The sequence below is a fragment of the Sinohyriopsis cumingii genome, chromosome 3 (assembly GCF_028554795.1).
Source record: "Sinohyriopsis cumingii isolate HCF-2022 chromosome 3, ASM2855479v2, whole genome shotgun sequence".
Classification (NCBI taxonomy): Eukaryota; Metazoa; Mollusca; class Bivalvia; order Unionida; family Unionidae; genus Sinohyriopsis; species Sinohyriopsis cumingii.
The window spans coordinates 81,645,899-81,790,077 of NC_142963.1; the positions used below are offsets into that span (position 1 = coordinate 81,645,899).

Below are 144,179 nucleotides of genomic sequence, written 5' to 3' on the forward strand. Positions count from 1 at the left end.
GACATTTTATTATGCCGATGAAAAGGATTCATAACCACGCATGACATTTAAATATGCCGATGAAACGAATTCATGTCTATGCATAACATTTTATTATGCCGATGAAAAGGATTCATAACCACGCATGACATTTAAATGTGCCGATGAAAAGAATTCATGTCTACACATGACATTTAAATATGCCGATGAAAAAAATTCATGTCTACACATGACATTTAAATGTGCCGATGAAAAGGATTCATGTCCACGCATAACATTTAAATATGCCAATGAAAAGAATTCATGTCCACGCATGACATTTAAATATGTCGATGAAACGAATTCATGTCTATACATAATATTTTATTATGCCGATGAAAAGGATTCATAACCAAGCATGACATTTAAATGTGCCGATGAAAAGAATTAATGTCTACATATAACACTTAAATATACCGATGAAAATAATTCATGTCTACACATGGCATTTAAATATGCCGATCAAAAGGTATTTCTATATTATTTTTTAAACTTTGGTTCTAACTAATAATAACGTTAACTTGATAAATTGTACAATATGGAAAACAACAGATAAAATATAATTCCTCCATTCTTTTATCGCATGTCTCTCTTCACGATTCAGACCTTACTGATAATCCCTGTATTGCTAACAAAAACCAATACCTCTCAAGTTTGTTTGAGATTCTTCTATGTCTTTATGATGGCATTTTTGAAGGTATGTATTGGTTGATTTTGTTCCTTTTTCAGTAAAGCTTTTTGAAGATAATAATGAATTTGAAGACGAAGGAATGGGCAGGCAGACCAGGTTTTGTCTTGCTTGTTCTGCTGATTACTTCTGACAAACTGTACAGACCCAGATTCGTAGAGCAGTAAGTGTCTGTGCAGTTTGCAGTAGGACGTGAGTGGAAACGGTAATAGTAGTATAACATAGGGCTAGTTATCTGGAGTAAAAAATCGGTTATATGCAGGAAACCAAATTCCATAAAATGATGATCAAATACTTAATGCAAAAATTAAATTCATAGAAGAACAATATCAGATATTCATCTCTCAGAGAATATATATATATGGTAATATCATCTGCCGTCAATATTGCTAATTTTTGTTAATCATGTGCACCAAGACTGTCTTTGTTGAACTTATTGATGTCCGCGTTACCACCACAAATAATTATCTTTCTAAAAACTGAATTGTTTGCATAATATTTGGAAAAATATATATGAATTACATTATTTTATTTACTTCAAACCGTGTAGTGACATCTGATTTATTGTACTGATGTATTTTATTCCATGTAGAATAAGTAAAACACGCTTTGTTCAAGTTAATTAGGGTTTGAAAACACACACACACACACACACACACACACACACACACACACACACATATATATATATATATATATATATATATATATATATATATATATATATATATATATAGCGATATAGAGAGAGAGAGAGAGCAGAAATTACAAATCTCTACCATGTATGACAATGCTATGCTACATACATGCAGACATACACACATACATACATACATACATACATACATACATACATACATACATACATACATATGCGATATCTGATTTTCCCGAGAAATATAAATTATCTACTGAGGTCTAAATACGAGAAATAGATATATAATTTCAATTTTTTTTTTCCCCATAACTAGGTCAAAATGGCACATAACATAAGCAAAATATATGTAAGTCATACATCTTGAAAGTTCAAAAATCACTTTTTGAATTTTCTTTATGGTAGAGAAGAATGAATAGAAAGGACACGAGTAATTAAACTTCGTCGATACAATCTGACTAGTGCTTCAAAACCAGTAAATACAATATTGGAGTACAGATAACTAATTCAATTTCCATAAATCGTAACGGCTATTGCGTTCCTACTTGTAACAAATATTCCAATGTAGGTGACCACTATTCAAACCCTGCCCCGTGAGATCTCTCCATTTACATCTATTAGACTATTTTTCAGCTGTCTTGCAACACTGCTACAACGTCCTTTGTTGTTGAACATACCGTCATCACGTGATACTCTTTAGTCAACCCGTTAATGCTATGATGGACCCTCATCAATCGCTTTAAATTACCACTCCTTGGTTCTCCACACTATAGTGTGCTCTAGACTAAACGAACTGCAGCTCCATTCATCATTATTTAAATGTAAACGGAAGCGATAAACGAAACGTTGTTTTAAAGCTGGCCGACGATCAGAGCACACCTCGCCCCTTTTCTGTACTCTATACTGGCTATCCATTCAAAACAGAATCAAACACAAATTTTGTTCTCTGTGCTACATTTCACTGACGGACTCCAGTCCAGCATACCGGTACCTATCCGACCTCACCCATGTGTACACACCAGCAAGATACTTACGCTTCTCTTCTGTCAATCATATACTCATTATTCCCACTATGAAAACGAAGTTATATGGACAACGTTCTTTTGCATACCAGGGCTCAGCAACGTGGAACGAATAGCCCACCGAACTTGAGACACAAAGACACAGTGATCCTATTCAAGAGTGCTCTTAAAACTTACCCATGTCGACTGCAGGAACAAACTTAAAGACCTAATAATGTTTCCAAACTTAAATATTTTTCGCTTGTTTTTATGTTTTCTAATTTCATGATGCTTGTCTTTTGTAATCATATCATTAAATATATTTTCTATGTTACAGGTGTTGTCTAACGTTGTAGAGCGCTTAGAGCTTCTAAAGATCAGGCGATATACAATACCCTCATTATTATTATTATTATTATTATTATTATTATTATTATTAGTAGTAGTAGTAGTAGTAGTAATAATAATAACAATAGCAGTAGTAGTATTAGTAGTACCTGTGCGGCGACAGCGATAAACTAAAAATGGGTTAATCTCTCCATTTACATCCAGTAGTACCTGTGCGTCGGCAGGGATGAACTAAAAATGGGTTAATCTCTCCATTTACATCCAGTAGTACCTGTACGTCGGCAGGGATAAACTAAAAATGGGTTAATCTCTCCATTTACATCCAGTAGTACCTGTGCGTCGGCAGCGATAAACTGAATAAGGTCTAACGTTCAAGCCTACTAATGTGTACAATCTACCGCACCCGTCTTCTGAAAAATGACATATTATTTTATATTGTAATCATTTTCAGCCAATTAGCGACCTTCATTCTTTTAAATACCATATTTTATATACATCCAGGCTAATTCCAGAGCACAACATGTTGCGGAATTGGCAAACCGCCAGTCTTGCTGAACAAACCGTTGATGTTGTAAATGATTTTATGCAAACTTTTAGTGCTCGTGCTAAAAATGAAACTTTTAACAATTCGTTTCATCAATACGTCTTTGGTGTAGGTCTCGACCGTGGGCATTTGACTCGTCTAATTTAAGTCAAACTCCAAATTCATTTGTATGGCAACATGGCGTATTTGCTAGGAATCAAATGAAAGTTTCGTACAGTAAGATTTCTTTTCATTTAGATGGTTAAATTATAAACTGAAAACGCTTAAAATGCACTAGCTACGACCCCTTCGCCGCATCAGTGATTACTGCCCACATACCCTCCATTAATTGTTTAAACCTGCTGTCAAACGATATTTATGGCCTGGCATTGGATGTAGGTACAACAAGTGTAAAACATGTATACTCACTGGTTGTCGACAGTATATATCCTTCAGACCAAAATGTTACAATAAATGCTAATTTGTGATACTCCTTACTATATATGAGGTAAAGATGTTTTCAATAGACAAAACTTATTTTGTAGGCGCACCAAATGATAATCAAAATAAATAAATTCTAAGAAGAACGACTAAATTGGTGCAAAGCCTTTATTTGCAATGGACACACATCCATACAAATTGTTAAACACGCATATATGTATTTCACAACCTTTTTCAGACTATATTGACATGCAAGTTTCATATACTACATATGCTGCAAATGTGAAAGTCGCGCCAAGTCAATATGAAATTGAGAAAATTTGTTGTGTAAGAAGTTATAACACTGAAGACTATTTTAACATCGCTATGGGCAGTGATAGGCTTGAATAAAAAATTGATATGGGCTTATATGTTTGCTGTTGATTTTCATATGTAATTGAGACTAGTTTCATTCATGTCCTCATCGTATGGACCAATCAAAGTTCAAAATTAAAATGACATCACTTATAACTTTCACTAAGATTTTCCATATATTGTGTTCCTGCCTCTTTCATTTTCTCTCCTTTTATATGGCCTCTCAAAACAATTCAATTCAAGGCCATAATACCAGAGACCCTCCTGCACCGGAGACGTCGTTTGGTGTCTGATTTGGCTTAAAGGGTCATGTGCAAGATTCAGTGTACCTATACGAAACCAGACTACCCAAGGTTTGAAAGAACTGATATAGATGAGCAAAAGAAAACGTGAGAAGATCTTTGCCATAGCAACAAACATGTATGTACAAGTGTGTTCCCTTTCTGAAGCCAAATTTTAGCGTCATAAGCATTATGTCCAGAACAATTTAGGGGCAAAACAAGTATTTTTGCACACATTACATGTTTGTTTTAGAAAAGATCAATCTTTAATGATTAGACTTGGGAGTAGATAATATAACCGTAGAACGGAACTACTTATGCAATCATGCGCTTTGACAATAGTTGCAATGGCTGGCTAAACTATACATTTGGGTTTTATCTCTTGAGATTCTTTTTCAGTTTTTTTAAAAAAAAATATTCGTAACCATAAGTGAAGCGAGATCCTTAAATAACTAAAACAAAATAGAAAAATCAGGCAAAGAAAATATCTCAAGATGTAACCGCTGTTATGATGCATCAGCGTAGAACAATTTAGCTGAAAACGGTCTTTGATACTTTTAATGGTTCCCCAAATGAAGTATAAGAAAGATCATATGAAGCCCAACATGAATGCAGTTACAAAATGGTGACTTATCTCCAATTTCTTCATAAATGCTGGAGAAGAAAATATCAACTTTGAGATAGAAGTGTGAATTTCAAAGGAATTAAACATTTAATAGCATCGTCCTTTTTGGATATGAACTGAAATTGAGTTTTTAATTGTAGCAGATGTGTTCATCATATATATAGTGAACTACTTGAATTGTGAAAAAGTTTCTAAAACCTTTTATTCACGTTCATATTAAGTTGTTATATATATATATATATATATATATATATATATATATATATATATATATATATATATATATATATAACAACTTAATATGAACGTGAATAAAAGGTTTCAGAAATTTTTTCACAATTCAAGCTCACTATAAAATAGATAGGTACCATATATACTGGCTTGTTAGTTACATCCTACTGCTAACTGCACAAACCCAAATCTGCCGTCGCATAATGCTTCGGCATAATGCTTCCGTATGCCATGTGTAATCAATAGAACAAACAAATAGACTCAGGTCATTATGCGTTGGATTCGACTTAGAGTATATACGGTACACATTTAGGTGAATAATTTCTTGGGAAAATAAATAAGGATTCACACAGAAAATTACTTAACATTTTTTAAATTTATGAAGAGCTGTGCGCTATATGACTGACGTACCATTTAGGTACAACTATAAATCTGTAGAATATTTTCATGGAATAAAGGAAATTATTCTAAGTCATATGGAATTGATACGAAAGAGACCTCATGAACAAATAATATTGGTGAAAATAATGTGGAACAGCTCATGATGTGTGACTAATGACTCTATTTACAATGTAAATTCAGAGTTATTTAAACACTGACATGAAACATAACGTCATTTAAAGTAGTATTATATTTTTTGTTTTACATCATTGTCGGATGAAATATATCTTTCAGTATTTCATGACTAAGTGGGGTAGGCATCTTTACATAAACTGGCTGCAAATGGTATTTAAGTAAACAGGGTGCAAATAATCTTTATAAAGACAGGCTGCAAATGATTTTACGTTAACAGACTGCAAAAACATCTTTATATAAACAGGTTGTAAATGATTTTACGTTAACCTTCTGCAATTATGAGTCACACCGATGCAACGTTTTAAACTCTTCACATGTTACAACGAGTTTTACCAACCAGAGTTTAGAAGCATTATGGATAAAGTGGAAAATACACAAAGGATCTTAACGGTCAGAATGCAGTTTACTAATTACTGCTTTGACTTTGTTAGGTACGAATTTCTTGGACTTATATGAGCCTCAGTGGTGGATCGGGTTGGGAGGAGGTGGGGGAGTCAGCGCGTCCACCATCACCCCAAAAATGTAAAATCAGCATGACGCAATCAAAACTTTTCCTACAAAAAGTTTTCTTTACTATTAAAAAGCTCGAATTATGCCTGGAAATGCTTAAAATATAAGAGCTTTTTGAGGCTCAGAGGATCAGACCCACGAATATCTCGCCTAGTATTTACCCACCCCCTACACGATATTTCTGTATCAGTCCCTAGCCTCTTCCACATTTTATATATGTCGATTTCAGATCATTGACAGTCAAAAATCAGACCATTAAAGGTTAACTGTTTTAAAATAGTAGCCATGACAACATGTTCAGTTTTCATGTAGACACTCGAGAAGATGTTGGAGTTTTGTCATCGCAGTTTTGATCGATATCTTGTGCAACTTTCCATTTCGTTAGGAAAGCGCAATCTTCGGTCTTTGAAATCTGAAATTGAGAAGAAAACAATAATTGAAATAAAGAAAAAGGAACATGAAAAGGTATATAGGACACAAAGAAAAGCATCACTGTTCTAGGTAAGTATTGTTCCCCTTAGTCAATTCTATGCCCTCTCACGTTCGTTAAATTTTCGGTGAAGTGAATCTATTAAAATAGTTGACTATATAAGAATTTTTGACTTGAATGATCTTGCTAAGAGAATAACAAAATCCTAAAGCAAAGGCTGTCCAACTTTCTGATTTCAAAGTATGTATGTATGTATGCATGTATGTATGTATGTATGTATGTATGTATGTATGTATGTATGTATGTATGTATGTATGTATGTATGTATGTATGTGTGCGTGCGTGCGTGCGTGCGTGTGTATGTATGTATGTATGTATTAAGGTTTTCACGTACATATTAGGTTTAATAATTGTTTACTTTGAGTTTTGCTCTTGAGTAAAACTTGAGCAACGCAATCATTTGTGGAAAATGGTCTGTTAATATTTGGAACAACTTAGCGATAGTAAAAGATGACGTCATGGATAACACAAGTATTGGTTGTGTTAATAACTAAATCATTTTGACGCTTTTTCAAGTCCTATCAATCCATCAGAGGAAGTCAGACATTGAAGGATATGAAGATTTGAGCTTTAACGGACATGGATTCCATAACCTTCTGCCCTGAAGTAAGAGCTCTGCTATTTATTTTGAAACAGGCGGTGGAGAGAATAATTATGAACAAGTGATGTTATTGACAATTATTCAAACAGATAAACAGCTATCTTTTGGAATGACTTAACATGATTTTGTGTCTCAAGGACAATTAACAGTGAATGTTCCTGATGTTATTATCGAAAAATTAAGAAACGTTTGCGTTCTCACTTTCTGACGTAGCTGATTTAAGGCTTTTGCATAATTTCTTTAATTTTTTTTAACAAGATAATATCTAAGTGATAAAGATCAGTCGACAACTCATTGTCGTGAAAAATCGCTAAGCTAAATCTGCTTTGTTCAGCTTATTTGCTAAATTCTCTCGCAGTTGTTTTAATTGGCTATTCTACGCATGTTCGTTAAATGCATATACTAATCGAACTACTTACAACTTTTGCGGGATATGTTTTTGAATTTCGAACAGATTCCGAAGGTCTAAACATGTTCTCATGTGTGTCAAGTTTAATCAAATTTTGTAAGAAGACAATACGTGTCATGAAAGAGGGTACTTTATTCATCATGTTATGTATATTTAATTTAATTGTTTGTTCGGTTTTTATATTTTGTAAAAAAAATTTCATTACATGGTGTTGCAATGTAACATTGTATGTAGGACTTAAAGTTGCCAAACACTGAGTTCATTTTTGCTTTACCTAAACTGTCTTTTTTATTTTATTCATTGTAAACAACTAATACATAGGCAAATTATTCTCTATGTGTATGGGTCTAAAATCAGTATTATTATTAATAGAGGAAGTAAATATGTTTTTTCTGGGGGTCAAGATTTTGGAATTTCCATAATCTAGATTATTGTTTTGTAAACATCAGGATCTTTCTAGAAGGTTATTTGCCATTAGTTAATGCTTTTTTTTATTATAGAAAAGGCTAACAGTGACCTGAGGTCAAGTTGAGAACTATATAATCATATAACTGTGAGGACTTGGTCATTCGTGCTTTAACATCTAGCTCTGTCAAGCTGTATAATATTCTGTCCAGATGGGATGAATTTATTTTCTTCAAATTAATGAATTCAAGTGATTAATTTCTATGGAAATAAATACAAAAGTGCTCTGATAAAATTCTTGGATAAAGACATTCACTGGAATTTATATTGAATTAAAACCTGAAGTTATATTACTGTGATTCACCGAAAGGCTGTTGACACATCAACACTCTATAAGCTATTGCGGACACGTCATCGCCTTCCGTTTTAGGATTTCTTCGGGAATTGTACTTAGTTTTATTCAGGACTTTAAATCACTAGGACTTGTGTCTGTAATTCTTGGATTATTTTGGGATTTAATTTCGCCGTACCGTAAGTTTTTTTCTCATTTTTACTTTGTGTTCAAGGGAAATAAATTATAAGTTAAAGTTTACAAAGCTTGTCGTCTTTCTCTTTTTTCGGTTATTTATTTTAAGAGCATAGACTCGTAACAACCGATTATTTGTGTTTCTTAAACATAAAACAACGCTAGACGTCGCCATCCGTTACTTTCAAAACAGGCATTTATGGTCAAGTGAATTTATTTACCATAACGAAATTTCTACCTAATATCTCTATCTTTCTACCCAATACTTCGAAATTTCGAATTAGTACCTTTATAGATAGTTTATAATTAGTGACATATGTTGTTCCCTTTATTGTCGTAGTGTCTAAGTTCAGTAAAAAAAGATTATTTAATAATAAAGATATGCTCACTTATAATTTTGTCTGGTTCAGACTTTAGTCATGACAGTCGAACTGTACATCGAATTGGTTCTCGATATATGTGCGTAGGTTTTCCTCTTGTAGCAGTTGAACAGCACTTTGAAGCCTGGCAAGAGATTTCTGGTAATGAGTATGAACAGATATTGATAACTGCAAACATCCGCGAATCTAGGGCTGACTAAACCGCTTCAAAATAAGAGTCCACAACCTACCCTTTACATACTTGTAACAATACTTAGAGGTTATATAAAAGACGAGAGGTTCCGCATGTTGACACACACTGTGAAGAGAAGATTTATTGAAGTGACTTCAGTTCTCATTTGTTAACATGAAACAAAAAAGAAAACTGTATTAAACGCTTACAGAGTTTGGGTTCAAAATTATACCACTGTGCAACATGTGTTAAAATTAAGCATAAAATAAAAAAAGGAAAGAGGACGCCTAAGTAAATGCATTTTTTAATTACTTCAAAGCCTGAGTATGTACAAAGCAGACGTATTGAAATACTACGCTTCAGTAAATACCTTAAGATAAGTGAAAAACAAGAAAATTACACTACAGCAAAAAGCTGAATGCTTAAAGTTTTGACATCTGAGCAATTTGATGGCAAATACATATATTGACAGTAGGTATACCCGAGAAAGTGTTACTCTGATTATTCTGTTGTGACCTTGATTCAAATTGTTTATTTCGTCGATAGAATCGATCCGTCAAATGTATTCTTAAACACTAATATTAAAAACCCAGTGTCTAAAACCTGACCAAAGCGTAAACTTAAGTCGGACATATGGACATTTACAACTCTTTATGGCCCTTAAAAATTTCTTGAGTTAAATATATAGTCTCGAATCCCACGTCATATTTTGTATAGAGCTCTATCTAGTGGACACAGAAAAACTTGTAGCCCGAAGAAAAGATTCAAAGATTCCATCAAGGACAGCTTGAGATGCTGCTCGATATCTGCGACAAAAAACCTCGAGTCCGGCACCAAGCGGAGACCTAGCTGGCGTGCAGCTGTTATTAATGGGTGCAAAACCTTCCAGGATGCCCGCAGAACGAAAGATGCCGACGCCAGGGAACGCAGGAAGGCCTCAGCGTAAAAAACCAACCCATGCCTCCAGTGTACACACTGCTCCAGGACATGCACATCTCGTATCGGATTCATCAGTCACACGAGGACCCATCAGCGAAAAGCAGCGCAGGATTGATTTTATCGAGCCCAATGGTCGACCAACGACATACATACATACATACATACATACATACATACATACATACATACATACATACATATATATATATATATATATATATATATATATATATATATATATATATATATATATATATATATATATATATATATATATATATATTTATTAGCATCATGTTTGACAAGGGGATTAATGAAGTTCAATGAACCGAAACACGCATTATCCCGTTAATTGCTTTCTTACACTGGTTTGGCATAACGTTATTTTATAGATCTATAATTGTTATTGAAAACTTCATCTTTAATATCCCAGTACATTTGCCAGACTTAGGGTTTATATTGTTTCACTCCACTAAATTGTATATGTAAGGAATGAAATAATAGGTACCTTTCCGGAAGTTTTCATTGAAACCGGCATATATTGCAGGGTTGAAAACGCTGTTGGAGAAAGCCAATGTATAACACACAAACTGGAACGTCAAATAAGATGCACCCAAGTCCTGTCGAGAAATAAAAAAAAAACTTTAAAATTGAAGGGTCGAACCGTTTCCAATTTATTAAAGTAGGACTGCATTTCAATACATATAAATCGAGATGAAGAATATTTGCATGCAGATGTTTCTTTTTGTTGTTGCTAAGGTGGTTGCTACTATTTTTCAGATGTTTACCGTAACAAATTTATTGACATCGTCTTTATTTATTAGCTACAGACTAAAAAAAAAAACAACGAAAGACAAATTAAATTTTTCACATAATTTCAATCTAAAGATTAGTCCGTAAATCAAAACTATTTTGCTGAAATGAGTTTGGGGTCAAATTAGGACAACTCAGAATAAAGTTCATACAAACATTTCCAACTCTTGAGCGATTGTGTACCAACCGACTTGAAGAGACTCTTGATGGAATTTTCAAATTTATCAACCGCCTTAAGGGGCACGGAGTGGCCGAGTGGTATAGAGCGCTCTCCTCTACGGACCACTGCAATGTCACCTCTGTCTGCGTGGGTTCGAGTCTCGGGTTTGGCCAATGTGAGTATGTGAGAAAGCTTGCCAGTAGCTTCTCGTGGGTCGATGGGGTTTTCCCATGTTCTTCCTCCACCATTTATACTGGTGACATGTACAGTCTATCTTGTGCTGAAAAATGGCGGTAAACCCTACAACAACAACAACAACCGACTTAAAGATACTCGTGTTGAGAAATGTATCAACCAACTTGAAGATACGTCCTTCAGTTTGATGGTGGCTAAGAATAGCATATTTTAAGACACAAACACACGTTTACATTCCCCAGTCTACACAGATACGTATTTTTTATTTTAATACCTAGGCAAGAAAGTTAATAATAACATTCTGCTAAAGGAGAATGCGTAGAATGAAGTGTGGGTGTGTCATATCAAAATTCACGATATAAGAAGTTTTAGCAGTAATTCCACTTTCCGTTTTTATGAGTATGCATTTTAACATAGTGTCTACATTTACAGTCACGTAGACATACAATTTGAATTTATGAGTAGTGAATCTCCGAATTAGTAGGTGATGTTATATAAATAATTACTTACTATTTCATATTGTAATTTTGTATCCTCGGTTACTCGAAACCGTACAACATATATGTTTTTATCGTTCTGTGTGTCGAGGCGGCATCCCAATTTTGTAAAATACCTTTTTGTATTTTTATGTTCATACTCTTTTAAAGTTCGTTCTTCTCAATTTTTTAAAACATTTTTTAAATACTTTGTTGTATTGCCGTACTATGATAGGCAATTAACCTAGTTTCATAATAATTAACTTTGCGAAGAATGAGTAAGAGTCATCAAACATGCGAGAGTCTGAAATCACATTTTCATAAAGTCCATATTGTTTTAAGCTTTGCTGGATTTTCCAAGAGAAATAATTTTGATAATTAACTTGAGTGGAATACCAGAAATAATTTTTCATTGCCCCGTCAACAGACATCGATTATGTTATGGTCAAGAATTGAGCAAAATTTAGACTTAGTGGTAAGTTTGACTGCCTCTCATGCAGACGGACCAGATTCCAAATCCCACAATTTGCATACTTTTGTTTATGAGTTGTTTTACCTTTGATAGGGTAGAAGAATTGTTATTGCTGACATGTTTTTTGAGAATATACACAAAACACGTTATCGGGCGCGATATGGTAAAATATCTGCTACTTAAAGCTGTTATACACATTCATACAAAATACGCTCCGAGTAAATACCTAATTTATTTCATTTCGCGGTTGAAAAACTCAAGCATTTTGAAGTTTTTACCCACTCGATTATATATATATATATATATATATATATATATATATATATATATATATATATATATATACATACATATACATACATACATACATATATATATACATACATATATATATATATATATATATATATATATATATATATATATATATATATATATATATATATATATATATATATATATATATATATATATATATATATATATGTATGAATGTAATCAACTAACTACGAATAGTGCAAAAACTAGTATCTAGCTACCCTAAGCGCTTTCGACACTTAATGAATCTTTTTCAAAAAAAGGCAAATACAAAGCATAGACAAGACTAACAAATAAAACAGACAAACCGTTGTCTTTGTAAAACTTTACGTGACTATGACCTGTTGCGGATGCTGAAAGATATTTTATATTGACCTAGAAATCGATAAGCCATATCGTCATCTGTTATTTTATGTAAATTTATGTACGCGCAAATTATAATTATATATATATATATTGCTGCAGTGACATCCGGCATGTACTCCGAGTATAGGATGCTAACTTGTAGAGAAAACCAACATAAATCACTGAGTTAAACTGAAGTACGGTATGTAAAATTGGAAAGGGAGCTAACACAATTCAGCGAGTTAAAAATCTACCGCAGTGACATGCTATCTATATTCTAGGTATGGATGCAAACCTGAAGAGGTAAACAACGCAATTAAACGAGTTAAAAACCTACCACAGTGACATTGTGTTTGTATTCTAAGTACAGGATACAAACTCGTAGAGGGAGCCAACTAAATTCAAAGAAGTACAAATGTAACCGCACTGACATCCTGTATAAACATTTTCAAACTTATAGAGGGAGTCAACATAATTAAAAGAAGTACAAACACAGTGACACAGTGTTTTGAGTACAGACTTGTAGAGGGAGCCAACACAATTCAGCCAGTTAAAATCTTACCTCAGTGACATCCTGTTTGTACTCCGAGTACATGATGCAAATTTGTAGAGGGAGCCAACACAATTCAGCCAGTTAAAATCTTACCTCAGTGACATCATGTTTGTACTCCGAGTACATGATGCAAATTTGTAGAGGGAGCCAACACAATTCAGCCAGTTAAAATCTTACCTCAGTGACATCCTGTTTGTACTCCGAGTATAGGATGCAAATTTGTAGAGGGAGCCAACACAATCCAAATACAGCTAGAATTAAGATAAGCATCACTATTACCTGTTAAAAAAAACCATTTATCAATTTTACAAAAAAGTATGGGTAAGATCTTAATAGCTAGTAGAACTGCAGTGATAGTATTAGTACTAGAAACAACAGTAACAATATTAGTAGTACTATTGGCAATTGTAGTATTAGTACAAACTGAAACATACGTGCTTGTTGTAGCAGTGTTGGCAGTAATTAAAAAAGGAAGAAACATCGGTAATATTAGCACTAGTAGCAGCAGGAGGCAAAAACATTAGTGTTAGTAATTTATTTATTTAAACTATATTTTTTGAGACACGGCATTTGGGCACAAACCAGTCATAATTCAGTCTCGACGTTTTTATATTTACGTAGGAAATCGTACCGATATGACTGAAATGTTGTTAAAGCTAAGTTAAAAATCTAAATCACACACACGCACACGCACACACACACACACACACACCCTTACATAGGAACAGTAAAGGATACAATCAGTGCATATAATGAAGAATAAAATTATAGGCTAACAAAATGCACCAACACAACATGTACAGACCGTACAATACACATAAGGTTTGGCACGTAATGCACAAGCACACCAATACTATACAGACCGTACACTACACATAAGGCTTATCACACAATGCACAAACACATAAATACTATACAAACCAAACAAACTCCTCTAAACACGAAGTACACGCATTGCTATGCACTTATCTACAAAGACACGACACAATACAAAATACAACCCGAAAATAGTATATATATATATATATATATATATACATACACGACACAAAACAACCCGATATTAAAGGCATGTATGTATGTATGTATGTATGTGTGTGTGTGTGTGTGTGAAAAACAGAGGTCATTCCCAACTTCGAGATCAATCCTACAGATCATACTACGAATGTATCTCAATAGCTGCTATTACGAATACTTCGGCTAATTCCGAAACAAGGATTAATTAAAACGTTATGAAAGATACAGTTAGTTTTTCATTTGTGACCTCTCTATCATTCACCAGTTAATATAGTCGTAGAAATATACGAAAATATACGAGGTGACACGAATACATTGTATTTCTTCACTGGCGGAGAAATCTACGGCAACAAAATTTATTATTTTTCTGTCAATTACTACCACATAGATTGATGGTGAAATTGACGGTGGGGTAGTAGCAGCACATATAATGGTTGTGAAAGTGGCGGGTGGTGTGTTAGTAGCACTTATAATGATGGTGAATGTGACGGTGGGTCGTTACCCGCATATATAAAGATGGTGAAAGTGGTGGTGGAGGTTGTAGCACATCGTAAAATGATGGTGAAAGTGACGGTTGTGTGATAGCAGCACATACAATGATAATGAAAGTGGCAGTGGGGGTGGTAGAACAACGTAAAATGATGGTGTAAGTGACGGTTGTGTGGTACCAGCACCTACAACGATGGTCAAACTGACAGGTGGAGTAGCAGCAGTACAAACATGAATGGTGAAAGCGGCCGTGGGTGGTAGCAGCTCTTCAGTGATGGTGAATGTAATGGTCAAATGAAGGCAACACACAAAGTCGAAATAATTGAAGTGGTGTATAAAACAGAAGCAATACAAGAAGAGTCAACAACATCAGCAGAATTGCAATTTACACTATTACTATTCAGCAAATTCTTAATAATATAAAACGCATTCATAAATAATTGCGTGAAGCTAAAATTCGACTAATTTGAAATAATTGTCAGTAATAAGACAGTAGGTAAATAATTAGCAAATGCAGGTGGGGTGAATGCAGCGCAAACTTATCTTCATCAAAAGCATCTGGATTTGAGTCATCGCATAGTAAAGTATCCCGTAATAAAGGGAAGGAGGCCGTACAAGAAATGGGAACTTTTCTTTGATTGCTTGGCCACATGATGTACTTCTATGAATGAGTGATTTTTATTCCGATGAGTTTGTTTTTCGCTCTGGGCAAAAATACTAACCGACTCCATCATATGTGTATTGAAACTTGAACTATCGACCAGATCCGTGTGTATTTGTCGAAGACAGCAAAATCTTCGTTTTAAGTGTATGAGCTCTTCAAATTTCAATCCAATATTTTATTATTGTTAACGAATTGAGAAGAGTTCCTCCTGTTCTTTTTTACATGAATGTACAGACTTCATGACAGACAGACGCATTTCTAATCCTATTTGTTTTCATGTAGGTTTAAAGAGAAATAATTTGAATGATATGTACACACTTTGTCTGGGAATTCTGATATATATATCTGCGGAGGATGGTAGAGGAGCAAAATCACTGATGAAAGTATTACTGTATACTAATTAACTGCATATTTTAAATTCAATAAAATCGTAAAAATGCATAAAGACCGGCATGCAAACTTAACGTTCTTTAAAACAAGTATTTATCAGCTAAAACATAATTAATTTGATTCTTGCAATTGAAATATTCAAATACGACGGGATAGATGGTTGTTTTTTGTAATTTTTCACTTAAAAATCTATTCGATTCGCAATAGGTAACTACACACACACACACACACACACACACAGAGACAGATATATATATATATATATATATATATATATATATATATATATATATATATATATATATATATATATATATATATAATTAACGTATCAATATTATATTGGAAATTAACACATCAAAAGTGAGACCAACTCATCGCCTAACTGCATATCTATTCATCATCCAAAATATTTAATTAAATAACCAATCAACTAAGTAATTAGCTATGTAACTATAAATGCCAAAGATAAATCAAAATCATTGCAGTCACATTTACCTTTTTCTTCAACTTGCTCTGCACTTTTACTTCTGTCGTAACACGTTCCCCTGGAACCTTTGAGAACCATATGGTTACAATGATGATGAGATATATGCAGGACATGACTATCATGGGAATAAAATAAAGAAGCAACACTATTATCGTGTAGTATGCTTTCCTAGCTGGTGTCATTAGTCTCGCAAGCCCAGTTTCCGGATCTGTGACGTGATATCCCGGCCACTCATCGTCACACCACGTTTCGAGGTGGTTTTTCCACTGTCGTGCGTGTAACGTTCGAACAAACAGCAGAGGCAAGCCAACAAGGATAGAAATAATCCACGCTATCACGATTGCCGGCATCGCTCTCCGTTCAATAATGTGTGCCTTCATGGCAAAGACGATGCCAAAAAATCTGTCACATGCAATCAACATCAAAGAGAAGATACTGGACACGTGGGATACCACTGAAAAAAACAAAACCAAATGATGCATGAGTTAAGTTATTTTCTTGTTCCATGCTTGTACATGTCTCTTTGTTAGTCTGTCTGTCTGTTTCTGCCCATCTGAGTCTCACAGAATAGCCCCGGATCTTAAAACTTAATGATGAAAATAATATAAAATATTGGTCACATTTGTGTAATTGAAGATACTACCCTGAACACTAAACACAACCTGCAAACTTAAAGCAAAAATCATGTTCTAGGTTCTATTGGAATAACTTACGCGAACAATTCGCAACATGCGTCATTATAAAGAAGCGACAACAAAAGCCAACATTGATTTCATTTATACACGCACAAAACATAAATAAGCTTTTTCTAAATGTTGTCGATGGGAGCAGGTTATACGAGAATGAAGTATTATATACACAACTTTATGCACTATACCTGATCTAGAATGTGCTCGGGTTTTGATACCGCGTACTGTGCGTGTTACCAAGAGTAGTTTATTTATTCCTTGTGTTATTTCAAAACACTGAGAGTGCTTCACTTAATGTTGTAGACGCAAAACTAGTAACTTTGAGCTCTCTGGCCGTGCATTGAACCATTCCCTTGGTACTTGTAGAGTCAATTCAGACAGTGTTATCACAATACAACAAGTTTTGTCAAGAAGCTGTCCAATTTACGGGAGCAATCTTCAGCTGAATAGCTGTGTAAACGAGGCTTTACTTTATCCTATGGTTCACTTTTGGGTATATTTTATTTTTTTAAAAATCACTGTCAAAAATGGGGATTTGGGAAAATGAGTTTGTCAGTGCTGCTTTACCCACACCGCTTGGAGGAATCTATTTAAATTTTGTAAGGTGGATATTTGGCTAGATTATATGAGCACTACCGATATACTCTGTTCCTCTGACAACGTTTGGCGACAGTTGATGAAAAAACTTGTCTTACAACAGGGTTGGTTCACTAGTTTAGGTCATCATCGCCTCTCACGCCAGACTGGTTGTAGGATTTTATTGAAGTTCTGTTTGTTTTATTTTTACTGGTCTGCTGGAGATGCACATATAAGTTTTGCTTGTTTCCTCTGGACCAATTTTTTGGATAGTTATTGAAAACTTTCCAAAATAATAATTTTGAAAATTCAACTTGCTTATTTATTATTTATATAACTTTATGCAGTATTACTGCTAGATAGATGTGAAGAGGATAGTCTAATCATTCACTGCTTCGAAGGTCTTGAGCGAGGTGGAATATATGCTGTTTGCTATGCGAGACCAACGTGTTAAAAACTTGCCTGATTTGAAGACAATGCGTTTATGTGACTGCTTTACATCTATTTGTACATGCAAGGATACTCTTTTTAATTAATATGATTTATCTGTCGGCATTTTATGTTTGCTCTCTCTCTCTCTCTCTCTCTCTCTCTCTCACACACACACACACACACACACACACACACAAAACTAATAAACGAATTCCTCTTGTGCAGTTAAGAACGTATTTACTGATTTCATGACCGATATTACGGACGATACGAAAGAAGATATATATTCACTCCTTCTACGATGTCCTTGATTTTGTTATTTAAAGAAGCTGTAACAGGAAATTAATAATTTTTCACAAAAAAAAATAAATAACCCAAACATTTTATTAGGCTCCAGATATGAAAGTGTTATATTTTATAACCTTTCTAATATCAGATATTATTAATAACAACCCTCACATTACACGCCTTTAATGGCGATGAACAAACACTTCACCAAACATTTTGCTATTTTCTTTGCCTTTGACAGAAGAGGACACCGTAGAAAACTCAAACTAAAGAAAGATTCGATAAATATAAATAGTAGGAAAATAAAGGAAAAACGAAAGCATAATATAATCGTATAAATAGTGAGAGTCAAAAATAGTCAAGAACTCCCATGTATCTTCCCGCACACAGCTGTTCAAAACCCTTGGTCATTGTACTTCTAGGCCTAGCATTCAATGTTACAGAAAAGCTTTTATGCCGTGGCAAAAAACAGGGCGAAAACACAAGCAATCCTTGATGGTAATTTTTAAGCCAAAGTTTTGAACATTACTGTAGACGTTGAAAGTGGCGTTTTTAAAGGGTTTGGGGCATATTGCTCCAGAATATGGTTTTACTCAGAAAATTTATCTTTCTAAGGAAGCAAAAGGGAATATAAGAAAAAAGAAACAATCAGATGTAAAGAGACAAGATACTATATTTGTAAGCAATAATAATGTTCTATGAAGATAAGTATTTTGTCTTGTTTTCAGTATTGGAATAGCGAGAAAAAATAAAAAAGGGATCAATAAGATTTCAGACTGCATTCAGTTTTGTTTTTAGAAATCGATTCTGAAAACAAGCATGACCAAATGTATGTCTAACGTAATAACGAAAGCATTTTAATCACGGGAGTTTGGGATATGATCCCATATATGCGGCAGAAAGGATCGGAAGTGTCGAGGGCTTAATTTGCAGCAGACGGATCGCAGTTAATTAAACATAACATTTTTAAATTTTTCCATAACGGACGTCAATATTCTTGTCACATGACGAAACAATTGTCTGTAAAATTTCTTATAATAATTTATTAGTTATACTGAACATGTCAAACGGCCGTTTCTATTGTGGAGAACGCTTTTATGTTTCAAGACGAAACGCATACTAAGATATTCATAAGTGTGTACATTTCCAGATTCATCATACAAAGACCACGTCATTAGATCAGGTTGCAATGCAAAACACCAAATGTTTATAGATAAGGAGTAGCATGAAGACTAGGCGAACAAAGATAATACCGCTTCTAATACATGACGTAGCAAAGGTGCCTTCGAATAACAAAGCAAGAGAATGAGAGACTATACACAAACATACCTATAGAAATACACACCAGGTTTTCTGTTCGGTGTTTGGAGCTCACAAAATGGTTCTCATTCTAATAAATTAGGAAACAATCGTAAGGAATTTTAATTTTTTTATTTTTATTTTTATTTTTTGAAATAAAAAGATTAACAACCAGGGGAACAATTTGAAATAGTGTCTTCTTAAAATAATATCCATATCATACAAAAATTTTAGGTAATACACACATAACAAACACAGGACATAAGTGATCTTCGGCAAGATCACATATAAAAGGAACAACAGGGGAAGGGAATTCACCTCAGACAAAGGTCTCTGGTCAGATGAACAAGCCCCTTTAGATAGAGGAACCAACCTGGGTTCGTTTCTCAACACTAGGGAAATACCCAGCTTCGAAAACTCATATAATACAGTTTTGCTCAAAAATTCTTTCTTTTAACACACAGCAATGCAGACCTTACCTGGTACACGAACACATAAAAAACGTTTTCTTATTTTGTTGCTGCAGCAAATATAATATAGTCTGCTGTTTGTGGACCAATTTGTTTGTAAATATTACATAATACATGATTAACACACACACGCACACACACACACACGTCTGTTATAGACGCAAAATGGAACTGAGATAGCACACTAGGCTCTGTAATACAAGGGTTGCAAGTTCGATATCCTCCCTGACCAGTCCAGGTCGGCTGCATGAGTGCGTATGAGTCCAGTCAACTAACAGATCCGCGATATTGCTTGAAACAGTCCAGCCAGCTAACATTTTCGCCATGTTGTCTTAAACACAGTCCAGTCAACTAACATATTCGCAATGTTGTTTTAAACAAAGTCCATTCAACTTCAATAGCATAATGTTGCTTTTAAACATAATTAAATATCTGCTAAACACTATCTTTTTCAAGAATCAACATGTCCTAAAATATAAAAAAGATGCGTCTATAGTTGATGTTTTTAATTGAAGAAATAAAACCTTGCATCACATGACAAATCTGCCTTTCGAAACCATCTTTTGGGATTCACGTGGATGATCTTTTAAGTCTGGTTCCAATGTAATTTGTTTTTCCGCGGCATGAGCATTTCGGTCTTTGGAGATCGACAGCGTATTGATTAGTATGTCTATGCTTTATATTATCGCTCCCCCCCCCGCCAAAAAAAAAAATAAAAAATAAAAAAATAAATAAAAAATGAACGTCTTCGCACGCAAAGTTATTGTAATTATCGTCTTTACCTGCTTTCAATTTTTTTTTCTGACTCCACAGGCCCAAATCTGTCGTCGAGAATTGTGCCAGTAATAAGACTCGTAGTAGGAATATGCGACGGCAGATTGGTGTCTATATCGTTTGCTCTTCCACTCGACTTATACAAGTGTATATACGGTAAGATATCTTCTACTACATGTTCTCTCATCTGAATAAAAATTCTTATTCTTAAGCGTATATCAATTATAAATGATTGATGATGTTTCTAAAGTATGACATGCAAACAATCATATAACGGTTGTCATATAGGCCTATCCATTCTCTGGTTTAATGGGGGAAATTGCTGCATTATTGGTTATTATGATGGATTAATTTTATGGCATTTGTTGGTGCAGTAAAAGCAAAACTGGATAAATATTGCAGGCGGTTGTATAAATTGTACGAAGAAAATAATCATGATATTGGTTTACCTTCATTTGAGTTTTACACTAGCATTCATATTCTTTTAAAAATGGGTACGCTTTGTTGTTGTTTTATTTAGTTGTTGTCTTTGTACATTTGAAATTAATTTCATCCTTTGTTGTTGTTTTATTTCGTTGTTGTCTTTGTACATTTGAAATTGATTTAATCCTTTGATTTAATCCTTTGTTGTTGTTTTATTTTGTTGTTGTCTTTGTACATTTGAAATTGATTTAATCCTTTGATTTAATCCTTTGTTGTTGTTTTATTTCGTTGCTGTCTTTGCACATTTGAAATCGATTTAATCCTTTAAAATATTAGTGTGTAATTCTAAAGTTAATCTTGTTGTTAATTATTAAATTAAGTCTCCTGCCAAGAAGAATGTTTCGGATGAATCTCATATGAAAAATTAATATACAATGATCGGCACATTTTTTTTTCTCCAAGCCATTCCGCCATTCCAAGACATTCTGACATTATAGGACTTTCGGTCCTTCGAAGTCATTCGTTCAAACATTTTAGTGGAAACAATGAGCTTTTGCTGTACGTTATCGTTATGTAGTTTTCAATTAGAGCAACACTATGAACTGGGAACAATTCATACTGCTATGTCCGTTGTCTACCCTTTTTACAGAGAACCGATAAAGGCCGTAAAGAACACTATGTGCTCTGCACTCTAATGACCTATTAACTAAAATATGTTGTATAAACATCCTTGATACCATAAAAGTTATGATATAGTTACTATTCAAGAATATATTATTCAAGACAAGAGGAAACTGGGTGTCAGAATTCGTGATGGTTGCATGTCCTCAGGTAAACTATTCTTTAATTTATAATAACTTGTTTGATAGGTCGATACAGAGTGTTCAGGCAACACAGTCTACTTGAAACAGTATAATATGTACAAAGTCGATATATTGTTTCAAAACTGTAAGGTCTTGTGTATTAAGTTCTTCAATTAAAGAATGTTAATTTCGTTAATTTCAGCGATAAAACTGATGGTCAATGACAAGCAGTTTTAGCAAATACGCTCATTCTATTGTGTGGTGCAAAGCACAAGATATGATACTTTCCAAGAGAAAGATCAATGTTTAGTACATACTTGAGAAAAATAACGTACTTTATAGACGTTATTATCAAAATTACATGCCAGTCACTCATTGTAGCAACCCAGTTTCAGTTCATTTCATACTTGCTGGCCAATTCAAAAGTTTTCTACAATCTACAATACAATCAAGTATATCACTGAAATAAATAGAACTCTAAGTGCAAAATTTCCACAAAAGCACCTACAGGAATATGTTCTTTTTTCTAAATCGCTGCCATTATTAAAGTGTTTAATAATATATGTGTTTATGTTAATGAATATTTGAATCATGCCGGGCTAGAGCCACCCCCATCCCCTTTTTAAATTTGTGAAAATTTAACATATTTATGAAAAATGGTGAAGATATTATTAGGCAAAAACTGTCAGCTAACCTGGGGAAAAATGACATAGAAGCTCTGACATTCATAATTTACATGAAAATGTCAGCTTGGAATCCAGTGCTATATCTGTGTTTGATCTAAGTTCATAACATCTCTTGCAGAGTAAAAGAGGTACATTTCGTATAATTTACATCTATTAAAACGTTTGCAATTGATATAGGTAAAACACACATGACGAAATTCAAAATAAACACTATTTTAGCAGTGTAATATGCGCTCCTATTCAAACAAATGTCCTAATCAATACACCAGGGAAAAACATTTAATAGTAATGATGGATAATATTTGGTCAGTCATACCCTTAGGAAATCGATTAATTCACATGCTTTCATAACTCAGACTTGTATAATGCTTAAGCATAACCCAACCTCTAATGCAATACAACAAAGGCTTCCTTGACTCTAAGCTATTTTTCATTATTCGTTTGCAACCCAAAATCGGTTCACTTTATCACGATTTAGCCTGAAAAAGTGTTGTTCAATCGTTCAAATCACCATTTGAGTTATGTTTCTAACATTACACCATTTAAATAATTAAAAGGGGAAAAAAGCTTTATTTGATCCCGGAGCAGGAAAGGTCCTTTATGCTTTATTTGATCCCAAAGCAGTTGATTGTTATATACTTTAGTTGGGAAACGATTTAATGCTTATGTCAAGGGCGTATGTTTCTTTCGTCATATTCTGAGGTATGCTAGATTAGCTTGGTTTTGCTGGTTACACACCATTTTTCAGCACACGATAGGCTACACAACGGGCCAGTATATTTGGTGGAGGAAAAACTATGGAGAACCCAGGGAAGAACCACCGACTCACGGGAAGCTACTGAAAAGCTTACTCACATACTCACGTTGGCCTAGCCGATACTCGAACTCACGGGGACATAGGTATGACGTTAGGGATTTGTCAAGGCGAGCGACATAGACCACACAGAGCCACCAGGCGCCATCTTGCGGTATGCTACACTGATGTTTATTTATATTAAAAGATGATTCGCTTGATTAATTAGTAGAACAAAATTGTCACACCCTACTGACTGACAGGTCGTTGTAGTATTTGGTTATATAAATAGATATATATGAAGTTTGCCAGGAACACTTAATAAATAAATAAATAAATAAATAAATAAATAAATAAATAATAAAATAAATAAATAAATAAGAGACCCATTGCAACCTTCAATATTTGTTTTACCTGACATTTATTTTTAAAGCTGATTGTTTGCAGCAATAACGAATCTGATATTGAGTTATAAAGACGTATTTTCTGTTTTCCTTTCAATTTCATTGGTTGGTTTCCTCATAAAATTTAAGACCGTAATCACTAAAATTACAACTATAAGTTTCTAATACGAGAATGAAAGACCAAAAAGTGTTCTGTACTAATTCTCTCCGCTGAAAACGTCTCCAGTATTTAGCTGAATTTATAGATAGCTCAAATGAGATGATTGCAAACTTTTGTTCATATTGTTTGACAAGTAATTCTTTTGAGCAAAATCCAGATTGTATTGCTTTATGACAAAGTTATATTTCTTTTGGAGTTTGCTTGTTTAATATGAGTTATATCTAATAAAAATCTGAAATACCGAATGTGAGCGATCTGTCGAGTCCTGTTCCAAATAAAAAACATTATAATGAGTTGATAACACGCAACTTAACCGGCCGATGTTTGGAGCTGTACAAGTAAAACAAGTCACATGGTCCGAAATATCGAGACAAGGAAATCCTTTTGATATCAACGTGTTTGTATCTCTGTGAAAAAGAATGGTAATACCGGATAAATAATGTATTAACTCCAAGGCATATTTTAAAACCGTCTTTTCAGTGGTGCACATCTGAAGTAAGGCCTTGCTGTACACTCATTTACCCAAGCTACACCTATCAATCATACATCAATATAAAGAGAACTAACAGTTATTTCAAAAAAACCTAAAATATACCGGGTTTGATTTTAATAACCGGGATAGCATGTAAGGAAAATGTAGGGAATTATGTTTCTTTAAAAACCAAACTCTATAGAAAGCGCGAAAATGTAGGGCGGAACCTTGAAACTATATTTAAGTTTTTTGCAACTTTCAGTTTGTATTGTTTCAACTATGTAAACAGCCAGAAGGAGAACATGCCAGGTTCTAATATCCCAACGTGGTTACAGACAAGAGTGCTTTTTTTTTGCTGTTCATTTTAAACCAAATTCACGGAATTTGTATCACCTTATCGGCATCAAAGATTGCAAAAAATAGCACCAATTATTGCAGCAGTTCATCCGGAAGCACTTTCATACCTTTATTCAATCAGTTAAAATAGACTGTTTCTTGCTGCAGTCGCCGTTGAGTGTCAACAGAAATACATACCTAAATAGAAAGTCATTGAAAATACATACGTCAGTAGACACCATGCATTCTTTTTAAGAGTCTTGATATACTAACGTTCATTGATCATGTCATAATTGTTTGTCTTGAGGTTATTTGACTAATCCACGAGTTTCCAAATACGGCTCGTATACAATTTACTTCGTGGTTCGCATTATTGTTTTTATTGTTTAATTGAGGATTACGTCAATAAAGCTCGCTAAATCTGCTTTTCTCGTCAAGAGGTCATCCGTAATTAATAAGGGCTCAATATCTGATATGCCGTGTTACAAAAACGACAGACATAATTATGATAAGTTAAGTTTTATTTTCACCTGCATCTAATTGTCGAGAAATTGAATTTTTAAAGCATGCAGACGCTGCCCTTGCGTTTCGCTTTAGACGCAGCTCTCACAGTACTGTAAGCTTATTCCAACGTATAATTTACCTCAGAAGCATGCATAATCGACCGTAGTTGTGGATACAGAATATTGACTCACTGATATTTCTCCCCACGGACTTTCTCAGCAGAAAAAAGTCAGTAAAGAATTTTAAAGGTATCAAGGGACCAAACATCTTGATTGAATTTACACGCGAGGATTAGTCTGACTTAAAATGCAAATATTTTCACGCACTTGAAATGCATACTGGATGCCTTCCTCGTTTTATTGATTAAGAAAACTAATCCATTCACTTTCAAGCGAAGGTTATTTCATGACTTTGTATGTTTCATACATTATAATGCATAAAGACATGCCAAACAGGCGTGAAACTAGTTTGATTTTAAGCTTTAATTTAATTTGAATCAGGTGGAAAATCTTAAAAATTAAAATTAGAAGTAGAGAAACATTGATGAAATGTCGTATAATGTGACGAACATGTTACACATACATTCAGTTTAGATACCTGTGCTTTTCAAGTAATCATATGACACAAAAATGACAGTTCTTAGGTGTATGTAGTTTTTCCGTGTACACATTAACAAAACATGACAAGCTAAACATGAAACGAAGAGCTGTAACATGTGACTGTCTGTTACAGATTTATAAATGAGGGATTAATCTATGACCGGGGATTAGTGGTGACCTCGTTAGACTCTGCGTATTGTCAATGTTATGTATGTTTGATTTAATATATATTTGATTTAATTTAATTGTCTGTTTGTAAGTTTTAAATTTGTTAATTTTAAATTTAATTATATGTCAGTGCAATGTATATTTGTTAACTAGGAAGTTTATATTTTCCAGAAAATTCAGTTTTACCTAAATCTTTTCATAAATACCTAATAATATAAACAGTTTCTATTTTTAACTTAGTTCCCGACCTTCATACAGAATTCACTGAGACAGGTAAACAACTTTCTATTTTTATTTTATTCTTGGAGTAAAATGATTGGTTTTTATTAAGGTCATACTGGGAGTACGTAATTTTATATTGTAAACAGCCATATTTTGCAATTATGAATTTTTAGAAATTGAGCAGTAGTTAGATTTATTAGTGATATTAAGAGAGATATTTCTCAGTTTGGGCTTTTACCTTAGACACTGGACAAGTGTTTGTTTGCGACCAGTTTGGAGTTATATTTTAATTTTTTATTCAAACTCTTTGGAATCTAAAAGATTAATTCTTTTCCAAGAATATTTGAGTGCTCATACAGAATTCTTGGACAGAGACATTTCTATAAATTTTATTAAGAAATTCAAACACCGGAATATTATTATTTGTGAATCAACAAAGAACTGTGGACACAACAGCACAATACTGACTACAGTATTCGTCAACGCCTTCCATTTTGGATTTTTGGTTGGGTCTCGAACTTCAATTCATTAGAACATTTCATTACTAGGACTTCTAAAATTGGATTCGTGGATTATTTTGGATTATGTTTGGATTTGATTCTTAAAACCATACTTTCTTTTTTTCTCTCATTTTTACAGTGTTTTCCAGTGAAATAAATTATTTGTTGATTTTTTCAAACCTTGTTGTTTTCAATCTTTCTTTTTAACTGTTTATTAGAGCCTAAACATGAAACATAAAAATTGGGGCCTCGTCCTTGGATTTTTTAATTTTGGCTGAAATATTAGTGAAATCGGCAAAATTTATCTAAAATCTCATCAAAAGTAGAGAATATTTTATAATTTTACCCAGGAGTGATTGGACATTTTGAAAATGAATGTACAGCTTAAAAAGTTGGAATTAGAGATAAGACAGGTTCACTTTCAGAAAGAAAAGATAAAAATGGAAAGAGAGACTGGAAAGGGAGAAAGAAAAACAGATGCAAATGCAATTAGATAAGGCAGAGAAAGAAATACAAATGCAGTTATAAGAAAAACAAATGCAGTTACAATTTGAGAAAGAAGAGAGAGAGAGAGAGAGAGTAATGCGGATGCAAAGTGAGAGGGAAGAGAGGGAATATCAATGTAGAAATGGAGCTGGCAAGTGAAAAGCACATTCCCTCTTCAAATACAAATTTAAGTTTCGATGTTGCAAAGAATCTTAGGTTAGTGCTTCCTTTTAGAGAAAATGATGTAGACAAATATTTTCCTTATTTTGAAAAAGTTGCTGAAAATTTGAAACAGAGCCAAAGGAGCATTGGACTCATTAATTACAATGTGTACTTATTGGTAAATCTAGTGATAGTTACCGTTCACTGTCAGTTCACCAAAAAGTGGTGACTATAACACGGTTAAGGAATGCATCTTAAGGGGTTATGAGTTATTTCCTGAAGCTTATCGGCAAAAATTCAGAGAGTATACAAAAGACGCTGGACAAATTCATGTCGAATTTGCGAGAGAAAAAGAGCAGTTATTTGAAAGATGGTGTTTAGCCAAGAAAGTTGAACAAGATTATGAAAGTCTCAAACAACCTGTATTACTCGAACAGTTCAAGAACTGTGTCCATAGTGATATTAAGACTTATCTTGACGAGCATAAGATAGAAATCTTGAAAAATGCTGTTTATGCTGCTGATGAGTACTCTTTAATTCATTCAGTTCCTGTTATAAATAAGACTTCCACTCAACAGTCTTCTGGCAGAAAAGTATTTCAGCCTAATACAAGCCCTTCTAAATTTCAAACTGGCACAACGTCTGGCACAACTTCTAAAAATCAAGCTTCAGATAAGTTTGATGAAAGATTCTTGTTTCTCCCTACGTGTACCTACTGCAAGAAGAAAGGACACGTTATTTTTGACTGCTACAAATCGAACAATAAGCAACGGAATCAAGACAGACCTATTCCAAATGCTCTAATTTCTATGATGTCAAGGTCACGGTCATGTATTGAAAGCAATACATTTGTTGGGTCTAATAAACCCCAGTTTGATTTTGTTATGGAGAAGTATGAACCATTCATGTCCAAGGATTCTAAATCACTCCTGAGTGATTCGGCCAATCAAATTCCTATTAAAATTTTAAGGGACACAGGAGCTTCGCAAAGTCTTTTATTGTCAGATACTTTGCCTTTTTCTGAGAAGTCTTCTTCTAATGAGTGTTCTTATTCAGGGAGTAGAGTGCGGCTTTGTTAATGTTCCTCTTCATTGTGTAAATTTGTCATCAAATGTAGTCTCAGGACCTGTGACAGTCGGCACAATCTCTGTTTTACTCGTTTAGGGCATTCATTCATTACTAGGCAACACCCTAGCTGGAGACAAGATTGTTGTTAATCCACTTGTAACTGACATACCTTGTTTGGATCAGAAAGTCGATCCAATTGAAAAATAACTCCCTGAGATATTCCTAGCTTGTGCAGTTACGAGAGCTATGGCAAAGACAGCTCTTGAGAATGATGTTGATAAGGAAAGTATTCCTTTAGCTGACACTTGTATTGGTCAGGCTTTTGATGAGGTCACTTTCACTCCTTGTTTGGATCAATTGGAAGGTATTGATCACAGTGATCCTCTTTTAACTACTCATTCGCTTTATTCTAATCAGGGTGACAAACGACAATCACTTGTCGAACAGGAAAAAGATCCAAAGATCTCCTGTTTGTTTCAAAACGTCATTAGTGAAACTGAAGCCACTGAAGTTCCTGTCTATTATTTCATTAAAAATGGAATTCTTATGACTTACTGTTATTGGCCAAAAATCAAAAGTGATGTTTGTAAATACTGTAGATCTTGTCATACTTGCCAAATGGTAGGAAAACCCAATCAGAAGATAGCTAAGGCTCATCTGCAACCTATTCCTGCCTTTGACGAGCCATTTAGTATAATTATGGTAGATTGTGTTGGCCCCTTACCTAAGACCAAGTCAGGTAACCAATACATTTTGACCATTATGTGTGCGTCAACAAGATTTCCAGAGGCAATTCCCTTGAGGAATATGAAATCTAAAACAATAGTAAAATCCTTGATAAAAAATTTTATACTCATTTTGGCCTTCCCAAATCTGTCCAATCGGGTCAAGGGTCAAAGTTTAGGTCTGGAACATTCCAGCCTATTATGCTTGAATTTGGCATCCAGCAGTTCAAGTCAAAAGTGAAATCATGGTTTGGCAGAACTTCAATTGAGAGAACATTTGATTCTAATAATAGAGTTCTATCTCTCTTGCTCATTCTTCAAAATATTCTTCAGATTGGATATTACGGAACTTACAATGTAAACAAGAAAATGAAAACGTTAATTTTAATATATTAGTGCTCCTGCGATCTAAATAAATTATAGGAGTACCAGTATATTTTCGTTTGCAATCGCATTATCATGTTTGAATAACTGGTGTGCAGGTGTAGGTGTTTGACAGATTTAGAAGAAACCAATTTGACATAATACATTTATGGTGTTTCCGGCTTTGAAATAGTTTTCGAGAGTGTGGATTCTGTAGTCAGTGATGTCTTTTGTCTGTGTGTCTGGAGCTCTAACAAACAGCCCGACTTCGTGTGTGTGTGTGTATGTTGGTATGTGCGTGTGTGAAAATGTTTTGTATGGTGTGTTGTCAATGTTGAAGAAATATTAAGCTGATTTATGAATGATTTTTTGTTGTCATATAACTGTCGTTGTGTTTTGATTTTATAAGAATTCCGCCAGGCACAGGATAAATCTCAACAAGGTACAGAATCGTAAATATATATTACCGGTGTAAGTATTTTTAATACCAAATCTGCATCCCCATTAACTTTATTTCTAACCATATTATCGTCTTTACGGATGTCAGCGTCAGAGTTTATTTCTCCAGTAAACATGTGGCGTTGAAAGTTCTAATGTACGACTCGGCAAACATTCACAGAAAAGTAACTTGTGAAGATCAGCGACTTTGAAATAATCCTTGGTGTCAAAATGTCGATCATGTGTGTTCGCACAGTAATTAGGAATAGATTGTACAGAAACAGTGACTATGGCACTCGCTTCCAGATTCAGTAATAACGAACTTGTTCTATAATTGTTTCCCTCCATTGTGTAATTGGCAGACGAAAAGTAACCAAGCAACGGCATAAGATGTAGGTCGACAACATATTGCACCTACACATTCATAGTTGCTCTTAGTCATCTTTTAAAATTCTTGTGTAGGATACTTGAAAGCTAATAAAATTTTTGTTGCTTTGAAGGTTTCATTTTTACAGGAAATATAGCAATAAAAGAAACCGCTTAAGAATATCACGAAGGCAAGTAAATTAAGACCCAGTTCAGTATGTTTTTGTTAAGTCATGGTGAATAAATGAAAATATACAAAAGTGTGGAATCCATTATTTTTTATTTGGTTACCCTGTGGAGAATAAAATGACAGCATAATGGCTCGAAAACATGTAAACATGTTTTGTTTTATTTCGCCCACGAAAATAATAGCACGCTCACATCAAATAGTTTTTGTATTATATATATATATATATATATATATATATATATATATATATATATATATATATATATATATATATATATATATATATATATATATGATAGGTTTATATATGTGTACTGTAAAGACAGAAAACTAAATCAAGGTCAAGAAGAACGATACATTATATAAAACGCTGCCTTGCGTTCGCATAGCTAGGAAAAAGAATTTTAATATTTCAACTGAAATTCTAAATGTTAATTTTGTTTGCAATGAAACAATTCCTGGTATTTATTGCATCCGAAATTCGTGCTCACGGAATTTATGTCCAATTAGAAGATTTCTAAAGTCTGAGGTTAAATAAATTTTTAATTAATAAGATTAAATAATCTTTTTACACATTTGTTGTCGTTCTTTTCTGCTCTTTTTCACATTAAACACCTTTTAAATAAAAGTTTTATTTAATTAGCACGGAAACTAAACTGATTAATATTTTTGTTCACAAACATGAGATGCTGAGTATCCTTACAAAAGAAACAGCCGATTAATACAGTGCAACTAGAACTTTTTTTTTTTATCATACACATTTTGTAAAAAGAAATTCTAGCTATCCTATCAAAAACAACATATTCATTTTCGTGAAAATGTGAACACCGGTGGTCGCTAAAAGTTTTCAACCAACTATTGCAAGTAACTTGAGTGGTAAAATTAAATCGCTCGCTTCTAGGAAAACGCTAGCTTTGCTTAACGTCCATGACACGTGCTTGAGGTAATTTGGGTTCGAATCCTACAATCGGCACATATTTGTGTGACTTGCTGGAAATCGCGAAAGTCAATACTTGGCTTCTGAAACCTGTTTAACCCTAAATTCAGTTAGCAGCGACAGGAAATTATTTCAATGTATTGGTTAGGCGTATCAGCCAATGGAACTTCAAGTGAGCAGCTTCTATGGTATTAATCTCCAGAACTCATTCTTTCACTGATGCAACGCCATCTCACACAAAACCAGTCATAGCAATCGCTTCTGTGCTAGTTTCAAATACGACATCGCCTTTTCCGTTCGTGTGTACCATCGAATATTGTGTATGTGGTTTGAAATCGCACTGTCCTCGCACATGACAGATTTGCTGGTCACCGCCTTGTAATTTAATCACTATAGTGTCCTTTTTTATCTCTTTGAGAATAAAGTGCATAAGTTGAAGTCCTTGTGCTTGTCAAACAATGCTAGTTTCGTAAATGAATATAAGCTGCTAAAAGTTTTCCATATGCAACATTAAGGTTGATTTTAAATATGCCTTTAAAATATTGACCTAAAACATATTCATTGCAGTTTCATGCACCCGTAATTGCAAATACTTACCATTTCCTGCCTCCGGGACGTCTCGGAATACTTCTATGTACATCTACAGAAATGAACAGAAGTTACCATCCAACCCTTAACATCACCCTGAACAAAACGTAAGGGGAAATTTCACACGTATTTTCTATAATAATATATGTTCTTCGACCCTTGTCTTCGCAAATTAAACATATAAAGTCCAGATGATCAGGTAAACAGAAAGTCAACACCAGGTACCATTTATCTGGTAAACCGAAAGTCAACACCAGTCATACCACTGATCAGGTAAACAGAAAGTCAACACCAGTCATACAATTTATCTGGTAAACAGAGAGTCAACACCTGTCATACCAGATATCCGATAAACAGAAAGTCAACACCAGTCACAAAATTTATCAGGTGAACAGAAAGTCAATACATCTCAATCCAATTATCAAGTAAACAGAAAGTAAACACCAGTCATACCATTTATCAGGTGAACAGAAAGTCAATACAACTCAATCCAATTATCAAGTAAACAGAAAGTAAACATCAGTCATACCATTTATCAGGTGAACAGAAAGTCAATACAACTCAATCCAATTATCAAGTAAACAGAAAGTAAACACCAGTCAATCAAATTATCAGGTAAACAGAAAGTCAACACCAGTCATACCAATTATCTGGAAAACAGAAAGTCAGTACCAGTCATACAATTTATCTGGTAAACAGAAAGTCAACACCAGTCATACCAAAGTATCTGGTAAACAGAAAGTCAACACCGGTCATACGATTTAGCAGGTAAACATACAGTCAACGCCAGTCATACCATTTATCTGGTAAACAGAAAATCAACACCAGTCATGCAATTAATCTGGTAAATAGAACGTCTACACCAATCATACCATTTATCAGGTAAACAGAAAGTCAACACCAGTGTTACGTTGTTTAGGCTCGAATAAACAGTAACACAAGAAAGAGTGAAAACAAAACACTTTGAAAAATAAAATAATTTATTTCCCTGGAAAAAAATCTGAAAAAATGAAAAAATATGAACTTACGGTATTAAGAATCAAACCCCAAAATAATCCAAGAATAATCTACGAATAAAATTTTTGAAGTCCCAATAACAAAATGTTCTAATGATTTCAAGTTCAAATCTCGACAAAGATTCCAAGATGAAAGACGATAACGTATGATGTAACCTGTAGTGTTGAAATCTATAGTTCCTTGTAGAAACAAAATGTATCACTCACAAACGGCATTACTTTATATTGGTAAAGTCTATCTGGAGTCACCAATGCCGAAATTTCATTTGCTCTTTCCGATAGTGGAATTTGCCTAAATCCTTTCAGAAGGTCAAGTTTGGTGACATACTTGGCATTCCCAATCTTATCAATACAGTGATCGCTTCTTGGTAATGGGAATGAATCTGTTTTTGTCACCCTATTCACCTTCATATATTCAGTACACATAACGAAAGTTTTATCTCCTTTGGAACAAGTATGCATGGTGAACTCCAGTCACTTTTACTGGGCTCTATAAAATTCTCCAGGAAATATTGAATTTCTTGTTTAAAGTATTACTGTTTGAGCGGGTTGATCCTGTACGGGTGTTATTTCACAGGTTTGGAAGTTACAATTTCAGCGTCATAGGAAAGTGTGTTGGTTCTTGTAGGAACGTCTGAAAATAAGTGTTCATATTCAAATAATAACTGTTTAAGGTCGTGTCTTTCATGCTCTTGCAAATGTGAAAGTTTCTGGTCCAGATCTTTCATACTTTCTGAATTCCGAAGATTTTTCACTAGAAAAACAGCAGGATCCGATGATATTCCTTCACATAAATCTTCACTGAGTTGGACAGGTACAACTAAATTAATTGCATGTTTAACCTGGCTATCTCTTTCAATATACTCTTTCAGCATGTTTATGTGACAGTTTTTTTGTTTACGCCTCTCAGGAGTATTTATATTGTAATTTAAATCATTTATTTTCCTGTCAACGGTGTAGGGGCCATAATACTAGGCCTGAAGAGGATTTTGTGTATGGACAAGATAGCCAGGACTCTATCACCAGGCTGGAAGCTCCTTTCCACTGAGTTTGTATCATATCTTTACTTCATTTTGGATTGAGTAGAGTGCAGATTTGCTATTGCGACCTCGCAAGCCTTTGACAACCTATACTTAAAATTAGAAACATGATCAAGAAGATTAATTTCAGAATCTTCATTAGAAAGAAGTTTCTCTTACAATAACTTCAATGGTCCACGCACAGAGTGTCCAAAAATCAGTTCAAAGGGACTGAAACCTAAAAATTCTTCAACTGCTTCCCTAACAGCAAACAATAGTAAATGAATGCCTTCATCACAATCTTCACCCGTATCAAAACAATAGGATCGAATCATATTTTTCACAGTCTGATGGAATCTTTCTAATGCCTCTTGGCTCTCAGGGTGATAGGCAGAATATTTGAATTGTTGAATGCCTAATTCGTACATAACTTGCTGGAGAATTCCAGACATGAAATTTGAGCCTTGATCAGACTGTACAGACTTGGGAAGGCCAAATTGAGTGAAAAACCTTTATCAAAGCTTTTACTATTGTATTAGATTTTATATTCCTCAAGGGAATTGCCTCTGGAAACCTTGTTGACGCACACATAATGGTCAACAGGCATTAGTCACCTGAGTTGGTCTTAGCTAAGGGACCAACACAATCTACCATAATTCTACTAAATGGTTCGTCAAAGGCAGGAATAGCTTGCAGATGAGCCTTGGGAATTTTCTGGTTTGGCTTTCCTACCATTTGACAGGTATGACAAGATCTACAGTATTTACAACATCACGTTTGATTTTTGGCCAATAGAAGTGAGTTAAGATCTTGTGATAAGTTTTAATGGTCCATAAATGACCAGCTAATGGAGTTTCATGGGTTAGATTAAGTATTTCCTGTCTGTAAGGTTTCGTAACTACAATGTAATAGTTCACTGGCCATTCGTCATCAGCAGGTACTACGGAAGGTCTCCATTTTCTCAAAAGAATTCCATTTTTAATGAAATAACAGACAGGAACTTCAGTTTCACTAATGGCAATTTTTAAACAAACAGGAGATCTCTGGATCTTTTTCCTGCTCGACGACAACTGATTGTCGTTTGTCACCCTGATTAGAATAAAGAGAATGAGTAGTTAAAAGCGAATCACTGTAATCAATACCTTCTGATTGATCCAAACAAGGAGTGAAAGTGACCTCATCAAAAGCCTGACCAATACAAGTGTCAGCTAAAGAAATACTTATCTTATCAGCAGCATTCTCAAGAGCTTTTTTTTTGCCATAGCTCTGGTAACTACACAAGGTGGAAATATCTCAGGGAATTCTTTTTCAATTGGATCGACTTTCTGATCCAAACAAGGCATGCATGTCAGTTACAAGTGGATTAACAACAACCTTGTCTCCAGCAAGGCTGTTGGCTAGTAATAAATGAATGACCTAAACGGGTAAAACATACACTGTGCCGTCTGTCAAAGATCCAGAGACTACGTTTTGATGACAAATTTACACAATGGAGAGGAACATTAACCAAGCCGGACTCTTCTCCCTGAATAAGAACACTCTCATTAGAAGAAGACTTCTCAGAAAAAGGCAAAGTACCTGACAATAAAAGACTTTGCGAAGCTCCTGTGTCCCTTAAAGTTTTAATAGCGATATGATTAGCCAAATCACCCAACAGTGATATAGAACCCTTCGACATGAATGGTTCATAATTTTCCATAATAAAATTAGACTGGGGTTTATTATAGACCCAACAAATGTATTGCTTTCAATACATGACCGTGACCTTGACATCATAGAAATAAGAGGATTTGGAATAGGTTTGTCTTGATTCTGGTGCCTATTTTTCAATTTGTAGCAATCAGAAATAACGTGTCATTTTGTCTTGCAATAGGTACATGTAGGAAGAGACAAGGATCTTGAATCAAGCTTCTCTGAAGTTTGTTTTTTAGAAGTTGTGCCAGTTTGAGTTTTAGAAGGGCTTGTATTAGGCTGATAATACGTTTCTGCCAGAAGACTGTTGAGTAGAAGTCTTATTTACAAATGAAACTTTATGAGTTAAAGAATACTCATCAGCAGCACGAGCAGCATTTTCCAAGGTTTCAATCTGATGCTCGTCAAGATAAGACTTAAGGTCACTATGGACACAGTTTTTGAAATCTTCGAGTAATACATGTTGTTTGAGACTTTCAAAATCTCGTTCAACTTTCCTGGCTAAGCTCCATCTATCAAATAACTGCTCTTTTTCTCTAGCAAATTCGACGTGAGTTTGTCCAGCTTCTTTTGTATAGTTTCTGACTTTTTGCCGATAAGCTTCAGGGACTAACTCATATCCCTTTAAGATGCACTCTTTAACTACATCATAGTCACCACTTTGTTGAACTAACAGTGAATTGGAAATATTACTAGCCTTACCAGTGAGTACACATTGTAATAACCAAGTCCAATGCTCCAGTTGTCCATTTCAAATTTTAAGCAGATTTTTCAAAACTAGTAAACTATTTGTCTACTTCTTTTTCTCTGAAAGGGGGCACTAATATAATATTCTTTGGAAGGTCAAAACTTAAATTTGGATTTTAAGTATGAGTGAGCCTTTCACTTGCCAGTTCCATTTCTTTAATTTTACAGTGGTATTCCCTCTCTTTCTCTCTTTCTTCCATATCTATTTGCATTTGATTTTCTTGTAGCTGCATTTGTCTTTCTTTCTCTTATTCTTCTGCTTGTAATTGCATTTGTTTTTCTCTTTCTTCTTTCTGAAGTTCCAACTTCCTCAACTCCAATTCCATCTTGTATTTTAATTCTAATTCCTTTACTTTTATGTAAGAGTCTGATACAGATTTACTGATCGAAACAAAAGCACTTTTATCCAAAACATTCCTTTCATCAAATACTGAACCAAAATATTTCTTATTTCCTGTTTCGTTACGGAAGTATTTACCTCAGAAAGATCGTATTCTCTGGCAAGTTGAATCAATTCATCATTTTTTTTTAAAAAAAAGATTTAATTGTTCCTGGGTAGGATTTATATGGTAAGCAGAAAGACAACACCAGCCATACCAACTGTCAGGTAAATAGAAAGTCAACACCGGTTATACCAATTATCAGGTAATCAAAATGTCAACACCAGTCATACCAATCATCGAGTAAACAGAAACTCAGCACCAGTCATATCATTTATTAGGTAAAAATGTCGACACCAGTATTACCAATTATCAGGCAAACAGAAAGCCAACATCAGTCATACAATTTATCAGGTAAACAGAAAGTCAAAACCAGTCATACTATTGATCATCATGTAAAAAGAAAGTCAACACCAGTCACTCAAAGTATCAGCTAAAGAGAAAGTCATCATCAGTCATACAATTTATCAGGTAAACAGAAAGTCAACACCAGTCATAACAATTATGAGGTAAAAAGAAAATCAACACCAGTCACACCAATTATCCGGTAATTAAAAGTCAACATCAGTTATACCAGTCATCAGGTAAACAGAACGTCAACACCAGTCGTACAATTTATATGGTAAGCAGAAAGACAACACCAGACATACCAACTGTCAGGTAAAAAGAAAGTCAACACCGGTTATACCAATTATCAGGTAATCAAAATGTCAACACCAGTCATACCAATCATCGAGTAAACAGAAAATCAGCACCAGTCATATCATTTATTAGGTAAAACAGTCGACACCAGTATTACCAATTATCAGGCAAGCAGAAAGTCAACATCAGTCATACAATTTATCAGGTAAACAGAAAGTCAAAACCAGTCATACCATTGATCATCATGTAAAAAGAAAGTCAACACCAGTCACTCAAAGTATCAGCTAAACAGAAAGTCATCATCAGTCATACAATTTATCAGGTAAACAGAAAGTCAACACCAGTCATAACAATTATGAGGTAAAAAGAAAATCAACACCAGTCACACCAATTATCCGGTAATTAAAAGTCAACATCAGTTATACCAATCATCAGGTAAACAGAACGTCAACACCAGTCGTACAATTTATACGGTAAACGGAAAGTCAACACCAGTCACACCAATTATCCGGTAGTTAAAAGTCAACACCAGTTATACCAATCATCAGGTAAACAGAACGTCAACACCAGTCGTACAATTTATACGGTAAACGGAAAGTCAACACCAGTCACACCAATTATCCGGTAGTTAAAAGTCAACACCAGATAAAGCAATTATCAGGTAAACAGAAAGTCGAAACCAGTCAAAACATTTATCAGGTTAAAGAAAGCCAACACCAGTCATAGCAATTCTCAGGTAAACAGAAAGTCAACATCAGTCATACAATTTATCTGGTGAACAGAAAGTCAATGCCAGTCACACCAATTATCACGTAAACATAAACTCAGCACCAGTCATACCATTTTCAGGTAAAAATAGTCGACACCAGTCATACCAATTATCAGGTAAACAGAAAGTCAACTCCAGTCATTTGAATTATCAGGTTAATATAAAGTCAACACCAGTCATACAATTGATCTGGTAAACAGAAAATCGACACCAGTCATAACATTTTCAGGCAAAAATAGTCGACACCTGTCATGCCAATTATCAGGTAAACAAAGTTAGCACCAGTGAAACCAATTATCCGGTAAGCAGAAAGTCAGCATCAGTTATAGAATTTATCAGGTAAACAGAAAGTCAACACCAGTCATACCATTTATCTGGAAAACAGAAAGTCAATACCAGTCATACCATTTATCAGGTTGAAAAAAAACTCGACACCAGTCATACCAATTATCTGGTAAAGAGAACGTTAGGACCAGTCACACAATGTATCAGGTAAACAGAAAATCAACACCCCCAGTCATACCATTTGTCAGGTAAACAAAGTCAACACCAGTAAATCCGTTTATCAGGTAAACAGACAGTCAACACAAGTCATACCAATTATCAGGTAAATAGAAAGTCAGCACTAGTCATACAATTTATCTGGTAAACAGAAAGCCAACACCAGTCAATCCATTTGTCAGGTAAACAGAAAGTCAACACCAGTCAATCCATCTATCAGGTAAACAAAAAGTCAACACCAGTCAATCCATTTATCAGGTAAGCAGAAAGTCAACACTAATCATACAATCTATCAGTAAGATTCTAATGACTCAAAATGATAAGCGACGAGAATAAAGCGGGTTTGAATCCTGCTTGACAGTTTTGGATCAACAGCGTTGGTTTGTTCATGGACTGGGCCTTTTAATCCAAACTTCCCGGCATGATATGATCTTTCATTTGTTGATGAATCGTTAACCATCAACTTACCAGCCAACCAAAAAACCATCCAACCAACCAACCAACCGACCGACCGACTGACCGACCAATCAATCAATCAGTCAATCAATCAATCAATCAATCAATCAATCAATCACTCGATGTTTGGCATCATATTACCACACCAAACCGGTGGCCTTAATTCGTTACAGCGCCCGCCTCGGATGCGGAAGGTTTCGGGTTCGAACCCCAGCCGAGTCATATAAAAGACTTACAAAAATGGTACTAGCAGCTCCCTCGCTTGGCGCTCATCATTAAGAGATCAGTGTTAGGACTGGTCGGCCTGGTGTCAGCATAATGTGACTGGGTGGGACATCATGCTACACATATGTGGCATGATGCCCTCTTGCTAAACTGCCATACTGCAGACATTGTAGCGATATGACTGACATATTGTTAAAGCTACATTAAAAATCCGAATCTCTCTGTGTCTCTCTCTGTCTCTCATTCAACCGCTTCATATTACTTGCGCACCCAGATTTAATCATTTGAAACGAATTTCAATCGAATTAGGAACGCTTAAACGAAATCTAGAATTACGGACAAACGTTACTTCTTGCATTAACTTATGACAATAATCAATGTAAACTAAATACTGTATAGAAAAATATTTTTTTCGGCACAAACCAATTATAAATCCTGGAAGGAAAACGTTCTCAGACATTGATATGCATACAAATACCTACATAAGTAACTTACATATAGAAAACAAACATTTCACACTTAATGTATAAAACATTCTGGACTCCTACATGTTTATAACAAGAAATATAACAATACAATCTTGTGCCAAAAAATAGAAGAGTAGGTTCATATATCTATCACATAACAATCCATTATGTTTTGATCTAATTCGAAGTTGTGAACACAGGACGGAAGCACAGCATGGCGCTCTCAGCACCATCTATATGATTTGGAAAAGAAATTAGATCCTGGAAAAGTTATGCAACGGAGTTCTTAAGGAAAGATAATAATAATAATAATAATAATAATAATAAAGACAATAGCAATAATAATTATAAAGACAATACAATCATTAAAAGTATGAAAATGAATATTTAGGTGTATATTAGCACAAAAATGTGCTTCGGCCGCAAAACTGATTTTGATAAGACTGCAACGCGAAGCTTAGATTTTTTTCATCAGGCTAAACTCCCTATGAGTTTTCAATTGTAGTTTCCAGTATGTTTTTTTACGTGTGTGTTCTATGTCTGAATACCCATTCGTACTCATGAGACAATATTAGAAGTAAAACATTCTATAATCAATGAATCAGGTCCTGCCTTCAGAGAACGAGACAAGATTGTGTAATCATGTTATGGATATGACGACCATTCCTTCGCGCAAAAGTGATTGATAATAACTAAGTAATGCACACGCCTTTATTTGCAGGAGCAGTCAGATGTGTATGAAGATAGTAACCAATGCACAAATAGTATGAGTTCCTTAAGTGACATTGTGGCAAACATTCTTCATTCGTAATGTTATGTCTATATATATATATATATATATATATATATATATATATATATATATATATATATATATATATATATATATATATATATATATATATATATATATATATATATATATATATATATATATATATATATATATATATATATATATATATATATAATGTGTTTAACTTTTTTCCATCATAGAAGAATGTAGTTAGCAGTTATAAACAACATATTACATACACACGCGTTGTCCATGATAGTAAATTCTATTTTGGGATGGTGATCCTATAAATAGGCTGTTTACAGCCGTCATAATTGATCCATGTACAGTCTGTGGTTGTTTCCAGTCGGTATGTTTGAGTAATGCGACATATGGTCTGTGGGGATGTTATGTGAAATAAATCACGAGGGGATGAATTGTGAACTATGTCACGTGGGAATGAATTGTGACAGTGCGCGCGCGTGCAGTGTGTACGTGTATGTGTTTGTGTGTGTGTGTACATGTGTGTGATTTCGATTTTTAACGTAGCTTTAAAATTTGTTTAGTCAAATCGCAGTGTGGCAGTTTATAGTCTATCACTAGGACATCATGGCCCATACATGTAACATTATGTCCCACCCAGTCACATTATTTGGAAGGCCGACCAGTCCTAACACTAACCTTTTAATGCTGAGCTACAAGGGAGGCAACTGTTAGTACCATTTTTATAATCCATTGGTATGCCTCAGCCGGGGTTCGAACCTCCCGCATCTGAGGAATTGTGGCATAGAGTCGCGCAGACGTATATAAAGAGAAAATTGAACAATTATTCTTATCAGTATTTTCTGTTCTTATTTTCTGTTCAGTCAACAGAAGTATGTACTATTGTATTTAGATTTAATGAGAGGAGTCCTTTATTTAGATTATTTATTGGAGTTACGGAGTGCTCATAGTACTTTCTGGACCAATTATTATGGCCATTGTGATTCACCAAGACTGTTCGTACTTCAGCACATTAAAGTGTATTGGTGAATCAACACATTGAAGATCTGGAAATCATTCCGAACACTTCTTTTGGACTTGGTATAGAACCTTTTGGATCATTTCGGACTTAATTTACCTAGTCAATTTTATTTTATAACTTACAAAATTATTATATATTTTTCGTTTTACAAAACCTGTTACTTTTGCATATTGATGTTACTTTATTTTTAGATCATGAAGTCGTAACAATTATAAGAAAACAGTTTCCGATTAAGCGAAATATTATTTTGTTTATGTCGAATTATTATTTTGTTATTCTGAAATCCTATTATATTATTTCGCAAATAATATTACGTTTAAACGAAGAAATATTTCTAAATAACGATATATTATTTTGTTTAAGCGAATAATTTTTCTTGATTAAGAAATAATATTTTGTTTAATCAGAAGATATGTAATGAAAAACATATTGGCATCAATGTTACTGAAAAGATTGCATACAAAGATGCAAGTACACATTTACCTATGTTTCTTATCTGTTATCTTATTGGTGGGTGCCCTAAGTAAAAAGACTTTTAATTTTAGACTTTCTGATATAAAGTTGACGTGAAAATGAAGAGAATCTGCGACAGAAACGTACAAAATAGTATGCGTCGAAACAGAATTTGTTAAATTACATTCTGATTTTATGAAGTTTAAAAGATAGATGTTGCTCGAAACATATGCTTAGTCTATAACAAATACCTAAATGTAGTCATTTTTTAAAATTCCGTGTACTCACACAAACATTACCGTTAATTTTTGGCTTTGTGAGGGGTGGAATAAAGGATTGTACTGAATTAGAAGGAAAGAAAAAGATGCAACGTGCTTGTTGCCAAATAAATCCCTGATTTTAAGATAATTATCGTGTATAAAATAATAAATCGAGAAAGAAGAAAGCCAGGAGAATTTTCTAATTGGACATTAATCATCCTAATTACGTGTGTAATAAAATATACTTAATTTTAAAGAAGCTCTCACCGTCAGCTTAACCAGATTATTTTCACATAATGCTTTATTAATTTCATTCCTTCGTTTTTAATTCAACTGAAGCCCGAAGATGGAACGTTAATGGCGTTAAAATTGAATTGTCACAACAAATTGAAAATATATATTAATACAGTTGTCAACGTTCTCCTTGAATGCTTGTACGGAGTTTCAATCAATGTTTGTTATTATTAGATAAAGCGTTCAATCATTTTCCTTGATCGGCCCCAGAAGAAACAAAGTGAAAGTCAGAAGCTGCTTTTGTCACTGTTAACTGCTTCTATGGTTCCCAGAGTGGTAGTTGACAATCCTCTATGGATATCCATCCTAGCGACCGATAGCCATAGAGGATTGTCGCCAACCATTTAGGTAAAAAGGTAGCTAATCCAAATTTCTGTGACACGTGCTTGGAAAAGTGTTAACAAATCAGAGAGAGAGAGAGAGAGAGAGAGAGAGAGAGAGAGAGAGAGAGTTAGGCTTGTGCATACAGCGGTGTGTTGAATGATGCTACCTAGCATTTTGTCCGCTCCGGTGGCCTAGTAGTTAGAGCGTCCACCTCGGATGCGGGAGATTACGTGTTTGAACCCCGGCCGAGTCATACCAAAGACTTATAAAAATGGTCTAACATCTGCCCCGCTAGGCGCACATAATTTAAAGGTTAGTGTTAGGACTGGTAAGCCCTGTGAACGGGTGGGACATGATGCTTCATGTCTGCGGCATGATGCCCCAGTGCTAGACGTCACTATAACCTGACACACTGTAGATGTCGTTGCGATATGGCTGAAACATTGTTAAAGCTTTGTTAAAAATCCAAATATCACACACACATACACACACACACGCGCGAGCGCAAATGAATTCTCAAGTACGTCAGTTCCTTATATTCGTCATTGTTCCATCTTGTATTTGTGGCTTTGCGCATGACTGAATGGTTTAGGGCGTTGCTGCATGAGAACTTCGAGATAGATGACGTAATTTGAAGCACGGGTTAAATCCCTGTATGGAACAAATAATACCTCTCTAACTCGAATGGCCAGGGGCAAAAAAAGTGAACTTATGTTCAGCTACATTGCCATCCAATCATATCTGTGATTTTTTATAATTTTGTGTCGCTTTTCGAAAACGCTCTCAGGCAAGTTAAAAAATAATGTACTATTCGTGTCCGGCTGCACACACACACACACACACACACACACACACACACACACACACATAGACACACACAGACGGGCACACACAGACACAGACACAGACACACACACACATACATACATACATACATATATATATATATTTAGAGAACCAAAGCCACAGAGAAATGTACAGATAGACAGACAGAAAGACAGACACGCACATATTTTTGAGATGTAGTGTTTCGAAAGCCCATCAGTTGGGTTATTTGGTAGGGTAGAAAATCAACACATACAAAATAAAATCATAGTTTAAGGGGTTACAAAATAAATCCGATCCTCCGGAGATGATTTTTGTTTAATAATTAGTACAAATTAGCTCGGCAATGAAAGTATTAAGATATATATTAATTATGTCTAGTGTAAATGCATCACATCCAAGCTTAACTATATTTTGTTGTCATACAATAGCTCATTGTGTTACGGACTAATGACCCATGTATATACTGAGAAAATCGGCTTTGAACATCAGCTTAGATAGGTAAATGTCAGTTCTAGTTGGGTTATAAAGTTTAAGTCACTGTTACAGTCATACGCATTTCTCCACTTGGTGAAAGAAACATTATTTTTATTCAGGTTACAGTCATCGTTAAATGCAATGATGTCAGCATTCTCTGCAATGTTTTATAACCACAGGATCAGATCTGGTCAGGTGTTGATTTTTTCGCCAAAATCTCAAAAATGGCCCTGACTTTCTTGAAAGGTCACCAAGACAAAAGTCGTCTGAAAGACTTACTAAGTAGTCGCAAAAGTCCATCTGTAGTCTTAAAGTACTACTAAGTATTCTCAAGAGTCCATGTGTCGTCTTAACTCCTACTAAGCATTCGCAAGGGTACATCTATTGTCTTATAGGTATTCGCAATGTCCATGTGTCGTCCTAAAGTACTACTGAGTATTCGCAATGGTTCATGTATTGTCTTAAAGTCCTATTCGCATGGGTCCATGTGTCGTCCTAAAGTCCTACTATGTATTTTCAAGGGTCTATGTGTCGTCTTAAAGTCCTACTAAGTGTTCTCAGGGGTCCACGTGTCGTCTTAAAGTCCTAATAAGTATTCGCGTCAACCTTAATTGTCAATATTCGCGTCAATTTTAACTGTCCATATTCGCGTCAATCTTAACTGTCAATTGTAACATTCTTTACGATATACGTCTTCTAGTATTTTTAGAATTCTTAGCCATTTCGAAAGATATTTATATCTTCTATTCTGCATAATAATTCTTCCTAGTTCCTTATATAAGAATGAATTTGGAATAGTAGACTTAGATGTACATTTTTTATATACAAAATGACAAATAAACTTTTTCAATATCATAGGCATCACCAAACCCCCAAAAATCAGCACCACAGTTAAGGATTGGAGTTTTCTTTGAGTCAAACACACGAAGCAATCCAGTTACGGGAAATTTGCCAAATGTTGAAAGACTTTGCTTCGATATATGCATAACCTTCAGCGCTTGCAGGATATATTTTTCTGGCACACATACCAGGTTTTTTTTTTATAAAGAAAATATACATCCTAGATGCTTATAATATGATTCAATATATGCCTTTTTTGGACCATAGTAAAGTTTTTCGTAACTTCTGAGATAACCACCTCTGCGATATAAAATCACACTTGTTTTCGTCCATATTCACTTTTAATTTCCACTTTAGGCAATATGTATGCAGTCTATTGAGCATGTGTAGCAACTGGTGGGCAGCGTCAGCAAATATAATTAAATCGTCATCATACAACAGTAAAAATAGTTCTAAGGTTTCTACTGAAACTCTCCTGTCTCTGTGTGTTTTAGACCGTCCAAAAATAAAGAAAGAGTAAAGACGATAAAACACAACCATAGCGTACGTCCATTGGAGAATTAAAAACATCAGTCATAAGAGTGTTCGACTTGGCACATGATTTTACATCAGTATAAATTACCCTAACGATGCTTAACAATTTTTTACTGTTATTTTCACTAATTAGCTTTTCTCACAGTAAACGTCTCTACCATATCAAAGGCGTTTCATGGTCCATAAATACTGCAAAGGATCTACCCACTAGATTTTCTTAAATATTTGCAAATCAATATATATAATATAAATAAACTAACTACTGTAGAGTAACCCGCTCTAAGTCCGACTTGTTCTACGCCCAGTAATTTGTTTTTTTCCAATCATTCATTTATCTTAATCAGTGTAAACACGTTGCTTACTACTAATGCCTTTGTAATTGCAGAGTTCATTTGCATTCCCTTTCTTCAAAATTGTTATTACTATAGCCGTAGACCAGTATTCTGGATAATATTCGACATCGAATAGTTTATTAAACAATATTTTAATAATGGTCCAATTACATTGCCCATAGATGTAAAGAAATCGATGGATAAAGCATCTACTCCCCCAGCTTTGTTATGTTTCAGTTGACTCAATGCAAGGCGAAACTCCTCTTCAGTGATTGTGCTATATAGAGACTCATGAAGTAGTTGACTGTTTTTATTTTCATGTTACAGGTCAACAGAACTGGAAAAATTCAATAATTCTGAAAAATATTCAGGCCAAACTGCAAACTCTTTGTACACCAGTACTCCGATTCTTTACAAGGCGCCAAAAAGTTGCGTGTTTTTTTTTAGAGTCAATTCTGATAAAAGGTTTATTTTTATTATGATTCATATTGATTTTGCTTGCTTCTTGTAACAGATTTATACATATTTCTATCGAATGTATAATCTTCAAGTGATTCAATTGAGCTTTTTAATCTGAACTGTCGTAAATATCTTAAGGCTTTGCTTGTTTGCGCATATGCAATATCTGTCGAAAAAAGACTGACATTTAGGAAGTTGTCTTGGAGACGTCACAGCTAGGTTTTTCTTTTTATTGATTGTCTTCACTGTGTTTGGTTCGTTATTGTATATAGCAATAGCAGTAATTGATTCGACGCATTCATTGAGTTTGTAATTGCTGATATAATTTAAAATCGTATCCACATTTTGAGATAATAGATCTTTGCAATTTTGGATAAAAGATACACCTTCTTCTTTGTTCGATACGTATTTATCTATATCGTTACCTCCAGAGTCGCTCCAAGCTTTTGTTCTAGTTTACCAATGTTGTCAGATGAAAATACATTGCACATATGTATAGATTCAAATCCATCATCTGTTTCAAATGACGATATATTTTTTTTAAAACACATACGTCAGCTAAAACATAATATATTGGAGGGCGAGTTGCCATGGATACATGTAAATTTCACTCTGCCTTTATCTGATCCACATCTAACATTGGCGATCCTTAACCCAGTCATCAGACATAGCGGTAGAAGTTTTCCGCCATAGCGATTTATCTCCCTTAACTTTTGTTTAGCTCCATCATGCAAGGTTTCGTCTTCAGCATAATGAAATTATTGAAGTAGGTGAATAACACTGTCATATTTAATAAAATATGGTTTGCTACCAGTATAGGCATTAAAGTCACCCGCAGTTAAACAGACACAACGAAAAATTAAGTTCCACTTCAGTATTCTTGCCTTAGATAATGCAATTATCCAAATAATACTACTTGTATACACTTTTTCTCTGGATGTTTGGAAATACCTAAAGAGGGGTTCGCTAACTAACACCGAGATCCCACCTGAATTTATTTTAGCTGATTGTGATTTAGTTCTTACGACATCAAAATTTTTGTAACCGTTAATATGAAACTGATTGTCAGTTTCTGCACACATTTCAATAAATCCTAGGATATCAAATTTTTCAACTTAGTTAATAAAATCAGACCTTTTTCTCTCAATAAAGTTTCTGACTTAGGCCAAATATATTTCAATAATCAACAGGCCATATATATTCCAATAAACAACAGGCCATATATATTCCAATAAACAAACCAAACACTTAAGTAGAAGAGCTGTCATTACATACATTTGGTAGGCTTCGGCCATAGTCCTATCTTTTGCCTACAAGAGCAGCATCATTTCTAATCTCATCAAACACAGACCTAGATTTGACTCCAATCCGTGCACAAAAATAACAGGCAAAACAAGACACAGTATACTTCAGTTACGTATAGTCTGACCCCATGCCCCTTCTGCAAGGGTTTATACATGTATGGAACCTTCTACGTTCACACTTTCAATAGAAATAGTCATTTGTTTCTAACATTCATCTTATTGTCTATACATATTGAGATGATAAAATTGTTAATATCACATTTACCAAAACTCACCCATATTTTATCTGTAAAAATATCATGTAATTTGGAAATGATTGTTAGATCAATTATCATGATTGTAACCTCGTGTGTACCGGATGTCCCATCACAATAATAATAATAATAATAATAATAATAATGATGATGATGATGATACTACTACTACTAATAATAATAATAAAAATAATAAAAATAACAATAATAATAAAATAAATAAATAAATAAATAGATAAAAAATATCAGGGATCCACTTCTGCCTACAACACCATAAGACGTTTGTTACATTTTTTAAAAATTATATTGCGGGAAAGGCCAAAGTGAATTAACTCGAATGAAATATGGAGTTTTAACTACCACACTGATCACCCAGTGGCAAATAAACTTGACGCAGAAATACAAACTTGGGCCGACACTGTTAACTTACAGTTTACTTACAGTGTTAACTTGCAGTGTTAGCTTACAGTTTGCTTACAGTTTGCTTACAGAACAGTTTGATATTATGCAGCTTTAAAAACCAATATTTACACCAATGATTCCAACTCCATTTTCCAAAACCAATGAAACTGCTCTCTCTCTCTCTCTCTCTCTCTCTCTCTCTCTCTCTCTCTCTCTCTATATATATATATATATATATATATATATATATATATATATATATATATATATATATATATATATACGTATGTATGTAAACCCACCAAATAATAACGATCGTGGATGTTTTGTTTGTTTTGTCAGTGGCAAGAGGAAGTGAACTCAAAAGAAAACTGAACGTCCAATGTCGTCTGGGCGAGGCTTTTTCAGTATGTGTTTTTCTGATCATTCTTTGATATGGAATGACGAGTAAATGAAAGAGGAAACCATGGGAGCTAAATTGATCTTCCTAAATAATAAAATTTTCTGAGCATTAAAATGCAAGTACGGCCATTTAAACCAATATTCCTTTCGATAGTGTCTCACAAATTTAATTTGTTTTGTAGCTAATTCAATAAACAATTGAAGCGAGAAACAAATAAACGCGCATGAATTCCAATTTAAAGCCCAGAAACAAATTGAAAGGAATCTTAAAAATATTTCGTCTAATACCCATTTTACTGATATCATTTCTATGCCTGCATTCCCTAAGAAATGTACACATTTAATGATCCCACCCGCACCCCAATTCACCCACCCTGGCCTAAGTATCTAATTCTGCCATAGTTCAATCATTTAAACCATTTTATAAAAGGAAACTGAGGGAACTTTAAAATACATGTAAGCTTTTCCTTCGTGCTTGAGAGGTCAACCTTCAGACGTTCTCAAAATCAAAGTAGGATCAGAGTCAAACATGGGTTTTCCCTGTTGATACCCGAACATCACCAGATAAAATTCTCTTGTCTGGATTTCACCAATATAAATTCTATATAGAATAAAGCGATCAAGTTGACTCAACTTAGAGCCTGACTTAAAATACCACCACCCCTTTTGACAAAAGTATATTCTTAATTTTAAAACTTACCATGGCGGTAATGGAGTATTAAACTTTTTATAAAAGGTTTTATTCGCCAATCTATTTTACATTCTTATGTTACGTGTTCAGGCTGGAATAAACAGAAAGAACGAGTGAAAACAACAAGCTTAGAAAAATGTAACAAATAATTTATTTCCCTGGAAAATCTCTGTAAGAATGAAAAAATAAGAACTTACGGTTTAAAGAATCAAATCCAAAGATAGTCCAAGAATAATCCACGAATTAAATTTTGAAAGTCTTAATAATGAAATGTTCTAAGGAATTCAAGTTCGAGTCCCGTCGAAGAATCCAAGATGGAAGGCGATGACGTATACTGTATCCTTTGTGGTGCTGTAATGTCTATTCTTCTGTGTCATTAACAAACAATAATCCGGTGTTTGAATTTCCCAATAAAATTTAAATAAATGTATTTGTCCAAAACATTCTGTATGAGCAGTCATATATTTCTAGGAAAAAGAATTAATCCTTTTGAATTCAAATAATTCGAATAAACATTAAAATATAATTCTCCAAAATGGTCACAAACAAATGAACACCTTAACATCAAGTGTTTTAAGCCTAGACTAACAAAATTCTCTATAAACAATTATATTACAGTAACTTGAAACGCAAAACAAACGCAAAATAAATTCCCGGACGAGGGTCAACTTTCCAGATCTTTCGAGAAGTATTTGCATATAAAAGCAAGTAGTCCCAGTATGACCTTGACAAGAACCAATAATTTTACTCAAAGAATAAGATAAAAATAAAAAGTTGTTTACTTCTCTCACTCATTTCTGAATTAAGGTCAGAACTAGGTCAGCTATAGGTGTTGACAATCGAACAGTCAAGGGCAAACTATTTTCTGGAAAAGTATCGAGAACCTAGTAAACAAAACAACATTATTTTGACATATAACGAAATTAGAAATAAAAGGATTTTAAAACTTACAAACAATTAAATTAAATCATATATAAATTAAATCAAATATACGTAACACTTTCCCCATGAAGAAAAAGAAAGATTTATTTGATAAAGCTTTCTTTTTACCATAGATTTAATTATACATGAGGTTAAAAAGAACTCTTATCAATTACAGACAGTGTACAAAAAATAATGTTATACACGGGAAAGTGCATCTGCTATTACATTATCTTTTCCTTTTATGTGCCTGATGTCAATATCATATTCCTGTAACAACAAATTCTACCTTAGTAGTCTTTGATTTTTATTTTCCATCTTGTCGATGAAAGTAAGGAGGTTGTGTTCACTAAACATAATAATCGAAGAAGGAGCTGAACTAATGTAAACTTCAAAATGTTTTAATGCCAATATCAAAGCCAAACATTCCTTCTCTTGTGGAATCATTTCTTTGGTGCTTAATTAATTTCTTAGAATAATAGCACGCTGGATGATCAATACCATTTTCATATTCTTGAGTCAAAACTGCTCCGACCCCAATAACACTTGCATCAACAGACAAGTTAAATGATTGGCTGAAATTTGGAGCTGTAAGAACTGGCACGCTTTTAAGTATGGCTTTTAACTTGTCAAAAGCCTCCTGACATTTTTCAGTCCAAAGGATCTTGTTTATCTTACTCAATACATTTGTCAGGGGCTCAGCAATTATAGAAAAATTGGAACAAAATTTCCGATAGTACCCAGCCATACCTAAAAATCGCATCAGTTTCTTTTTATTTACAGGCACTTTGAATTCAGATATAGCCTTCACCGTAGTATCTATATGTTTAACTTGTCCATGCCCTACGATATGTCCTAGAAAAGTTACACTAGCACGGCAGAACTCACTTTTGGATAAATTAATTGTCTAACTTGCATATGTTAGTCTGTCAAAGAATTTCCGAATTGTTGCTAAATGTTCTTTCCAGGTGTCGTTGTAGATGATGACATCATCGATGTAAGCATCACAATTGTCTAGACCAGAGGTAATCATATTCATGAGACGTTGAAAAGTACGTGGCTACCCTTTCATCAGAAATGGTGAAGTATGCATGGTGAACTCCAGTCACTTTTACTGGGCTTTATACAATCATTCTCCAGCAAATACTCAATTTCTTTAGTCAAGTATTCCTGTTTGAGAGGGTTCATCCTGTACGGGTGCTTTTTTAAGGTTTGGAATTTACAATTTCAACGTTATAGAAAATTATGTTCGTTCTTGTAAAAACATCTGAAAATAATTGATAATATTCAAATAATAACTGCTTAAGTTCATTTCGTTCTTTCTTTTGCAAATGTGAAAGTTTCTGATCCAGATCTTTCATAATTTCTTCACTGAGTGGGACAGGTACAACTAAATTAATTGCATGTTTAACTTGGCCATCTCTTTCAATATACTGGTACTCGTATAATTTATTTAGATCCTAGGAGCACTAATATTATAATTTAACTCATTCATTTTCTTCTTAACATTGTAAGGGCCGTAATATCTAAACTGAACAAAAAATGAGAAACGAGTAAGAGAGAGAGAGAAATCCATTATTACCAGACTCACAAATTCTCTCCATTGTCGTTCTGTCAAACCATAATTTCACTCTTGACTTGAATTGCTGGATGCCAAATTCAAGCTGGAAAGTTCCAGACATAAAATTTGACCCTTGACCCTATTGGACAAATTTGGTATGACCAAATTGAGTAAGAAACTTTAACAAAGTTTTAATATTCCTCAAAGGAATTGCCACTGGAAATCTTGTTGACGCACACATAATGGTCAACAAGTATTGGTTACCTAACTTGTTCTTAGGTAAGGGAACCAACACAATCTACCATAGTTCTACTAAATGGTTCGTCATAGGTTGCAGATGAGCCTTATGTATTTTCTGATTGGGTTTTCTTACTTTTTGACAAGTATGACAAGATCTACTGTATTTACCAACATCACTTTGATTGTTGGCCAATAAAACTGAGTTTTGATCTTGTAATAAGTCTTATTAATCTCTAAATGACCAGCCAAAGGAGTTTCATGGGCCAGACTAAGTAGTTCCTGTCTATAAGGTTTTGGAAATACAATTTGATAGTTCACTGACTACTCATCACCAGCAGGTACCTCGGGAGGTCTCCATTGTCCCATAAGGATTCCATTTTTAATAAAATAATAGACAGGAATTTCACTAGTTTCAGATTCACTAATATCCATTTGAAACAAACAGGAGATCTATGGATCTTTTTCCTGTTCGTTTGTCACCCTGATTAGAATAAAGAGAATGCATAGCCAGAGATGATCACTGTGATCAATGCCTTCTGATTGATCCAAACAAGGAGTGAAAGTGACCTCATCAAAAGCCCGACCAATACATGTATCAGCTAAAAGGAATACTTTCCTTATCAAAATCATTCTCAAGAGCGTTCTTTGCCATAGCTCTGGTAACTGCACAAGCTGGGAATAAGTCAAGGAATTCTTTTTCAGTTGGATCGACTTTCTGATCCTAGAAAGGCTTGTCAGTTACAAGTGGATTAACCACAACCTTGTCTCCAGCTAGGTCGTTGCCTAGTAATAAATGAATACCTTCAACGGGTAAAACAGAGACTGTGCCGACTGTCACGGGTCCTGAGACTATGTCTGCTGACAAATTTACACAATGGAGAGGGACATTAACAATGCCGCACTCTACTCCCTGAATAAGAAAACTCTCATTAGAAGAAGACTTCTCAGAAAAAGGCAAAGTAACTGACAATAAAGACTCTGAAAAGCGCCTGTGTCCCTTAAAATTGTAATAAGAATATGATTGGCCGAATCACCTGAGAGTGATATAGAACCCTTCCATATAAATGGTTCATAATTCTCTATAGTAAAATCAAACTGGGGTTTATTAGGCCCAACAAATGTATTGCTTTCAGTACATGACCGTGACCTTGACCTCTTAGAAATAAGAGCATTTGGAATATGTCTGTCTTGATTCTGATGCCTATTTTTCATTTTGTAGCAATCAGAAATAATGTATCCTTTCTTCTTACAATAGGCACACATAGGAAGAGACAAGGAATTTTGATCAAGCTTATCTGAAGCTTGAGTTTTAGAAGTTGTGCCAGTTTGAGATTTAGAAGGGCTTGTATTAGGCTGAAATACTTTTCTGCCAGAAGACTGTTGAGTAGAGATCTTATTTACAAAAGGAAATGTATGAGTTAAAAATACTCATCAGCAGCTCGAGCAGCCTTTTCCAAGGTTTTGATCTTATGCTCTTCAAGATAAGTCTTAATGTCACTACGTTCTTTAACTCTTCAAGTAATACAAGTTGTCTGAGACTTTCATAATCTCGATCAACTTTCTTGGCTTAGCACCATCTATCAAATAACTGCTCTTTTTCTCTAGCAATTTTGACACGAGTTTGTCCAGATTCTATTCTATAGTTTCTGGATTTTTGCCGATAAGATTCAGGGACTAACTTATAACCCCTTAAGATGCATTCCTTAACCGTATCATAGTCACCACTTTGTTGAACTGACAGTGAACGGTAAATATCACTAGCTTTACCAATGAGTACACATTGTAATAATTGAATCCAATGCTTCCTTGGCCATTTCAAGTTTTCAGCAACTTTTTCAAAACGAGTAAAATATTTGTCTACTTCTCTTTCTCTGAAAGGGGGCACTAACCTAATATTCTTTGCAACATTCAAACTTAAATTTGTATTTGAAGTGTGACTATGCATTTCACTTGCCAGCTCCATTTGTTTTATTCTAAATTGATATTCCCTCTCTTTCTTTTAATTGCATTTGTATATCTCTCTCTTTCTTCCTTATCTAAATGCATTTGCATTTGTTTTTCTTTCTCTCTTTCCTGTCTCTCTCTCTTTCTCTCTCCTCTTTATCATATTGTAACTGCGTTTGTTTTTCTTTTAACTGCATTTGTCTTTCTTTGTCTCTTTCTTATTTCTGAAGTTCCAGGTTCCTTAACTCCAATTGCAACCGTTATTTTAATTCTAATTCCATTACTTTTATGTCACAATCTGATATAGATTTACTGATCGAGACCAATGCACAATATATTTTATTTTTCGCTTCGTTAAGGAAGCCTTTACCTCAGCAAGATCATATTTTCTGGCAAGTTGAATTAATTCATCTTTTTTGAAAAGATCTAATTGGTCTTGGGTAGGACTTGAAAGAAAGGTTTCCACTTTTTATGACATTTTAGGTAAAGCTTGCTGATTTCATTAAGATTTCAAAAACCTGGGTAATTCAAATTTCAAAAAACGAAGTTTTCTTAAATATTCTAGCCAAAGCTCAAAATCCCTGACGAGCCCCCAATTCAGATATCACGTGTTTAGGCTCAAATAAACAGTAACACAAGAAAGGGTGAAATCAACAAGCTTTGAAAAATGTAACAAATAATTTATTTCACTTGAAAATCTTTGTAAAAATGATAAAATAACAGCTTACAGTTTTAAGAATCAAACCCAAAAATAATCCAAGAATATTCCACTAACAAATGAACAGTCAAGGTCAAACTAAAAGTGTCGAGTTCCTAGTAAACAAAACAATATTTTTTTGACATATGCTGATTTTAAAATTAAAAAGATTTTAAAACTTACAAACAATTAAATTAAATCAAATATAAATTAAATCAAATATACGTAACACTATTCGGTTGTTACTGTAGTACACAGAGAAATTTTTGTGTACGCTGGTGTTACCGTATTATTTGTTCAGTTTATATGCTCGCTCTCGTACATTTGATAAATGATACAATTACACGAGAAACATAAATATCGAGATATTGATTGATATAAAATTGCTTGAATAAAATATAAGCCATAAAGCTTGATGACACTAATGACTACACGCACATGATTTACTGCACGACGGCTTCATTTGCCACAATTTGGAATGAATGTAGTTTATAAGCGTACAAAGATTGGTAACTGCCTTAAAACTTCATCGTTGGCAGGATTGATGGATTAGATGCTTGTCCGGTATCAAGCTGAACAGTCAGTTTCATTTGTCTGAGATACAGTGATCAGTGGCATAACTTCAACTTTTAGGGCTCCCCTGCCAAAATTCAGAAAAAGGCTGCCCCTCATAATAACTTGGAAGTTTGGTCCCCTTGTTGACTGCCCCCTCCTCATCTTTTCAGCACATTTACCTAGCAGACAGTCGGGTGGCCTAGTGGTTAGAGCCTCTGCGCCGGATGCGAGAGGTAGTGGGTTCAAGCCCCATCCGAGTCATACCAAAGAGTTCTAAAAATGGTGCTAACAGCTGATTCGCTAGGCACTCGGCATTAACAGGTTAGTGCTTGGATAATCTGACTGCGCGGTACATCATGCTACATGTCTTCGGCATTATGCCCCAGTGCTAGACATCACGATAAACTGCCACACTGCAGACATCGTAGCGATATGACTGCAAAATTCTTAAAGTTACTTTAAAAAATCAAATCGTACACACACATACACACACACAAACACCAAGCAGACACATGTCAACACAAAATAGAATAATTAACACTATTAAAAAACATATTCCCTTTTTATTAAAAAGCATGAAACATGATTGGTACATGAGCTGGAACGAGGTCGAAAAAGCCATTTAGCGTTTGATTTGTATTAGACTATAATAATTTTCAAAGTAAAGTTTAGCTAAAAATATTTATTGGGCTTCAAAATGTATTTGTTTGCTTATTTATTTATTTTGTTGCCGTCCTTTGTGATCTAATACATAGGCTGAAATGATATGATATTCTGTACTTGCGGAGATGGAGCATAGGGCTGACGACGTTACATGCGTCACGTAACGTTACACTGAAGTGCAGCTGAACAGCCTTACATTGTCTGAATATTTAAACTTCGTATTCGATTATTTTTCCATCTTATATATATATATATATATATATATATATATATATATATATATATATATATATATATATATATATATATATATATATATATATATATCCCACTTCACTACTTATGTATGATTCAATCGACGTGTAGCGATACATTCTGTGAGAACCGTGGTATAGCAGAGGCTACCATACTGAATTTATTTCATAACAGAACTATACTATGTGACCGTGCATATAAATCAAAATTATTTTATTAAGAAATGATGCATGGTTCCCACGCTTTTCTAAATAAAAATTCCCAGGTCTTTTCCAGGTTTTTTCCAGGATGAAATTAATTTTTTAAAGGTTAATATATGACCATTACTGAATGGAATTAAAGAACATTTTGGATTATAAAACATGCATTTTCCGAATCTGAAGATGTTTCTCTTTCAAGACTCTCCAAAATATATATGTCATAAAAGATATTCATGTACAAAACCACAAAATGAGTCACACGAAACAAATTTGACTATATTCCTATAAATTGGCATTTAAAGCCATTTCAACGTCAGAATACAAATTCTAACTTTACTTTGCTGACCTGCATTATGTTGCTACTTAGAAACAACATAATGAGACTAAATTTTTTTGTTTCCTTTCAAACTTATATTTCCAAAGAATTCTAGAGCAATATATGTGCATGTTATACAAAGTAAACATTTCCTATCACAGTATGAAAAAGACAATAAATGCAAAGTTTTAGAATCTTCACTTGTAACGAAAATGTTTAACCCTGAATTTATGTGTGCCAATAAAATCTCAAACAAGATTTTTCAACCAGCATAAACTCCTTAAGACGATTTGGTTAAAAATTGCATCATTTAAGGACATTTACAAAAGGGTTGATTTAAATCTTGACAAAAGACCTCCAAAATTATATATTGTTGTATAAACAAGGACTGAATTTTCTGTAAAATCAACATGTCTTTTTGTGGTTCAATAAACCAGTCCCAAAACCTGTATTGATACATGGGCTCTTATCATTTCTTAATATATAATAAAAGGGACGACAATTTCCCATTTCACCTGCGTACTATTTAAGATCTGAAACCAATGTTTCAAGCTACATGTCACTGTAATAGATTCGCACCAAAGTTCAGCTCAAAGATTCGAAATTTTTCTAATCCGGGTTTCCTCCGAATATTCTAACCCCATTTTTCACAATTGGACATTTAGGATGGGGTGTGGGTTCGGAGCAATTACATAAGAAAAAAAAAATTGGAATCTGCCGCCACCGTAAGATAGCTTACCAGGTGGCCTAGCAAATTTTAACTATGTTATATTGACTTATACCTGCATGAAATCGATAGGAATTTTTGTTTGTTTGTCAAAAATGGCAAGTATTGTAATAGTTATGTTTTTAATCCGCTGACAGACTAGACGAAACTCGGCAAAGATGAATCCTGACCCGGTACTCGCCATTTGCGTTAATAGTCACATGACTTCATAACTCTCAAACAATGACATCTGAAGTCCAATAGTCACGCGATATCAACAACTCATTTTTAAAAACAGAAGGAATACATAATTCTCAAAATATTTATTTCGAGAACAACTGCAAGGAACTTGGCCAGTCTGGTTCATTAAGCAGAGTAGTCTGGTTCCGAGTTTCGTATGTTCCCTGCGCGAGAGAGCAAATGTCATCGTGGTAGTCACGTGATACAACAAAACTCGAGAAGTTGGTCTCGGAATAAATATAGAGAATTGTGTGCTCTTTCGTTTTTGTATTTTTATTACAACCAACATACAACTTTGATTTAACTTTTTCTACAACATTTGAAAATGACGGTTGTGAGATTATGTGTGCTCGTGCGACTAGCAATCGAAATCGCTAGTACCAGCTCAAATTTCATCAACGCATTAGTTTTATCGTCTTTTAGCAGATTAAAGACAAAGCGATTTTAATACTCGCAATTTCTGAGAAAATAAATAATTTTCATATCAATTTCATGCAGGTTTAACTCGATTTAACAACGTTTAAGTTTGCTAGCCCATCCACTATGCCTTAACACCACCATGTTGGCCTCTTGTGATGCTAGACTGGTTTTCATACCTTCCATATAAAACAATATATGGATATCGAACTGTCTGGGAAACAAAAAGTCTATCAGACGAATCTAATCCACTGAGCGGTTTGGATTGTCTCAACAAATTTATTTATGGCAAGCACCCAAATGATCCATACTGCAACCTCCTGATATTCTGGTTAGAACTCGATAAATTTAACTCACGGTCAGTTCAGTTACGACTCAGTTACCTAATTGTTTCGGGCGTCAAGTTGTGGAGGAAAACTCCCGGGTTTTTCCCGACTTTATTTGAAAAATTCAGGGACTTTTCACGGTCGGGATAAAAATTATCATTTCTCCCGACGTTTTCTCGATTTATCGGTAGCGTGGGAACCCTGAAAATGATATTAAAAAGATTCTAAATTTATTGTCAGTTTTGAATATATTTAAATAATCTGTTACTGAAGTCACCACATTCAGAACACAGCTTGAAAGCTCCTTATTACCTTGTTGGTGCGGAAGAAATTTGCGTTGCTTGGTTTGTTTTCTTTTATATTAAAAAAACGGAAATCATACTCTCTTATACATTCATGTGTCGTCTGATTTCACAGAAATGACGGTGACTGCTCCAGTTGTTGTGCATATGATTCACTGCACCTTCACAAATTCGTAGGGACAGCTATGAACTGGCATTGAATATTTTCATACGAAAATAAAGGTTACGACAGAGAGAACTACTACCTATATCTCAAAAGTGTGTCTATCTTGTCTGTAAATGATCAGAAACGCGTCCGACTCAAGCTCTGAAAAAATTGTTTAGTGTTATCACTGACATCAGTTCTTTTACTATCACAAACCAGCTACAAATCATGGGTGAACTATATCTTCACTAGCTAACGGACCTCTATCCACTTTGTACCACATAGGTCCTAAGAATAGTCAGCTAGCCAAAACAGTGTTTTGAACAAGTGCCCTCTTGCGGATGAAGAGTTACTGACCTTAGCAAACAATTTAAAGTGACTAGTCATTGACTTGCATAATATGGTGACTTCGTTATATCCTGTAGCCTTTATTCGCACGGAAGAAAAAGGTTCAAATAGTAAAAATGTACATTTGATATGTGTCATGGTCTACATATGGTGCTGTGATTATTCCCAGCTAACTTCCTACGTAACTTTAACGAGCAATCTGATTGGATAAGTTTCTTTCCATGCCGACACACTCTGTTTTTGGCAAGCTACTCACGCCAAGGCTCGATGTAAAGTGGATAGACGACCCTTGGCGACGAACAAAGGCCAGTTAACACAGGTGTTTCCAAAATAAAGATAAAAGCGACGGATGAACAGGTTATTTTCTCGTGTAATAAGCGTCTCTGATGATAAACATGCGTGTAATTATAGTATTTCTGCTGAGTGGTGCTAAGTGGCATTCAATCGTATATTAGAAGTAGTCTATTTTCTATGAGGCAACAGGCTTAAGGAACCATTTAAAATTCTATCAGAGTGGACAATTACCAGTTCTCTTGCTTGTAGTGATAACTTATTTTTCACAGGGTGAGTATTTAGCCAAAATGTGCAGGATATTTATATGACTTATTTGATAACTCCGTGAATAATGTATTATGATGATTGTAAAGTAGAATTATAGGCACAAAAAAATTTGTTTGCTCCTCTCTTTTATTATATCATTCCAGCTGGTCATTAAAGAAATTTCTTTAGTGAGGTTTCAAACAAAGCAAGCGAATTTGAATTACTTATCCTCAGGAGTAAGGAATTGCTAAAGGTAGGGGCTGATGCAGTAAAAGAACTTTTAAAAACATTAGTTTTCGAAAACGGGTTCAAGAGTTCTTTTTTAGTTGTAGATCGGATGATGTGATGGTCTTCGTTCAGTTAGGCTAGATATATAATCTGGAGAAAGGTCATTTAAAGACGTATATGTCATGATTCCTTTAAAATACACAATACGTTTCTGAATAGACTTGAAAACAGAACTTTCAAAGGGAGTCCTAATAGGAAGTTTCAGAATTATTCTGGCGGCCAATTTCTGGAGTTTGCCAGTTCCGGATAGATTATAATTGGATACGTTTCCCCATATCGTACAGCAGTAGTCTATCAGTGGTATTTTATATCCAAAAAATAAAGTTAAAGTGACTGGGCAGTTCGAAATTTCGACAGTACTTTTAAGAGAGTTTTCCTTTTGACAACCATTACACACATGTAATCAATATGTGTATTTCAGCTTAGATGTTGATCAATGTAATTACCAAGACATTTTTTCTTTTTAAACTTGACATATCCAAGCCATTTTAGTTAGATTTAAATCCATGTTAGTAAATAGTCGCTGCCTTGTTGCGATTGTCATACGTTTCGTTTTAGAAGCATTCATATGCATTGTGTCGAGTTGACACTAAACTTGTATATTGTTGAGGTCGAGTAGAAGTTTAATTTCAATGGAGGCAAGAGACTTACCAGATGAATGCAGTCTAGAGACGTCAGCGAAAAGATCTGTGGTAGGGTGCAATGGATACAAGCCTACGTCATTGGTAAACAGTATAAAAAGAAGAGTCTATAGTATAGATCCTTGACGAACAACATTTAAAATATGACATGAATCGGAAGAATAATTAACGCCTACAAACAATATGGGGTCTGTTAGTGAGATATGACGTGAACAAAGTAGCTGAGCTTGAAGACAACTTGTATGCTGATACTTTTTGAATGAACACATATTGGTCAACCAAATCAAATTCCTTTTTAAACTCAATGAAGATTGTACCAGAAAGTTTGTCGGATTCGATCGCTAGTAGTCACTGGTCCAAAGGGTTCGTCAATGCAATTTGACAAGAATATTTCTGTCGGAAACCTGAGAGTGATTTATATAGGAGTTGATACTTGTTAAGATATGTGGAAAAAAAATGTTTTTCAGTACTTTTTGTAAAAACAGATAGCAAATACGTGGATCGACAGATGGATGGGTCATTTTTTAATTTCCCTTATAAATTGCGAATACTTTTGCCAATTTCAATGACCGTAGACATTTACAGGAAATAGTAGTACGTGTAAGTTCTTTTTTCAAGCAAAATACGGGCCGCTGTGCATGCTTTTATCTGTTAATTTACATCATGTATGGCATAACAAGTACCACTGCGTATAATTTCACATGGACTTTGAAAGTATTTGTTTCCTTGAAGACAGTTATCGCAATGATTCCAGATGGATCTGTTATCACAGTTTGAGGCGATGCCGTATTTACAAATGGATGATTACCGTAATACAATGCGGGATACGACATTCTTCTGCCATAAACGATAACTGGTAAACTCTACGTTTATTATAGCTATTTCGTGTACGTTTAATTGCGCCTCAGCGATTTATTAGTATATCGTTCTGGTTGTTTTGGTTGTTTAGTTCTATTGGTTTGTATGGGAGCGTGTTTATTTAGGTAAGTAAGAAATCAGTGGTTCCAGATAGACAAGTAGTAATCCGGGTCTGTATTACAGAAAGCTAATGAGCTAATAATCTGAGATAATTCAGAGAGATTTATGTTGAAAAATATTTTACAAACATGTATATTGAGTATAGGAGTGTTAATTGTTTTTCTTGGCGCGCTGTTGCTTACGACGTGCGGATAGCGATCACTAAAAGAGAAACTGAGTAGTCCATGATTAGAGGGGATTTGGAGGTCGGCAAGCACAGCAGATGTCAGTAGATTTACTACTGAGACAACTTAACTCGATCCATATTGATTCAAGAGTGAATGCTTCTAAATCATTTCTTCTCTTGTACGTTACGCTGATTGAATGGTAAATGACTATCCCATCTCCCATGTTTTGGCGTCGATCTCGTCTTTCTGACGAAACGTTGTTAATAGAAATAACACATTCAGGTACAATGCAATCAAGAAACGTTTCGCACAGTCCAATTATTGCAAGCAGAGATTCATTTAGTATTGTAAGTCTAGGTTCACTGAGGTTTGGTCAGATTTGTTATACCAAGAAACTGAAAAGCCGTTTATTTTGTCGAGCCAAAAGGTGTACAGCGTGCATGTTTCCATTCGGTGTAGAATTAAGGATATATTTATTATTTATTTCCTATCTAGAGTAAGAGACATTAAAACCGAGGCAGTATAATAAATAATAATATAACTTGGACGGCAAGACACTCAGAACAAATATCATCAAGTACATGATACACGTGTTGACTGAGGTAATTGTATTATCATTATATCCAGACTAATGTACCTGTCTGTCTCGGCAACCATGCCATGTACTCTGTGCATTTCGGTTGCATTCACATCCATTGCGAGCTTGCACTGCAGGTCTGGCGTTTCTATTGCCTGTCTTAGTCTTGTGTAGTTGTGTAGGTCTTACGTTGGTAGATTTTAGTCTGAGTACACGAGTAACAATGTGCATATTTTTTATATAGGTTTGCTGTGCCCAGGTATCCCAGCTGAATCAGGTCAGACTGAAAGGAAGTGGATGGTAGCTGACCCAAACAAAAAGGTGTCTTGGTTTGTTAGGTACAGTAAATATAACGATCTGCTAATATTTACCAATATGTCATCATATTGCGTCATGTCCACATCTCGTATTGGAATAAGGCCAGATACAACCACTGTATCTGCCTTGACGATCAACTAATTGGTAAGGGACTTGCTTTCGATCTCAAATTGATTGAGGTCCAGACCTGTATCATCATCATCATTTTCTCCTGCTTGGACAATAACCATGTGGTATCTATTGAGATGAAATTTTGATCAATTCTCTTTTGAGATAGTCAATGATTTCACATGTGCGTCACGTGAAAGTCCTCAGGTGTTGACTCCTTCAGGATAGGTGATTCTGCAGTCAGGGTCTTTGTTGATGGCGGAGGAGCAGAGAATGGTCTAGTATTAGGAGTATATACTGATCTAGCAGGGTTGCTGTCTACATAAAGTATTCATGAAGATTCATGAAGCACCCTTTCTAAGAGAACATTTGACATAGTACTTTTGGTAGGTTGATCTATATCCTTTGTTGAACAATGGGCTCAAAGACTTCGATTACCTCTGTACAATCCACTCTGTCATTTGTAATTAAATTCATTTATGGAATAAGTAATTATAAACAGTATGAAAGAAAACTATTTCTTCCCACAAACTACTTATATTTCAAAATCCTAATAATAAGCCGACACTTCAATGATACAGTTATGTATACTTAATTTATATTATCTGCTGGCTTTCTTCATCACCATATGTTATGCATATTTTTAATCTGTGATTGACCTTAGTCAGAAATCAAGTTCTCTGTGTACTGACTTGGGACAATAATGTACAGCTAATATTTCTCTGAGCATGTAAATTAAATATTAATATTATTATCAATGGAGGCAAACATGTTTATCTTAATCTGAGTGTAGGACACTGAATTCCCCCATGGAAAAATGAGGTGTACTAGATGTTTCCCACGTTCTTTATTATAATTTTAGTAACAGATGTTATCTTGCTGACAACTTATAATGTCCTAGATATGAATTTTTGACCTTCATTCTGGTTCTATGTTTGTGTCTTAGTTTTTTATTTAATGTTGTTTACTTGAAAAATTACTTATTCTTGCTTCAATATCTTGAAGCAGAATCAGTTTTATAGTTGTGTTCTTTTTTATTTGAGTTGAATTATTTATTCAGAATATTCCTAACTGGAAATACCAAAAAGGTCACTATTAATACTCTCGGATAGAAACATCAATTTGGAATTATAGTGAAGTCAGACAAGAACATTTTTGGACTATATTATTGTGATATATCAAAAGACTTCTATTACATCATCGCACTCCAGGTCATTGGAATAACTCCACGTTCGAGACTACATGCGCATCAACACATTCTATATTGGAACTGATTTTGCATACCACTGGGATTCAGTTGGAACTTGATACATTTGACTTGAGATAAAACTTTAGGACTATTTGGAATTTAATAATTTACAATACTGTGAATTCGTTTGAAACTTTCACTCTGCATTCTAGACAAATACATTATTTCTTGAATTTTACAAACCTTGTTGGTTTTCGATCTTTTACTTAGTTTATGATCATAGATTTGTAACAATATATTAAAATTTGTGATTACATATAAAAAATGAGGTAAACAATGAAATCATCGAATGCATGAAATGGGTGATTTCCTTTTATTTGGACAATAATGTTTTTCTTTCTTCTTTCACAGATAATTTATCAAATTCTGTATTACTCTGAAAGTTCAAATTTAACTTTATTTCTTCAAGTTAATCTCTTGCTCCTCTGAAATTCTATGTACAGTAATCGCCAAAATGTTTTGAGCGATAATTAGTCAGAAACGAGCACCTTAATAATGTGAACACAAGTGTCTTGATTCATGTGTATTGTTTAATTTATATTTTGAGGTAACTATTTAGTCTAGTGTTTAAGACCATATATTAAAATATTTATGCGGAAATAAAACTGATTTGCAGCAATAAAGGCACATGTAAATGTTTGCGGCATATCCTGTTTTACTGAATTTTTCTCGTGTCAGGCATACGATCAATCCCTATTCGTTTTCAAAACCGGAATGGCGGACTCGTTCACAGAGGGGAGGTAAATGTGGAAGAAATGTCCCATGGAAAGGCTTATAGGCAGATTTTGCACCAGGAAGCATCTGATATCGAATTCACTGGTAAAACTTTGTTACTTTCGATTATGTTAAAAACTAAGTCCATTATTTCACAGCACACAACATTTTTTAAAAATAAATCTGTATCGATTTTATTTCGAATACTGTGTCGTATTTTGTCAATTATGATGCAGTATGAACTACTATTATGATCTAGATGTGCAACAATACCATCGACGATCAACACCGTAATTTTAATATGCGGGTTTGACTGAGATTGACCGCTGCTTTCTGAAGGTGAAGCATATGGTTTACCCTGGTCTGGTCGTTCATCCTGCCAAACAGTTCTCCAGCTCCGTTTTCACAGAATTTCTCAATTTAATTTTGCTGATTCTTGGGAATACATCTTAACATTAGACCCGAACGTCCATTATGCTGCCAGTGGGCGTTTCAATCACGTGATGTTTACGCCTCTCCCAGCGATAATACTCGTCGGTCGTCCATAGGTATCGGCACATGCAAGGGTTTGTGTGGAACGCGACGATATATTAATTATTCGTATTGTTCCTGCATTAAAAGGGTGATGCTGTTTCATTTTCAGTTTTTGCCTCATCTGTTCCAGAAAGGTCGGTTTTATGGCACATTACATCAGTCTAATATAGGCAACGTTTTGCATCAAACCTCAAGACAGTTCTCCTGAGGCAGGCGATCTTGACGAAACAAGTTTGTTATTTGTCTAAGCTGTAAGTAATCAGCTATTTAATATCAGTGAAAGCCTTTCAGCTTCATTTAATGTGGCAAAGAGTTCCTGGGATTTTTTTTATAGGTGATGTTTATAAATAGATTTGGTATATTCATCGAATTATGACGAAACTAATAACTCGATCATTACATTCAGCTTCCTATTTGGGAGCATTTAGTGCTTTTGGTGAAACTTACATGGAACAATTATTGACGAAATGCCAACGAATCAATGCCAATGCAAATCATCTCATTAAAGTATGAAGGATACATTTCCCTCAATATTGTAATAAACATGTTTCGGTCAATCTTTACAAAAGGCGCATAATAGCGTTGACGATAAGCGTCCAACACACATCACGTGGTGAGTGATTAAAGACCCATTATCGACTCTGCGATAAAAAAAAGTTCGGTAACTCCCAGTGCCTGTCGAGCAAACTGTTCAAGCGAAATGTTGTTCTCGGTGGACTAAAACTGAGACATTGCACTGAGTGACACACAAAATAGTACTCATTCCATCCATATTGTTATGTATATTTGATTTAATTTATATTTGATTTAATTTAATTTAATTGTTTGTTAGTTTTCAAAAATGATCTATTGTAATGTAACTTTATTTACTGGACCTGACAGTGTCTAGAAATTCAGTTTAGTTCTTTTTGACTTGATTGTTTTTTGGTAAACAGCTAATAATAGAAGCTTTGTATATAATGCTGATCTAGTTCCTGGCCTTGATTCAGAACCAGTAATAGTTGAAGTAAACATCTTTTTTATTTATTTTATTCTTTCCCAGAGTAAAGTAACATCGAGGCCATACTTGGAGTACGTGACAAATAACATGTAGCAAATGTTACAAAATCTAGCTTTTCCAGAGGATTAACCTACATCCGGGCATCTGTTTTGCGTTGTTGCTAGATTTATTATTGATGTTTTGAGAAAGAATAGCCATTACTTGCCTTAACACTTGATAAGTTAATGTGTTTTATGTTGTGACCAGTTTTTGGGCTAATTATTTTGTTTTTCTTCAAATTATTTGGATTCCAGGATATTATTTTTCCCTGGAAATACTTGTGCTCTAAATTAATTCTTGGACAAGGACAGTTATCGAAATTTACACAGAATTCAAACATTGGAATAGTATTTTCTGTGATTCAACAAAGAACTGTTGACACATCAGTATGACGCTGATCACAGCATACGTCATCCCCTTCCATTTTGGATTTCATCGGGATTCGAACTCAGTTTGATTAGGACTTTTTATTACTAGAACTTCTATATGAATATCGTATCCCGTCCGAAATGACCTGTTTGCATATGCTAGTTTTAGCTGACAATACGGGATGCGCTTTCAGCTTTCTTTGGTATATATGCGTAAATTTATGGTTATAATTTCTTGAACATTCATTGCAATTCTAGATATAAGTTCAGAGGATGATATACATGTACATGTGTGCAAATCGATTTCTTTTTATATCGACCTTATTTTATCCTGTCTGGGTGGGTGGGTAGGGGTGAGGACAAGACCGAGCAGCTTATGTATCTGATGCATAAGAGGAAGGAAATAATTGCCTTTCCTCTTGGGACGAAATATTTTTATACTTAAAACGAAGTATGAATTTCTGACATTTTATTATATTTGTTTCCGTCTATATAAATTTCTTTCATAAAATTACGTTTGCCAGGATATACTTAGGGATGCTTGGATAAGCGCTTTCCTCTCTTTTTTGTATTATGGTTGATTTAGCATTAGGATTTCATACATTTACTTTGCCTTTTGTAATGACATACGGTGGTTTTTCGCACATAGATGAGTATAAAATATCGGTTTTAAAAAGACTACATTCTCATGCACCTCAAATACTTATCTTCGACCCTGTTTCCTCTTGTTCTTTGTTTTGTTTTGGGGGGGGGGCTGCTGTGTGTATTATCGCATGGACGAGTGGGATTTGGCACTGATACATAAAAACAAGGCGAAAGGTGCGGGTACTTCGTGCTTGGAATGAATTAGGACTGGTTTCCTAGATTATATTGGTGTCATTCAATATGCATGCACATATTTACACGCACACAGACACAGAGAATCAAGTATTTCAATTTTACTAGTATGTTACCACGTGCCCACAAGTGACGCAGTTTGTAACTGCTTGAAACTTAGAAAGCATATCAGACTGGTACCTGTCTCAAACAAATAGCATTTCTGGGGGGATTCCGCAAAACCCCCAACATATTCCGCAAATAGTAAAATACAATTTTGAATAAATCTGCATCGAAGTTACTGAGACCAGTATACCTAAATTCTTTTTCGATGACGTTTAGTGTAAAGACAGATATTGATCCTGTCTTACACCTGTCATATATCAATTAGCACCACTAAGTTGATTACAATATTTCACGCGAGATGACCTTGTTACGTTCAAAGGTTTACCGCTCAGTTCGAATGTATTAAGTTAAACAGCAAATGTTTCCTTACATTATAATGAAATGTCTTAGTAAAGTCAAGAAAGACAAGATAAAGCTCTCCATGTGATAAATTTCTGTCATCAAACCGTGTAACAAGCAGAAAAGTGTTTATTTTATCCATTGTACTCATAATATACGTAATACCTGGTTGAGCTCATATATATATATATATATATATATATATATATATATATATATATATATATATATATATATATATATATATATATATATATATATATATATAGGGAGAGAATCAACAATAATATGATTAAAACTATTAATACAGCTATTAACGTCATTACATAACTTCTTACATTTTCTTGAAAGACATTCATATTCACAAGTAAAGCGTTCAATGTAATAGAAACAAAATTCATTTTTTAGGTGTATTTTTATTTATAAACACTATCATAGTTATACTTATCATTATTATTGCTATCAACATCGCTATTCTCTAAATAACCAACATAAAAAGAAAAAGAAATTAGAGAATCATTAGACAAAATATTGGTTCATATACATAAAAAACACTTTGTATATTCAGAGATTTTAAAAGATAAACAACTAAACTTGGGCTTCCTTGACAAATAATGTATACATGTCTACTGCCTACATTTTGATTACGCCCATTCTTTATACGAAAACCTGTTTAGATAACCCTAAGAATATGGTACCGTTATCAATCACGTGACAGTGACCTTCTAAATAGCTGTGCAACGTTGTTTCACACAGTAACAAAGGCATGGAGAGCGCTATCGTCTGTAACGTAATCCGCTTTAGTCGAGGTACGAGTGTTCAAAATCACTAGATAAATGATTACAATCGATCTCAACTATCGAATTAACAAGTCTGTCAAATTATTCGCTTCAGTCATTGACTGACGACTGCTTTCGTCTGGTATAGCATAACAGAGACCAATAAAAATGCCAGCATTCTATGTTAATCTCTTACCATGCATTTGTATCCATGTAGAAACACAAAGGCATTGGAAGACACGTGAATTGTTTATGCATAAAACAATGCCAACCGAATTAATATGAACTTGTTTGATATCTGTTTTCAGCAAACAAAAATGTTAAAATTTTTCTGTCTGCAAATCTTAACATTCACCAGTCCATGTTCCAGGGAGGAGTTAAATGCCAAGTGTTATAAATATTTAAACGAGTGCCTGTTACCTTGTGAGCGTGTAATTCGTCGTGCACTTGGCTGTATAGACTGCTGCGAAGTATTGTGTCCAAGTTGTGTTATCACTTACATATGACAGGCCACGTGTTCTTTTTCTTTTTCCTTTAGAAATCCTGTCCTTGCTTCGGGGTTAACTAACTTGCCTTCAATATGGGACTAAAGACTGAAATCGTCTGTTACTACTTTTCACAGCGCGAGATGTGTGCATAACCAATTTGCTGACTATGCTGTTCTGGATGAAACTATGGTTTCCTTCAATGGGGTGCTAGACAGCTTGCTATCGTGTCGACTTGGATTTGGTGTGATAGCGTTATTCTGTTATGCTATTTATTGTGTGGCTTACTACTGAATTCCATTACGTCGCTATGAATTGCTCGTGTGTCAGACTTTGCGCAGAAAAAAAGAACTTTCGAGAGAGAAATCCATGAAAATCAACGCGATAATAGTCCAAGGAAAATGAAAAAAGGCGAACAAAGTAAATTGTTTTTAAAACTTCACATTCGATTTTGACCAACCATTATCCGATAACGTTCGTTAGATTTCCCTGCAGTTTAATCACGCCCTCCACATATGTTTATTAATATATTATGTGACGTAACGACATGAACGGTCTAATGGAATACGGACAGGAGCACCGACTTTAAATACAGATTGCAGTATATTCGGATTGGAGGTTGGTGGAACCGATGCTCTGCTAAGCGAACAACAAAGATACATTTTGTTCTCGATGTTTTCCTTCAGGGTTATTTGCGCACCAGAAGTGGTTGTGACTGTAAATCGGAACGGTCGGTTACTATTACCAACGCTCCCCCAATAGCTTGACTTCCATGCCTAATTGGCAGGAATCAATGCTTTGGTTGCAAGGCTCACGTTCATTGGCACGGTTCAGTAAACTCATTTTAAGGTGGTGGAATATGGTCATTTTTTTTTTTTTTTTACAATTGTTTAAATTTTCGATGCAATGAAATATCGGAAATCGATAAAATTTCATGCATTTGTTCCGCTTGGGAAATTCGTCAAACCAGTCAAAAGCGGTCTTTCGAGAAAAAGCAAAACTGGCCATTGCGTTGTACAAGGGACACCTTTGAAAACAAGTTTACGTTTTAAAATTGATTTTTAAAGAAATGTCATACACCGAATATCGCTATTGTTATTATTATTATTATTATTATTAGTATCAAGATTGTTTTATGCGCACTGTAGAACAAAATCATAATTACTGGTATGTGTTGTTCTCTCCCAAATTTATGTTCAATACAAACCTACAGTAGTTTAATTCATCCTAGAAAGGAAATCTTCGCTGTCTTAAACTTGACGACAATCTTAGTTTGTTCAGTATATACAAATTTTTATTTTAAAAAAATTGATTCGTCAGTTGCACAATTCACCAAGATCAAAAGACAGTCGACTTATCTGAGAAGCCTGTGATGGACAAAAAATCAAAACAAGCCGTATATAGCTATTCGTTGTGACCCATAAACCAAAACCTCACCTGCCTCACACGTTATGAATATTGAATGACCCATTACCGTAAAGAAAAGGGATGTAACTCGTATCTTTTCTCAAAGACGAACACATTTTTCTTTACAGATAGCTTTAATTCATAATCAGGTAGACGAAGGTAGCTTTCACAATGGCACAAACGACGATTTCCATCTCTGCACTACTTTTCCAACCATATAGTAACGAATTGCTTCGATCGTTTTCTGTAAGGATAAAAGCCGTCATGCTTTCGAAGCTGACATACTGACACCTTTAAGTTTGATTGACAGTGTGAAAAGAGTACGGTAAGTACAATTTAGAGATGAAACGCTTAAACATCGATTCACACAAGATGACTTGACCTAAACAAGCCGTGCTCATCAAACAAAAGTTTTTAATTTGCATACTTGGAGTGGTCAGTGCTGATTCACTCAAGTGACCGCTTAAGGCAAGGGAACCACTGACTGGTTAGGAAACACCTGACCGTCGACTACTTAAGGCATGTGACCATTAAAAACAGGACATTTATATAGGAAATTTGACGAGAGTCTTATCGGCGAAATAATTTTAATATTTTTTTCATTCTATATTTTCATATGTGAAAATATAAGATTTCCGAGCATGCCATGCGACGGTTTACTGTGTGTGTCTACAAAACGTCTGCAACAACAAAAGCAAACACTTTGTGAGCTAGAACAAATAAATAAAAACTGCCTTGCATTTCATGCATGGAAATTAATCTTTGATAAAGAAATATGACCAGGCGCCGTTTGCGTCTCTCTGAGGTTATTTCCCCTTACTTCCTTGACAACGACAAACCCACTGCCATGCATTGCTTAATCTGAACTGCATTGTCTTCAGATAGGGTCAAACCTTTTTTTAAATGGCAAAAAATGTGATTTACTGCTTTAGATTAGGTCAACCAAAATCCTACCACTGTCTTAAGCCACGTATAACTTATATGCTCAGGCTAAGAAGGAGGTCAAATATTTAAGGGGATGGAGAGAGGATATTTTGCTGAAGTGTGAGTTTTATCTTGTAAACTTAGATTCTGCAGCAAGTTTGGTTTATAATAAAAATAAATTTTATTTTCCTACGTTAATACCGTATTCATTTCATCTTGTGGTGCTAAAGACTAAATTAAAAAAATAGCACACGATAAAATATATCTGGTATTAACGTATGATATATATATATATATATATATATATATATATATATATATATATATATATATATATATATATATATATATATATATATATATATAATCATATTACATCATTGTATACTATATTGATAAATTGTTTTATCTGCAGTTATCATAGATCAGTGATTATTCTTCAAACTCGTTTAATTCTATGTCAGCATGTTTGTTAATTTAACTACAATTGTAATGAATCTATTAAACGCTTATTTCAAATAGGATACGTGCACGGCCTTTGACTAGTTCGATGATGACTGTTATAGCAAGTACTAGCACAGTATAAGTATATTCATAATTCTATAAATTCCGTATAAGAGACACTAACAATAGACCACCATCATCACCACCCTTAAATCGAAACATTGAGCCGTAAATAGAGGTCAGCCTGTGGCTGTGCATATTTGTTAAACCTATTAGTATAAAAGTTGTAATTTGATAATTTGCGATATGATCAGCGATCAGTGGCTCTGCGGGGAGGGAGCAGCCAACTGGACCAATGAGATTACATTTCTTGAGTCAATAATTACAACGGTTAACCATATAATAGGAAAATAGCTGTGCATTGCCAGGAAGAAATGCTAACAGTACACCGACGACGCGCGGAACCAAGTCCTACCCGGGCACTGAAAGGTGGCTTAAATTCGATCAGTACTGGCAAGCTTGAGTCGAATGATATGAATCGATAGTTTTAATCGATAGGCGTGTCTATAGTTTTGATCGATATACGCATTTCAAGCAACTTATTGTTACGGATATAAAACATATTGCTTTATTTTCTTATACTCATACAGTTAGTAACAAAGACCTCAATGAATTTAGAATAGCGACGAGGCATAGTTTATGATATAGAATATCTTGACACTCCTGACATGCAAGTTCGTTTCGCACCACAATCAAGTGGAACCTCATGACTTTGATTCACTGTCGGCTGCTAGTATAGTAATTCAGTGTCATCCATATAAAGAGCAACTTCAAAAATTTACATCGTCGTAAGTTAGTGAAAAAGTTAAAACCAACGTTTTTGTTAGGTCAAGTGTTGTGTGTGTGTCTGTGGGGGAAGGAGTTTCCATAATTGCAAAAGCGCTATGACTTTCCTTGAAAGTCAGCAAAGCAAAAGTCCGTGTCTATTTATTCAAAGTGTGCATTATACTGAGCAAGCGTGCGCAAGAATAATACGATGGTCAGATTTCAAGTGACAAATGAATGTACGTTTGCGTGTGTACGTATTATTTTTAGCGGGGGAAAGGGTCTGGATACCTTCGAACCCTTGCTCCCAACCGTCCCTGATGTTGACATAAAACACCTTCGAACCCTTGCTCCCAACCGTCCCTGATGTTGACATGAAACACCTTCGAACCCTTGCTCCCAACCGTCCCCCATGTTGACATAAAACACCTTCGCAAGAAAATATGTCATGGCGACTTTAACTCGCGTCTGCATCGTATACATATGATCTTCAAAAAAAGTATGAGATCACTGATACTGACATTCGGTCTTCAAAACATGTCATAGCAAAGGAAAATTAATAAAACTTAAAATATTAAAAGAAATTTTAAAAAGAAAATCAAATCCCATATAACTAGGAACTAGTTGATAGAGAATATAATCGAACATGTAATGAAATACAAATAGTAAGTAAGGAAAACTCAATTCTTTTTTAGGGAGAAAAATACTCGCTGTAATTCGCTAATGATACCAAACAACAACAACGACAACAACGACAACACCAAGAACAAAAATAAGACGTTTTGTAAGTCATAAGTGGTTGGAGTTCTATCTACACCTGATAGATCTTGCATGATCTGTCCCTCAGGATCCGAAAGCATATTGATTTGTGATAATCCGGTTTATATTAAAGATTAGAATTTGAGTTTGGTTTCAGTTTGTGTTTTACAGTACAGCAACATTAGCATGTTATTTAGTACCCAGGCAGTTGGAGTCACGTGCCTTGCACAAGGACACACCACAGTAGTCAGTCTGGGTTGACCCGATTATAAGATTCCCTTTCGGTTGGGAGTCCGGCAGGCAAACCACCGTGGCAGAACGTTTTAGGTAAACTCAAGCAAAGAAAGTGATGCAAATAGGCAGAGTTAATTTTAAAGTACGCTTGTTAGTGTATTCACATCGATATGTACAATTAACTCTCCTGACAAGGACGTTTATAACAACAGAAGATTCCTGTTTCAGCAAAAATTGAATGAGCACATACGTGTTCAATGGTATATTTGATCTTAATAAGGAAATGTTCAGCTTCCGACTCCGACAACCATTTCCTGGTAGCAAACATGCATATAATATATTGTGTTTACTCACTTCTGGTCATTCATGGAACTGTTTTGTAGCTTCGCCGCTCTCTCTCTCTCTCTCTCTCTCTCTCTCTCTCTCTCTCTCTCTCTATATATATATATATATATATATATATATATATATATATATTGACGTTCCTTGCCATTATTATTCTTATGACTGAAGCAGAAATATGATATCAGAGAATAATAAGTTCTCATTTTATTTATAAACAAATTGACCTATAAGTCTATAAATGTATCTACATGGTAAATAGGCATTGTTTTATATATATATATATATATATATATATATATATATATATATATATATATATATATATATATATATATATATATATATATTGACTTGACAAGGCTGACGAATCATTGTCTCAGAGGGACTGCACTTACAACGACTAATTCATTACTACGACAAAATAGAACGAAATGAAGTTGCTCTTTGTAATTAGAGCTGACTCTTTTAACAAAGAAGCTGTACTTTGGTGCAGTTTGATAGACGAAGATATAGATGATGCTTTCCAGGAACAATACATAGGTATGATTTTTGTTTACAAACTAAGTCACATCTTCGTATTATCATCTCTAAATGTAAGTCATTTTATAAAAATAAAAAATAAAACCGCTTGACTAACATGTTCTCTTGGAGTTTAAACAATTTCTCAAATTTTATAAATCTTTACTTAAGGGAGGATACGTTTTAAAATACATGATGCATTGCATATAAAGAAACACCATTATGTTGACATACATAATCGTTATATCATCACTTACAAAGTTAAGAAATGAACATTTTCAAACTGTTAAATAATTCAAAATAAGATTGATTTCTTACCTTGGGCAAAACTGTTGAACTTGCAGAAAAAAGTTCCTAAGATCCATGCATTGGTCAAGTCATTGACCAACTGGACCCAGGTACAGGCAACAGTCACCAAAATATCGGCCACAGCCAAGTTGACAATATAGAAGTTGGTTGCCGTCTGCATTCGCTTGTTCTTCAGTACCACTACAATTACCAAAAAATTGCCAACCAAGGAGGCCACGATGATGATGGAATAGAGAACAATCTTCAATACAAACTCCCACAACGGTACGTCCTTGTAGATATCCAAAGGGTATTCCATTGAACTTATGTAATAAAAGTAGTCGGGGTAGGGAATACTACTGTTTTCCGAGCTGTAATTCATTTCATGAACATGTCTGTAATCTTTGGACCATGCAAAAGTTTCCGTTGAAAGTTCATACGAGATATTGTGCTCCGTGATTGCTAAGAAACTAGTAGAATTTATTCCTGATGTGTCTCTTATATTTAGGCTTGCCACACTTTTGGGAATTATCAGATTCATTGCTTGTCGCCTTTCCGTTCCGTTTTTCCAGGAATGTCCAATCAAACCAAACACATTCCTTCCGATTTCTTATGCAGTTCAGTATGCCAGATCTCTTAGCCTAATATTTTCTTTGCTGAAATACTGATACACGTTCGGTATTTAAATCATATGTCGGCAAATCTTCAAAGACATGAATTTTATTCACATGAAACTTCAGTTAACTCGGATAAAATATCTGTATCAAAAGTTGTTATAATAAGTTAGTAACGTACATCAATCTTCATATAAAATCCTTGCCTCATCTGTGTTCCCATATAAATATCTTCCACGCTTCAAATAACTGCTACTTCACTTTCTCGGACTGCGATGTTTGAAGTTCAAACCCCTGGTTGCCTGCAGCTTGCTTTCGTTTATAGGATACATTTACCTGAAGAGAGGGCGTCTTTTGTAGCATAGTTAGCTGTTTATCGAACACGCTACTATATACCTAACTCAATGCAGCTACAGAGTGGATTCTATTGGAGCAGAGCTTTGCGGTCTGCATACGTCAGGCAAGCGAAACTGACAAATACAAGAGCTGACTTAAGAAGAATAAAAGTGGCAATAACATGTAACTGAGAGACATAAATTAAGAACAAATCTGAAGTACATAAACTATTGAATATGCCGATACGATTTTATTTTTCGCTTCATTCATCGAAGGGTAATGAATCCATATTCCCCAGATGTTAGAATAATGGAATAAATTTAAAATCTCTCTCTCTCTCTCTCTCTCTCTCTCCTTTGTTGATGGCTTTCATAAAATGGCTCCATGTCATCACAGTTTTCAAAATGGATACGCATTACAATAAAGATTATAATTATTTCTTATAATATAGCAATTTATGAAAATATGTATCCGTTTATGCATCAATGATGAATCATTTACTTTAATTTAAAATGCATGAAATTGCTATATGTCAAAATATGATCAGAGACTACGTCAGCTTGAATTTTGCCTTTGTTGACCATAAGTGCGTAAGTCGTAATTAAAATAAATTTGTTTATATGTTTGCATGTGTATGTGTACTCTATTTTTTTAAACAAAATCAAATTCAAATAAAGTTTGGAAGTTGTCCGTTAATAGACTATGAATTTTAGTAATTCAAGGTTTGAATAAAAGAAAGCAAAATTTGTTAGTTGTTTTTTTTTTTTTGGGGGGGGGGACTGAATAACTCTGTGACCTTACCATTAAGATCTAAAAATTGGAATTAATCCGAAGTCAACACACGTCATGGAGAAACATATTCCTTTGTTTTGAAAGTGCTATTTTATACTCCACTCTTAAAGTGAAATGATGTCCAGTACATACATACACACACACACACACACACACACACACACACACACACACACACACACACACACACATATATATATATATATATATATATATATATATATATATATATATATATATATATATATATATATATATATATGTCAAACTAAACTACTCCTTGGTCTGCAATGGAACAAAACATGAAGAACCTAGATGTTTTCTGCTTCTCTGGGTTTGTGTGTTTGTTTTTCTGGTGCTGAGCATTAAGAAGTTCCTGAATTCTAGGACTGGTCGGCCTGTTGTTAGGATAATGTGACTGGGTGGGTCATGATGCTACATGTCTGTGGCACAATGCCCTAGTGCTAGACATCACTATAACCTGCTATGCTGAAGACATGGTAGCAATATGGCTGAATTGTTTTAAAACCTACGTTAAAATTCCAAATCACACACACACACACACACACACACACACACACACACACTATCCAAGAACAGAGGTAAGAAAATTCTTCCTATGCAAAACTAGAGTAAAACAACTAGTGCAAATTAGAACTTTAGGCTTACAAAGAATACTGCCTAAGATTTTGAAAGGATATTTGTTAAAACGAACAGTTGAGTAAAATTGTTTCCAATTAAGTTTCACTTTTTTATCATGATTTATCGTTACGTTTTCTTGTTCTTTACTCTGGGAAATATTTATTCCAACAATTACTTTACTATGAGCGTATTAACTCATTACGCAAATACGTCCTTAAACATATTTGTATTGAAATGAAGTGTTCGTAGTAACTTACAGAAACGTATTAGGTAAGAATATTCGATTTCTTTCGTTGTTATTCGCAAAATGAAATCAGCAAACCCAGTACTAGCACGAACTATATTCGAGTTTTCAGTGCATGATGCTATAAATGATTTCAAGAAGCTTGAGACCATGCCTATACTACAGACGTATATTTTAGAAAAAATTCAATGCAACCTCAGCTACCGTTGTAGACTGTATGTGTGGGCAGCTTGTCACTCATTGTTACTTTTAAATCCCAAGAATGAACAAAGCTGGTGACTACCGTGAAGATTTGTCCGTATAATTGATATATTGCTGGCTTTTACTTGAAGAAACAACGCTCTTATTGCTGAGTAAGTCAAATGTGATGTGTTTATTAGATTAAATTATGATCTCTCTCTCTCTCTCTCTCTCTCTCTCTCTCTCTCTCTCTCTCTCTCATGAATATAAGACTGCATTATTGCAATAATGAAATGAATTGAACTCTCGGTTTTAGCTTGTCATTCAGTATATAGATGCAAAACAAGAGAAGAAGATTCCTCATCGATTTTCAAATTGAAGCTATTGTGGCTGTGGGAATCTGCTATTGCAAGGAAAAGTTGGGCCTTTATTCACGTGTAGTATAGACAAAGTCTTTATTTTATTTGTCAGCAAATAATAATATCGCCATATAAGCTTTATGTTTCCTCTGTTGCATTTTACATGTTAAGAGTCTCAAAAGAATTTCATATAGCTGAAAGCCATCAACCTTTTAGCTAACATCTGCATTACAATTTTGATATTGCACCTTCATTTTGTCAATGATAACCCCATCTGTGTCAATTATATCGATTAAAGTCGGTCTTTTTAGTCTTTAAAAAATACTGATACATTGTGCTGTTTTCTGACTCATATCTCGCATAAATAACTTCAAATGTTGATCACGCTTAAATAATTTTCCCGGTCCCCTGGAATTTGTTTTATCAGGGTTGGGCTGTACAGTTTTAACAGGACTTCTGGTCAGTATTCCATTTGAATATGCACTGTTAATTATAAATGTATTTGAGGAAAGTTTCGTATCTAGCCCTTCCCTTCTCGCTTAGTTCTCCCGTACCCAAATGTAATTAGTTCTCAAATAGCACATCTTATTCACGTACAAACACATAACCCATCTATCCTCGTGGAAGTGATTAAAGTTTCAGACAAGACATTATATCCATATTTATATTTTTAGTGCTCGAAATATTGTTTATTTTTATTGTTTTTTTTAAAAAAAAATAATATGTAACAGAAGTGAATTATGTTGATATTCAGCCATTCCCTTTTGAAATAGCAGTGGACTATCACGGGGTGTTGCGATCCTCCGACAGAGAATCCATGAACCAGAAGCGTGATATTTGAAGATGTCCCCCAGATACCTTCTGTTCATCTACTTGAATCCAACAGATTGGTTTCTGATGAACTTATCTCAACCTCGGTTACACTTTGTTCTGACGGCTACTAACAGGTTCCCCAAAATGGCTGAACCATCAAAGTGACACGTGTTTCAGGTCAGAGGATGACCAACACACAGGGATGTGTAGAACTTATATAAATATGCCTTATGATCTAAAAGATTATCTCCTGTGCATCACTTAAATAGTTAGCCTGCTTATCGGCGTTTTCCCCTACTAAACGACATAAACTAAAATTAAATAAACCCTTTTCTCCTCAGGGACACGTACAAATATTTCGAAAAATAAGATTAACGAGTCTTGGGTATTCATATGTACCTGTTTAACATGAGCGGAGAAGCGCGGTGTCTTAATGATAAGTGTGACCGACAAGCGACTAGAATGGCGCTGTTTGACTCCTGCCATCAGACTGGCATGGGCTGGCTATCGTTTTGTGTCTTTAACACCTCATTTATTTACTTGCCTCGATATCATATTTAACTCTATTCATTTCTGTGCCGTAAAAGTAAATAAAATATTGGCAAGAATGGAGGACATACGTGTGGTTTGAATAAATCAATATTCTAGGTGAGAAATCACTCAGAAAAGCAAGCGTTTACTCTTTGTCAAGTGGCATACAGTTACACGTACCATCTAATGGCATATAACACGATTTATCTAACTAAAAATAAAAGAATAAATATGTTTCTTTTTATTGACTCCACTGAGTGTAAGTGTCATAACACAATCCTTGACATGCCATGTATGAGATCAAAATTGCATGAGAAAAGAAGCAAATAAATTAAAAAGATGAAGAAGAGAGCACTGCAACACATTAAACAAGTAGATCATTAGTGATAATTTTACCATTACATTAATAGTCACTGTCCATAAAAATAACATGCTAATGTCTAATTTACTAGGGTAAAAGAAGAGTGAAATAAGCAAATTTGATCTTGTCAATACTGTGACCCCAAAACTTGTCATCATAAATTTAATTCCCAGAAGCGTCTAATGGTATTGGGTATTAGCTACATTTTCCATGAGATGAAAAACAGTAATAGGCTTGGATAGCGTTGATGACAGATACTAAATCGATTATGGATGTCACTTCAGCAATTAACAAGACACCCACGGTGGCATTAAATGTTAATTATTCAATATCAACATCAACTTTTTTAAAATTAATTTTCATCGATGCCTTAATGTGCCACGAGTGCCAAGATCAATGTGAATACTTTTTTAAATAAAAAACATTTTTGGTGCATTTAGGTTTCAAGAATAATAAGGTCATTGCAAAGTGAATTATCTTTCCAAGCTTTTATCGAGACATTAAGGTACCAACGGTGATAAGTTCAGTGTACAGTTTACGTTTTTGTCCATAAAGCGCATCCAGCCGCGATCACCATTGACATCGACACGTTGATAGGGCTTTTCTTGGTCTGTTGAGTTTATTGTTTAGCTTTATATGGTAAGTCTGGATCAATATTCATTTGTTCTGTTGGCGGCAACCTAAATTCTAAAGAGCTGAATCTGGTTTGGTTTATTTTGAAGTTTAACGGAACATCAGCACAAGTAGACCATTTTTTGCCTAGGCAATCGGTATTTATCTTCATTCACCCATAGTCGGTAGGGGGCGAGAAGGGCAAAGTCAAAGCTTGGGAGAATGGTGAAAGGTTTATAGTAATATTATTCAAAATTATGAAACACAATGCAGATGGAATTTAAGATAATTCTCATTTGAGCTGTTATATTAAGCTAGTGATAACTAATTGGCATAGAGAATACGATGAAAGATTTGAAAGTATGAGTAACGTAAGCCCCTCACTCAAAACAGGCCCAAATTAAATGTCTTCGATCTAAGCTGCACTTTTGTAACCTTGAATGATGCAATAAGAATTGTCATGCTGGTTGAAATTGTACCGGACCATGTCTTTCAGCACACATTTTGGATATCAGTTATTTTTTTAAAGATCCTACAAAGACGCAATACCTTTCCATAGTACCTGTTGATTTTAATTGCTATATTTGGTCCATATCACTGACATGGTTGATAATATACTTATGTCTTCAAAATATATGGTTAGCCGTGATCCCGAGAAAAACTTTATATTTCTTGTTACTGTATTAATAACAGTTGTATAGCCTGATCTTGCATGCGAATGACTTTGATATTAATTTGGTCGATTTTCACGGTCATCGTGATGGATCCATTAAATTCTTAATGTTTAAGAATAAATATTTTGGTCATTGCTATTACCAAATAGCAATCCACGCTTTGCATTTTTAAGTGTATTCAAAGGTATCGTACACAAACATGACGCCGAAATGGGTGCAAATCTTGCACAAATTATGCACAGAGTGAACATGGCTGTTTTATGACACTTCTTAAGCATTTTCTCTTTTCAAATATATAATAACTGACAAGGAAAGTAACTCACTGCTTTACAGTGTCACACCTATCTCACTGTTTCTTATTGGTATCTGCAATTACAGTGATGATTTTCAGTAATCTAAGCGTGGTTTTATATTATGTCTCTGGCCGAATTGATCAATGCATTAGAATCTGTATTGACCAGAATTGAACTGAATTCCACTATGTATGTAGCTGGTATAGAGGTCAAAGCGGTTACTGTAACGATAGCCTCTAATTCAGAGAACATCTTGTAGGAGATAAAATCTTACACACCTGTGCTCTTTGTAAAGCATCTGTTCTTACACCGTGAAGCATATAGTATCTTTTATATCTATTTAACAAGCAACAAGCCTTGATGAAATTACATAGATGTGAATTACAACTGCCTTGTTATTGATGACGAAGATAAACATTTAGATAAAGGTGACCAAGTCGATATATTTGTTTATTACTTTGAAAGAACGTTTTGACACTGTAGGTGCCTTGCATATTTATGTCAATAAAAAATGCCCACTACAATGAAAGAAGATCGGAATTTTCTGTTGTAACAACTGCTAATTTCCGCTGCTTAACACAGTAATAATTGCAAACAATATGGACTCTCAGCATCTGTAGGAAATCTTTACGTTTCCTATTGGGACTGTATCCGATTGCTGATTGCTGCCTTAGTGACAATAATTCGATAACATATATGCCGTAAAGGTTCAAACTCTTTCTTTCGTCTTTCAATCTTTGCACAGTTTAATGATGGAATTCCCATTGATCTGAATGTCAGCGAGGTCCGTGTATGTATTTTAAACATTGCATATACAGGGATCTTAGATGGGTAAAGATTTAATATTGAATGTATGAAACTCGTTGAATAATGTCCAGCTTTTGCTCGCTAAGGTTCGTAAAAGATGGACATTATTCAAAGAGTTTCATAAATTCATATTAAATCATTGCCGATTTGAGATTCTGTTTCTAATATATTTTTTTTATTAAAATGGAAAAATGGCAGAGATATGAAGAAATCGTTTCGTGCATTCTGACTCAGTCGTAGCACATTTATTTTGTTAGCACTTTCTCTAGCATAATTGCTTTCCACAGATTTATTTGTTTTTTGCCAGTTGTAATTCAAAAATAGCAACTTTCCTTCTGAATAAAAATATATTTAACTCACTCAGCGAACACAATTCTTCAACACAAAATGTTTATATAAGTTCAGTATGATGTCAAATAGTTTGACTCGAGTTTGTTTAAAGTAATGTTTAACAGCAGGAGTGTGTCAGTGTCGCTACTAAGCATTCCATTTGCTAGATATTCATGTGGAAGGATGATTATGGATGCATAAATTCCATAAATCCAGGAACGTATTTATGACATCATATTTGCGTTATTTGATCTGGAACAGTAAACCATAGTAGACCATAAACAAATTTTACTTGAGAGTCGGAACTGCATTCATAATAAGAAACATTAGATCGTTTGAACTATTTTGTCGTATACACATGATATGGTTGGGTAAAGTTTTCTCATAGATGAAAACGTTTGGTGTACTCAGGTCTTATATTTCATTTTGCCTTACAAGTGTCTAATTTCGTCATCCAAGAATTGTCTGATAATCCGATGTTTCAAAAAGTATTACGAAGCTAATCCTGCAATGATAAGTATCAATATAAGTAACATTTTTTTAAAGGCCAAATATTGTGCTCGCAAGTCTGTGATACGTTTCTAAATTGTCACATGTCATCTAGACATGAGAGTGTGGGATCGTATTAGCAGATATGACGGTAGAAATATCACTATAATCATTCATACTGTATATGACGTTTAGTCCATTTTTGTTCCCTTTTGCCCTTGTTCGGTTTCTTCTGATCATATCACAGATTGATTATTAGCATTTGGAATACCGTTCTTTTCAATATGGGTACTAATGGTAGGATTTCTGCAAATTGTTGCTTTGTCCGACAACAATAGCTATTTTCTTTACCATACCACTCAGTTATTTACGGTTAGTGGCACCACGAACAGGATAGTCTAATTTCACTTTGAAATCTGTTATGTAATGTTGAATCTTTTCATATATTTTTTTTATCTTTATCGACCCATTCTTCAGTAAAATATATAACTTGTAAAAATGTCCGACTCTGCCGCAATAGTCTGGTTAATATATGTTCACTTTTGAAAATGTATACCTAATAACCTCTGTGGATTAGGGGCTCGCGAGGGGTCGAGTCTGTCGCGTTCATTGTGGGTATGTGTGGACGCTTGCTAGTGGCTTCCCGTGGGTAGGCGTTTCTTACCGGGCTTTTCCTGGATTCTTCTTCCACCAGTTATACCGGCCGTCATGTATGGCCTATGGTGTGCTGGGAAATGTCGTTAAACCCACAACTACAACATCTACTGATTCGTTGTTCTCTTTCGTCATCAGGCATATCAAACGCTACAGAAAAATAATTAACACCTGATAATTTGTCATAAGATCGTATTGGTCAAACAGTCATTTTAGTTTCAACAATTGGCAGTGTTTCTCTTATTCTTTTAAACGTATCAATTATTTTAAAAGGTCAAATTTGACCATCCGTATGGTTGATTCTAAAACAGCCACTTTGAATCACCATTTATGTACAATGCAACATTGTGTTATAAATTATAGTTATGTTTTCATTGAATTGGTGTAGTTTGATCTGTAAAGTTAACAACATCTTCAAACTATACGGTAAATTTAGCAAAAATACAAATTTGCATATTTTACTCGTCACCGTATAAGTAATGTATTCCTTTCTCATACCGCATTCTGTTAACTCTCTGGTATCTTAGTGGTGCTGCTTATTTTATCAGAACTCAATGCAGGACTCACGGTACTAATTCAACTCCAATAGTAAACATATGGAAACACTATCATATTCAAAATTCAATAACTTAAAATGTATGGGTGCTGATGATGGGACCTAAAATTGCATCAGTAGAAATTAGTCTATATTTTTTAAAATTATATATAGGATAAGCTCTCAAAAGATATTTTTACTAAAATTTTAATTTTCATTATTAACCAATTTTGGAGCACCAAACCCTTAAATACTCTATTATTTGTTCACCCATTTCTAGACTGGTTCACAGTTCTTCCATATAATTAGTACCATGTGTCCTATAACCAGATTTAAATTTTTTATAGAAAAAGTTGTATTTTACTCATTGATATTTGAGCATAATTGTAAGAAAGAATTGGCCATGCTTGTGCATGGATAATAGTGCAATAGCATTTTATGTGATACCAATGTCTATAACTAAATTGCATCCGCATTACATGTTGTTGTGTTGTAATGTACTTATTAGTGGCTTATTCTTGCTATTAAAATAATTCTTTTCTGCCTTTGTATCTTCATGTTATCTTTCTATGGCATGCATGCTACACAAAAGAAACACAAGCATGCTGACATCAGCATGTATGACATCACAGGGTATCAAATTACATGACGCATTGTAATTTCATCTCTCACTGGCTATAAGACAAGTTTTAAATGTTGTAAATTTCTAAATTGCATTTCTTTTCTTGCTGACTCTCACAGAAATAAGATGCAGTGCATCCCTATTCATATCAATCAAACAAAACAAATAAGTGTGACTTATGACAGGTCAAAATGATAAGAGGCCATTGCCCTTTTGTGACTAAAACAAGTACACACACCCATGAAGCATCAAGAGATGCTGACATTCCAAACTTATTTAAACTATCATCACATGTGATTCATCACCCCCAAATCTTAATAGAAAGGTATACAAGTCAAAATAAAGTTCCATAAGCTTTATTATACTGAAGAATTAAATAACAGAGTGCTACATGTTAGTATAAAACTGTGGGGAAGGGTGAGGAAGCAAATAATAGACAGAGTAATTTCTTCAAGCCTGGTAATGTTTTCCACAACAAGGGAGAAAATGTGCATCAACCCAAAAGACAGCCGCTTGAGGTCTGTCGCATAAGGACAACAATAGGCAATTTTAAAAAGCTATCCAAAGTTCCTATAATGCTGACATTGATGTTGGAGACAGAAAGCCTATGTACCAACTGCTGCGGCTCAAGCCAATAAGTAAGCTGGGGGTGGAGAAATATGTGAAGGACATTGCAATGCCAAGACAAGTCCATGTTTCTATGCAATATTCAGACTGATAAAACTTATCACTGCATAAACTACTTGTTAAATTTAATTAATAGTATTGAATTGCATATTGAAGTTGTCTAATAGATAAATCTATACCTACATTTACCCAAAACTCATAAAAAGTCAAGAAAAAGTCTCAAAATCATTACTGTGGCTACTTTCCACTATAAGCAGTGTTAAATTACTTACTTTTTAATATAAAGCTGAATAAAATGCATAAATTATTGAAAAAGAGAAACAAAGCAAACCTTGCAATCACTCAATTACAGTCAAAGGGGAGGGAATACACCTTTATTTGGCAAACCAAGTAGCAAGCTCTAATTTACAGCTAAATGATTCCTTACTATTACTTGATAGTAAGTGCAGAGTAATGTTGGCGTTATAAATAGCTTTTGTTTCAAATGTGAAACCATATTTCTGACATGAAGCTTGTTTTCATCTATTCACAACAACATATCTGGTGAACAAAACACATATCACTTAGTGCAGTACACAGGAAAAAATGCTGAGATGTGATATAATGTGTTCCGAGAGCACCAGTTCCAACACCCTGACTATAAAGGTTTTCTATCATGGGACTTGGTACATGAAGAGAAAAGAGGTATGGTGTGGTGGGAGAGAGCAATATATTCATCATGCAGTTATACATCAAGAATGTTTCAACTGTATGAAGAGATGCCAAAGATAGGTTGGGGAAGAAACACGGCCTGTGTAAATAATGCAATACAGATAGGACTTGTGCAGACTTCTATTGGGAATGAAGGATTGAAAACTATTCTTTTAAGTGAAAATGTCCCTCCCTGCTCCCTCAATAAAAGGGATGCATAAAAGTTCCAATACTGTTTGCCAAACAATTGAATGTACCAATATGAGAAACATGCTGAACATAGAAAAGTTGTCAAGGAGTTTAATTTTATGATAAGAAATAAGACAGATATAACTGATATTCAGTGTGACTCGACCTGCTGAATGTGTCTCTAAAGTTAAATGATCAATATTGATACATAAGTGATTGTGACATAAGTGGCTTACATTTAAAATCTTCCCCCCACCCCCTTTTGGGGAATTGTTGCATGTGTTAAATGGTATTTAACCATATAGACCAATCTGTGGGCACCATCATATGAAATTCTGCCATCAGACCATACTATGCTCTTTTCCTCATGGCCTGAGCTATCTACTGCCACTGTCCAGTGTATAAAACCATTCCCATCTGTCTTTTGTATAGATTTTTTCTCCAAAATCACATGCAAACCATGACAATAGACTCCATTACGAATGTCATATGCAAAAACCACCAAAATGATACTCTGGATGCACATGGTAACCATGGAAACAACAAACTCCTATTATGGTGTAGGTTGCATATAGGACTCACGGTACTAATTCAACTCCAATAGTAAACATATGGAAACACTATCATATTCAAAATTCAATAACTTTAAATTTCTGGGTGCTAATGATGAGACCTATAATTCTCCATGCACATCTAACCTTGGTGCAAGCTTATGTGTGGAGAACACCATATGAGCAGCGGCATTTTGTTTACATATATGTGCATGAAACACATGTTATTGATTCTGCACCAAACGAATCAGGTGCTACTTTCATTATTGAATACTCCTGAGTCAAGCCTGTAAAAATACTAAAATTGCATCAGTAGAAATATGTCTATATTATTTAAAAATTATATATAGGATAAGCTCTCAAAAGATATTTTTCTAAAATTTTAATTTTCATTATTAACCAATTATGGACCACCAAACCCGTAAATACTCTATTATTTATTCACCCATTTCTAGACTGGTTCACAGTTCTTCCATATAATTAGTTCCGTGTGTCCTGCAGTTTCTGAATAAATATCGTTACACTGGAATATAATATATCAATCTGCATCTTTTCTGAAACAGTTTAGAAGTAGGTTTTTATATTTGAAATCACAAATTAACGATAGCATTGTTATGTATTTTATAACACAACTTTTTACATTTACCAATCTTATATATCTTGACGTTTAAGAAATGGGCATTATCTTTAGACATTGTTAATTTTATGTTTAGAGTCATTACATATTTATATAACTTCCCTAAATATTGGTAAAATCTACGTACCTCATACTATTACTTATGTTTTGTAAATATTTAGATATAGAACACAAACTGGTTTCATATTCTGATTTGATTTGCAGTCTCCTCATCTCTGAGTGAGAGGTTCTTAAGGGACATGCTGTCCTTCTAAATGGGATGGTGGTACAGAAACAAATATTGTTGTCTAGTCGTTTACTTTTCGATTTTGATTTCTAATGAGGTGTGATTATCTACGGAAAACTAGAACATATTTACACTTGTGACTGAAGAAATCCATTGTATGAATATTGTATCTTTCAATTCCTGGACTGGTAACGCTCATTTAATATATTTTTGTACTTCGGTATTGAACCCAATGCAATATATATATATATATATATATATATATATATATATATATATATATATATATATATATATATATATATATATATGTATACAATCATTCAATACTTTTTGTATTAAATCTAATGCAATATATACTCATTCAATACCTTTATAGACTTTTGTATTAAAACCTAATGCAATATATACCCATGCAATACCTTTGTATATCTCTGTAATAAATCGAATGCAATATAATCTCATTCAATACCTTTTTAGATCTTGGTATTAAACCTAATGTAATATATACTCATTCGATAACATTTTGGACCTCGGTATTAAATCGAATGCAATATATATTTATTCAATAGAATTTGGCATTAAACCTAATGCAACATATACTCAATGCAATACCTTTAGATACATCGGTATTAAATCTAATGCAATATATACTCATTAAATGCCTTTTTAGATCTCGGTATTAAACCTAATGCAATATATACTCATTCAATACCTTTTGAAACCTCAGTTTCATACTGAATGCAATATATACTCTTTCAATACCCTTTTAGACCTCGGTATTAAACCTAATGCGATATATACTTTCATTCAATACTTTTTAGACCTCGGTTTTAAGCTTGATGCAATATATACTAATTCAATGCCTTTTTATACCTCGGTATTAAACCTAATGCAATATATACTCATTCAAAACATTTGTAGACCTGGGTATTAAACATAATCAGTATATACTCATGCAATACCTTTATATACCTTGGTATTAAATCTAATGCAATATACACTAATTCAATACATTTTTTGATCTCGGTATTAAACCAAAGCAATATATACTCATTCGATACCATCCATTTTAGACCTCGGTTTAAAACTAATACAATATATACTCATTCAATACCTTTCTAGACCTCGATATTAAACGTAATGCAACATATACTCATTCAATACCTTTTTAGATCTCGATATTAAACCTAATGCAACATATACTCATTCAATACCTTTTTAGACCTCGGTATTAAACCTAATGCAGTATATACTCATTCATTACCATTTTATACATCGGTTTTAAACCTAATGCAACATATACTCATTCAATACCTTTTTAGACCTCGGTAATAAACCTGATGTAATATATACCCAGTCAATAACTTTTTAGACCTAGGTATTAAACCTGATGTAATATATACTCATTCAATACCCTTTTAGACCTCGGTATTAAACCTGATGCAGTATATACTCATTCAATACTTTTGTAGACCTCGGTAATAAACCTAATGCAATATATACTCATTCAATACCTTTTTAGACCTCGGTATTAAACCTAATGCAATATATACTCATTCAATACTTTTGTAGACCTCGGTAATAAACCTAATGCAATATATACTCATTCAATACCCTTTTTGACCTCGGTATTAAACCTGATGCAATATATACTCATTCAATACCTTGTTAGACCTCGGTATTAAACCTAATGTAATATATACTCATTCAATACCCTTTTTGACCTCGGTATTAAACCTGATGCAATATATACTCATTAAATACTTTTGTAGACCTCGGTATTAAAACTAATACAACATATACTCATTCAATAACTTTTCAGACCTCGGTATTAAACCTAATGCAATATATACTCATTCAATACCTTTTTAGACGTAGGCATTAAACCTAATGCAATATATACTCATTCAATGCCTTTTTAAGACTGGGTATTAAGTCTTATACAATATATCCTCATGCAACAGGAAGAAAAAAAAAAGTTAGAGTAAAATTCTAATGGACGGGCAAGGAGGTATTGAGACATCAGAATCAATATTCCAAACCTGTTACAAAATCAAAAATGTAATTCCAAGAGACGGTCACCTGTCTAAAACAACTACCCGCATTATCCAACCACGTTCCTATTTTTCTGTCTCTGCATCTTGGCTATAAATTCTATCTCTCTTAGACAACCACCCTCCAAGCTGCAGTTGATCATTCTGTATGTCTGATAAAATGTGACTATTCTGTGTGCTACACAATCGTGTTTCCCATTCTAACAAATATAATAAAGGACATATTTCTACTCTAAATATATATTCCATATGTCTGTCTGTCTGCATCTGTGTGTGCGTGCGTGTTTGCGTGTGTGCGTGCGTGCGTGCTTGCATGCAGGCATGCAGGTATGTATGTATGTATGCATGTATGTATGCATGCATGTAAGTCAACTATTTCATGAAGAGAATATATTATGGCCACATCAAGAAATACCAGTGAAAGAGATCAAACGTAGCTTTTACGTATGTTACAATAACTGAGCCATTATGTGTAACATAATAATATTTTCCTGACCGTTGCGTTACAGTAACGATACGTTACAAGCGTTTCGTAATAATAAACCTCTTATGATACGTTTGACAGTTGTGATGTGGTACAAATTATTGCCATCTCCGGCTGAGTAAAATAGTTCGCAAAAGAGATTATCAATACGATACTATGCAGAATCATAATTTACTACTTTATTTATTAAGTCGTTGCAATGTATCTGAACATATTATTTCATGACCAGTTAATTTTTGGAGAAAAAAAGGGAGCAATTATTTTATTATTTTGTTGTTTCTTTTGTATTAGGACACAAAGTGCATGTTATGTATACAGTTCTCCAATTTGATTCGTTTAAATTACGGAATTGGTGTCTGTATGAAAACGTTCCTTTAGTGTGTGTGTGTGTGTGTTTTTTGGATTTTTTTTAACGTAACGTTAACAATTTTTCGGTCATATCGCTACTATGGCTGCTGTAGTTTACAGTTATGTCTAGTACTGGGGCATCGTGCCGCATACCTATAGTTTTTACTGATGGCACTGGCTACACATATTAATACACGTATTAATATGCATATGCCTGACGTACTAATTTGAATATAAAGTGGTTATTAAATGTAAATTGCCTGAATATTTCATTTACAAGATCTAGACACCATCCCACGAGATGTGCATTTAATACATGAGCCTTTAGTTTCAATTCTCTAATTTAACAGGAAACCCTGCATAAAATATGAAATCTTTTATGACTTAGACAGGGCATACTGAGTAGCAAGTATGGCAGTAGGAAATGTTAACTATGTATAAATTCAGTGTTCGGACTGTGTTGTGATATAGGCTTTCAACATTTTTTCAGGTATGAAGTTATAAAACACACGAGTACCAATCTTCTCAGATTCAGTATGTTGACTTTTTAAGCTTTGAGCAAAATCTTTAATTTTCATTATTTCTGCCTAATTCAGAATAAGATAAAGACCCAGACATATCTGTCACTTTAGGTTTTGGGGGGTCTGTGTCTGAGCGCATGGTAAAGAAAGTGTTATCATCACGTTTTCGGGATTTGTTTAAATGAAAATGTATTTTATCTGCCTAAATCCGAAGAAATTAAGAGAAAGATCCTAACATATCTTTTAATCTGTATGACAACACGGCAATCATATGCCTTAGAGATTTAATACAATACTATGCAGCCGCACTCTCTAAGAGAAACCAGCGACTAACACATTTTGTAAAATATTTAACTTACATGGCTGGAAGAAAAGTGACGAGTTCAAACTCACTTGAAGATATTTAGAATGTTTCTTACATTAACATAGTTATACATGTGTTTTAGGATCAATGTTTTCAAGTACTTATCGACAGAACTCAGTAGAGAAATTGGCCTGTAAATGCTATCAATTTTGGTATCGTTTAGTATACATTGATATACAGGAATAAAGCGCGGTTCTTTCCAATAGGTTAGAAAAATAACTTGATATAGGTGTGTTGAACGAAACTGTCCATTAGAGTGATACAGAATCAACTATATTTTCCATAATCTATGGCTAACTCCAACCGGACCACACAGTCTATTTATTTGTAAAGTCTTAACAATTTCACGAAATTCATTTACTTTAGTCATCGACAGAACATGAATATATTTTTTTCTTCTTAATGGAACACTCGGGAAGTCAGTATTAGAATAAAAGTCAGAGACGTTGCAAAAATATTCATTCATTAACAAAACGTTTGCTCCTTATCATTAAAGGCGACATCAGGAATACCCTTTTCATAATACAAGTGGAATGATAGACGACGAAGAAATGTATTCATTATATATCCCATTGTTTTCCATAACTGCTCTTGATAATTACACTGGTCAACAGTGAAATCATTACTGACTTGAAAAGGCCCTAATCTGTAGTATTTTGGTGTGCCGAACACGAATATAACCGTGAAAAATTTTTATTGGCTCTCGTTTTGAAGATATTCATATACCTCATTTTCTATGTTTCACTGTGTAAATTTCTCCAGTAGGACTGCAGCAACATCCGGAATAATGATGTAACATTGCATAATACCATCATGCTCACATCATCCACAGTTGATTGCATCATTTTCTGATGCAATGCAATACTAATGCCATGCGGCTGCTGAAGTAAGTTGACGTCAGCAGTGTACTATACATGTGTAGGCCTATTATACTAATGCCAGGCGGCTGCTGAAGCTGACGTAAGCAGTGTACTATATAAAGCCCAATCAGATAGGTTCAGCATTTAAAATATTTTAGACGTTGTGCGAGACAGTTCAAGCTACTGTTACATAAAACTTATTATTTTATCTATTTACGTACAATAAAGAACAGTAATGCCTCGAAAGTGTGTTAATACCGCGGACAATTTTTGCTATATTTGTGGGGAAGTGACATTTGCCAACCAGAAGAAAAGTATCAATTCTCAAGTGAAGAAGGCATATCATCTTTACTTCGGATGCAAGGTTGGTGACCAAGACAAGCCTTGGGCTCCGCATATATGCTGTGCTACGTGTACAACACAGCTTTCACAGTGGTTGAATTGCAAAAGGTCATCAATGCCGTTTGCAGTCCCAATGGTGTGGAGAGAGCCAAGCAACCACCTAAATGACTGTTACTTCTGCTTGGTTCCTCCTCTTTCCGGCGGAATAACGAAGCGAAAGAAGTCGAGAATAGTCTATCCAAACATTCCGTCTGCATTGAGACCAGTTCCACATGGTGAGGGACTTCCTATTCCAGAACCTCCAGCAGAATATTCTCTTGATTCATCTGACGAAGACAAAGGTGAGTCGACCTGTTCTTCTCCTGGTCCATCAGCATGCAGTGATCCAGATTTTCACTGTGGTGCATTATCAACCCCACACAGAATAACACAGGAAGAACTAAATGACCTGATTCGTGATTTGGACTTATCAAAGAACAAGGCAGAATTGCTAGGATCAAGACTCCAACAATGGAATCTTCTAGAAGAAGATGTCACAATTACTGCATATCGAAAGCGCCACCAGCAATTGGAGCCTTTCTTCAGAAAGGAAAGTAATCTGATATTCTGTTCCGATACTGAGGGCCTCATGAATGCTTTAAAAATCACTCATGACCCACAAGAATGGAGACTATTTGTGGACTCTTCGAAACTGAGTCTCAAGGCTGTGCTTTTGCACAATGGAAACATTCTTCCATCTATTCCAGTAGCGTATGCTGTCCACATGAAAGAGACATACGATAACTTAAGGCAGCTACTGAATTCCATTGAGTATAACAAGTACAGCTGGCACCTCTGTGGTGATTTGAAGGTAGTTGCCCTTTTAATGGGACTGCAGCAAGGATATACAAAATACATGTGTTTCTTATGCGAGTGGGATAGCCGAGCAAGGGAAATGCACTACATGAGGAAGGAATGGACTCACAGGCAGAATGTAGCCATTGGAGAGAAGAATATCCAACACCCAGCTCTGGTTGAGGCTCAGAAAATCTTGCTACCACCCCTTCACATCAAACTAGGTTTGATGAAGAACTTCGTGAAAGCCATTGACCGGACTTTGCCAGCATTCCGATACCTGCATGAAAAATTCCCTCGACTCAGCGAAGCAAAGATTAAAGAGGGAGTTTTTGTGGGTCCTCAGATTCGAGAGCTTTTCAAAGATGACCGGTTCAACAACTTGCTGGAAGGTGACGCGAAACAAGCATGGAATGCTTTTCGCCTAGTTTCTACAAACTTCCTCGGAAATGTTAGGGCAGAAAACTATAAGGAACTAGTAGAAGACATGTTGATGAAGTATAAGAAACTTGGCTGCAATATGTCTCTAAAGATTCACTTCCTTCATTCCCATTTGGATTTCTTTCCTAGCAACTGTGGTATTGTTAGTGATGAACACGGCGAACGTTTTCATCAAGATATCGCAACAATGGAACAAAGATACCAGGGAAAATGGTCCACTACAATGCTGGCTGACTACTGCTGGACACTCCTCAGAGATGCTCCCGAACAGCTGTACAAGAGACAGGCGAAGAAATCTAAGATGTAGTCAATGACTTGATTTTTTATAGGTAGGCTATTACAGTTGACCTTTTACTATTGGAATGCATTTCGTTATGTAAACATTAATTTCTTGCAGATTACAAAAAAACTAGAGCCAATTTTGCAATTTGACTGTCATATTCGTGTTCAGCACATAAAAATTGATAAGAATTGACTAATTTTATTTCAGTAACATGACTTTTGTAAAAATTTGTTGTCCAGTGTTATACTTTCTGGCTGTAGAATATTTCTGTTTGCGTGCTTTTAGCCCATTCACTCGATTTCTGCATTGTTATAGTTTAGCGATACGGATTCTTTAAACGACTCCATTTCCTACTGACTTTCTGTATGACACTGTCACACCCAGGATTATCATTAGAATATATTGTAACAGATTTATGTAAAAGAGATGCAAGAGAAAAACAATTATTTTATTACCAAGCGACACAACAGCTTCATTTACGTCCGGCAATCCATCAAAAGATGTCAACCAGTCATCCTGAATTACCAAAGTACTCAATATAACCAAGTCAGCTCAATGATCTAGCTAAAAGTTCCTTTTAGAAGAAGAGTTTAGACCGTTGTAGGAAAACATATGTTATGATTACAGATCTCTTTCCCGACGTTAATTACTTCAGAGTTGCCAAAAACATTCATCAACAGGAGTGGAAGTAGGAGTATTTTCAGCGTCAGGTCAAATAGCATCGAATATGAAAACTGGATCCGATGACCTTGTGAACGATCCATTCATTTACTGTTACGTCAGTAATGTAACCGATTCAAACCCGCTGTTTAAGTTTTCATGCTCATTTTAAAAGGTAATTTGCCTGTGATTTATCCTTCTGGACCGTATTACAAGACAAATTCGGAGAAAATCTCCGAGATAACATTTGAAAATGTATAGAAGATATACGTCAGGAGCCAAATCACAGATCTTATCCCACATATTACAAGAATATAAATTTGTCTTGAATTATGCAGGCGATACAAAATCTATCGGCACCCAGATCAGAAATGAATATGCACTCTACTTATTTCAGACTTGTGTGTACCGGACTTCAATACGCAGGACAATTTGTTCCCGTGGTGTCGATGCGATTATCAGTTATGGAAGTTGGGATAAGACTGCTTATTAACCAGAAAATGCGAAAACACCTTGCTTAATCTGCAAAGCACATTAAAATAACTTATTACAATATCATTTATGCTTTTCCTTAGATGTAGCGGACAAGATAGTCATATTCCTCTATTTTTCAGGTTAAAATTACATGTTTCTGTTCCAATGAGCTTTGAGCAATCAAGTTTATTTCATCCGTTTCTTCAGTTTGCTTGCTTTTGATCATTTTGAAGAAGCCATTCAGTTTCAATATCCTAAAACTATTGCTGACGTTTCTGTTATTGACGAGGAGTCTTGACTACGTCAGTGAAGTTCACATGAAGTAATAACACCTTCGGGGTTGTGGGTAGTTCAATCTGGCGACTATTCACATATGTGGTCTTTAACTAGTATGAGTCGCAAAAGGCGCGCTCGCCTTTTTAATGCGTGTAGCGTTATTTCAGCAGATATGCTGCAGTGAAATTTGTAATAAAACGGATTAAGCAAAATCTTCCAGGTTTAAGAATTACTCAAAGCAAATTAAAAAAAATATTTTTCAAGTCATTTTTTATTTATAGCATGGAAAAATTCCGTGCGCGTTAGTCAAAAGATAAACACGACCAAACTATTTTAACGTAAAAGGTAATAAACCTTTAGCATAGATGTACCAAACATTTGCACACCATATAGCCGCAGATTAGAATTTCAGCAAACGTCTGTCTGACACAGTCAGCAACACACGCGTATTTTGAAAACTCCAGGAATACGTGGTTAGTATTTTATAGACTAAATGTCTTGAAACATCAACACTCGTCATGCTACCAAACTTTTGGTCAAACGACAAATTTTCAAAATAGACTTCTAATGTAAGTAAAGTTTGGATATAAATGAGTCATGACAGTTCTGTCTTTGCGTTTCTAAGCATTGTTATAAAGCATATTGTAATTTGTGTTATGGCAAATGTCAATTTCACACTACTATCAGTGACATTAGTGATGATAGCAAATGAGATTGGGCCAAAATCTGCTATAATACAATTTAACAAAGCAGTTTCGCCTGTTTGTTTTTCCGTCAGCATTGGAAATAAATGGACAAATAATTGTCATTAATTCATCTTTTATTTCAGCACGCTGATACATAATTGAATACATGATTCTGTGTATGAAAGTATTAAATTAGTCGTCCCCTTCCACCAAAGCATATGTGATGAAATATGGACCAGAAGGTTCCTTTGCAAAATCAAACCTTGGCGTTTGCGACCAGAGTGTTATTAAACGGACATCGTCCAAAAAAATGACAAAAATGTGGTATCAGCAAATTCTAGTGCAGACAAAGCATAATTGACAAACTGTGATATTAACGATGTGTATCATTGCCGACACTAGTTCATGATGGTGCAGAAAAGCAAATTTAGAAAGGATGACACGCATATTAAGCAGCAATTACATATTATGTTAATCGGTATGTAAATGATTATTCCTAAAATGCACACGATATATTTCTCGAATGCAACGCTTTTCAAGCATTCTGCATCAAACCACTGGTTGCTCAGAACGCTAAAGTAAACAAACTTTCATGTCTTCTTCGCAACCTATCTGGTGCCATATTTTGCATAGTACAGCTGGACAAGCCATCTCACGAAGAGCAAGTTCTTGCTCAAAAGTTCAAAGTAATTTTTCCTGTACAAGAAGGTACGTCCTGTACCATGTAAAAATGTACAGTGAATTTTGTAGCAAGGGTGATTTCGTGACGGCAAATAATTAATTACATAATCCAGAGCATAAACTGACCAAACGTACCAACTCCAGGGGCTCAGAAGAGAAGCCCTGAGAGAGGAAACTTTCAGAAGGCTTTTCATAATCCTGCAAGTAATACCGAACAATGCTGATTTTGACTGTCGCGAGCTAAACGCTTTGACGTATTCTCATCTAATTATGACCGGAACTATGGTACAGAGAATAGAAGTAGACGCATTGTGAGATCTGGCCACAACTTGTAGACATGTTATTACTGTTGTATTTATGTTAACTCTTGCTCAATATTCATTACTACTATACTTATGGACCTCCCATATTTAACTGTTTATTGCTGTATTTCTAAACCACCCTTTATTTACATTTTTTACTATTGCGTTTCTTAACAGCTCATACAGATAGATATGGGCACTAACCCAGGTAGACTAGTTTGCTATTTATTTATGTATCGTGTATCAACGTATTTCCACTACTGCATTTTATTTTCCAAAAGTACACGACATCGTGTTTCCACTACCGAGTGTCTTTTAAATGCAAAACGCATACACTATTGAACAATATCTTTCTACTATGGATCCGTTTCTCTTTTTTTCCAGCCCTGCATTTTAAAAGAAAAGAAGGCGAGCCAACCCTAAATCATACCTTTTATAACAGATACTAAAACATATTTAAAAACCAAAAAGAAGAAAAGATTCAATAAAAGGCATAGAAAAATACACTATAAAAGCACACGAAAACTTTTAAAAAAGAAAATTCAATAGTAGAAGCAGTATAGTGAGATGTCGCTGGGACTCCATGTTAAATAAGGTCTGTGGATTATAGATGTCAATGGAACAGTAACATTGCTGCCATTTTGAAAGGTAATCTAACAATACTGCTTAAAATTGGTCTATACAGTTTTCAGAGGATGTATCTATCTGTTAAAAATGTAAAAGTGAGTTCGTCTGTAACCGAAGTCAATATAAGGAATTAAGTTTATTATGCTTGGGGAGTATGACTGGCTGGAAATGAAACAGATAATAGGTTGCGTTTGTTTGGGGAGAGTGTAATGGATCCACTTTGGGAAGAAATATTTAGCCAGATTATGAATCGTTTGTAAAATATCTTTTGTTCCAGTTTCAAAACTAAATTCGAGATCTAAGATGATCAATAAAATCTACACTTTGAAGGAACATCTAAATACTGAGAGAGAGGGGGTCTGTTATCTTAAAATGAAGACAGTTGGAATTATAGGTCAAATCTAAATCATTATATATCTTGTGTATTCTGCATGGAACAATTCCTCTTGGCAATAACACTGGACCATGAAAAGTATTGTCATTATTATTATTATTATTATTATTATAGCGAGAGAGGTTTTACCTATGAGCGGGTGGGTGTCTTTGAGAGAGAGAGAGAGAGAGAGAGAGAGAGAGAGAGAGATTTTGAATTTATTCCATTATTCTAACATCTGGAGAATATGGATTCATTACCCTTCGATGAATGAAGTGAGAGAGAGAGAGAGAGAGAGAGAGGGTCGTTAAACAATATAATCAAAATATTTTCATAATTGCTTTGTCAAATGTATTTTGGTACATTTCTTTCATTTCTTTTGTAAAATTGAACATAGTGAATGTGAAATTGAAGGGTATGCAGGGTACATAGAAATGAAAGAAAGAAAAAGCAGGAGATACAATTATTTTGAACAAAAGGGATGATCGCATATTTTCTCGTTTAATTCGTAGCAAGTTTTGGTAATAATATACACTCTTTGCTTTCTGAATTTACAATGCCTCAAAAAATTTTTTTTTTAGCAAATGCAAATATTAAAAGCTGTTGAAGCCGCTTTGATGATATCATAAAACATATAACAGGAATTTATAATTACATTATTAATCATTGAAATTGAACCTCTGTGTCGGCGTGTATGGTGTCTAATGCGAGTGTCACATTAAGCCTTTAGTCCATAGGTTTGATACAGATATTTAGAGTCTAACGGAATTGAATATTATTCCACTAGTCCATAGTATTAACATTTGTAGATTTGTATGGGATCTAACGGGAATTAATATTACGTAATAGGTTTGTCATGTTTGGGTCAATATGGCCTCTAACAAGCAATTAACATTACGCACTTAGTCCATAGGTTGAACATTATGGCTATATATGACGACCAAGGGAAATCTAATGTTAATAGCGTCCGTGGGTTAACATGTATGGGTCTCCATCGGATCTAAAGGGAATATAATATTATGCCTTAGTCCATAAGTTTAACACGTGGGCCAAAATATTTAACTAAAGGCAACGTAGAACCAAACGTTAGTTTTATAACAAGCTAGATGACTTTTGTGTTCTCATGTTGTGGATTGTCATATCTTTTCTGTGCTCAGGGTGTGGATTTTCAGTACTCTTCTGTTCTCATATTTCCTTATAAGAGTTAATCCCGATTTAGACCATGAGTCCTTAGCATGGATATTATGCTAACAATTCTGGTGGTTTCTTTCTGTGTGGACCTCAAACCTTCCCTCTGTTAAGAGTATCATTCTGCGCACTTTACACTGTTATATGTTTTAGGTGTTTACGTTAGGCATCAGGAGTTCTGCAAACTCTTTAGAAAATTGTCACATGGTATCTTTGCTCCCTTTCACTTACGGGGGCTTCACCCATGATATTTTCATCTGTCTTTACTGATTTCAGAAATCTCTTGATAGGATTTCATAATTAATCCCTCTTTGTCTCAAACATTTATTCAGATCATAGACAGAGTTATAGAACTTGGAACCTATGTCAAATGCTTTTATCCGTATCTACAATCGGACATTGAAGTGAACCATAAGAACATTTCCGGTGAAAACTGGCCCATCAAAAGGGTATGTCTGCGTTATATAAATGCTTATAAGAACAAATGTTAAACGATCCCTGAAAGCGATTCCTACATCACTGGACGGAAGAAAATCTGCTGACAGATAGGCTATCCTAAAAACACCCTTACTGTAGAAAACCGATGAGGCGGTGTAATGGGTACTGTAAAATCAGTTCTTACATAAACTTCTTCCTCAATTGCTTAATTTTCATGACACAAGAAAAAGATGGATGTTTAGTGAAACATAAAAACAGATTGGTGATAAGGTCTTGATATGAGATAGTTAATCTAAACAACAACAACACGTCCCTCATGATTTCAAAAGACACGCTTGATGTTGACTGCATCCGACAGACGTTGACTGAGATGATACTCACTTGATATACAGTGTGATTAAAACGTCATGAAAGAACATTAATTTTATACCGAATCTAAATAAAAGCCAGTAAAGCGAAATGAGTCAACTTCGATATTTATGATTAAAAGCCTTATATTTCGAAAGTTTAAACTGAACCATCAAAAAGATAATTTTCCCTAATACGACTGTCTGAAGACGACAGTTTAATAAAAGTGAGACCTCACTATAGCTGTAAAAACTCAGTCCAAATTATTTTTTCCTGGTATGCCCTCAAGACCTTTGATAGGTCGTCTCGTACGGCAAATGTGTTTTGGTCCTGATAATAATGAGTCTTAAAGCTTGTCCCTGAGCCAGTCAAAGCTCTTATTGTGGCTGAATATACATCATGATATCTCGGCGCTGTATTAAGTAAAAAAATCTTCATATTACGAAATATCCGCAGCTATTGTTTAAATTCTAACGAAAATTTTGTGCTGGATTCTTATTAGTTTCCTTTTCACTTTCATGTCGCAGAAATGAAACGTAAGATACATTTACTGATTTTAATTTATGGGCATTGCTTTTCGTTTCCACTCATTGTGACAGAAGTTGATGGACTTTAAGATAGTCTGGACATTGTGTGATCACAACACTTACCCTTAGTCGACACTTTGACCAGTATTAAGACGAAGCTTACTTCTTACAACATTTCAAGCTTCAAAGGTTTTACCGAAATTTAGGTAAGTTGTGTAAAAGCTTAGGCCTTCTGTGACTTGTGACATGATCCTTGAGTGTTGTATGCTTTTATAATTTTACTGACGTATTTTGAATTATTACCTGATAATGTACTCTTCATATGGCTAAGGGAAGCCAATCGTGTGTGTCTTAGAAGAAAGTATATATTGCTTTATACATACCTTGAAAATGAAGTTACTCGTTCATAGTGGATTTTTATAGCATTGATTGCATAACGACCTTAATCAACATCGGGTATGTGATATGTATGTCCCTTTCTGGACTAAGGCAAATATATTCATGATCAAACTAAAAAGAGCCAAGTCCGCGTCAATGATTAGTATTTTCCTGCAAAACCTAAGACAGAGCATTGTTTTTTTAGTAACACGTTTGCATTATACATCTCCGTTTTCAACTGCAGAACATGTATTCAACCCTACAAATTCTCTAATTATAATACACAGAAAATCATCTACCTATTATGTTGTGGTGACCGCTATATCCAACTGGATATTCTTTAACAAACGGTGCATTAATTATTAACTGGACTTAATTTTTCTTTCGTCAGATGAGTCAGATCATATCAACTTCATTCTACGTGTTTACCACGTCAAAGCTGCCATCACGATGCCCCTTCAACACAGCTGAAGTTAATCTTATTTCTTCAAAGTAATAAGGATGGGCTTGTCACGTCAAGTAGCATATTATCAATTTTAAGAAATCGATAGTCTATATTTTTTACATTTTGCTGACAATTGGGCATTTTTTGTTATACAAAATAGTTTATGAGGTACTATTTATATAATCACACCAGATAAGCATTGAAGCTGTTGGACAGTTGCCAACGGAACGGATGACATATCGCCAGTAAGAGAAGTTTAATACCTATTAATTGTTGGATCTCCCAGGAAGATAAAACAAGAAGCTACAAACTGGGAAATAATAATTCCATTTCATGAAATTTTGGATATTTCCTATTTCAAGTGATCTGCTTTGTTTTTAGACTTGAATGAGAGAGTACAACACTTGACTACACTTTCCTGTATATATAGAACTCACCTAAACTCAAAAGAAAACCATTGATTCAGTGGACGAGAAGCATTGTCCATTAGCAGAGTGAACACGAAATATATTCAGCAAGTGATGCGTTTGTACCATTAACGGCGAGGCACTGAAGTTGTTTATATTTAACAACGCATGCAACACCTGAAAAAGACGAAAACTGTTATTGTAAATAATAAACATGATAGCATTAATTCCTCTAATATTCCGTTCCAGAGAGCTAGCAATAATAACTTTTTCTTCCTTTTTCTACATTTTAATCGCATGGACGTATGAAAAACCTTGCTTGCTTTGATGAAACGAGAACAGCTGTTACGGTTTAAACCTGCATCGTTTCTTTATAAACTAATACCTTACAGATAGTTTGAAGTACCTTTAAGTTGCCTCAAAATGTTGTGGATAAAGACTTGAAGGTTTTCGTACCTTAATTATGGAGGAGCTCAGTGCAATGAGCTGATGATCTAACTGGCTGACATGGTACACATAATTAGAACATTGGTGTCTTTTGTCGTCCTCAGGAATGCAGTGTCAGATGTTAAAAACTAGAGTATGTTGCAGTCGATAAATAAAAATGCCCATTTTAAATTACTTGAGCCTGTGAGATAGTTTCGATGAGTTGAGAATAAAACTGTTCATCCTTTACAAAGTTCACAAAATCACTTATGGCCGAAGTATTTAATGTAATTGTTAATCAGATGTTATTGAATCCTAATGCGTGTCTTAAGTATCGATACTGGACACGTGTTTGTTAGTACTACAGGTAATTTACTAACTACAGAAATTAAAACGTTACATTTAGACCCGCCTGTAGTGTATACAGCATTTGATACTGGAAAGGAAAGAGCGTGTGTTTGTACGGTATCTGCAGTCTGGTGGTATAATTATTTCAACCTTTGTGGATGCACATCATTGGGAGAAGAATATACCTTCTGCTTCGTTTAATTTTTTTTTTAAGCAGATGAACTGGTTGTACCTGTTTTAAAGTCTTCTTTTTCCACGATACTGTTGGACAAGTCTTACATTTAAAATAGAATTATATAAGTAATTAGTGCATGCTTTTACTTGCTTCGGCTGCCTCAGAATGTGCGAAAGGCACGCAGCTCTCATTTCCTCGGCATGATGTGCCTAACTAATTATGTATTAAAAGTACCATTAAAACCACACACACAAAAAACAACATAAACTTGCGTCGCTCTACCAAAAAGTGGTAAGAGTTTTGATGTTTCGGATTTTACTTCAGCATGTCATCGTTAACAAGGACACATTTTATAATACCGAAGGGAACTAGTTTTGTTTTCTAAAATCTCTGTTGCGTCTGGCTCATTTACCAGGATTTGATCGACTTCGAATTTAGCTTCTTGTTTCTATCTGTGAAAGATTTCTACAAGAACATCTTGTTTGATAGTCATTTTATGTACATAATAAACACTATTCAATATTTCAAAGTTAGTTGATATTCTACTTATTAAAATAGTTTCCTACTAAGAATCATAGTTATGGACATGTTTAAAAAATTCCTCGCCATTACTGGAGCGTTCTGTATCATCTGAACAAGGCCAGGAGTCGAAAAAAAACTAATTCTGTTTTTAACATTTTGTAGATGGCAAAAACAATATTGTATGATTGTTTGGAGGATATGCTTTTAGTTCCAAACTTTTCTACATAAAATCGACTTTTTGTCTTAAACAATATAGATCAGTATTGAAAATGAATGTAGTTAGTCATTCTGTAAGCATAGGGACAATGGTGATTGTGCATTTATTTGTATAGGTTGAATGACAAATAGAAATAAATGCAAAGTTAGAACAAGCAAATGAATGATACATTCAAAACAGGATAGAAATAATAATAGAAAAGCATTAAAGATGCCACTAATGGTTTTACATACTCGTACAATTCTGAGACGTATAATGAAGAACAACGTCAACAGAACCATCACAAATTTTGTTAGAGATTCATCAAAGAAACGTACACATTAATACATCTTTATGGTGATAATAACCAAAAGTAGTGTGAATCTTTCAATTACTCTGGATCATACGTGAGGAAAGTCAACATCAGGAACCTTTAGCGATTTTGTTTAGTAAATTATCAACTTGAACCAGGATGGAGAGACGATACAGATAATTTGACCACAAATCATGACCTAAAAGCAGCAAATGTGAAATGAATGATATAATTCAACGTTTGTTTAACATTTTACGTAGCAAATTTGGATAGGAAAAGAGCGAATCTATGGGGTAGAAGTTGATATACATATTGATATCAGTCGATAGGAGGAAGATCGTATGTAGATTTGCCAGAACGGATGAATAGTAGAATAGCAAAAATGCTTGTGTTGAGGCGAAAATACTGATGATAGATGGTATTTTCGTAACATTATATCCATGCAATATAATCTGTGTAAAGGCTCCCCAGAAGCCATCAAAATGCAGTCATTGGTTCAATAAATGTCTTGCCAGACAGTATACCAAACATATTGTTAGATTGCTCAGTTTTCTGTCATTTCTATTTAACATACTTTTATTTTAATTTCGCTCTGTTTCATATGCTCTCAGTGTTTTGTTAGATTGCTCAGTTTTCTGTCATTTCTATTTAACATACTTTTATTTTAATTTCGCTGTTTCATATGCTCTCAGTGTTTATTGATGCTTTTGTGTAAACAACTGTCATTTCAGGATCAAAGTGAAGATTCCTTAAAATTCAGTAAACCGCTGTGTCTGACGTTATTAATTTAAAACTGTCAGTATATCTAGAGAGTACATTACTCTTAACATATTGTTTGTTTTTGGAGTGATCAGAAAGCCAACAAAACCATCTACGACTGCTACTTCTACAATTTGCACCATTTTACAATCACTGGAAACGTATGAATGACATCAGATCGTTGTTAAATTTTGATATACCAATGCTTGACTAAAAATAGTTACTTCTTACGCCGAGTCACCGTGAACTGTTTTTAATCTTACATTGTTTTCCTCAATTTCCAGCTCTACGTTTGATGAATCTTTTTATTTTGACATGGTAATATTTATATCTCCACAATGTTCTGGGAAATTTAGGTAAGAACATATTTCTATATTTGTGTACATCAAATACGTAATTTAATCCTTCTTTATCCAGCATAGTATTTGTTGAGTTATGCGCTCTGGTTTGATCACACTTATATCCACGTCTTCATCACTCAGTGTAATTTGTAAATCAGAATATTTCCGGAAACATTTATCTTTTATTTATGATAACGTGTATATTATTGTGTATCACAGGTAACTGTGACTACACTTTAATACCATTCAAACTTGTGAACTAATGCACATTTTCTCGTGTTAAGGAGATCGTTGTTTCCATGCTGAACTCAGGACACGTTTATCTCTCTGAAAACTGTTGACTTGATAACAATGTATGTTTTGTTTCGTTATTTATATTGTGCAACAAACTTCAATTTATTTTGTCTTGTGTTTGAAGTACCACAATGACAGCTTCGTTTCAACTCCACTGATGGCAATAATAGCATTTCGCTGGAATGTTTTTTTTTTTTTTTAAAGAAGTTATTAGAGGGTTTTAGTATCTTTCCTAGACGACATCTCTGAAATCAAGTAGTAAAGTGCGTACTTAATGACGTCTAGGGAAATGGATTGAAGGGATGGTGGTGGTGGTGGTGGTTGTGGTGGGGAGGTTATGCATTAGTATGGAAAGAGGGCCAGCCATGTAGTATATGACAGTTGTGCTTTGTGTGCGCATGTAGTAGGGTAAAGTAGAACGAAAGTGGATTACCATAGTGTGAGTGGTTACGGGAGTTATGGCATTTTAATTAGTCAGTCGATCATTTTTGTTTTATTTGCTGTTCGCATGTTCAGACAAGGCCAATAAAAAAGTCGTTTCTATTAATTTTTAACTTGTGCGTCACAACTTTCAAGAGTTCCAAGCTTTAGTGAAATAACAATGGAATTAGAGTCAGACAATTTGATATCACGTACAGATCTGTTTTCTGTGGCATGAAATTCATACGCTCTGAAAAACAATGTTTAAAGATAGATTTAACGACAATTAATAACGTAAATTAGCATGGGGGAGGAAAGTTAAGTATGACGTGGAAGAAACAAGTTTTAAATTTCTAATTAAAGGAAAATGATAACCTTGTTGAGAGAATGTCTATACTGGTTTGCACATGCATACGAGGACAAAAACCCTAAACGTTTATGGAATACTGGTCGGGTGTATGGTAAAGAATGTTGTGAAGATAAACACTTTCGAAATTACGCAACTACTCTTACTGTAAAAGATTTATTACTGATACCTAGAAGTTAATCAAACATAAATGTTGTCGAGACGTAGTGAGCAGCTGAAAATGTAAACGTCAAGATAACTAGCTTTTGCCTTGGAATATTTATTGTTATGACGTATGCACGATGAGTTTTCACATCTTAAAAAAAATGGATGAAACCCCTTTTCGTTATAGTGTGAGTTCTATAATAATCACATTATTATCACCAGGGCTCTCAACACATTGCTTACTAATGAGGTTCTATGCAAACTGCTTACAGGTGAGGCTCTTTACAAACTTCTTACAAGTGAGTCTCTATACAAACTGCTTACAAATGAGGCTCTATACAAACTGCTTACAAGTGAGAATCTACACAAACTGCTTGCAACATGAAACTCTACACAAACTGTTTATAAATGAGCTCTATACAAATTGATTGTAAATTATGCTCTATACAAACTGCTTACAAGTGAGGATCTACACAAACTGCGTGTAAACAAAGCTCTACAGAAACTGCTTGCAAATGAAGCTCTACACAAACTGCTTGCAAGTGAGGATCTACACAAAGTGCTTGTAAATGAGGCTCTGCACCAACTGCTTGCAAATGAAGCTCTACACAAACTTCATGCAAAGGAGGCTCTACACAAATTGCTTGTAAATGAGGCTCTACACCAACAGCTTGCAAATGAAACACTCAATACACTGAGTATAGTGATAAAAAGGAACAGAAATGTTCATCGCACAATTGGTGCTTCTTCCTAGCAATATTTACAAATATGAAATGTCCTTATTTAACACTATACCGGATTTGTTGCTGAAATAACGTGTTACACGGAACTTTGCTAGAGTATGTTCTGCACAAAGTAACCAAGAAATAATTCAAGTAGACCTAAATCATGACTTGTGACGCAAACATAAATGATGTATGTTGGTCCTATTTTATATTAAGTTGATTTAAAGCAAAACCACAAATGCTTGAATACAAAATACGTCTGATTTGGAAAATGTACTCAGGAGTTTCAAAAGAGGGGAAATCTGTAACCTTGATCAGACATATTTTCAGTGCATGAAAGAATTCGGATTTTTCCTTTACGTTGGTCATGTTCAAGTACAATATTCCTCAACAAATAAAAATAAACACTTTTGGCAGGAAGAAAATGTTCATCCCAATAGTTTTACATCATAGCCATCAAATACGATCAAAACCTTAAAACTTACGATTAAAGAAGATAGTATTACACATTTACATGATATTTTTGTTAATTTTGAAAGATGGATAGGTGCCAATCTGTCCGCGATCTATCATCTTTGATTTTCTGGTAACGCAAAGGTATATCTCAAAACAGATATTGCCAATTAAAAGGGCATATTCCCGACGTGTGAAGATAACTCAAAACCCTTCCTGTACCAGAGCTAATGCATTACAGTTTAATAGGTTATGAGCCATAATATATCTCACTATATGTATTAATGCATATTTATTGTTGTTTATGGCGCGAAAGATGAGCGACCAATGTTTATTGATGTTCATAAGGTTCTGGCCCAAAATATTAAATTGATGGGTTAAGCTTTCATTCTCCCCTTTTAGCGTCGCGCTAATGTAGAGTGAAACAAATAATTACAATATTGATTATTAGGTTGTAATTAAATATGTTGCATATATTAGCAGACTGAAAAATATTCTTGAGATAATATGTATATGTAAACTTATAAAGATTTACATTGCCATAAATTTAAAAAATTTCAATCATGTCAACACGCGTTTGCAGTCATAGTGGGTTAAAATGGCAATTTTTTGCAACTGGGGATAATGGATAGTCCATAATTGGCGATGATGAATTTATGGGTATTTCACTGTTTCTGCCGTAGATCGGATGCGGGAGGTCGTGGGTTCTATCCCCGGCCGAGTCATACCAAAGACTTACAAAAATGGTACTAACAGCTGCCTCGCTTGGCGCTCAGCATTAAGAGGTTAGTGTTAAGACTGGTTGGCCTGGCGTCAGGATATAGTGACTGGGTGGAACATCATGCTACATGTCTGTGGCATGATGCCCAAGTGCTAGAAACTGTCACACTGGAGACATCGTAAAGATATGACTGAACAATTGTTAAAAGCTACGTTAAATAACCAAATCACACACACACTCTGCCATAGACGAATTCAATTTATTTGAGGTTGATTGACAGCAATATTTTGGACAAAATGTTTGACATCGGGTTCTCAGATGAAGATTGTGTACAACGTGGTACCAAACATGACGGAGAGGAAAGAGACAAGTACTTTAATGCGGAAATCATGTAGTGAAAATTTAAAAAATCCAGAACAGTAAGAAAGATTCATGGAGTTATGTCAATATTCAAGGCATGACTAATAATACCCCACATTCGGAGAAAACATATCATCTATTTAATTAGTCACTTAAATTGATGCCTGTCCGGTTACTTCTATAAAACCGGATGGTGTATACCATGAACATGATACTCGCAACAGTTACAACTCAGGAAAAGACGGAAAAGTTAGTTCAATGCATCAATGGCGTCTTGTAAAGAAAATATAAACATATAGAGTTTGCAACTATTGTAAATTAAATTAGATTTCTGTATTAGAAGATAAGATAAGATATATAAGAATTCTTTATTTCAGACTACAAAGTCCATACCTCTAAAATAAAATATAGATATAAATTAAAACATTGTAAACATAAAAGAACATACATATAAAACCTACAAGTATACAGATACATCTACAACTTTTAACTGCGCCATGCATTGTTAAGAATGAAATTAAATGACACAATTAAATAGTAATTTGTTCCGTCTACTAATAATATGAGAATTTAAATGAATGTCATAGTTCCAAAGAGATTTCAATATACAGTTCTTACTATTAGATTAAATGTATAATTACCGTAATTCTTTGAAAGTTGTCCCGAAATTTGCCAAGAAATAGAGTGTGTATATTTAGTTAGCATATATTGTTCTATCTGAGAAGAAAGGAAAATTCCACTTGTCTATTACTGCAGTTAAAATCCTTTGATATGTCCCATACAAACGTTTTGAAAAAAAATGAAGCGATGCAGACAGACCTATGCCACAATGCAAAGTATATACCTAGTCCTAGCCCAGGTTATGTATGTCACATGGGGATTTTTCAGAGGGTTGTTATATAGTATCTTCCATAAAACGCATCATGCCTAATCCATTTACTTAAAAGTATGCATTACGAAAATTTATAAAAATGTGAAACTAAAATGGGGGTGGGGGTATATAACAAATAAAAAAACACATAAGTGCTTTGTTCCGAGGCGGAGGAAAGAACTATCTTGATACGGAGTAGGAATATACGTATGCTCCTGAAGGCCTCGACATTTTCCTACGCCGTATCAAACTCGTTCTTTCCGTCTACTCAGAACAAAACATATATAGTTGTCTATATATGGCACTTAGAGGGTACTAGGCGTTTTTCCTATAGCAACTATCAATATCTTTTTTGACGGGATTGCATTTCCAGTGAATACAACAATTACTTACTTTACTTACGAAGCAACTCGCAGAAATTAGGATAAACAACAATTTCCTACGCAGATTTGTCGTTTTTGATACCACTTCTCAGAGTTACTGCTTTTAACTCACTTTACATCTGACATTTAATTCAGTTGCACAGTATTTCTGTAATTTTGCAATGAACCTGTTTCTAGACAGTTTATCTTAATTTTTTACGTTCTTTTATATTTTCTACGTAAAATTATGCACTATAAAAAGAAAGCATACACTAACAAGTAGTCTATATGCAACTTCAATATTAGAATATAAGTAGTGAAGGGAGTCACCCTAGCCTCAATGGGAATTAGCATTACAGGACCCCCCTGGGTCACTCTAGCCTCAATGGAAATTTAACATGGGAAAAAAAACCTGGGTCACTCTAGCCTCAAGGGGAATTTAACATGGGAAAAAGTCTTGGGTCACTCTAGCCTCAAGGGGAATTGAAAATGGAACAGGGTTGGGACCCTATTATAATAAGGATTAAACGCTTGGGTAACTGTCCTTGAAACAGATGATCTTCGATTATGGATTGTTGGTTAGCGGGAATGGTGAACGTTTTCACTTCCACGCGTCGGATGGGATACTTGGCGGTCGTTCTGCTCAACGTCTGACCGATGTCGTTTCCCACTTTAGGTAACACTTCCACGCGTCGTGCGTAGAGTTTGGCCTCATCGATTTTGCTTTTGGGATTGACGTCAGCACTATTAGCCAACAAATGGAAAGCGGTACTGCTACGATTCAGTCTCAAGCGAACATTTACACCGTTCAGCAAATATTTCTCTTGCAACCACATGTCCAAATGCAAACGATCCATCAGTTCTAAACTCTTTCCATTTAATATTTTGTTTCTTCGTTCTACAAATCCCTCATTCTGTGGTGTTTTGCTTGCATCCGGTTCGGTTGTGTTAAACTGGCCCGCATCGTCAGGTTCCCATAGCACGTAGGCATTGAGATGGGTGTTCTTGGCGTCTATTTTCCAGATAGGCACGATAAGGGTAAGTATCCATGCTGCTGCTGACCAGTTTGTTATTCAAGTACAAATCCACTGAGCTGAACAAGGAATGCATGAAATTGTTGACGGGAGCTACTTTCTCTTCTACTATAGTATCTCCTCCCTTATCTAGAACTTTGACTTTCAAGTACAAGTAACTGCTATTCAGATCGATGTAATCTTCGGGCTGTCCCTTGATTTCAAACTCGATGCGAGCGGAATCTGTCAGTGAGGAGACAGGGTGAAATTCCACCCATTGGGATTCTTGCATCGTCATCATGGTGGGGGGCATGGCAAACAGATCCAGTTCCGACTTGGAACAGGCGCATGACTCTCGGTGCATCATTTTCTTCTGTTTCTCAATAATCAAAAACGTCTAAGTCTCGAACGGTTCTTCTTTTCTTTGCCTTTCTAGCTTTAGACGTGTGAAGTCTGGTGAAAGGGTGTTTTCTTCGTCGTCTCTTTCTGCCTTGTCCTTGCTGAATGCCTGACTCGGTAGCGTGCAGGGCATTTATAGGTGTTTCTCGTCGGCCCAAAATGTCTTTGCCCGTTTGCAGGAAGACATTTTTGCCTGCCCTCATGAAGGCTTCTTTAGGGTTTTGTTTGTCGATGATGACATTTTGGAGAAATTCTTTGCCTTGCGTCAGTGCCGCATCTTTCAAGGCGTGCAATCCGCGTGTCACCATCGGTTTCAACACCGGGGCCACCGAACGAAAGGCCGATTTTAGCATATCTCCTAAACCGTGTCCTCGCTGTCGAGCAACCCCTCGGTACACTAGATACATGACTCACGAATCGTGAGAGAACCGTTTTCGAAAATGGAGTTTCACCGTGACTTTTCCTTTGGTGAATGGAATATTTTGTCCCAGATCTCCTTTTATAGCAATGTTGACCGTGTCCAAATACGACTTGCTGACAGGCAAATAATGAGGATGTACAAATTCGTGGTGGACGTGATAAGTGTTTCCACCTTCCTCGTCAGTGGCCGTGGCAGAATTTACTTTGAAAGGAATGGCACGCAGTAACGGTACGGAGGTGTGTCCCACCACGTTGTACTCCACCACATCGGAATACACGAAGATCAAATTCAGTCCCTGGTTCAGTTCTACCGGGAAACGAAAATACCTCGCAAAATGTCCGTTGTTGTCAATGTCTGCCATGTGAATTTTTTTGGCCTCCTTATCCGTGACCATATTGAGGTCTCCACCCAAAATGTCATACAATTCAGGGCAAAATTTAATACGTATACTTCTATCCTCACTTTCAAATTTGATGAGTAGACGGTGAGACAGTTGATGGTACTCAATGGTGACACGTTTATTTAGTTTGGTCAGAACTTTGTCAAATGCTGCACAGAATTTGTCAGCGATGGCCTCCACCAGATGTTGACCACTAAAATAATGGCCTGAGTTATTTTTAAAGTGATAAACGTAAAAAGGAGGAGAAGTGTCACTGCTGTTGCTGCGGGGTATTAGGGTCTTCGGAAGTGATTTATGTTGAGGACTGGTCGTCATGGTTTGCTGCACTATTGGGTCCAGAATTTCGACGTCAAAATTGTTTTGAGTTTCAGTGATGTTTTTGATTTGTGTTGGGTAAATCATTTCTACCAAAGCCACTTCCCAATGGGCTTCGTGATCTAATGGGATGGCCTGAGGTAATTTGGCCGTGTAACAGCACAACGTGTTGTGGGGAAACACCTCCATGGAACTGTCACTGGGTAAGGTTAAGTAAAATTGGTTTTGGTGACTCATAATTCCAGAGTTCTGTGGCTGTCCGAGGGGTTACTGGACGTCAGAGGCGTGTCTCCGCTCAAAATAGGGTTGTTGTTGTTGTTCGAGTGGTGACTGACAATGGTACTGGACACAAGGTTCCCGTGGTTCCCGTTCGAGGAGAATTTCAGGGAGGGATTGGGAAGCAGGTAACCGATGCAACTGCTCAATAAAATGGTCCACAATTGTTTGTCTCCTTGTTGCAAACTCAAATTGGTGATGGCTGCCCCGATGACACAATACACCACGAAGATTTGGCAGAAGAAGACGATTTGCGTTTTAGGCACACGTTCTCCACACCACACCCACAAGGGTTGTTTTTGTAAATCTTGCACAGAAGAACTGGGTGAAGGAGTGGTCGACGTAGCTGCGTCTGTGTGAAAGTCACATGATGGTCACATGAAAGTCGCATGATGGTCACTTCTTTTTATAGTCGATGACTTGCGAAGCGTCGATCCAAGAATCAAAACTGGGTGGATATCCTTTCCAACGTACTTTGACTTCTTTGACACGTCGTTTGCCCACCTTACGGGTTCTGCGTTCGAGAATGCTTTCGATGTCGTACACGTCGTCTTCTTTTTTGGTGACACGTTGTAACTCGGGCAAATAAAACGTTCCTTTGAGCACTTCTCCGTTCATGTCTTCCAATTTATAGACGGCAGGATGACGGCCATGCACTCGTTCAGTGACACGAAACAATTCGGTCGTCCAGTTAGGTAAGTAACCTTTGTCGAAAGTGCGTTTGGTTTTGCCAATGCGCACCCAATCTCCTACGGCCAACATTCCACTTTTCTTGGGGACAGCCCTCGTCGGGGACGTACCGAACAGGCGCTCAAACACCAGTACTTCGTTGTCGAGAGTCACGTCTTGCGGGGCACGTCCAATGCTTCGATGGTCAGATTGGTTATACGCTTGCACCATGTGCGGTAAGATGTCGATGTACTTCAGAGTGTGGTGATGCGTAAAATATTTCCACATGCGTTCTTTCAAACTGCGTTGAAAACGTTCCACACACGATGCCTGCTTTGGTTTCGGGATTCTCGGTGGTAAAATAATGAATGTCACGTTTCTTTAATTCTTTTTGGAAAGCTTGGTTCAGAAATTCGGTGCCTTTGTCCGTTTGCCATCGAATAGGGTGACGACCGCTTTGTTTCAACACTCGTTGCAGGGCTCGCACTAACTCGCTGCTCGATTTGGAAGTCAAGGGCACGACCCAGGCAAATTTCGTAAAGACGTCGATGACACAAAACAAATATTTGTAGCCACGATTGTAGCTGGCCAAATGAGAGACATTGGCTAAATCGGCTTGCCATTGATGATCGATGCCTTCCACTCGGGTGCGACTTCTGGAAAACTTGCGTCGAATGGGTTTGTTAAAGTGTAGGTAGCTTGTTCTTGTAACCATCGTTGCACTTGAGGTAAACGGAGACTTTTCAGTCGAGTTTTGGCAGCACGATACAATTTTTGAACTCCTGCGTAACCTGCAGGATGGGAGGGATCGTAGTAAATGCTGGCTAAGACTTTTTCCATTTTTTTGTTTGTTTGTGTGTTAATAAGTCACCAACTCTTCGGTGATGCTACTTTGGGTGGGACGAAAGGGTGGTTTAGAAACAGATTTACGTGTCCGATGGGCTACGGGAGTAGAAGTCGAAGGTAGTGGTGGAGGTGGCAATGAAATGGCTTTGGTCCTCTTTTCTTTTTTCATTTCTGTTTTCCCTTCTTTCTTTTTCACTTCTGTCGAAGGAGGAGTGGACATCATCTTTTTAACCCAAGCTTTCATTTCTTCTCGTTGGGGTGTGGGAGATGGGGTCAACAAGGATGCTGCGATCTTACTTGAAATGGGAGCTGCTGACGGTGTTTGAAACACTTCTCGCATCTCTTCTTCCTCAGGTCTTCGTGGGGTAGCATCTCTGGTGACCCCTGGGGATGGTAGTAGTGGTGGTGGTAGTGATGATGGTGCTGGAGTTTTCATCAAGGTCTTAAAATCTTTCAGAGTGGGTAGAGCTGTTTCGTCTAAAGCTTTCTGGTGAAAGAGTTGCAGTCGTTACAAGAGTTGACCGTACTTTTGCGATTTTTCTGTTTCGGACAAATGTTGGCGATCCATCAAGGACTGCAATTCGTGTTGTAACTGGGACATCTCGCTCAAATTGGGATTGGGAGGTAAATGCGGGGTGCGTTGTTCTTGCCAACGATGGTATTCCATCCATCGTTTGTAAGGCACTAAAGCTAGTTTTCGTCCTTCCATGGGGTTGTCAGGGGTCGATTCTGAGATCTTGGGACTTCCGAGGGCCTTTTTATCTTGCTCCCACCAGTCCTCCCAACATGGTTCCCAAGACTCCTTTCAGTAAGGGGCCTAACAAGAGGGGTAAAATGCCTCCACGTTGGACCAACATCTTCTTCTTTTGACGAATGGGAATTTTCTTTTGAACCATTTGGCGAAGAACGTGACGATGTTTGCCTAAGCATTGTTTCTGGTGTTTGGACAAAGGGATCGTGCCTTTCAAGACGTTCAAACAACATTCGCACACGGTATCGATGACCTCTTTGGAGGCTGATTGAATGAGTTTTTTTCGTAGAGGTGGAGAAGCTTTGGACAGGACAGATAACATGTCCCCATGTTTGACTAAACGAGGAGGCAGTCCTTTGCTTTTCTTTCCTTGGGGTTGTTTAGAAGAGGGATGTTTTCTGGAGGGTGACATCTTTGAGTCTTCAGCACCAAAAACACTGATACCCCGACTTGGTCTCAGGCCTTTTTTATACTGGAACGCGTTGCCACTGGTTGTCTTTACGTCGTATCAACTTCAGGACAGGCATGACACGTCGTGCAGGGGTACGTAATGGACTAAATCGAGCCAGTTCTTGCTTGGACAAATCCAGTAAACTTTGTAACATGCCCGATCTTTCTTGGACTTTGATTTTGGGAGAAGGTACTTTGTAAGCAGCAGCCACTGCCACTAAATTGGAGGGTCCTGCCACTGGGGAAGTTCTTGGGGTCATCAACGGAGAAGTTCTTGGTGTGATCAACGTCTCCAAGTACTCTTCAGTTCTTGGTGTCATCAACGGAGAAGTGGATGAACGTGAGGCTGCCGGAGACGCAGTCACCGCCGTGGCAGGTCGTGGTTTGCGAGTGTAAGGTTGCGTCCTGGCCGAAGTGCCTCTCTTGCGAGTAGCTTTCTTCTGTGGACTTTTCTTTTTCTGGGGACTTTTTCTCTGTTTCTTTTCCTGGGGGCTTCTTTTCTTTTTCCGGGTTGGTGTCTGGTAAGAGGAGGGTCCCGCCACTGGAGAAGTTCTCCTTGGGGACCTGGTCTTTTTCTTCTTCTTGGAGGTTCGTTTGACTTTTTTCTTGGGGAGAAGTTTGGGGGCATTAGGATCCCATCTTAAGAGAGAGCGAATGATGACCCCTCCTAGAGTACCGCTCCCTCCAGGTTTCAAAATGATTTGTTTTTTGGTTTCAGTGTCGATGCGGGGATCGGCCAGTTGGGTCAAAGCGACTTTGTTTCGATCAAAAAAGCGTTTGGTTTGATGAGGAATCTGAATGATCCATTGGAGTAATTGATGTGCCGTCACCGTGAACCATCGTAAGACTTCTTTGAGACTAGCTTCTAAGACACGAGATCGTGTTTGTGGATTTTTTTCTCGACTGATGCCATACATGGCACGAATCAATTTGACGGGAAGATGCGACTGAGGGGACGTCATGTTCAAAATGTGTGTGAGACAGACGAAAAGGGTCTGAGGTTTTTATAGATTTTTTTTGTGAAGTTAAGTCGAGGACGGAGAAGTGTACAGGACAGGCCCTCCGTCCTGGCACCAGTGGTGAAACAAGTGGGTACGAAATCGCAAATTATCGGGGATCGTAGGTTTCAAATCGACGAGTAAATAGGCGTGTGGAGTTTGAGTGGCATCGTCGTACGCCTGAGTCAGCCAAGGCGTTCCTAACTGTTTGGCTAAGACTTGCACTTGCGATTTATCTCGAGGACTTTTAAACAAGACCACGTAATGTGCATTGAGACTGATGGGTGATGTAAACGACACTGGCATTACGGTGAAGCCCTTTAGCGCGTGAACCACAGTTTAATTTCTTCTTCGTCTTCTCCTAGCATGTCGTCGAAAATGACCAAATGGGTATGACGGGAGTCAGAGACGATGCCGTCGTCTTCTTTAGGAATGCCTTCCACAAACACGATGGAATCGCCTTGACTTTCTCGCAAGAGGCTGTACGCCGATTGCCACTCTTTGTAACACCACACGATGCGTTGAGGTGGTCGGTCGATCAAATGATGTTTATGTTCGATCAAACGTTTGACGAATTCGGTTTTGCCTGAACCGCTAGGTCCAGCAATGAGCATGTTAAAGGGATGGCGAAGATACAAAGCCTCCCAACTGGCACGATCTAAGTGTTCGTCGATGACTTTGACAGTGGAGAAAGAGGGAGCAGAGACAGCAGAAGTAGCCATAGTGTCAGGAATGTCACTTGTGACACGAAAACAAACAAGACGAGAGTTTATATACTTTTTTTCAGAACACGTTTATTGAATGTTTTAAACATGAATACGAAAGACAAAAATACATAAAAGCCAAAGGCTTAAGTACAACGATAAAAGGCACATGAAAATCATTAACGTGGAATAAAAACAAGTGTCTGTACAACATGTTTTGGGTAAAGTTCTGACCAGTTCTATAGGGGGTAAGGTCACACAAGTGTCCTCCCGAAAGGGCCTTTTAGGCCTGTCCACGACAGTCCTGTTCTGGGTGACGGGTTCTTCTGGCACCGTCACTAACACAGGTTGAAAAGTGACTTTTTTCTTTGGACGTTGAAAGGAAGGATCACAACTCTCGAGCATACTGGGCCACTTCTTGGGTCCAAGCCTCAAAATCCCATTTTTTCCAGGCACGGACATCTGTCCAATGGGGGTGTAAGTCACAAGCTACACACACATCGTCATACGCGTCTTGGGTAGCAAAAAGTTCACGAATCTTTTTTTCCCGTAGAGGTCGAGAAGTATCCAGATGAAAACGTAAGGCTTTGAGCAAAAGGAGTCTCTCGTGAACATTTAAAGGCACCACTTTCATGTTGAATGGGGTGGTAAATACTGTTCGTAAAGAGTCCACAAGGAATCGGCTGGTAAACGAAATCCTCGAAAACAAGTCACTAAGACACACACCACTTGTCGACCCAAATTGAATGGATACAGTTCTTGTAATAATTGATGGTAATGATCCACGGTTTGAATATGGTCATTGAGTTCCTTCCACGGAATCTGTTCAATTACATGTGACATAAGTCGTGGCATGGCAGCCTGTTTTTATATTCTTTTTTTTTCGGATGCAATACACGTACTTTCTAGCCAGACATCTTCGTTCTCCAGTAGGGAATCTAAATGTTGCATACTGTAACCGAAACGTCAGAGTTTGTTTAGAAGTTTCCTCTTCCATTAAGTAGATTCCACGTAAAATATGTTTGTAATCCTTTAACTTGTCGTCCTCAGTGCATTGCACTAGGTGAATCTTTAAGTAACCAAAATTATGAACATGTCGATCATTGGCGACCTCGAAATTTTGAACAATGTCTGACCACTGAAACAATTTCTGACGAATCAGTTCTTTTATACCATTCAGGTACCAGTGGTTAAAGATCTGGTGACGTAACGGATGCAACTGTTCTTTACGTTTGACTTGTATTTTGACCAGCTCTCGGTAAATGCGTTCTCTTAACTACACAGGCAAAGCACGAATGTTCTCTTGTAAAGTATCCATGAATAGGTCAGTCCGTACAATTCACAATCTTCTTCTAGAGCAAAAGTAATCCACATAGTAAGTAATTTCTGACCACTCATTCAGGGTAACGTCCAAGAATCTCACTGAACTCTTTTGATGTAAACGGTCTAGAGTGATATAATAGGACGAATGCACACTTGACCCAGAGAAATCTAACACACTGGTTGACCTTTTTCACTTTCCTCTTGTGAATTTCTTGGCACAAAAGTTTTACAGTGACCCATTGAGATTACACTCTGGCAAACCTCTGCCAAACTTCCTTGTAAATCTTCTCTTGCAGTTCTTTAGGTAATGATTCAATATCGTTTTTGAAATGAAGTTTAAATACCGGTCTCGGTGATGTCCAACATTTCACTCCTAGCCAAACTGGTTTCTTCTTCGTCAACGACATGGTAAGTTACTTCAATGTCTCGGTCCCACTAAGGGTAAGTAATGACAATTCGGTGACCATCGAGCATGTTCTACGTAGGCCGAATCTTGTGGTTCCCAGTGGTGAAGTGACACACCGCAACTGAAGCACTTGACTTTATCTCCTTCGCCCAAGTAGAACAATCCGGCTCTGGCTAATTCTACGGGGCTCGGTCCTCCCAGATATTTAGGCCATTTTCCTTTGAACGATTGAAGACGATTTTCAAAGTCGCAGTATTCCGACAAACGCACAGGAAACGAATATTCGTCTTTCACAGGTTCGTTTCGATGAGGGTTGGGTGACATGGACAGGAGTTTGCTCAGGGCTGGATGACATCCGTAGGGAGGTAGACGTGAAGGTTAACATCCACCTTTAAAACGAAACCCAGTAAATGTCCAAGAGGACGAGCGGCATCGCTTTCGCATCCCTCAGGTTTGACACGCACAGCATCACTTTCCATGATAGGGGTAGTGAGAACAAAGTTCCCATGATGCTTTACGGCATCGCTAAGGTCACAGCGTACAGCATCGTTCCCATCGCAAGGCTCACAATCGCATTCCACTTCAGAAGCCCCACACTTGAATTGTGCCTTTCTAAACTTGTATTGTGTTTCTCTAAAAGTATTCATCTTGTTCGCTTGGTCTTGGTAGTCCCAATGAACTATCGATCTTGCCTAGGGTTCCTTTTTATATACAGACCAATACCGACGTGTCCTTACGGTAAGGTGAAATGATTGGGAAGTCGCACTCGCTTCTGGGACACGATTTGATAGACTTTATCCAAGGGTCGACTGACGATGTGGTGAGTGGGTAAACGTACAATTTTGTTGGGTTGATAGGTGGTCACTTTAAAGTGTTCTACCTCTCCAGATTGCAAGGCTTCTTTCAATACCCCAAAGTTCACCACTCGACTGGTACGATAATTCAGAGTCAATCCTTTCACTTTACACTTCGTGTGCACTTCTCCTTGTTTGTCCCGGTATTCGTAGCCGTAATATTTTGGACCGTCACTGACGAAATTTAGAATCTTGTCGTCGGGATGCTCGTCTGTCCAGGCTCCTAAACGGTCTCCTTCGATGTCAGGGTGCTGTTGACTCAAGTGATGGATGTAAATGCAACTGTCCGTGTCAAAGTACAGGACGCGTTCCCCTAACAGCTCTAAAGCTTCGTACAATTTTTAGCGAGCATGGGCTGTCACGTAAGCCGCAATGATGACATTTCCAAAAGGGTCGTCTTGTACAAAGTCCAGATCATCTTCGTAATTGACCAAGATCAAATCCTCGCGAACGACGTCCACGTATTTCATGAATTATGTTTTGTCGTGAATCATCTGAAAGTAGCGGGAAGGTTCTGTCAAATACTCCGTCTTGGGTAAACACGGACGTTGTGCCATTTTACCCCACAAGCAATTTAACGTCACTTTGGCAAACGATCGCCTGCCTTCGTTTTTCTCGACGTGATCTAAAGTGATGCCTTCTTGTGCCCAGTATTTCTCTTTGAATTTTATTTGGTCTTCGGGAATGTGACACCAGGAAGGATAGCCACTGGTTTCTTGTTTCAGTTTCAAAAAGGCATCCACGTAGTCGGCGAAAATGCCTTTCTGCGTGGGGTCACCCTTGTGGTATTGTTGTGTCTTGGGAAAGTGACAAATTTCGTACACTTCTAACAGTTGGTATCCCATGTCCAGAGCTTTGTACAATTCTACGCTGACCCACGTCCCCATCAAGGCGTGTTCTTGCTGGGTGTGATGGCAAGGTTGGTCTTGGTTGCATGTTTCGGCACAAGTACGGCACAAAGGAAACATCAGTTTGCCTTGACAATGGTGAGGTAACACGGGATGGTACAAGTCCGTGGGAGGCAAAACTTTGCACTTGATCAAGCCTTCGTATTGTCGAATGTTTTTCAGGTCGATGTGTTCCGTGAACAATTGTGGGTGCCCTGCAGGAAAGCGACAATATCTGCACACGTAGGGATACAGCGAACACACGTCCAAGTATTTGATTTCTTCTCCTTTCTCTTCGTCGGCTTGGTACAGCAAACAGGTGGAATTGGTCCTTCCTCCGTACAAACTATCCCTCGGGTTCAGGGGGTCCATGAACTGGTAACTTTCCACGAGGCGTTTAAACTCGGGATCGGTTTTCAAACGGTGATCGTATTCGTGTTCCCACATTTCCACCACTTGGTATCCTTCCCGTTCTAACTTTAGGCGTCGCTGACAAGTGTCCTGGTACAAGTCTTCCATGGTTCGTTGTAAAAACTGAGTTTTAGTGCCACGGTCGGGATAACAGACGGGGCATCCGTGAAATAAGCAACCGTTAAACTCGTACACGATCTTGGGGTTTTCTAAGTCCCAACCATCGACCGAATGCGTTCCGATGGTCTTTTCGCCCCCTCCGTTGCGGACAAATTGAATCCACTTGTCTTCCTTGTCGCACAAGTAATGTAACCAGCGTAGGGCTTTGACCGAGTATTGACGTTTGATATAGTGGGTCGTTTGAGGACTGATGACAGCTACGGTGTTTTCAGGCATGAATCGTTGTCTGTACACTAAGGAACACGCTTTGGCAATGGTGCAAGCTTCTTTTAAAGGATCGACCCCTCCGTGTTCCATGAACAGTTCTCGAAATTTTCCACGGCAACGTCGTAAAATGTCCACGTCGGAACGACAATACTTTAATATTTCTTCTTGAAAGTCGAAAGGGTCGGAGGCGTGAGCCTGGTACCAAGCGTAGAAAGCTTCTCGTTGTTCGGTACGCATGTTGTCGGGGTCGTAATAGTGAGCCTCAGGTAAATGGGGTAGAACGACGTGTTGATTGGCTTCCGTATTGAAAAAGTGTGGAAAGTACCCTTTAGCCATTTCTGTCATTCCAAACGTTTTAGGCAATCGGCTCAAAGGTATGGCCAAGTAACTCATCGAATCTTTAAACTGTACTTGTCCCACTTGCATGAAAATGATTTTGGCTCCGTTCAAAGTGACTTTAGGACGCTCGGTGCCTTGTTCCGTATAGTATCTCAAAAGAAACTGTCCATTGTATCCGGAGAAATTGTGATCCATCATCGTGGTATGACGATGACAATCTCCGTAACGTTCGATGTCCTCTTGGCTCCATGTCTTGTCGATGGGGTCTAAGACCCATTGGGCAAAATCGGCTAGCGTGTTCGGTCCCCGAAAGATTTTTTCACGTCCTTCAGGAATCTTGCTGCAGTGAGAGCAATGACTGAAGATAGGTTTCTGAATGCACTTCTCGCACGCTCGATGAGCCACGCAGAAATTAGGAACGTGAATGCCAGTCTCTTGCATGCATTCGAAATCGAAAAAGATGAAATTGCCTTTCTTCTTGTGTCCATCCTCTTTCTCTGGTTGGGGTTGGTATTTTTGCACGTAGCATTCGTGTTCCAAGTCCACGATGTGGTGACAAATGTGACATTTTTTCTTTCCTGAACATACGTGTGCCTTGGCATTATTGGCACGTAGGCCTTGTCCACACGTGGGGCACAATCTCAGCAGCTGACAAGCGCATTTCTTCTGTGAACCTTGCGTCCTCAAATGCTGTTGGTAACAGGTAGGGCTGACAAACGTGCGCAGACAAGTGAAACAATGCACTGGTTTTTGTTCTTCGCTCAGACAGGGTGGAAAGGCCAAACATCCTGAGCATTTTGATCCACAATGCTTGTGGTGTTCTCGATTGTTATAACCATGGTCGCATTTCTCACAGTAATAAACATATCCCAGGAATCCAGTGATAGTGGTAATGGTATCGAAATGGTCATCGTGATGATAAAGGTGAATGTAGTTTCCATCCTTAAAAATCTTGACCTCGAAACAACAGAGGCCCACGCATTTCTTGAGGATGCACTTTCAAGGTGTAGCGTGGAGCTAAGGCATCTTGCAATTTTTGCATTTCAGGAATGCCACAGGGTTTGTCTTTGGGCAAGCCAGGTTGTCGTAACAGGAGTTCTGCTTCGTTTCGTTGTTTGGCTCGGTCCGATTGTCGAAAAGTTTTCCAGGCTCTTTTCCATTCTACCGTGTCGTTCTTGTTAACATAGGTTCGTCCCACCACGATGGCCCTGGCTAAACACATCTGGTCTTGAGGGTTGTGAATTCGAACGAGACTTGTTTTGGTGGTGCGAAGCTCGTCCACCAATAACATCTTTTTGCGTCCAGTCCCTTGAGGAGGAGAGACGTGGGTCATGTCCAGTGTGGCTTTTCCATCGGTGATGTCAAACTGGTCATTGGATTGTTGTACGTGTTGAATCTTGTCCATGACTTTGGAAGCGTTCAATTCTGCAGGGGTGCTGAACTCGATCCAGATAGGGGATTTCAAACCGTCGTGTTGTATGGAAAGTCTCAAGCGATCGTCTTCTTTGGGTTGACATTGTCGCTTGAGTGTGGTGAGCAAAGAATCCCACACCCCAGTGATGAACCCTTTTACTTTCTCTAACGGTACTTCGGACTTGAAATCTTTAAACTTCACCGTGTATTTGTAAGCCGTGGTTCTAAATTTTCTAGAGGAGCGCTTTTCCGTCTCTCGAATGGAATAGTATCTTTCAGGGTTGACTAAGGGTGGCGAACTTTGTTTAGAGGGCTTGGATTCTGCTTCAATCATGTCCTCTTCAAAATCACTGGCATGAATTTGTGCCAAGACTTCAGCTCTGGTACGAGGCGATAGATCACGTTTCTGCCTCTTACTTTCTTCTTTCTTCTCAAATGAATTGGATCGTTTCATCTTGAGTGAAAAACGTCAAATGACTCAAGTTTAAACACCATGGACTAATTTATAGTCATGGCAGACCAGCGTATATAAAAGGGTGTGTGTCTTGTCCTTTCACTATTCATTTCACTCTCAAACCGAGCACAACGATGGAAGAGACTACCCAGATGGAACGTTTTATCAGAGCTTTGCGAGGGGTCATTAGAAAATTCTCTTCAGACCAGCCGACGGACTACTCTCCTTCCTTTCGAGATAAAAGTCAAGATACGTGCTATATCTGTCAGAAGAAAGGGCATTGGTCTTCAGAGTGTCCAGACCGTCAACAAAGAAAAAAAGGGGTTAGAAAAACAAAAGTCAAGATACCTGTTATTATTGTCAAGAAAAAGGACATTGGTCCCCAGATTGCCCAAAAAAGAAACAAGAGGAGTCAGAAGAAGAGAGGGATTCTTCAGAGAAAGAAGAGGAAGAAGAGGAAGAAAGCAGACAGGTGAAAAGAAAGAAAGAGGAGAAGAAAAGAAGAAGGGAAGAAAGTGAGGAGGAAGAGGAGAAAAAGACTGTGACGGTGAAGAAATTGAAAAAACAGAGAGACTAAACAAAGAAACAGAAGAAGTGTATGAACTTTTTAAAGTTATTGGGTTGTGAATTGTGAATTGAATTGTAACTATTGATAAAAAAATAAGTTAGGTAAAAAAGGTAAGTGTCTTTGGGATTTGATTTTAAAATAAGAACGTACACTCACACACACTCATACACACGTACTATAGGGGTAAAATGGGTTGTTTTTTAGTTTGAATGGATGTTGGCAATTGAAAGTCTATCTCTTTTCGAGACACGTGGGTGGCCGTGAAAAGGGCCTTTGGTTTTTGGTGTAGGGGTGAGTTTAAGCAATCAACTTTAACTGCCTTAAGCCTTTACCTCTTCTTTTGCTGTTGTTGCTGTAGGAGAAAAGCTTGTTCCGCTTCCTTTTGCTGTTATATAAATTTCTCCAATTCTTCTTTCTGTCTCTGTCTAAAATTCTCCACGTGCGGTAATGAAGGAGACGAAGGTTCCGGAAAAAAATCTTGCGAGGTAAGAAAATCCACAAAATCCCAATTCACCTCTTCTGAAAGTAAGTCCGGGTTCCCTTGGGCGGTCTCCACTGCTGGTGCACCCCAATGGATCGTTTTCTGAGTTTCCGTCTTGTTGAAAAAACTGTCACATGGATTGACTACACACAGTCGCTAGCGAATCTATATAGACCACTTGACGTCACAGACTGCTCTCTTCCGATTGGACGTGGGCTGACTGAATTTTGTAACGCGTGTTTGGATTGGTCAATGAACTCAATCCGTTTCAATCCTTCCTCTACCTATAAATAAGCGCAGTTCACTGCATTGATTCACCTGTTCTCGGCGCCTCAAGATGTGGACCACAGTCGAATCATCCACCCTTGTTTCTTCAATGATGTTTAGGACGGACATGCTAATGTATGTCCGATCCAAGTGGACAGTTGTCCACAAGTCAGACACCAGTCTGTGGATACAAAGAGTCTATGTGGAAAGACAAGGATGCCTCAAGAGGACTCTGATTTATGGCCCTGCAGTAAGACGCAGCTTGAGGACAAGAAGATGCCGCAGATGCCCTTTATGTTAAGGGCATATTAACATAAACCCAAAGGCCCTTTTCAGGGCCACTCATAGGTCTCGAAAAGAGATTGACTTTCAATTGCCTACCCCTTTTTTTGTTTTTTTATTTTTTTAAAAAAAATAGAGACCCCTCCCTGTTTCAATTTTCGCCTATTCCCTTTTCATAGACCCCTCAGGTCGGGATCCTATTAAAATAGGGTCCCGACCCTGTTCCATTTTCAATTCCCCTTGAGGCTAGAGTGACCCAAGACTTTTTTCCCCATGTTCAATTCCCCTTGGGGCTAGAGTGACCCAAGACTTTTTCCCATGTTAATTTCCCCTTGAAGCTAGAGTGACCCAGGGTTTTTTCCCATGTTAAATTTCCATTGAGGCTAGAGTGACCCAGGGGGGTCCTGTAATGCTAATTCCCACTGAGGCTAGGGTGACCCCCTTCACTACTAATATATTTGCCTTGTTTTAGCATATTTTAAAATAATAGTATCATTCCTAACCCACAAAAAATAAATTCCCTATCCACGATTGTTTCATTTCAAAGCTCTACAAAGATTTCTTAAGTTGTCTTTATGTTGCTTACGGCACCTGTTGTATATTACTCAAAGAGCTAAAATAAAAATATCCCGCAATTTCACACCAAAACAAAAAAAAAAAAAAAGAAACTTCTTTTATTGTATCGGGGTTTGTGTAAGGGGAGGGGGCTAATTTCTTGGACGCTAATAAACTTGAAGATTTTCTTTATAGCTATTAACATTAAAGTATTGCAATAATCTTTGAGTAACGCAATCACCTTATGTGACTGTTACTGGTTTTGCTGCTTTGTACCAACAAGCCAACTAACTTATTTTACTGTAACTGGTTTTGCTATTTAGTACATTCAATGCAACCAACTTTTATGACTGTTACTGTTTTGTTACTTAGCACCTATAACGCTATCACCTTATGTGACTGTTACTGTTTTTGCTGCTTTGTACCAACAAGCCAACTAACTTATTTGACTGTAATTGGTTTTGCTACTTAGTACCTACAAAGCGACCACCTATGTGACTAATACTGGCTTTGCTACTCAATAGGTATTAGGTGACCAAAGTATGTGACTATTAAACTTTTGCTACTTGGTACCAATCAAGCAACAACTTACGTGACTGTTACTCGTTTTGCTAGTTAGTACCTTAGTACCTATAATGCGACGAACTTATGTGATTGTTACTGGCTTTGCTCTTTTGTACTAATAAGGCATTTACTTCGGTCGGACAGTCTCAATAATTGAATCAGGTATAATCATAAATAGGAACCATATCTCTTTGAGAAAATCTTATCTAAACCAAATACTCATTCGGGTACCCCGGATCGTCGGTTTAAACATTAGTATTTTAACCGAAGACCCAGGTACCCGGAAAGCCAAAAACAGAAATCCTCACGGTGGGTTACCTCACTTTGGATGGACAATGTTGCCACAACGCTGTAAACTTGGCAGCAAAATGAAACCGTGCACTTTGATAACAGCCTCACACTCATGTTATATTTAATTTTCTGCGAACTCTTATCTACATCACATTCGGTGCGTGTTTTGAAAATTACACCTAATAAGTAGTATAAAAAGTTCAGGATTTCTTGCAGGGATGTGGTGCAAGGCTAAGTACATTACAAGCTGGCAAGCAGAAGACGTCATAATATGCCGAAAAGGTCAAAACGAACAAAACGAACTGCATCTGGATTATCATATATGCCCCTTGTTTTTTAATTTTGGTATTTCTCATTTTCAATTTGATTTTACACACACACACACACACACACACACACACACACACACACACACACACACACACACATATATATATATATATATATATATATATATATATATATATATATATATATATATATATATATATATATATATATATATATATATATATATATATATATATATATATATACATATAGACGTGCATACGTACGTAAGTATATACATACATACATGCATACATACATGCATACATACATACATATATACGTACGTACACAGACACACACACACACACACACACATACATACATACATACATACATACATACATACATACATGCATACATACATACATGCATACATACATGCAGTTATTGCATAGAACCTGCAAGCTACTATATTGGAATTTGAAACTAGTCGTTTTGAATTTTTTTTACAAAAACTTACACTATGTTTTTAATAAAACTATAATAAGGTTGTTATGGAATCCACAAAATGGTCGCAAATGCCTTTACACAGATTGTCTGTGGTATCCAGTCTTTCAAAAGAAGGGAGGCCCAATGATGGGTAAGAAAAATGAAAAAACGTTATTTACCTTCAAAATATGCAATATAAAATGAAAATGAAAGCATGACGATAAATAATTATTTCAACTATATTTATACGATGCACAAAATCTTACATTTTAAAAAAAGATTGAAAAATATGCTCAATTGGAAATTATTGTTTATTTTGTACAATATTTACGAGCTTGCCTATTAATCCTGTTAGAGATCTCATTAAATTTGAATAAATGTATAAATTGTACAGTCATATAAAATTATGCTGATATTTCCAATTACAAAATGACAACAGCACCAAACAAATGCACAGATTAAAAAACGTTTTTAAATCTTAAAACTGAAGATTAGTTTCTATTATAAGTGGTATTAATAAATCACACACAATACACTATTTGAATTACCCTTTTTGTCCTTAAATAAACCGATATTCACCGCCAGGCTTGTAGAAACCAATGTATTATCTAAAACAGTCCTTTATAATCTGAGTTCAGCCAATTGATATTACAACTCGAAAAACTATTTATTGTATTGGAGTTTCGCCTTCACGTCGCGTTTCTTTTATAACTGTAGCAAAGTGTCACCAGCAATAAACAGATATAAGCCATAAAAATAGCATCTGAAGATGGTTTTTCCAATTATTAAACATTTTTTTGGCATGTTAGGCGTAACCTCAGGTCAACAGTTTCTTCTCTACTCAAAGAGACAGACTAGTACACAACTTATTCCATGATTTGGTAACTGGTAAGGTCTATGCAAAGATGGTTGTGGCACAGCTCAAACTAGAATATACAAAGTAGAAATAAGTAGACATCCGCTACGAAACTAAAGGTTTCTTAATGTGGGCACAAGTGGACAAACACATTTGGATATAAATGCCGCTAACAGTTAGTGTTACTAAAAGTAATATATTTGTTATTTGATTGTAAGTGTTACTAAAAGTAATAGATTTGTTATTATATGTATGTGTTACGAAAAGTCACATATTTGTTAATATATTTAAGTGTTACTAGAAGTAAATATTTGTTATTACATGTAAGTGCTACTAAAAGTAATATATTTATTATTACATGTATGTGTTACTAACAGTAATATATTTATTATTACACATGTTACGTTTAGGCTCTTAATAAACGTAACAAGAAAAGAGTGAAGACAACAAGGTTTGTAAAATTTAACAAATAATTTTTTTCCCTAGAATAACAAGGTAAAAATGAGAAAGAGTTAACGATCTTAAGAATAAAATCCAAAAATATAATCCAAGAATTAAAAAAGGAAGTCTTAGTAATAAAAAGTCCTAATTAAACTGGGTTCGAATCCCGATGAAAGCCAAACTGGGAGCCGATGACGTCTGATGTGGTCAGCGTTGTACGGATGTGTTAACAGTCCTTTGTTGAACTACAGAATATAATATTTCAATTTGAATTACGAATAAATTTCAATGAATGTCTTGGTCCAAAAATTCTGTATGAGCACATATATATTTCCAGGGAAAAGAATTACTTGTATTCAATTAAATTAAATTTCAACTCAAACAGGTCACAACAAAACACCTTTAAGTGTCAATGGTTTACAGCCCGAATACCCAAAATCTTGATAGAAAACAGTTATACGTTAATTTAAGACGCAAACAGGGTCACATGATCATCCTTCTAGAACAACATAGAAGCTTTATGCATGCCTACCATGACGTACTCCCAGTATGGCCTCGATTTCACTTTATGAATCTTACACTGCGAAATAATATACAAAAAAAGATGTTTACTTCAAATTTCAATGAATGTCTTTGTCCAAGAATTCTGTATGAGCACATATATATTTCCAGGGAAAAGAATCACTTGTATTCAATTAAATTAAATTTCAACTCAAACAGGTCACAACAAAACACCTTTAAGTGTCAATGGTTTATAGCCCGAATGCCCAAAATCTTGATAGAAAACAGTTATACATTAATTTAAGACGCAAACAGGGTCACATGATCATCCTTCTAGAACAACATAGAAGCTTTATGCATGCCTACCATGACGTACTCCCAGTATGGCCTCGATTTCACTTTATGAATCTTACACTGCGAAATAATATATAAAAAAGATGTTTACTTCAAATTTTAATGAATGTCTAACCGATTCTGTATCAAGGACAGGAAAGAGGTCCGCACTAGATACAAAGTTTATATTATTAGTTGTGTATGAAAAACAGTCAGGACAATTAGAATTTTCTGGAAGATGTCAAATGCAGTAAATAAAGTTACATTTCAATAGCATGTAATGGAACAAAATATTAAAACTAACAAACAAACAATTAAATTAAAGCAAATGCCTACCATTACGAGATCTCGTTTCACTCACAAGACATGAAAATGGTAAATTAATCTATAAATATTTGATTTGGTCTTGATAACTTCAGAATGTCAGAAAATCAAAACCATCAAGATGTGTTAAGGAATCATTCTGAAGCAGGAAAAAGACTTGATGCATTGTATTTCCTGGAATTATTGACAGTTATAATAGAACTGTGGCAATATGTTCATTTTCCATATAGAAAACCAAGTATTAACGTTTGAGAAAATATTACTGTTACTGGGTTGGGGATCGAACCCACGACCTCCTGCATCCAAGGCAGACGCTCTAACCACTAGGCCACCAGAGCGGTTACATTCATGATCAGTCTTGCATCATTTAAGATAAATATCACCATTTAAGATAAATATCACTAAAGCAGGCTACCGGTAAAAGTTAGTTTCGCACTGGTTGGGGGACACTTTATATTTTGTGGTCAACTGTGGTGTGTGTGTGTGTGTGTGTGTGTGTGTGTGTGTGTGTGTGTGTGTTGGATTTTAACGCAGCTTTAACAATGTTTGTCATGTCACTACGATCTATGCAGTGTGCCAGTTTATAGTGATGTCTAGAACTGGTGCATCATGCCGCCAACATGTAGTATTATGTTCCACGCAGTTACATTATCCTGACACCAGGCCAACCAGTCATAAGACTTGCCTCTTAATGCTAAACGCCACCCCAAGGCAGCTGCTAGTACCAACATCAGCTATAACAGCAATTCAAGTTAAGTATTGATTTAATTATATAATTAATCTCATTTAAAATTGAGACATAAATCCATATAACGAGATTGACCTAAAAGCAAAATCTAAAAGCACCTCAATTCTAAGTATGATTATTCTATGAGTAACACGTTTAGCTATGCAAGTAATACAACTAAAGCGTATCCTTTTTGATCTAATTTGTGATGGCCCCTTGCTATATCTTGAACTTATTCTAAACTGTATTTTGCACTGGTCTGTACTTGAATCAGACAGGCAAGGAAGACGTTTGATTATATATTTTATGCTGGGAGACTGAAATTTATAAGTATGAAAAATGATATTGCATTAGTGGCTATCCTATTTTTATCGTCACAGTGGCGATATTACGTTTCGAAACCCTTTTCGTTTCCGGTTAGGAAATATGTCCGCTTTTATGCATACTTTGCAGATCTGTATTTCAATACTGATTCAATACAATTCTTCTTCTTCTCTCATATCAGGATGAAGAGATCTTAAGATCTGTTAGGAATGAAGACCATCTGTTATACATATCAATAAATAAAATGGTGCAATCAGAAAATACTTACAAACTTCAAACAAAATAAATGGCTTCAGGTATGAACATTTGTTTAATAGCCAATCATTCAAATTATTAGTGACTGTACTTAAACGACTTGTGGCTATTATGTATCACCCATGCAAGGTTTTGTAGATTTTATGCTCTTTCTAAAAGGTGACCCATTGTTTAAAAAAACCTCTTGATTAAATATAGCAATACAATTGTTTGAAGTAGAAATTTTGGCTGCCTGCACAATCATAAACATGTACGAATACAACAAAAAAGTAAGAAAACGACGGAGAAATTGGGCATTGGTAAATGTGGATTGCAAACCGAAATTAAGTGACAGTCGAATTTTGGGTGCATCTTCTGTAACCGAACTTAACTACAAGCTTGAGAAGTCAATAAATTACGCTGTTTGAATGAATAAATAAATAAATAAATAAGGATCTAAAATCCATACAAGTAAACTAACAAGCATTAAAATGTTTTGTTCAATTATGTTATGCTTTGATCCAATCCCTCGGTGATGTTTCGCACCCATTCCAACAGTGTTTATGTTATTGATCAGCACAAGTAATGAGTTAACAAAAAAAAAAAATTTTCATTTTTCGTTTCAACACGGTCATTAACTACAGAAAATAAACAACGCGAAGCATTACATGTATACGCAAAGTGTATCGCTTTCTCTGAATTCTTCTTTTTATCAATGTAGCAATACTGATATTAATCTGACTGGCATATAATAGGCAAATTTGTTCATTGCCAATCGATGGTTCTTGCCTTAAAATATATAATGAAAAGAAAACTACATTTTTCAGTAGATATAAGGAATTCTTTTCCTTAGTGAAGTGGCAACATTTTGTATTGTTACTAGTGGCTTCCCAGTCGTGATAATACGTTTCCCACTTCACTCGTGAAATATTTCCATATATCTACTAAAAAAGCCATATATATCATCAATATCGTTGTTATCATTTTCTCCGTCATGTCACGCGAAAGTTCTCGTTGTTCCGGGCATGTCAGAACAGCGTTATTTTTAACATGCCTAGTTAGAAAATATAATAAGCAGTGTATGTTTTTGCGTATTTATCTGATTAACTCATCCTTTATATCGACATTGATACCACATTCATCTGCATGCTGATGGCTTTACTTCATCATTATGCTAATGGCTTTACTTACTTGTTTACTCATTAAGTCTAAATGCTACAGAAGCCTAAAAACCTGCAACAAAAGTACACTAATTGAAACGGGGAGAATATAGTTGTCGTTCTATCCAAAATGACACGTTCGTCATCACAAGATTATCTGCTTAGGCACAAACAACGATTACTATCAATACCTCACTTCTCTACAGAAAACAAAAAGTCAGATTTGTTTATCTCGTAATAAACCTAGGATATGTGATGTCATTTTTACGTCTTCTTTATAGCTTTGTTAAATGAGTTATTATTTACTCATTTTGGGGAGTCGGTATTGGGAAGATATTTCCTACACCAAGTTGTTAGAAAGTTTCTAGGAGCAGAGGTAACAATTATCGTATTCACGAAGCTTTTGGGTGGACTGGATTAGTTTTATAAAATGTACCTTAATATCTCATGATATTCTAATCTTTACAAATTTAGTATTTTGAGAGAGGAATAATTCTTTATGTTACAAGTTTGGTTTGTGTTTCATGGTGCATAGCGTAAAGTACCAGTCATTGGCATGGAAAGCCTTACTGATGGGCTCTACAAGAGTGAAGCAAGAAAACCCAAAAGTCTAAAAGTTAGTTCCGTGTTGTATTGTCATTGTGTGTTTGGATGAAAGAATGCTTGTGGTTTTCACACATTTAAGAACCCTTCAACTGACAACGAATGTCAAACATTGAAATATTCATAATCACCAATTGCATTGCGCAATTTGATTTAAGTTCGAATATAATAAATAAGTTTAATTATTTTGGGGATAAATGTTGTTGTAAGGCGCAGTTGATTGACACAGAAAATGATGTGCGATATAAATGGATCTGTTCATGTCGCTTATCGTATGCAGATAGCAAGTAGTCGAATTAAACTTTGCGGAAACTGATACAGAAAATGTATGTAAAACCTTGTGCATTGTTTGTAATAATTATAAACATTTGCATAACATGACATCGATATAGCTGCAGAAATGAGAATGTCAAAGACAAAACATCAGCTAAAGCTGGGGACGGTGATATGTTTGGTCATTTAAAGTAACGAATACATTATAAAGCAATCAGACTTGAGTAGTGTATGAATAAAAAATAATAGTCCCCTTATGTCTATCTGCATAGTGTTGAACTTTTTCCGATTGTAATGACCAATTGTAAACAAAATATTACATAGGTACTTTTTCATAATGGTAGATTTTATTTTAATATAACGGTCATTTTGTAAGCAGCCTGTTTACTTTCATTTGAGTTCAGGTCATTAGTTTTTCTTTTGTTAAAAAAGGTCTACATGATGTCTGTCAGGTCATTTAATAAACTTCAAGCATACTGACCCGATACCGATTTGATTGGAAAATGTCACTGGAAATTACCAACGTCAAGGGCATTTATTTCATAAGTCAGGTATCAGTCTGTACATAGAGAAAAAGTAAACATCCAGTCAGTCTGATCTTTATATCGGTATTTTAGATGTGGTCAGCTATAATTTAGAAAAACAAAGTGTTCATTAATATTTTTGACTAACACAGTATTTTTTAATTATTGTGAATTCATGCAAAGACATTCTTGGTTTATATCATATTGATACAGCAATACTGTTGTCACCTCAGCTCACCCAAGACTATTGAAAAATCAGCACATTCAATACCTGGAATTTATTTTCAACACTCTATACTTTTGGAATTGTGACAGAACCTTTAGGATTATTGGGATTAATTCAAAATACTGCAAGTTCCATTTAATGTTTCAATTTATATTCATGTGAAATAAATTATATTTTACTAAATTTATTGGTTATGGCTTTTTTCTGATACATACTGTAAAACGATAGATTCATAATACTATATCATATCCTTCGTCTTTTTTTAAATACTCCAAGCAAACCCATCAACCCCTCACACACGATTATATACACAGACGCCTGCTATCCTCTAACCGTCCAAACATTAAAAAGAAAAGTGCGCCTTGCAAAGATACCACAAATCATTTAAAAACTACTCTGTTACACCCTCAGACTGTAAATATCAGACCGTCAAACCCCATATTTTTTATTTTAACTCACCACAGTCTATAGTCTAAATGATAGCTTACCTTGTAGTTAATTCAACGTTTGTCCAGTTTCTTTCATGTCTAGGCACAACTTTATAAATTAACTGCTCCATGAAAACTGGTTAAGATTACGAAAATCTGAGACAAATAATATTAGTTGAAGAGTTAAAGACTTCAGTCTGTAGTGATGTTACGACTTACTCTAATCAACCAAATTTTGAAACATCAGAAAATGTTGCTCTTACAACTAACGAGTATTTCTCAGCTCAAATGTTTATGTTGTCAATAAATCTTCCACTCAACAGTCTTCTGGTAAACAACTATTTCTGCCTGATATGAGCATTTCTAAATCTGAAATGGCACAAATTTTAGAAATCAAGTTTCCCATTAATCATAAATCCTTATTTCTTTCTACAAGCACCTATTGCCAGAAGCAATGGCATGTTATTTCTGATTCCTAAAAATTGGAAACTAAGCAACGAAATCAGTACAGATCTATTTTAAATACTACTAAGAGATCAAGGTCATGGTCACGTATTGAAAGTAACAAATTTGTTGGGTTGAACGAGTCCCAGTCTGATTTAGTTATGGAGAATTATGTCGAAGGCTTCTGTGTCACTCAGGAGTAATTCTGCCAATTCTATTTCCATTAAAATATTAAAGGACAAGACAGCCTCTAAGTGTCTTTATATTATCAGGTACTTATCCTTTTTCTGATAAGTCTCCTAATAAAAGTGTTCTTATTTTTGGAGTTGAGTTATTATACTTAGTCTCAGGACCCGTGACAGTCGGAACAGTGTATTTCTTACCCATCGAGTATATTCATTTAATACTAGGCCATGACCTAGCTTGAGATAAGGTTTTGGTTAATCGACTTGTAATTCACAAGCCTTGTTTGGATCCTAAAGTCGATCCTATTGATGAAGAAATCGCCTAGTTATATCCAGCTTGTGCAGTTACTAGAGCTATTGCAAAGAAAGCTCATAAGAATGATGTTAATCAGGAAACTGAAGTCACACAAGTAACTGTTTTTCATTTTATTGAAAATGGAGTAATTATGAGACACTGGAGACCGTCTGAGGTACCTTCTGGTGACGAGTGGTCGGTGAACTATTAAATTGTAGTCCCAAAATTGTAAAGAGAGGAAATTACTCCTTCATGATATTCTTTTGGCTGGTCAATTAGGGATTAATAAGACACATGATCATTTCTACTGGCCAAAAATTAAACGTTATCTTTATAAATACTGCAGCTCTTATCATACTTGTCAAATGGTAGGAAAACCCAATCAGAAGATACCAAAAGCTCATCTGCTGCATATTCCTGCATTGGACGAACCATTCAGCAGAATCATGATAAACTGTGTCAGGCCTTACACAAGACCAACTCAGGCAACCGACACATGTTGACCATTATGTGAGCATCTACAAGATTCCAAGAAGCAATTCCTTTGAGGATCTAATATAATAATAACAGCTTTCATAAAGTTTTTTTTATACTCAGTTTGGTCTTTCCAAGTCAGTCCAATCTGACCAGGGATCAAATGTTATGTCTGCAATTTTCCAGCAGGTTATGTATCACTTAGGCATTCAGCAATTCACGTCTTCTGCCAAAGACCCGGGAAGCCAAGGGGTTTTAGAACGATTTTCATCAAACTTTGAAAAATATGATTCGGTCATATTGATTTCAGATTGGAAAATATTAGAACAAAGAAGCTCATTTACTGCTGTTGGTTGGTAGGGAATCATTTCAAAACCGTCATGTTTGGACTCACTGACTATGCATCATTGAAGTTGTTACAACCGAAGCTTGTTGCAAATGATGAGACAGAAATTAACCTTCTCGATTATGTTTCCAATTTTATATATAAGTGTGTGATTGTGTAATAACTAATCTGCACTTCACTCGGTAAAAATGAAATTATGGTATGGCAAAATACAAAGGGAAAGAGTTTTCATCCTGCCAATGGAGTACTGGCTCTTTTGACCAACCACATATTCCTGTTAAGGCTAATTACTATGATCTTTGCACAGTTGAAAAAAGTTAGTGATTTAAATTAAATCATCAGTACTTCTGGGAGGCGAAAACAAACAAAAACTTGGAAATCTAAATATGTTAAAGGAGTATGTTGATAGGGATAGCCCTGCTAATTATGCAGTCAATTGAATGGCACTTTATTTCCAGATGTTCATACAAGAGCAAATAAAAATCTACCGTTACTTTGAAATGGTAGATTAAACAATTGTGAAACAGCATCCATACATTATGAACTTACTCAAACAGGAAATTTTGAGAAAAGTAATTCCATATTTGCTGGATAATGTTTTCATTCAACCGAGTAAAGTCACTAGAGTTCACCATGCATACCTGTACAGAAACCAGATAATACTTTCCGCTTGTACACCGACTATAGAAAGGTAAACGGTGTGACTAAAATAAATTTATTTCCATTGCCAAGAATCGATGACTGCATTGATACAATTGAAAATGCAAAATATATCTCCAAATTTGATCTTTTGAATGGATTCTGGCAATTCCACTGACTGAGTTGGGAAAAGGAAATTGTGTGACTCCATATAGACTTTATCAATATAAAGTGATGCAGTTTGGGGTTCATTATTCGAATTGTTACTTTTCAACGTTTAATGATCATGATTATATCTGGTCTACATAATTGTGATGCTTGAATTGATGATATCTTCATCTACAAAGACACCTAGAACTATCACTTGGAGACAATACGAAAATTCTTTGACAGGTTCAATTATGCAAATTTGACAATTAATTTATCCAAATGTGGTTTTGTCATCCTTGAATTAAATTTCGAGGACTTATTGTGAGATATGGACAGGTTAAACCTATAGATGTTATGGTCAAATCTATCTCTGAATTATCTGTTTCTTAGTAAATATCAATTGATCCGATTTGTGTGTATAACTGGATGCTATCGGAACCTTTTGCTCCAATATTTCCATAATTGCTGAACCACTGACAACGTTTAAGTAAGACACCCGAGTTTCATTTGTTTGAAAAATGTCAGGAGGCTTTGTGAGTTGTAAAGCAGAATGTTTAAAGGAAAAGAAAATAAGGGAGAATAGCAAATTTGAGAACAAAGAGCAAGACTACAAATTATGTTCCTTCTAATGGAAACAAAAATGAGCTCAAATTAACTGCATCGAAGTCTACATCGTCAAAATTTATATTTCGACAAATTGTTAAAGTTCAAATGTTTGATAATTATTTTGGACACGAGATGATTAACAGATTACACGTTTAAAATAACTAATTGGGCAGTGAAAAAAATATAATGCAGCACTGTTCACTTGAATCAATTCAGACTGATTCACTTAAGGCCATCAATGAATTTACAATAATATCTTTTAGAAAAGAACGATTCAAATAACCAAGGATTCGAACTAAACGTAAATTACAACATTCCAATCACATTGGATTTCCTCTAATCTATGCTATGCATAGTTATATGGATTTTACGGCGATTGCTTGTTTCGGAGCACTCAGTGTCTAATTATCATAGTAATGCAGTTTCATTCGAACGAGGTGAAAATGTTCACCCGCATTGTTGGAATTACATGTACAACCAGAAGAAACGGAAGTCATTCAGATACAAGTAAGAACAGGTTAGATCACGGCTACTAATCAACAAAAATGTTGATGGTGAAGTTATACGGCATATATATATATATACATCGCCACGCATATTCATTTATAAAATGCAAGGAAGGTAAGCATATTTGTAATTTATCCTCTCTTGGCACAAATCTTAGCATGCTGCCTCAGACGAAAAGTAATCCTTCTACTCCATTATATATAAAATAAAGCCTTGGTAGAAGAAACACTCCCCGCGGTTGCATCGTATTTTCTCTAAATACCTTAATCTAACCCGATGCACTGCATGTGATATGTTTGTTTTAAACAAACGATATCGCCTTTTTCTTATTTAGAGATTCAATGTTGTTATCAAAATCTAATTTCAATAATATACAAAACTGGAAGTATAATTTTAGTAACATTGTTTGTTGTTGTGCGTTCATTCACTGTACTTTTGAATAATCTTGATCCTAAACTCGAAAATAAGGAATTAGACTGCAAAAGCCAGAAAATAATGGTTAAATTGTTCAGGAGCATGGTAGGTAATTTAAGCAATAATTCTGCAAGTGATTCGGTTTGGCTGGTATTTTACTGTCCAGAAACAAATATGTTATTTAGTACCGAGGCGATTTGAGCAAAGTGCCTTGCCAATGTAGCTTATCCGGGCTGATTCGATTATAAAATTTGATCCCGCAAAATTTCGGTCGCGAATCCAGCACGCTAACAAATCAGTCACCATGGCTGATGAAATCAAATGACGATCAACGTACATACTCTGCTCCATTAAAGTGAACACATTGATTCTTTGCAACCGAAACTCAACAAATGACATGTCGTAAAAAAAACAACAATAACTGCATAAGATCATAAGAGGATATAAATCATCAGATTATTTCTTAGGAAAAGAGGCTAAAGAAAACAGTAAGAATCTCTGAGCTGCCATTTTTGGCTTTCTTTCTGTGAATGACCCTTTTGTCAAGTTAAATAAATCAGGATAAATCTCTTCATTAAAAGAGGATTATCTCAATGATTCTGCTGCATACAGTTACTGATGAGAACCCACTTTTAATCCAGTATTAGAGGTAACTTAAGATTGAAACTGATCGAAGCAACTTTTACATGATTATGGATTCTCCCAAAAAAAATCGAAAACTCTTCAATGTTCTTCACGATTATTGCATTTGTTTCCAAACATAAAAAGTGTCGTTACAACTGATGTAGGTGCTTATGACACAGTTTCCTTAAAGTCTCAGAATGAAACCAGATTTGTATTAATTCTTTTTCTTGTTGGTATTTCAATGGTCATTGTAATATTTATGTCAATCGCTTGGTTCTTACTATCACCTGCACAGGCTATTTTACAAACCATATCATATTACTCAGTTACTATTGTTATCTTTTATTTTTAGTCTGGTACAGCTAAAATTGTATCAAGTTTTGTAACATACAAAGTTGCTGAAATTAGTCCGTACGTAGCTGCCTAACTCGTCACAGTAGTGCAACAGTTGTATTCAAATTGAACTTTTAATTTCGACATTCTTTTTTAATAGTTTGGAAAGAATAAATGTTTGAGTAGAGAGACTCTGTGATAAAAAATGTATCAGAGAACACAGTACTCATGGCATACGCTTGTCGCCTGTGTTACAAACAAAAAAGTGTAACATAAATATTGACATCGATAGCATAAAAACATAACCTCTCACCGGAAATAAACACTAATATTTTGAATATTATGTTGTGTCTGGCGACATGCATGTGTATTAAGTAAAAATTGATATATATGCAGTATTTAGTAGAATTAGGCGACTCTTTGGACTTCGAATTTTATATCGATATTCCATAGAGAGAAACCCTATTTCCTGTCACTACAGCCACAACTCCTCTCTGATTATGTTCGCCTGAGCGATTACTAAACACATACGATTTCAGTTATTTTACGCATTTCAAATAGGTCTTTATCATTGTTGCGAAGACGTTTAAATACACAATTACAGCTGTATAGTTTATATTCATTACATGTGCTCGAGACCTCTGTCTATGACAGCTACTAGTGAAAGCTTGTATTATATTTAATGCATACCTGACAGGTAATCACGTTATTATAAATTATTTCAAATTTTGATATTAATATCGTATATTAAAGTTTTTATTTAGAATTACACATTAAAATAGCATTTATGTTAGACAACTTAATAAATTAAATGAATGTGCAAGGAAATATAAGTATGCCTGAACAAGTTTGTATTTTTTATTTTAAACAAAATAATACATGCAATAGTGCTAATTTCTAAAATTCTCATTGTTTATCTTCGACTGTTAAAAGTCATCCCCTTGAACTACAACTACGACTAGCAGTGGTATTTCTAGTGCTGCTGCTACTACTACTACTACTACTACTACTACAACGGTTTGTCTGTTTTATTTCTTTGTCTTGTCTATGTTTTGCATTTGCCTTTAAAACAGACTCATTAAGAGCGTTTAGGCTAGCTAGTTACTAGTTTTGCACTGTTCGTAGTCAATTTATCACATTTATCTTAATATATCCAGTACTTTTACAGCGTGGATATTAGTTTCAATAAGTCTGACTTAAAAAAATGTTGTTACCAAACTTGTATTTATCTAATTTATCATTTGCATGCGATTGTTGATGAAACAAATCCATCTGCCTGTATCTATGTTTGCTACCCAGTTATGAACGATATCACATTACTTTTCAAGTCGGTGTTTTCAGACCAGATGTTTACCAGCGGGAAGGACCATGACTTTTGCCTGGTGTACAAATGAGGCCAAGATGTGTTTTACTTTTATGCTAGAATAGTTTCAACAATGCACAGAGAAAAAAGGTGTATGTGTGCATCGAAATTATTATACAATTGTATGTAATATTAAATGAAGAAAATTGCGTACGTTTATGTACCTGTTTAATAGATGACTTTAAAATTATAAGTTTTAAGACCTCCAGTAAAGCTTCTTATTCTCACTAGGAAATGTCAGTTATAAGATTTTTCCTTATTTGCCATAGATGATAATTTCACAATTCGACGGAAGACCTATCGAGGTATCTTTTGATTAATGAATGTTTCCCATCAAATTTCGCAAAGTCTTTGTTTGAATTACGAATCCCAAAAATCGAGGAGTTCAAAGGCATTGAGTTAAATGTATTCTTTCAAGGTCCTAACGAAGCTGATACATCAATTAAAATTAAGCTAGCAAATACACACCGTATGATACAAATCGATGATATTTGCTTGTTACGAGTGAATAACATATTTTTCACTGAGGGGTGAAAATTCTCGATCTCTTTACCCACGGGATGAAATACATCCATCATTCACTCGGAAGAAACAGTTTTTTTCTTTTATTTTATCCTTTAGCTTGTTGGCTATCGAAAGCACATAAGATATTTAAATAGCAGGTCGCTTCCGGTAATGTCAGCATTTCACCGTTTTCTGCCGTGATTTTTGTTGTACATGCGCAAAAATTTCCTTCAGTGAGTTTTAAAGTAATTGATATTTCCATAATAATAATGTACTAGTGTCAAGGAGAGCAATTATTATTGATATGAAACAGCTACAAGTAGTTTCTTTATGAATAATTCTGTTTAGCAAGAAGAAGAAATAAATCCAACAGAGGTAACATTGACAAGACGCCATTTTGACACTCCCATTGGCGAGAAATGATGATTAGATGAAGTCGAATTTGGCTTCAAGGATAAATAATGTGAAAACAGGCAAGAAACGTTAATAATGTGTATACAGCATCACATGAAGACTTTAAGTGTATTTTAGTCAATGCCTTTCCTTGGTGGTGAAGAATTCCTATTACTTGAGTGAAAAAGTATAATAGTTAATTCACTATGAATTATCAAATATTTAGTGAAAATTACTTTCGAATAATATTGAAGGTGAATCGAAATGTACTGTGCTGTGATACAAATTTCATTATTTTTATTTTTTTATCCTTTCCATCAAAATTTACGATGTTTAAATTTTCCATGAAACTCATTTTTGTAAGCAATTTATATAATTCATGATGTTATTAATCAAGTGATAAGGAACAACCGTATAAAATTTTACCTGACCAAAAATAACACATATCTTGTTTCTTTATTAATTGGAGTCATGTGATGCATAAAAACGAAAATACCTGTATATTTCAGTGCGTGAACCCATTGTCTATGTATTTACACATAAAGATAGCTCAATCAAAACAATGGAAAGAATTAAGTATTCACATAAGAACATGCTGAGTAAGATTTATTCTTCAGAGTGGGTTTAACTAATATAAGTTAATCTAATTGACTTAGGCCTATGCATCTCTTTCAGTTGTGTCCCGTCGTCTTATGTCTGCACGCATCTCGTTAATTTCAGTGCATTCAGAGAAATCATGTAGATCTAGCACCTCCACCAAAGAAAAGGAAAGAATAAAGTACACTCCCAAATTATATTATAAACGTCAGCGACAGCAGGTTCCTAATTACATTTTTAACGTTTCTTTGTGGTTTGTTTAGTGTATTGGTTCGTCGCTTGATATGCTGTTCGCTATTCTTTGAATACCCTACCGGAATGAAGATAACATCAAGTAAATGGTAACTGATATTGCCGCTATGCAAACAAAGAAAATAAAAACATCAAGGGAGAAAGAGTATATTGACCTCTGAGTAATTAAGAGCCCAAATTATGTTAAACAAAATATGTATATTCTACAGTATAGCTGTCTGGTAATGTTCTACCTGAGATGTTTGCATCATGTTCATCACCACATTTTGAAGAAGTCGTTTACCTACAACCAAAATCTTGTCCATCGCCCGAAAAAAAATCCCATACAAATCATAGCATCTGACCTGATTTATTCAGGAAACAATCTCTCCTCTTACGCTCCTCGTTCTCTAAGATATCAATTCCTAGAACAAAAATAATATATCCTCTATTAGCTTATCAAACCATAAGGACATGAAGTTGCATGACTTCTTGTAAGAATGTATTCCAATAAATTTATGGGACAGTTATGTGAAGCACTGATTTTTTAGAAGATGCTATTGCAAAGTTTTACTTTTAGTAATAGTTGTTGCGTCTGATAGAAAATCAATTCATTTCTAGAATGTGAAAGACCTTTCGATAAGAAGAATTCAGTCAAATTTAGTAAAATGTTATCCAGCAGTTTTGGAGCAGAAATTGTAAAACAATTTGTTATTTTTAGCAACGGAGCCAATATTTAATAGCGGATTCTTATCATTTGTATAACATAATGGAGGACTTTAGTGCAAAAATACGTTCTGTTCACATTTTGTCCGTATCAGAAGATTCCGAGAAAGGTTGTTTAGTTCTTTTCTTTTATGATAGTTTTTTTTTACAATGATGGCTGATCTGCATTTTATTTGATTCAATTATGTTCAGTGGATTTTGAAAAGAAGTTA

The 144,179-nt window shown here is 35.4% G+C and overlaps 1 protein-coding gene across 2 annotated transcripts; it reads right to left on the minus strand.

The window, feature by feature from the left end:
* Positions 1-5,240: 5,240 nt before the first annotated feature.
* LOC149803197 (QRFP-like peptide receptor) lies at positions 5,241-76,702 on the minus strand. 2 transcript variants are annotated; one of them, XM_089951353.1, is made up of 6 exons: positions 75,778-76,702; positions 16,564-17,009; positions 13,683-13,784; positions 10,682-10,793; positions 9,072-9,186; positions 5,241-6,663 (listed from the first exon to the last, which is right to left on the minus strand). In XM_089951353.1, the coding sequence occupies exons 1-5, from the start codon at positions 76,286-76,288 to the stop codon at positions 9,089-9,091; spliced, it is 1,269 nt and encodes a 422-aa protein (XP_089807479.1). In that variant the 5' UTR covers positions 76,289-76,702; the 3' UTR covers positions 5,241-6,663; positions 9,072-9,088. The 2 variants fall into 2 exon arrangements, with proteins under 2 accessions (XP_089807479.1, XP_089807478.1); XM_089951352.1 differs by having other exon boundaries at positions 9,072-9,200.
* Positions 76,703-144,179: the final 67,477 nt, after the last annotated feature.

What these genes read in the sequence shown, in the direction of transcription:
- LOC149803197 (XM_089951352.1), bottom strand. Translation starts at nt 76,288, where the DNA reads ATGAATCTGATAATTCCCAAAAGTGTGGCAAGCCTAAATATAAGAGAC. An exon ending in GTTCAACAGTTTTGCCCAAG is followed by an intron (nt 17,010 to 75,777) that starts GTAAGAAATCAA and finishes TGTTTTTTTCAG; the next exon opens with TGGTATCCCACGTGTCCAGT. An exon ending in CAATGAAAACTTCCGGAAAG is followed by an intron (nt 9,201 to 10,681) that starts GTACCTATTATT and finishes ACTCATTACCAG; the next exon opens with AAATCTCTTGCCAGGCTTCA.